The sequence below is a fragment of the Chlamydotis macqueenii genome, chromosome Z (assembly GCF_036417535.1).
Source record: "Chlamydotis macqueenii isolate bChlMac1 chromosome Z, bChlMac1.mat, whole genome shotgun sequence".
In the NCBI taxonomy this organism is placed as follows: domain Eukaryota; kingdom Metazoa; phylum Chordata; class Aves; order Otidiformes; family Otididae; genus Chlamydotis; species Chlamydotis macqueenii.
This window is the reverse complement of record NC_141593.1, coordinates 47647356-47791534: the sequence shown is the minus strand read 5'-3', so window position 1 is coordinate 47791534 and position 144179 is coordinate 47647356. Positions and strand designations below refer to the sequence as shown.

General features: G+C 41.1%; 1 protein-coding gene across 5 annotated transcripts; it reads left to right on the top strand.

Moving 5' to 3' along the window:
• The first annotated feature begins 59721 nt into the window (after nucleotides 1-59721).
• On the top strand, nucleotides 59722-132647 carry LNPEP (leucyl and cystinyl aminopeptidase). Of its 5 annotated transcripts, none has more exons than XM_086770421.1 (18): nucleotides 59722-60002; nucleotides 87800-88640; nucleotides 92499-92637; nucleotides 97063-97194; nucleotides 99251-99371; nucleotides 100052-100206; nucleotides 100548-100661; nucleotides 103626-103757; nucleotides 107781-107912; nucleotides 113560-113720; nucleotides 116879-116967; nucleotides 119364-119544; nucleotides 120301-120457; nucleotides 126174-126358; nucleotides 127022-127183; nucleotides 129136-129276; nucleotides 130077-130158; nucleotides 131117-132647. In XM_086770421.1, the coding sequence occupies exons 2-18, from the start codon at nucleotides 87823-87825 to the stop codon at nucleotides 131246-131248; spliced, it is 3033 nt and encodes a 1010-aa protein (XP_086626547.1). In that variant the 5' UTR covers nucleotides 59722-60002; nucleotides 87800-87822; the 3' UTR covers nucleotides 131249-132647. The 5 variants fall into 5 exon arrangements, with proteins under 5 accessions (XP_086626547.1, XP_086626543.1, XP_086626545.1 ...); XM_086770417.1 differs by lacking the exon at nucleotides 59722-60002 and adding an exon at nucleotides 60062-60399; XM_086770419.1 differs by lacking the exon at nucleotides 59722-60002 and adding an exon at nucleotides 60629-60887.
• Nucleotides 132648-144179: the final 11532 nt, after the last annotated feature.

The window sequence follows — 144179 nt, the reverse complement described above, 5'->3', positions numbered from 1 at the left end:
TACTTGGCCTTCTGTCTTCCAGTATATTATGCCAGTGGCCTTCAGACATATCTGGAAGATACGACTACGAAATATGGTGACCTCATATTTTGGAATGTGACAAGTAATAGAGGTACTTGGAGCAGTGGAGGAGAAAAGATACTTAAAGCCTCCTTCAGAATTTTGCTTCTTTCTTGGCTAGTTGAGACAAAAAACTGCACGAGAACTAAAGCATGAGAGGAATTTCTTGTTCTAATACAGCAGTTGAGTGTTATCTTCCCAATTACATCTGTGCTTTGAAGGTCTGTGACTTTGCACAGGGATTAATCCTGTCTCTCGAGAAAAGAAAACTCAGGAAAACGGAAGATAGAGGAAGGGAACAATCTTAATTGGAGTTGCTGTACTTGCAAATCTCCATTTACTGAATCTCAGGGAACTAATGTGTTAAGTTGTGTTACTCTTCATCTGCTGGGAGTAGAAAGAAGAAAGTTGTTGTACATACATATATGGAGAACTGATTGGCTGTTGGGACCATCCAGAGGTATATCTTGTCTCCCACCTGCCTGTAATGTCAATGCTAGGCCAATGTGGCCAGCTGGGCTGATGCTAATTAAAAACTCATGTCTGAGAGGGAATAATCAATCCTCAAATAATGTTTCCATGTAATATATGTAGGGATTTATTCCATAAACATCTTCACTGTAAGAAGCCCCTGATCTCATCTAAACATAAATCATTGGGCTTGAGATAGCAAATGAAATCTCATACTGTCTGTTGGCCTAACATTCCATTTCCAATTGTGTTAGAGGAAAGCATATCCTTCTTGTATCCTGTCTTGTATCCTACTTACTCAGAAGAGCTCTTAGGTCTCATAGGAGCTTGGTTTCATTTCTCTCAAGGCATTGCTTCTCTTTATTGCCTGTTCATGGGAGCAGTAGAGGTCTCTTGGCCATTTCCAGAGGCAGCGTAGACAAACTGTGATGCTTTCACTGAAATAAAGACTTTGAGGCTGAGGGATGTGTGAGCTGTTGCACGAATCTGACTGCTGTTCATACTTTGCTTTTTGGCTGTACTCAGTGGATGTGCTTCCACCAAAATGACATCATTCCACAGGGTCAAGAGTTCTGTTGAACTAGAGGTCCTAAAAGCTCATGGGGCATGTGAATAGCTGTGGACATGCACCTGGCAGTATACTGTATGGGGTGATACCCCTGAGTAATCGAAATTCTCATGTGAGTTTCTAGTTCTTCAAGGGAAGCCAAATAATAGTTCATGTAAACTACTGTGACTGCAGTGAAATACAACTCCTTTTTGTACTAGCTAAGAGAATTAACATCTTCCATACTGCACACAACACCATAATGATTTAGAAGCACTCACATTGCCAATCTCGCAGAAATAAAGGTTCCGAAAGAAAGTCTATTATTAGCATGGTGTTTCTTAAAGAGTTCCTCACTGAATTGACCATTTTGTTATTTAGAACCTGGACATGGCATTTACCTGTAAGTTATCTGAGATCAACAGTTAGGCATGGGCCTGTGAGATGGCTCAAAAGGCATCTATTTATTACTTCAACAAATGAATTCTATGCAGATCCCAGCGGTTGTTTTATGAGTTCACTCTGCCACAGTACAGAAGGGCTTAATGGAGGTACATAATGAGAAGAAATGAATTGACAAGCTTTTGTCTTTTAGTTCTCTCTATCATAGCACACTGAAATGGCTCCTTTTCCCTTCTGCTCAGTCTCCAAGTATTAATGGTAAAGTATTTTATCCCTTTCCTCTAGTTTGGTTCAGCCAAGATGAACATATCAAAGTGAAAAATAATGAAATTATTTAGTCTCCCTTCCAGGGCAATTGCCAGCCAGCCAGCCACAGCCTCAACATCCCAGTAGATTCTTCAGTGTTCTATGATCTGTGTGCTGAAAATGTGCCTTTGAAATAATTCACCTCTTCCTGTAAGACATCTAGGGCTAATCTTGCTCTTGGATTCACCACTCATCTGCTTTTGAAGATTATTTTGTAAACTAGGTACATGACATGTACAGCACAGTTGACAAGTTTGCCCATCACTGACATAGCAAAGACCATTTATTGAAATGTAACCTCCTACCTCTCTACACATAAAAAGTGGTCCTTCTATCTTGCTCCATCAGTGTTGCTCCAGCCTAGCTTGGGAAATACAGAAAACTTCAACGGTCTCCTGTTTTGCTTGTTATGCCTATAGTTAAATCCCAAATATTTTACACACCAGTGGAAGTGCTACCGAATCACGTCCCATACATTTAGCTGGCTTCTGTTAGCTGTGGGACAACACAGTTCAGTTAAACACAACAGACAAATATTTCAACTGTTTTTCACCACTATGAATCACTTTTCAAAGTGACTTTATGTCAAAAGTAATCCTATTTCTGGCTGAGCGACCACAAGTCCCTTAACTCCTTCTCAGGCTCCAGTGATCCCTTCACACTGCCTCTGTCTTGGTTAGCCAGAAAAGCTGAGAGACTTGCCATGAAAAAAAAGATCTGTCTTGGTTACAAAAAATTCTAATTTTCCTGCATGATCTGATTAGTCCAATCCATTCAAGGATGATCCACATAGAAGATTTAACCAGTCATAGAACCTGGCCAGATACCTCTAGGGTACTAAAAGCAAAATTCTTTTATTCTCTTTGTTTTGGTTTTAGGAGATAGCTACTGTAAATATGCTGTTAGTGATTTAAGTCTCATTGTCCTAGGGACCACAGCACAAGACACTTGTATTAGACACTGCTGCTCATTGACAGTGCTCTGAGAGACATACTTGGCTTAAGTCTCGTAATCTTTCTTGATCTGCCTTATTGCACACCATTGCTACAGTTTGAGAAAATTTGAAATTATCCAAAAGGATTGGAAAGGAAAAATCCCACCTTATAAGCAGTTCTTCCTTGTCCTTATCAGCCCACAAATAACTAGATACCAGGGAAGATATTTTAGATCTTGTTTGTCCACATTATATCAAAGTTTATTCTGAAAATAGCTCCAAAGAAGAGGGGAAGAAAATCTTGAAAAGCTCTTTTAGAAAAGCCGAAAAGCACTTTGAGTTCACAGAATATATTGGTTTGAGGTCTTTCACATTTTTAAAACCATTTTTATAAAATGACTTAATGAGTCTTAAACTCCTTTGGGGAAAAATACACAATTCAGATGAGATATTTTTTTGTGGTTAGTTGTAGGAGAAAATAGAAAACTCTCTGGATTTTGAGAGACAATCTAATCTAATGTATCTTAAAAGTGATAGTCACCCGTGCAAATGATATGTAAACATTACCAGAGGAAACACTTTATTGGATCATTCCCATTCTTCTGCAATTTATTTCAATATCAGAGGCTCAGTAGCCCAAGTGAGTGGAGGCAATGAGGGAAAGCTGCACAACTTTTTCAATGTATTGAATATCCCACCTACTCTGTTTCAAGAGTTACTCTTTGGCCTCTAATAAATGACTTTGCATGGGACTATATGTCATAATTCAGTGAATTTGGCAGAGACCCATTTAGATCTCATTGTTCATTCTGCTGAACTAATCTTTAAAAAAAAATGTCAGATTTTTCTAGTCAAGGGGAAAAGCCTTGTTGCTGGCTGTAGCCTGGAACATTAGCTAAATTAGAAACTGCTCATGGGATTGAAGTGCCAGGAGAAGAATAAGAAATTGTACCCTAGGCTTCATTAAAAAAGCATGGCCAACAGGTTGAGGGAGGTGATTCTGCCCCTCTACTCTGCTCTCATGGGACCCCACCTGGAATACTGTGTCCAGCTCTGGGGCCCCCAACCTAAGAAGGACATGGACCTGTCGTAACAAGTCCAGAGGAGGGTCATGAAAATGATGAGAGGGCTGGAGAACCCTCAGTGTAAAGAGAGACCTCCATCTATGCTTTATACTGTTTTGGCACTTTTTCTTCTTGCAGTCTTGGAAAGGATGCTCAACACTGCTCAGCACTTCACTAACTGGCAGTTGCTCACCTGGGAGGTCCCATTCTCAGTGGATGATACTGTCCCATTGTTCTCTGAGAACACAATGCAATCTGCTCTTCTCAACAACAAGGTAAAATGGTCTAAAGAGAAAGCTGTTCCCCTTTGTTTTCCTGAACACGACTTGATTATTTTCACAGTTTAATTTAACAATTTAACAATGCTTTCCCACCAAATATCCACTGTCCCAGGCATGTCTGCAATGGAGGAGAGTCACTGAAGAAGGAAGGCCAGTGTTTAACACAAATCAGTGATCAGAAGTCTTTGCCAAGAGCAGGAATAATTGTAGGGTTTGAAGATTCTTTAGGAAAGGGAGGTGGGTATTAACCATTTGTCCAGTCTTTTATGTGTGCTGCTTAGAAGGGAAGAATTAAAAATCTACATTTAGCCCTATATAGAAAAGACTTTGTTTACCCTCTTTGACAGCCAAGCCAGGGCCTGTTCCAGATGTCAGGTAGACGAAGCAAGATAGAATCCCCTACCAATCCTCGCAAGCATGCGTCATGACTCCCTCTTGTAGGAATATAATCCCCTTCAAAATGATGCTGAGGAAAGCCCGAGTGAAAATTTCCATAGATTGCAGACAATGATTTAGCAAGGTCAACAGTGTGAAATCACTGCTGTTTCTGCAGTGTACTGTAGTAGCAAGTAAGAAAAGGGTCAGGTTCCAGTAGCAAAAAGGACTCTATCATGACCGCAAAATCCACTCTAGAGCGAGACAGTTATTATTTTGAGTTTAAATGCCCTCAGAGACCATGGCATTACCTGGATTACACTTATATCTGACCCTTCTGCATATATGGAACCCTTGCGTCACTCTTCTCCAAACACAGAATAGGAAGTATCCAAACCTTAAAGCAGGTTTCTAGAGCTATAATAAGGCCTGAATAGTAGATCTAAAAGTCTGGTCTACCTGTAAAACATCTATGAATCTCATTTTTACACAAAGTAGTCACGAACTCCTAAATTTTTTTGTTCTTTAAATCTCCATTGTGATTATACTGTGCCTGGTTTGCTTTGCCTGTTTCCACCACATGGGTACCTAACCATCTATGGGTTTGGACAGAATAAAACTGTCATAAGCCAGTCACATTAGTATCATTCTACAGTCCTTACTGCTATTAGAAATAGAGATTTTGCTAAGCCATTAGTGATCTTACTTTCATTTAAATGAAAACATTTGACCCAGAGTCCTCCAGGTTTGTCTCAAGACGTCATTCATATTAATATGTGAATTTTGGAGGCAGGAAGAGCACTATCATTAGGTTCTGGTAGTGAAGATGTATTTCAGGGTAAGACTGACTAACAAATCTGCATATCTCAGACAAATGTGGAAATGCATCCTTCAGAAGCATGAAATTACTTCTGAAATATCTTTTGGACTTAATCTGAACCAAGGCTAGGAATTGCTTAATGAGACACTTAATGAGAAGAACTTGATCTGGCCATACAGTGAAATGTCATGGTCATCTGCAATAGGCAAAATTTCTGATAAGGTCCTGCAGGCTTCATTTTGACAAGGGCAAGGTTCATTCCATCTCCCAGAGATATGGCGCAGAGCTGAAGATTACTGGATTTTTGAAAAAGAGAAATATAGTCTGGGCCCCTATGCCAAACAAGCATGTGACAGGGAGCTAGTGTACTGTGTCAGAGCATGGGTCACACAGCAACCTCAGCACAGCCCTGAAGCAACTGTGAGGAGGCAGAAAAAGGACCATGGTTCCTAAGCTTGACTGTAGACATCTCCTCAGCCTTTGTTTTTCCACAGCTGCTCCTTCTGGTCTGTAATCACAGTGACATCAGCAGAGCTGGAGATTCAGTGAGGAATTCAGTGGAATTCTTTCAACTTTAGTTCATCTTTCATGTGTTTGCCTCCTAGCAACTGTGTCCCAGAGAAAGTAGAGACCATTGGTGTCACTGGTCTTCTGAAGGAGAAGGGACATCTCCATATCTGACAATCTACCTAGTACACTAAATGAACTTGTCCTCTTCTTTTCTAAAGCAAAAATGTCTGTTAGTAGCACACGTATAGTAACACATTTTTCAAGAACATGTGTCGATTGCACCAATTATTGGACAATGTCAAGATAAAAAGTAATGTTGACATTTATAAATCTGGTAAGCTTGAATTCCACCCTCAGTAATAAGGACAGAGCTGTCAGAACTGCATCTCCACTCTGCTTGGAGGATCAATATAGGAATATAGGATCAATACAGGTAAGTTTCTGATGGATAAAGCACAAAGGTACTTCCTTAAAGCAGAGCTGACATAATATCCAGGTCATTGTAATTATTGGTAAATGTAGAGGATGACTCATTTTCCTCAAAGGAAATTGAAAGAGTTCAGAAGGCTGGCACACACACACTTGCTTTAACACCAAGTCCTGCCTTTGTAATTTTTGCATGGGAGGGCATCCTTAACAAGAACTCAGACACCTAAGCAATAGACAGCTTGCTAGATGGAATGCATCTGCATGGAGGGCAGAGTTTTTATAGGTTTGCAGTCTAATCCCTCTCTCTGAGTACTGTCGGCAGAATATCTTGGCACTTACTTTTTGGATAGACATCAAAGCTAAATGCCACACCTTAGTCCCACTCCGGTCCAGAGCTCATAGTGTGAACCTTTTTAAAGGCACTGTGTGATTTTAATCCACCCTCAGGGACTATGACAGTTTATGCCTACGATTCAGCATTTAGGTTATTCTCTGCATCTAAATTAGTATTGGAGTCTAGCATGTAGTTTGTTTTAAAGACACAAATGACTGCTCCACCTTAGAGGTGCACAGACTGGCAGAAGAATTCAGGCTAGTTGAAATAGTTCACTACTATTTTTTTTTATTTTTATTTTTTCCCAGCTACCTACAGACTGGATTGTAACAGTGCCTAAATTAGGAATTTGAAATCTACAAAGCTGCTAAAGAACCCAGTCCTGGTGGGGTTGTTTGCGCTAGAAAACCACAGTAGGAGGAACAAAACACAGTACTGAGGAAAAAGCACTTTGGCACTTGCTGTAAAAATAGGCAATACTATTTAGATGGAGCACTTCCACATTCTGTAGAGTATTCACAGGTCAGAGAAAGCAATTAATCCATCTCACTTCTGTTGAGATCTTCCTTTGCATACTATTATTTGTGGAGAGGAAATCTAACTTTTAAACTAAAAGAGTGATCTCAGAGGGAAATTGCATCAAATGAACTCCTGAGCACTTTTCTCCTTAGCTGTTTACTTCTTCATATTGGAGACACTCTCTAGACTCTACTGTTACACTCTGAAATCTAAAATCCAATCTTCCCTATCTATACTTAGTCTTTTGTTCTGTCAGTCAACGAACAGGCTCCACAATCTGGCTGCATACACTTGAACTTCAGCATCGCAAGTGCAGCTGTTGTTTATGAACACAGAGGAAGGTGTGAAACAGACTTAGAAGGAACACATATATATCTATATAAAAGGATTTCCTGCATTTGGATTTCAAAAAGAATGCTAATAATCCAGGAGGCAAACACCACATGAAATGTAAGCAGATTCCTTTTTAAACTCCTTTGATCCACTGCTAGAGACTGGTAAGTTTCAAACTTACTAAAAAAAAAAGAAAAAATCAGTTCTTGACCAACGTTGACTTCTTGAAATTTGGATTTTTAAGGGAACTCACCATTGCAATACACCAGGCATTTGGCTACAAACAGTAAAGACAGTAGCTGATATGGATCATGCAATTATGCATTATATGAATTATGCTTTCCAGTCTATGCAGAGGAAGGGAATTCTCTGAGTATGTTTGTTCCTTTCTTTAAATCATTGAGTTGTTTTATTGTTATGAATTTCTCATCTATGATGCTAGTTCAGCAAAGAAGTGATCAAAATCCCAATATCTGGAGCAACAGTTCCTTTTATCTCAGTATAGATGGCCTTTGGCTCCAGCGGCTGCTTGGTAGAGCAGTGAATTCTCATTGATTCTGGCTGAAAAGGTCAGCTATCATGACTCGACTTGTCACGCGTTCAGGAGTCAATCATTTAATTTTTTACTGGGCTTTGCATGTTTCCTTAAAATACACTGTAGTGAGTCAGGCAAGAAAGCTTGGGAGTGTCTCAGGATTCACAAGAGCCCAGCAGAACCTTTTTTACTCTCTGTTTTCCTTAAACTGGAGAAGGTCCTGCATGGGAAATTGAAGATCTTAGTCATCTCCATAAGTACCTGATTTCTTTCCAGGCAAAGTATTTCCTGTTGCTACAGTCATTAGCTTCCCAGTTGGTGGCCTTCCTATTCTATATATCACCTTAATTAGAGCTACAGCAATTACTTGTGTTCAAAACTAGGCAGATAGCATATTACTATTCTGTGTTGATCATATGCAAATGTAATCACGACATGATTTTCACTAATCAGGGACAACCCTTCAGGTTGAGGTCCTGACATCCTCAGCTGTTTAGCTACCCCACAGATACAGTCCTGGCCTTTCTCTTGTTCATACAAACCTCCAAGGAAAACTCTAGACCAAAGCAACAGAATAAGGAAAGAAATTCCCAAACCGTTTTTACCATAATCTCTAATATACCATTACCTCAATCTCTCATATAACATTACTTCTTGGATGTTGATCACAGATGACAGCTGCTAATAAAAAAAAATCTAGGCTGCTCCAGCCAAAGGATCCATGGGCCAATTTCTCTACATTGATTTTGGGTGCACATTGCATTACTCCTTTTTAACCATGTGGTTTTTCCCCTGTGCTATCAGAGCCAGTCATTACTTTTTGCCGTTGTCTTAATGCACTGCAAAGATCTGCACATAAAGCACTAAAGAGCAACAGCTTCACCAAGGATCCATAGCAGCAACGTGAAACAGGAAATTAATATCCTGGAGAAAGTCCTTCTGCCACACTCACTGGGGACTGTAGGAATTCCGAATTCCTTCTTTGGGGCATCAAGTGTGGAAGCACAGGAAAGAGTAGCACAGTTTCTCTCCCACAGGAAATCTGTTTTCATGGATTAAGCTGTTAAATTTTTTGATTGCATGGGGTTGGGTGACAAGAGATGCCAGGTTTGAGTGTTCTCCTCCCCTAGTCTTTGCTAGTCCTGTGGGCGTGTATTCACTTAATAAGTTCAGTGAAAATAAACGTTACAAAATTTGTACTGGTAATGTTTCTGAGAAGTTATTATGGTTACTAATAGGATATAATTAACAAATGTCTCTGCAACTTTATCTGTGTGTCATGTTATTACAAGAAACTCTCTGTGACTGTTCTGGCACTTCACTTCTGCTTTTCATAGTAAACAAGGCATGTGAAAGATTTCAACACTTGATATTCTGTAATCACAAGATAGCACCAGAATAACTGATTTACATGTTGTCCTCCAGTGAAGCTTCTGGAGTGGCTGAGTTTAAGAACTAATAGCAAAATTACAAAAGAACCTAAACAGATGCTACAGACAGGTTAAGATTTTTTTTAAGTTTCTTTGAATTGTATTTTCCTCAACTACAGAGACACATGCATGGGTTTATTCACATTTATTTTAATTTTTTTTTTTATTCACAGTGTTTTTTTTCACACATTGATTCATACAGCTAGTCCAGATGACCAGTGCCAGAAGGACAATAGTATTCAAGGACTTAATTACACTTTATAAAGCCTATCTTTGTAGGCACAGCAAAAAGTACAAGCAGTTTGGCAACAAACTTCATTCAGACTACAAAGACAATGAACAACACATGGTAAACGACTAACAAAAATTGGACTGCCAAAATCGTGAGGGTTATTCACTCATCCAGGGTTGGTACAAAGAAACAAACAGCCCTCACTATACTAGATACAGAACTGGCAGAAAAGGAACTTTTTCTTAACATCTACTTTCCTATCAGTTGCAACAGAGAAGGCAGTTGGAAAGTGTTTATTGCAGTTTCAGCTGAACTGTCTTAGAAGTAGTAGATCTGCAGTTCCAGAATGTCAGTAAAATTTCAAGTGGAAAAGAAAAACACTGAGATAGAAGGAAAGAATACTAACAGAAAATACCTCATCTTGAGACCCAAGAAGCTTACTTATAGATACAAAAAAAAAAAAAAAAAAGACAAAGACAGTAGTGGCACTAGTACTTACATTTCATTAAAATACATAGGACTTTCTTACTGACTGAAACTGATTGATTAAAATAGTATTTTAATCAATCAGTAGATTTATTCTAGGCTTTGTCACACTGTGATTAAAAGTTCAACCCTACATGGATTTTTGCCAAATGAACTTATCTTAGAATCATAGAATGGTTTGGGTTGGAAGAGACTTTTAAAGGTCATCTAGTCCAACCCCTCTGCAAGAAGCAGGGACATCTTCAGTTAGGTCAGGTTGCTCAGAGCCTCATTCAACCTGGCCTTGAATGTTTCCAGGGATGGGGCATCCACCACCTCTCTGGGCAACCTGTTCCAGTGTTCTACCACCCACAGCATAAAAATTTTTTTCCTAATATCTAATCTAAATTTGCCTCCCTCTATTTTAAAACCATTACCCCTCGTCCTGTCACAACAGGCCCTACTGAAGAGTTTCTCCCCATCTTTCCTGTAGGCCCCCTTGAGGTACTGGAAGACCGCTATCAGGTCTCCCCGGAGCCTCCTCTTCTCCAGGCGGAACAGCCCCAACTCTCTCAGCCTGTCCTCATAGGAGAGCTGCTCCAGCCCTCTTATCATCTTGGTGGCCCTCCTCTGGACCTTCTCCAACTGGTCCATGTCCTTCTTATGTTGGGGGCTCCAGAAATGGACCCAGTACTCTTGGTAGGGTCTCACCAGAGCAGAGTAAAGGGGCAGAATCATGTCCCTCGGCCTGCTGGCCACGTTTCTCTTGATGCAGCCCAGGATGCGGTTGGCCCCCTTGGGCCTGCAAGGGCTTATTGTCAGCTCATGTTGAGCTTCTCATCTACCAGCACTCCCAAGTCCTTCTCCTCAGGGCTGCTCTCAATCCATTCTCCACCCAGCCTGTATTTGTGCTTGGGACTGCCATGACCCAGGTGCAGGACTTTGCACTTGGCCTGGTTGAACTTCATGAGGTTGGCACGGGCCCATCTCTCCAGCCTGTCAAGGTCCCTCTGGATGGCATCCCTCCCCTTCAGCATGTCGACAGCACTGCACAGCTTGGTGTTGTCAGTGAACTTGCTGGGAGTGCACTGTATCCCACTGTCCATGTCAATGACAAAGATGTTAAACAGGGCTGGGCCCAATACGGATCCCTGAGGTACCCCACTCGTCACCAGTCTCCACTTGGACATTGAGCCATTGACCACCACTCTCTGAGTGTGGCCATCCAGCCAGTTCCCTGTCCACCGAGTGGTCCATTGTAAGAGTCAGTCAGAAGATCAGCAGTGTCTCAATTTTGTCATCAGGGACACAGCACCTCCAGGTGGACTATGGATTTGATGTGGCCTAAAAGTTAGGTGCTGTGGTTCCGGTGCAGACTGCACTTGTGCCAAGAATCCAGCTCCCCCTCAGCCTGACTGATGTCCCGCAGCCTCCTGACCGCCTCCTGCAGCTCAGCCACCTGCCGCAGGAGCTCCTGCACCTGGGCACACCTTCTGCATCAGGGCTGCTGCCTGTCCCTGCCCTGGGAGTAGGGTCCAGGCACTGCCTGCAGCCAAACATCTGCACTGTAAGGCATTGACTACTGCAGGGGTTGCTAGTGCAGGCCTCCCAGCCAGAGCTGTAGCCTTTGCTCTCAGGCGAGTGTTCACCATCTTACCTTGAGAGTTGGGTATGGCAAACGCCCTGGGTCAGTGCCGTCCCTGCACACCCTGTCCACTCGAACTGCCACACCAGATCCCCTCTGCCCACGCTGGTCACCGGCGCTCCCTACAGCCTGCTTTATATGTTGAGAGGGGCTGGACTGCCAGTGCCCCCTGCCTCCGCCCAGGTCTTGTCAGCTGCTCTCATGCGAGCTGCGGGCTCGGGGAGGGTTATGAGAGCTCTCTCGGCTGCCCCCTGAGCTTCCCCTCTTGGAAAGAGGTTCAGCACAGAGCATAGAAGTCTGTCTGTGTCCAGAGCTGCTATAAAGATGTCACATCTGGCACCAAAATCTTGGGAAGGGGCCTTGTTGGAAAGGGGCTTTTTGTAGCCTAAGACATGAAACTGTCTGGAATAAAAGCAAAATAAATACATAAATAATAAGTCTAGATAACTTAATTTAGCTCCGGTATAGGGCTGAGCTTGTCTCTAGTTCTCCTGGTATGATCTGAGCGCAGCTTGAAAATGTCTGTGAGACGGAAAAACACTCAACTTAATAATTCTTATTTATATGCAAAATGGGCCTGTTTTGGAAAGCCAGAAATTACTTTCCTGGCCACAAAGACAGCTGAGCTCTGTCACTGTCCTAAAGACTGAAGCAGAAGGAGAATATGCACATGAAAGTTGAAGAGGTAGTAATCTGAGTGAAGTTGATGATAGGCTATTTTAACTGTAGGAGCATGTAACTTATTAGAACCATCTTCCTGTGGCTCTGCTAAGATCTTCATCCTTGACACTTTCACTAAGATGGGTTTCCTTGTCTTTGCTTTCTTTTTAGAGACTGTATCAACGGGAATTAATTCAGGGAGAAGCTAATTTTGTTATATGGGTGTTCTCAGACTAGCGGCTCACAGTTTAGGACCTCTGGCCTTTTAATCTTGTATTCTATGTTTTGCTGGTGGCCATGAGGGTATTTTAAATACTCTAAAATTCTCATATTGTACTTGTCACTTACTGTAAATAACTATTCCCAGTACTTACTTTCTCCTAAAAAATAATACAGCATTACCCCATATTTCAGAATCAGGCAGGTCAGGAGGAAGATCAGAATCAGGGATAATGCAGGACTTCCCTGTACTGCACTGTATTATAGAATCATAGAATCATAGAATCATAGAATCATAGAATGGTTAGGGTTGGAACGGACCTTCAAAGGTCATCTAGTCCAACCCCCCTGCAACAAGCAGGGACATCCCTGACTAGATCAGGTTGCTCAGAGCATCATCCAGCCTGGCCTTGAACGTTTCCAGGGATGGGGCCTCCACCACCTTTCTGGGCAACCTGTTCCAGTGTTCTATAACTCTCATTGTAAAAAAATTTTTCCTAATTTCTGATCTAAATCTACTTCCCTCTATTTTAAAACCATTACCTCTCGTCCTATCGCAACAGGCCCTACTAAACAGCCTTTCCCCATCTTTCTTGTAGGCCCCCTTGAGGTACTGGAAGACCGCTATCAGGTCTCCCCAGAGCCTCCTCTTCTCCAGGCTGAACAGCCCCAACTCTCTCAGCCTCTCCTCATAAGAGAGGTGCTCCAGCCCTTTTATCATCTTCGAGGCCCTCCTCTGGACCTTCTCCAACTGGTCCATGTCCTTCTTGTGTTGGGGGTTCCAGAACTGGACCCAGTACTCCAGGTGGGGTCTCACCAGGGCAGAGTAGAGGGGGAGAATCACCTCCCTCGACCTGCTGGCCACGCTCCTCTTGAGGCAGCCCAGGATGCGGTTGGCCTTCTGGGCCGCAAGGGCGCATTGCCTGCTCATGTTGAGCTTCTCATCCACCAGCACTCCCAAGTCCTTCTCCTCAGGGCTGCTCTCCATCCATTCCCCGCCCAGCCTGTATTTGTGCCTGGGATTGCCATGACCCAGGTGCAGGACCTTGCACTTGGCCTGGTTGAACTTCATGAGGTTGGCACGGGCCCACCTCTCCAGCCTGTCACGGTCCCTCTGGATGGCATCCCTTCCTTCCAGCGTGTCGACGGCACCACACAACTTGGTGTCGTTGGCAAACTTGCTGAGGGTGCACTCTATCCCACTGTCCATGTTGCCGACAAAGATGTTGAACAGGGCCGGGCCTAGCACGGACCCCTGAGGGACACCACTCGTGACCGGTCTCCTCATGGACATTGAGCCGTTGACCACCACTCTCTGAGTGCAGCCTTCCAGCCAGCTCCTTATCCACCAAGTGGTCTGTCCATCAAACCCATGTCTCTCTAGCTTAGAGAGAAGGATGTCGTGCGGGACAGTGTCAAAAGCTTTGCACAAGTCCAGGTAGATGATGTCAGTTGCTCTTCCCTTGTCCACCGATGCCGTCACCCCATCATAGAAGGCCACCAAATTGGTCAGGCATGATCTGCCCTTGGTGAAGCCATGTTGGCTGTCACCAACTACCTCCTTGCTCTCCATGTGCCTTAGCATGGTTTCCAGGAGAATCTGCTCCATGACCTTGCCAGGCACAGAGGGGAGGCTGACCGGCCTGTAGTTACCTGGGTCTTCTTTATTCCCCTTTTTAAAAATTGGGGTTATGTTCCCTCTCTTCCAGTCATCGGGGACCTCACCAGACCGCCACAACTTCTCAAATACGATAGCCAGTGGCTTGGCAACTTCATCCGCCAGTTCCCTCAGGACCCGCGGATGGATCTCATCAGGTCCCATGGACTTGTGCACCTTCAGGTTCCTCAGATGATCCTGAACCTGCTCTTCGAGTACAATGGGCAGTTCTTCATTCTCGCAGTCCCTGCTTTCACCTTCTACAGCTTGGGTGGTGAGACAAGAACTCTTGTCGGTGAAGACTGAGGCAAAAAAGTCATTGAGAACCTCAGCCTTCTCCATGTCCTGGGTAACCAGGACACCAGTTCCCTTCTGGAGGGGGCCTACATTTACCCTGGACTCTCTTTTGTCCCCTACGTACCTATAGAAGCTCTTCCTGTTACATTTTATATCCCTGGCCAGATTCAGTTCTGCCAGGGCTTTGGCCTTCCTTACCTTATCCCTGGCCACTCGTGCAGCCTCTTTGTAGTCCTCCCAGGCTATCTGTCCCCACTTCCACCCTCTATAGGCTTCCTTTTTCACTTTCTGTTTATCCAGGAGCTCCTTGCTCATCCACACCGGCCTCCTGGCCTTTTTGCCCGACTTGTTTTTCATCGGGATGCACCTCTGCTGAGCTTGGAGGAGGTGCTCCTTGAATATAGACCAACTTTCCTGGGCCACTCTTCCCGCCAGGGCTGCCTCCCATGGCACTTGGCCCATCAGGTCCCTGAAGAGGCCGAAGTCCGCCTTCCTGAAGTCTAGGGCAGAGAGCTTGCCATGTATTTTCCTTGCTGCCCTGTGGATCTTGAACTCCACCATGTCATGGTCGCTGCAGCGAAGGCTGTCCTTCAGTTTCACATCCCCCACCAGCCCCTCCCTGTTGGTGAGCACAAGGTCGAGCATGGCACCCTTCCTTGTCAGCTCCTCTATCGCCTGCAGCAGGAAGTTGTTGTCCACGCATTCCAGGGTGCAAAGGAGCTCTGTCTTGTGCAATTCAGCATCCTCGGTCATCACTCATTTCTCTTGCTGCTTTAAGTGAGGAAGACTGGGGATCCTGACAGCCTGTACTAGTTCTGCAGGTTTTACTGCTAAACAGAAGAACTTGCTGTGGCCTGGGGTACCTATTGATCATGTGGCCGAGAGGTTCAGCACAGAGCATAGAAGTCTCTCTGTCCTGAGCTGCTGTAGAGATGTCAGATCTGGTACCAAATAGGTTTCCTAAGCTTTAAATATATACAGTACTCTGATCACAAGGTCTGTGAATAACATCTATGCCATTAGAGAAATGAATCCTCTTCAGATTCAACCTCTGGCACTCAGTTTCGTGCTCTTTGGCAGAGCTGCAGTTAAAAGGGGCCAAGCAGGACTAACACCATGTGACAAAAGAGGATCCAGTGCAAGGCATATAACCCATGAGGCAAAACTGAACCTCAAAACGAAATAGAGTACCAACACAGAGGAGCTTACCAGTGTGATCCCTGTTCTTTTCTGGGTGAGGGGGTCAACAGTAAAGGCAGGAACAGAATCCTGTCTCTGGCATTTACATGAGTGCTTGTACCAGGTATAACTGGCAGAGATTGAGCGGCAGAGGCTGGGTTAGCCTATGTGAGAGGCAGACAGGGCTGCTCTGTGCCAGTCATAACCAGTTCCAGCTGGCATCACAATGTACGAAACTGACGCACAACACACCAAAACTGAGCCAGTCAGAGGAGTTTAATGCACCTTTGCAAAACTTATTTAAGAAGGGTGGTAAACACTGAGAAAACAATGGCAGAGCAGGAGGGACACATGAGAGGTAAGAGCAGGAGGGACCCTGAGGAATGGCAGGAGACACAAGAGGTAATGCCAGGGCAGGAGGGACAACTGAGGAGGGGCAGAAGAGGAACCAGAAGGATGTCAGGGCAAGAGGGATGGCAGAGTAGGAGAAACACTGAAGCAAAACTAGCTGCCTCAGCAGGGTGGCACCAAAACTAGCTGCCCTGAGCAGGTCTGAAGCCAAATTGGCTGCCTGAAGCCAGACAGGAACAAAGAAACTGCCTGAGCAGGGCAGAGGGAGAGAGAAGAGGAGGTATGGGTGTGGCCAGTGGAAGACATCATGCTGGACCAACTGAGAAGGAGCCGCCATATGCTGACCCCAGCACCCTGTGCTACCCGTTGCTACACCAAGGGGACTGAGTGCATTGTGTGGCAAGGGGACTAGGGAGCAGGAGAGTGGGAGAAGTGTCTAGAGGGGAGCTGAGGTGTGTCTTTTTAAAAGTGTGATTACTTGTTTTTATTCTTCAACAGTAATAACAAGTTTATTATTTGACAGTGAAAGAAATGGATTAAAATGCTCTGATTCTGACTCAAAACTGTTCTTTTAGACCACAAGAGAGCTAAGTCATTTGTGCACACCCCCACCTCATAAAAAGCAATGAGTCTATGAGGGCTAAACCTGAGGACAGCCCTAAGCAGCTGCAGGATTTTGGTGCCAATAGCTCCTGAGGTCTTGGTTAAAATCCACATCTTGTTCTCTTTTCTTTATGGTTGAGTTCAGAGATGTCAAATAACTCATACAGCAGTCACAGGTCTGATACTTCATTTTTTGAATATTCGTGAAGTTATTTGCCCAACCCTGAACAGGCTCAGGTGTTTGAAACACTTCTGCACTAAGGCTTATCTTCAAAAATAATTTGGGTAATTCTGAAAATTACTCTTTCCCTCAAATCCATCCATCCAGGGAGTACGTTAGGGATTCTTTCTTCCTTCCTCTCTCTCTTTCTCTCTTTATCTCTCTCTCCCCCTCCTCCCTCCCTCTCTGTCTCTTTTGGTCTTTCGCTCTTTTGTTTTTCTTCTCTTTTTTCTTATTCTTTTTTTTTTCCTTCCCTCCTGTGAAGACATGAATTTCACCCAAAAGTATGACTCAACATGATCAGCCACTCTGATGCTCCAGTGAAATGATTTTCTTTACTCAGCTTCCTTGCTTGATGCAGACGTCCCCTAGCATTAACAGACTAACAGACTCTCTCTGTTATTGCTTTAGTAATCACACCAAACCTGTGTTTTGAAAGAGATTAGACTCCTGGAAAGGTGAAGATCTGCATTGTTCAAAAACTGTTCCCTACACTGGATCATGAACTGGCGCTATGAAGGGATTATCCTTAAACCACAAAAACTAGGAGTTTAGTATTTATATACCAACTGCCTGGAGTCCTTTCCATCTGCTATTCTGCCCCTGGGCATGGTTACTGCTTCATGCCTTAGGAGTATGTGAAAGAGACCTAGAAAGTGTTCAGGAAATTCTGCATACCAAATAAGATGACAAGGAATTCCTTCCATGACCTTGCAGCCAGATATTCCATGTCCTGAAGTGTATGCCAGATTGCTCTAATCTTTGTCCTCAGGTGTACTGCAGTAGTGAACTGTCATTAAGTAGCTGGCCCTGCCTTAAACATGCCCCTGGACTTCTTGGAGTAAAGTACTACACCAAGCTCAAATATTGAGAGCAAGCCCTACTATCCCTGCAGGTCAGCCAAAGGGCATCTCTTTCTTTTCCTCTCCTGAATGTGATTGCAAGATTGGTCACTCACTTCACTTTCTTCTGGCAAGACTCTGGAGAAAACGTTATTAACATTTACTATAGATGTCAAATTTATGCTATGTGGGTAGATAATTGGTATTACCTGTAGCATCAGGTGTAGATTAATGTCATAGTAAAGCCTGCATTTTTGATTATGTCACTTTTTTTCAAGAGGACTGGGAAGAATACACTGACTATATGCATGTACATGAATTCACATCCATTTTTGAAAATCTAACTCTGATGATCTATCTGCAGAACTTGCTGGGAAGCAGAAATATACCAGCAGATGTTTACTATATACATGCAACTGTTATTGTTTTCATCTTTAAAACATACAGTATGACTTCTTTTAGCTCCATTATCTGTTATAACGCCATACACAAGAAATTAGTGAAATGTGTTGACTAATCATTTACTTACACTATCTAAAAGATAATTGTAGTTCTGAAGATGTGTAATCCAAATAGAAAACCACAACAGTGGGTGTCATTATGACATAAGATATTTTTTGAGTGCCAGAATGACTATAAGAAACATCATTATTAATGTGTATGATGGACAGAAAACACTCATCATAATCATCCCAATTTCTATCACTCCCTCATGTGTTCTGGGATGATAGAATAGAATAGATGTGTTCTGGGATGATAGAATAGAATAGAATAGAATAGAATAGAATAGAATAGAATAGAATAGAATAGAATAGAATAGAATAGAATAGAATCATTAAGATTGGTGTCCTGGTTTCAGCAGGGATGGAGTTAATTTTTCTTTCAGTAGCCAGTGTGTTTTGGATTCATATGTGAAGAATGTTGATAAACACACTGATGATATGAGTTGCTGCTAATGAGACAAAGGATGCTATCTGGCTTTCCAGGTCTCACTAATGTGCAGGTGCAGGAAGCTGGGAGAGAGACAGCCAGAATAATTGACCCAAACTGGCCAAAGAGAGTATTCCATTCCATAAACATCATGCGGGAGTTGGCCAGGGGGCGCATCTTGCTCGCTGGCATCACTGGCATTGCTGGCATCACTCTCTCTACCTTGCTGGCTCTCTCTCACTGCTTTGCTTGCTGCTCAGTTTCGTTTCTGTGATCGCTACTCTGGACAGGCTCTATTGGTCATTCAGACATCAGGTGGTGAGAAACAGTGTATTGTTCATTTTGTATATATTAATATCCTTGTATTTTGTTATTATTGTAGTTTTCCTTTGCTATTTTAGTAAACTATCTTTATCTCAACGCACAAGTTTTCCTTTCTTCCCAATTTCTCTCCCTCATCCCGCTGGGGAGGGGGAGGGTGAGCGAGAAACTGTGTGGTGACAAGGGCTAAACCACCACAGTCTTGCCCTCAAGACCTTTCACCATCTTGGTTGCCCTCCTCTGGACGTACTCTAATAGTCTGATGTCCTTCATATAAGAAGAACAAAGGCTCGAGGTGCCCAAACTTGCACACAATATGCCAGGTGGGGCCACACCAGAGCAGTGTAGAGTGGGACAATCACCCCCCTTGACTGGCTAGCTACACTGTGCTTGATGCACTCCAGGACATGGTTTGCCCTTTTGGCTGCCAGGGCACGCTCTTGACTCATACTCAACTTGCCATGAACCCAAACCTCCATATCTCTTTCTGTGGGGTTGCTCTCCAAACTCTTATCCCTCACTATTCCCCAGGCTTACCCTGTCCCAGGTGGAGAATCCAGCACTTGCTTTCCTTAAATTTCATACAATTGATGATTGACCAGCTCTCTAGTCTATCCAGATCTCTGTATAAGGCCTCTCTACCCTCAAGGGAGTCCACAGTTCCTCCAATGACTAATTTAGTGTCCTTGGCAAACTTACTTAAGGTACATTCTGTTCCTTTATCCAGATAATTTATAAAAACTTTAAAGAGTACTGACCCTAAAATTGAGCCCCGAGGAACCCTGTTAGTGACTGGCCACCAGCCTGAAGCTTTAAAAAGGGTTGACTAAATTGACATTTTGATAGGCTTTTTTTTTTGTATTTTAAAAGTTTGAATAGACTCTGATGGTATTTAAATCCTGTCAAACTTACTAGCCACTTCTACTGTGCAGAAAGAGCCCACTTGAAGTGAACCAAGTTGTATTCTTCCTTTTTTCCTTCCTGTTAAATGCCTGAATAGTATTATACTCAACCTACTTCTGATGCTGCTAATTTCTAGGGAGCGTACAACAGACCAATAACACAAACACAGATTTTCATGGTGCAGTGTAGCTCTGAACCTAGATGCAGGGGAAGAGATGCTTTTCTGAGTCTTTGCAGGGAAATGAACAGGTGATAGAAAATTCAGGATTAGTAAATGATACTAAATCTATAATTAAAAATCGTGCTACCTTTTACAAGACACACCCCATGAAGTTCTGATCTTATTCAGAACTTTTGGCTTTTTCTATAGGAGTTGTTAAATTAGCATCAGACCCAGTGTTTCTTCTTCAGCTGTTAAAGTGCTTCACATGCTTTTGGTTTCTTTTTCACACACTGAAATTTCTAGTGAAAGGTTTACCGTTGTCCAGAAAATGTTCATTTTTGCATATTATTTCCCAGTTATTCCTGTAGCAGAAACCATATTTCTTTTTAAAATATCTACTAATATATTAAAAGAGATAGGTCTCCTAAGGAATTAATTCAGACAGTATTAAGAAAGACATTTCTGACAAAGGAGTAAATCTCTGGAGTTTTCATCTCTCTTTGTCTAACTAGCTTGGGATAACTTTTCAAACACTTAGTTTAAGCAGTAGTGTCACTCCTCCTTGATTTCTACAGGATTAAACCAAGAGATAATTAGACTGTGGAGCAATTGGTATTACACACATCTGCTTCGGAATGTACAACTGCTCCTTATTTCAGTTTAGAATGTATCTTGTTGTAGCTACATATACATTGGCTCTTTTTATTTCTGGATAACTGCAGCAGATTTTATGAAGGCAATATCGTATTTCTGAGTACTTTATGTACCAGAACATAATTATTTTTATTTAACAATATATTGTATCTCCATAGCCTTTGATTGTCGAGGTTTTGGAAGAGATATTTTAGACTGCTTACTAATTACTCCAAATTTACGTTCTCTGTAGATTCTGACTAAATTGTATTTTTAACTGCAGAATGTTGCTTGCATAAGCAGTTGCTACCATAAGCAGTTACAGTTCCTAGCATGAGCAGTTAGCAGCATATTGTTTTCCCTTTACAAGAGTCTTACCAAACCGACTAAGCTGGAGACCCCGCTGAGCAGGAGGATGATGATCAGCAGGGTCAGAGCAGAGAAGGGAGGTAGGCACAGCACCTTCAGGGTGTCCCCTGTTGTTCGTAGAGTGTGCTCTGAGTCCTTTCTCTCTCTCTCCACTCTGAGCCACCTCTGTTTATACCCTCAACAGATTCAGTGGAAGAGTACTGACTAGGTGTAGACGCATGTGTGGCCAGCATATGCAACAAGGCCTGCCAAGTTTGTGCTCTGCTGGCTAACAGCAGTTCCTGGATAGCAGCAACATACTGCTCAATAACAACCCTGCTAGCTCCCCTCTCCAAGGTTGCGTTCTCACAGCTGTGTGCAGCTTGTAATTTCCCACAGCGGCCCTACATGGACCATCACTGAAATCCCTCACAGAGGCACTCACATACACAGCTCTTGTAAGCTCAGGACATCCACTGTCACTAGTGATCATTCACAAGATTATAAATCTAATCTGCATTGAGTGGATTTTCTGAGGATATTGTTTTCCTTATGTATATCTGCCAGTCTGTGCTGTTCTTCTCAAATGTAAATTTCATAGTTCTTCAGTGTTTGGCTATAAATAAAAAACTGATGAAAGAATCATACCAAGAACATAGTAATAAAAATAGTGAGTTTTCATTGACTTCTTACCAAGGAAGCAGTCATATAACCAAGCAGAATATGACTAGAATATACACATATTTATGCATAGAAACTGTGTATGCAAACCACTGTCTGTAATTTATATCAATTATGAGTGCATAATATTTTTAAATTATGTTTTTGTTTCTCATTTAGTTTAGCTTTATATTGAGAATGTTTTTAACAGCTGTTACCTGGTATACTTTTTTTTTCCTGAGTTCACTGAAATTGCCTACACTCCAAGCAACCAACTGAATAATTTTAATGAGTACTAATTGTGTTGAATATTCTTTGTCATTGCCTTGACAAGTCCTTTGTTGCAGGGAAGAAAAATGTTTCTACCATTTTGTGATAGCACAGAACACACAAATTCTCTCTACTATTTCTTGGAGAAGTAACTTAAAGAAAAAATTCCTTGAACGGAGGCGGAAAGCAGATGTCCAGGTCTGCAGGAGGTCACACATTTTTAAAGGGTTGCATATATTCTGATTCTATACAATATCCTAACAGAGCTTTTATTGAATCTGATGATAACTAATTGTCCTTAGAGCTACAAAAATGTAATACAAAAGAAAGGGATTAGACAGCCATGATCAGATCATAATGGCACTTCATAACTCTAACTTCTAGGTTATTCATATATTACTGAAATTGGGACTCAACGGTTCTATTGACTTTCAATATTGCTCTGTGGAATCTGTATGTAGGCATTACCAGTCTTGGAGACATGTGGAGACCTGAGGATCCTCTTGATTTTGGAAACACAAAGATCCTGCAGCATACTGATTTATCACTGTCTTTTCTGGAGAAGTTTCAAATGCTTTTTATTTATCTGCAGGAGAATGGGATACAGGCAGCCTTTTTTCCCCAGCTTGTACTTCCCTGTTAGTCTGAGAGGAACAGAAGTTAAAAAAAGTTTTCCCAGTCACATTTTCCATTCTTATTGTATGTGTAGTCTCACTGAAACCTACCTCTCCTTTTTTTTAATCTTCAGTTTTTGCTTTTAGCAAAGGTATTTACTAACTTAAAAGGAAATAAGAGATAATATTTTAAATAACATCATAAGACTAAATTTATTTTAAATAGTATTTTATGAATAGTATGAATATGGTTAAGGAGAACTATGAATAGGGAGAAAATTTATTGCTATGTTAAAATGGCTCTACTATAAAAAGGCATCAGAAGACTTATCTCATGGTTTTTCTGTCAAATGACAAAAGTCGAACTGAAAAAAAACTGAAGATGAAGAAGACAGCTAAAGTGATGTCAAATTCTGTGTCTTCTTGTATTACAGAGGTAGGACTGGAAGATGACCAATATATATATTTTTTTCTCTATGTTTCTTCTTTCCTGTTTGTAAGATAACCTGGATTTGGGTGATAGCTTTTATCTTAAAATAAAAAAAAAAAAAAGTCTGTCTACCACAAATAAAAACAAACAGAAATTGCCTGTAATTTGTCTCTGATATGGAGAGAATTTATAGTCTCTAAGCTAAGTATTAACTGAAGCTTCTTGTCTATATTATTTGTGCAGACATAAAATCTTATCTATTTTAGATTCCAACATTAAAATGGGGCAAATATATCTCTGGTGATGCCTCTCTCTAATGAAGTATTAAAAAAGGTTAGATCAAGATCAACAAATGCTAAATATTTAAATAGCTGACATGAGTCAAAATAAATCCCACTTCCCCTGTTAAAGCAAACTCAATTGCATAAGCCATGTGAATGATTCTGTAATGCTGTACCTAGGCATGAGATAGAAAAATACACATAGTTCTAAAATATTTCACGGTAGTTTTTAAGCATACTGGTCATGATGCTATTTTCTAATCTTCTAATATTCAGAATTCACCTAAATGTTGAGAAGTAGCTTTATACTATGGATAATTGCCTTAGTTTATTTAAACTTAGGTGACTTTTTTTTTTTTAAAGACATCACCTCTATCTGCATGCTGTACTTCATGTCACAGTATGTAAGATGATATACTGCTGATATCCCTTGAGCTGGGGTGCCCCTCAAGATTGCTCCTTAAGGCAGAAAAACCTTTCACCAATAGCAGATCAGTAAGCCACCAATATCACACATAATCCTGTAGTAGGATAACTTTGATTTTACCTTGGTAACTGTAATTGCATGGTGAATTGATGCTAGTGCAACATTACGCAAACTCTGCATATATAATCCTCTAGGCATAAACTGTTGACCAAGTCTGAGTCCAGATCCAAGTCTGGATCTAGCTGCATCTAGACTCCTCTCTGAGAAGGAGTTTAGAAAGCAAGTATGCTGTTCCGTGCAGTAATTCATAGAGTGAACCTTGCCATTAAACTCTGTTGTCACACTTTCACAACATCATATTAAAACCACTTTGACAGTGGTTCTTTAAGCATCTAAATCACCGATTTGCAACAGCCAGTTTTCTGTGGATACTGAAGTTACTGTAGAGCAACTGAATCACACCTGTGATGAACCTCTGGATACCTGAAGACATCTAAATTTATATATGTTGAAACGAATCTTATCAAACTGTTACGAATCTGACATTTATTTTGTAAGCTAGATGAACTCTTCAATGTCTTGTAGTGATAGTTTTTCTTTGCCCCTAATTTTTCATCTATCCCCTAATTTATACACTCTTTACTGTGAGTGAAAGCTCTTTTGTATTTAAGTCTGACATTATGATCTGGAGGAACAGAGCTTTAGGTTTAAATCCTGCGGATATCTCTGTGTACAATTAACTTCACACACTGAGCTGTGTAATGAAACATGGTATATGTGTATATGTGCATATGCTTGCAAGATCAGGCCTTCAGCTTCTGAAGAATTGTGTGGAACTTTACTATTCTATTGATCTATTACACAGACTCTAAGAAGAGTCATCTGTTTTTTAATACTGTTTTTGCATTTTTCTGTTTTAGAATTTTAATATTGCGAGCTGTGGCATAGTTTATATTAAGAAACAAATTTATATTACAGGGGACTGAGACACAGGGGGCTGAGATAGTATTTTCTACACCATCAATTTAGAAATTTTAAAGAAACCAGCAAAAAATTACCCATCTTCCTTTCAAAATTCCACATGAAAACCCTAAATGAGTGGTTATATGATCCTTGTTCTTTATTGGCACTTATTTGGTTGCTTCCTGTTAACCTTTGATAGATACTTTTGCAAACCAGTTTAATTATTTAGTGGCTGCTGAACATTGTCATTTTTACTGTAGATATTGGTGCTGATTAATTCTTTCTGTTTCTGCCTAATCAGCAGACATACTGTGAAAGATAATTGCACTTGAAGGAAAATTACAGTCTTGTGAGGTAACTACGTTTGATGCTAAATTACATAAAATAAAGTAATAATATTCAGATACCCAAGCAGGATGACATTCTTACCCTTTGTTGTGATTTGATGATCTTCATAAAAAACAGAGAATCTTTTCAGAAAAAATCAGATGTATTTGATGTTCATTTCTGATGTTCATCATCAAAATTAATGTTCAGCATAGTGAAAAATCATGTAAGTTGGCAAAAGCTCTTAAAGAAAATATGTTTACTGCTAAAAATAATTACTAGACTTTATCAGAAATAAGCTTGCATCTTGGCATTCATATCAATAGGAACAAGTACAAAAAACATGAAATAGCTGTTATTCATTCACACAGAAAACAAATTCTTTTTCCTACATTTTCTGTAATGACAAACCACAGTTTTTATCTGTATCTTTATATCATGCAGTCATCATGAACTCTAAGCTATTTTTTCTTGACACACAAACATGTGATCTAAGACCATCTCATGCATCTGAAGAAAAAGAAAAAAAAAGTCAAGTTAGTGCTCCCTCAGCAAGTTTGCAGATGGCATCAAATTGGGTGGGAGTGTTGATCTGCTGGGGGTAGGAAGGGTCTGGAGAGGGATCTGGACAGGCTGCACCAATGGGCCAAGGTCAATTGTATGAAGTTTAACAAGCCCAAGTGCCAAGTCCTGCACTTCTGTCACAACAATCCCATGCACTGCTACAGGCTTGGGAAACAGTGGCTGGAAAGCCGCCCAGCGGAAAGGAACCAGGGAGTGCTGGTAGACGGGTGGCTGAACATGAGCCAGCAGTGTGCCCAGGTGGCCAAGAAGGCCAACAGCATCCTGGCTTGTATCAGGAACAGTGTGACCAGGAGGAGTAGGGAAGTGATTGTGCCTCTGTACTTGGCACTGGTGAGGCCACACCTCGAATACTGTGTGCAGTTTTGGGCTCCTCAGTACAAGAAGGATGTTGAGTTGCTGGAGTGCATACAGAGAAGGGTAATGAGGCTGGTGAGGTGTTTAGAGCACAAGTCTTATGAGGAATGGCTGAGGCAACTGGGGTTGTTTAGTCTAGAGAAGAGTGGGCTGAGGGGAGACCTCATTGCTCTCTACAACTACCTGAAAGGAGGCTGTAGGGAGGCGAGTGTTGGTCTCTTGTCCCAAGTAACTAGCAATAGGACAAGGGGAAATGTCCTCAGATTGCAGCAGGGGAGATTTAGATTAGATATTAGGAAGAATTTCTTTACTGAAAGAGTGGTTAGGCCCTGGCACAGGCTGTCAAGGGAAGTGGTGGAGTCACAATCCCTGGAGGTATTCAGAGAACGTGTGATGTGGCAGTTCAGGACATGCTTTAGTGGACATGGTGGTGTCAGGTTGATGGCTGGACTTGATGATCTTGGAGGTCTTTTCCAACCTTAAAGATTCTATGATTGTATGATTCTATAACGAGCAGAGCCTGTATATTTAATACTTCCAGATTGTTGTGACTGAATATGTCTTCTGTTTCAACACAGATTTGTGGCCTCTCTCTATGCCAAAATTTATTTTGAGGAGGAGAACACATTGATCAATAAGTAAAGAGTTGTGAACTTACGGGCCTTTATGTCCAAAGGGCCATTCCAAGTTAAGGATGTGGTTTGCAATGTTGAATTATGTTCTTCACAAATGGGTGGCAGGTTTTGGAAAAATGGCCTGACCTTGGGGTGATGACCTACTTTGATTTTATAAACAAGAAATAATATAAAAGTATTTTCTCTCCCTAACTTGTGCATCTTAGCAAAAGTTACCCTACTCTCAATACCCTGTAGAGACTTGCTGCTATGTCTGTCTACAGAGATAAACAGACACAAACTGTTCACTTGGGTCTACTCATCCTTGTTTTATAGGAAAAAAAAAAAGGAAGACTTTTTTTTGAGAAGAACTTCCCTGAAGGATAATTATAGTGAAGCAAATATCTACCATACGGTGTCCCTTGCTTAAAATCTGCAGACACGAAATACAGGTCAGTAGTGAGTAACTGAAAGGACACAAAAAATCAGAGTTACCATGTTATCTTTGAAACATATCATAGTGAAAATGGTTTTCATTTATACTGAAAAAAATTTTTTTTTGTTGCGATGTCATCTCAAAGTGTTCTCAATAGAAAACAGTGGAATTCGTTTGTTCCAGTTGTATGTTTTTGAAGAATTTTTGATTCCTGAGGATTCAGAAACTGGCTGAATGATTCTAAGGAATCCCTAACCACTGATGACTGAAAAGAAAACATATGGGATGCACTTGTCAGTTTTTACCTGAGGCAAAAAATAGAAAATGCAGACAAACTCTGCTATATTTATGTTTGTGTCCATTGTCTTTTGTACTCAGTGTAACTGGAAGTATTTGGCTCTGTTTTTAACACACAGACACCCTCTCCCATTAGGTATTTATACACATTGACAAGATCCCCTTGAGCCTTCTTTTCTCTAGGCTGAACAGTCCCAGCTGATTAAGCCTCTCCGTATATGACACATACTACAAACCCCTAATCATGTCCATGGCCCTGAACAAAACAATTGAGGAAAAAGCAGTACGAATAACACAGCTGGAGAACAGTGAGCAAGCAATCATTCTATGTAATTTCTGGATAACAACTGTTATCATCTCCACAAACAGAGAGGGACAGTGGCAAGTCGCAGAATGTGAATAATGTCCTGAAACAGCTCCTCCAAGGGCCATCACAAGCCATCATAGCAGAGCAATCAGCCCATAAAAGGCTTGTGTCCACACATAGTAAAAAGCACAGAGGCACAATGGCACATGAGGGAACACCAGTAATACTGTCAGGAGAATAAACCCCGACCTGGCTGCTCCCAGGGTTGTAAAAGGATGGAACCTAATGTTTAGATAGCTATTTCAGTCCTTGGGAGGTCTGTTTGGGTAGAGATAACAGCCTAGGGACACTGTAGTGCTTCTGTTTGGGATTCAGCCTCAGTCTTACAGTTGTGGCATGTGGATACCATTTTCTTTCAGCAGGTCACAATCTCCTTATAGTTCTTTCCAGTGCCTGGAAGTTCCCCTAGCACCTGAGGACAGCAGTGGATATCATAGCTGCAAGTGGGCCCAGCTGGAAGAACTCTTCAAACAAGCAGCTATGTTAACAGGAGGAGCTCAACGGGCAGCACAGTATCCAGAAATGTTGAATGGGAGATCGATATGTGGTGTTGTGGGCTGTCCCAGACTGAGCAACAGCCCGACCTTAAGGCTGTGCGTCAGAAAGGTAAGCATGAATTAAACTTTTAGCTGATTGACACAAGCAATTCATTAGATGGAGGAGACCAAACCCTTGTCTCTGCACAGGGTGGAAGAAACACCTTCCCCCACCCCTTGCAGTCACCTTACATAGAAAACACAATGTTCTGGAGTTGGAGAATGAAAAGCACATGAGTAATGAACAGGATCGAGGAAAAGCCAACCATTCAAAGCTAAAACAAAGACCCACATTAGAACCAGTGCCACCAGAAAAGCATATAAAGTATTAGTAATTGGAGGTTTCTTACTGAGAGGCATTGAAGCGCCCATTTGCCATCGAGACAATTTCTCTAGAGAGGTTTGCTGCCTACGATGAGCTCACATCCCCAATGTCTCTGAGAGGCTGACAAATCTGCTGAACCCTATAGATTATCATCCGCTCCACATACTGCCCAATGATACATAACATAAGGTAACATAACCCCCATTTTTAAAAAGGGAAACAAGGAAGACAGGACAGTCAGCCTCACCTCTGTGCCTGGCAAGGTCATGGAGCAGATTCTCCTGGAAACCGTGCTAAGGCACATGGAGAGCAAGGAGGTGGTTGGTGACAGCCAATGTGGCTTCACTGAGGGAATATCGGGCCTGACTAACTTGATGGCCTTCTATGTCGGGGTTACAGCATCAGTGGACAAGGGATGAGCAACCGATGTCATCTACCTGGACTTGTGCAAGGCATTTGACACTGTCCCGCATGACATCCTTCTCTCTAAACTAGAGAGACATGGGTTTGATGGACGGACCACTTGGTGGATAAGGAGTTGGCTGGATGGCTGCACTCAGAGAGTGGTGGTCAACGGCTCAATGTCCATGTGGAGACCAGTCACGAGTGGTGTCCCTCAGGGGTCCGTGCTGGGCCTGGCCCTGTTCAACGTCTTTGTCGGCGACATGGACAGTGGGACAGAGTGCACCCTCAGCAAGTTTGCCGATGACACCAAGTTGTGTGGTGTCGTCGACACGCTGGAAGGGAGGGAAGCCATCCAGAGGGACCTTGACAGGCTGGAGAGGTGGGCCCATGCCAACCTCATGAAGTTAAACCAGGCCAAGTGCAAGGTCCTGCACCTGGGTCATGGCAATCCCAGGCACAAATACAGGCTGGGCGGAGAGTGGATTGAGAGCAGCCCTGAGGAGAAGGACTTGGGAGTGCTGGTGGATGAGAAGCTCAACATGAGCAGGCAATGCGCCCTTGCAGCCCAGAAGGCCAACCGCATCCTGGGCTGCGTCAAGAGAAGCGTGGCCAGCAGGTCGAGGGAGGTGATTCTCCCCCTCTACTCTGCCCTGGTGAGACCCCACCTGGAGTACTGGGTCCAGTTCTGGAGCCCCCAACACAAGAAGGACATGGACCAGTTGGAGAAGGTCCAGAGGAGGGCCACAAAGATGATAAAAGGGCTGGAGCACCTCTCTTATGAGGACAGGCTGAGAGAGTTGGGGCTGTTCAGCCTGGAGAAGAGGAGGCTCCGGGGAGAACTGATAGCGGTCTTCCAGTACCTCAAGGGGGCCTACAAGAAAGATGGGGAGAGGCTGTTTAGGAAAGGTCCTGTTGCAAAAGGACGAGGGGTAATGGTTTTAAAATAGAGGGAGGTAGATTTAGATTAGAAATTTGGAAAAAAATTTTTACGATGAGAGTTATAGAACACTGGAACAGGTTGCCCAGAAAGGTGGTGGAGGCCCCATCCCTGGAAACGTTCAAGGCCAGGCTGGATGAGGCTCTGAGCAACCTGATCTAGTCAGGGATGTCCCTGCTCCTTTCAGGGGGGTTGGACTAGATGACCTTTGAAGGTCCCTTCCAACCCTAACCGTTCTATGATTCTATGATTCTATGATTCTATGTCATCTCCCCCCTCCTATTGTCATCTTTGGTTAGAAAGACATTAACTTAGTAAGAACTACCTGTTAGTGTGGGGAGACAGAGCCCAGCATTTAATGTGGTATCTCCAACATGAGACAAATAACACAGCACAAGGCCTACAAACTCTGTGAAGCCAGAAATGCCTAGGCTGTCTGGAAGCGATGTATCACATGATGGAGAGATATATTTCTCATGTTACAGAAAGTCTCAAGGTTCATATTTCAGCATCAGACTTGTGATTTTATGTATATATTAGCTCATTTGTTTATTTAGTCACTAATGTGGTCTGTATTTGTTTTTAGTGATGCTTTGTGGTGACAGTACATTCTCAGAAAATGTTACTTGTAAAAAAACCAGCAATGTGCTTATGACATGTAGAAGGTACAGCAGTGCATTCTGTAGTGTTTTAAACCTGTGATTGACAAGCAGACCTGGAATGCTAAGTGCTCCATTTCTGAAAGAAAGTTTCATTCTGATTTGTGGGGTAACGTTAGCAGGGCTGCATGCATGCAGGAGGGGCGGTCCGCGGTGATTCGCGTGCTAGGCGCGGATAGGTCCATGGGCGCAGGGGGCAGGTGTGTCCACGAAAGTGGTGGGCACAGATAAGTCCATGGGCGCAGGGGCAGGTGCATGGCGGGCACGGATAGATTCATGGGCGCAGGGGGCGGGTGCGTTCGCATACGGTATTTAACCCTGTGTTGCGCAGCATTAAATTGAAAGCTTGGCTTGACGGTATCCGTGTGATGCCCTGCTTTCCCCGGAGCGGGGCTCCGGTGCATGCGGGGTAGGTTAGCTGGCAAGAGAGCTGGCAAGTGGTGACCCCGACGTGTGACAGGTCCGGACGGTTTTGAGCTGGGGCTGCGCGGCGGTCGTGCCTGCCTGCTGTTAGGATGGCATCCATCTCTGATACAGTGAAGGTATTAAAGGCGTTGGGTAAAGATGTGAATTGTCCGGTGCATAGAGCACCGTTGACGGAGTTCATCCTATGGATGCAGAAAAGGGGCTTGATTAACAAGCCGGGAGAGGTGATGGACGTGGCGCGGTTACAGGCGGCGGGGAAAGAGTTACTGGAAGAACGGGGGTCGGAACGAAGGGTGTGGCGACGCGGCTGGAGACGTTGGGTTCGGTGAAAAGACTGCTGGCTAAGGCTCGAGAGTCGCGCGAAGTGTGGGTTGCGGCTTTAATTGCAATCAAAGAAGGGTGGCCCTCGGAAGGGGAGGGGGACGAACGGGGTCGAGATGGCGCGGAGGGGACGGGGGGGTGGCGCTCCGGTGGTCTGCCTCGTTTGGCCGGGAGCCTCTGATGGTGGTAGAGGGGCGATGGAATTTGGGTGTACTCCCCCGTGTATCACGCCTTCCTTGCCGGAGGAGCCTGAACCGAAAGAAAAAATAACCAAATACGAGGACACAGAAATGCCCTCTGTCTCTCCTTCTGCCCCATCGGCTCCACCGCTTGTAAATTCGCGGAGGGGTGATAGCGAGGCGGGAGCCAGTTTCGAGGTGGTGCCCGAGGAGTCGCGGGGCGCGGAGCGGGGTCCTAGTGCTTTCCCGGTGGGGAAAAGAGCCGCGGTCCCCGAGACCAAGGATAAAGCGGCGGGTGATAGAGCTGCGGTCCTCCAGATCAGAACGACGAGAAGCACTGCTTCAAAGGAACATAAATCAGTTTTAACGAGTCTAACAAAAGTGTTAGAAGAACAGAACTGTGCTATTAATAACACTGACCTGAAGAGCTTGTTGACTTGGGTGTCCGCTCACGTATCAAACGCAAACCTCTGTAATATCTATACAGTGGGCTCCTGGAACACCATAGGTATTAGACTGTGGGACTGTGTAATGCAGGGTGACCCTGCTGTTCAAAAGTTATTACCGGTGTGGCGTGTAATGTTTGAAGCCTTAAAGAATCACACGCTCCCATCCGCTCCTCCATCCGTGGAAACAAAGACTAACAGCGAGCCAGAAAATCCCTTTGATCCAGGTCCCATAGATCCGGAAAAGGAGCCTTCAGTCTTTGGAGCTTCCGTGTTATACAGGTGGCGTGTTTGTGTGTGTGTGTGTATAAGCATGAAGTAGATCATATGAAATAAGGGGTGAATACTGTCTTGGTTTCAGCAAGGACGGAGTTAATTTTCCTCTCAGTAGCTTTGGGTTTTGTATGTGAAGAATGTTGATAAAAATGCTCTGATGATAAGGGTTGTTGTTAATGAGACCAAGGACACTGTCTGGCTTTCCGAGTCTCGTTAACGAGCAGGTGCAGGAAGCTGGGCCAAAAAAAACCAACCAAACAAACAAACAAAAAAAAAACAGACAGACAGAGTATCGGTCATTTGGATATCAAGTGGTGAGAAATTGTACACTGTTCATTTTGTATATATTAATGTTCTTCTACTTTGTTCTTGTTGTAGGTTTCCTCTTAGTAAACTGCAGCATAAGGTAACATGTGATTGGCCGACCCTGGCCCCCATTCCTCTTCCCGCCCTGCCCCACCCTGTCCCGCCGGGTCCCGCTCAGGGGGCCGGGGAAGGAGGTGGAGATGGTGTTAAGCCCGGGAAGAGGCAGGGGAGGAGGTTGTCTTGTTCCCTTTCTCATTATCCTGCTTTGGTTTTAGTAATAAATGAATAATTTTCCCCAGGTCGAGTCTGTTTTGCCTGTGACGGTGGCTTTAAGGATCTCTCGTCGCTGCCGCCGCCAGGCGCCCCCCCCCCCCGCCCTACCCCCCCGCATCCGGCGGGGCGGGGGCAGCTTACCCAAAAACTGCCATGGTTACAGATACTCCCGTCTGAGTTGACCAGTGGCCTTTAGCAAGACAAAAGCTGCACCGTTTGAATGAGTGAGTTGACGAGCGATTACAACTTGGACATACAAAGCCAACAGACAGTTCCTAGAATACACCTGTATTTGTAATACAGAAAAATTGGATGCTCCACGATTCGCATTTTCTGTGCCTTCAATCAATATGGGAGAATCCAATTAGCGATATTACTGGACGGTACTTCTGCAGGGTATGAAAAACAGTCCAACCATCTACCAATGGTACGTCGCACAGGGCATAGCACCAGTAAGGTGCTTGCATAGGAATAGCCTCGTTTATCATTATAGGGATGATATCTTAATTGCAGCACCTGATGATTCTCTGGTGGACAGAGTTCTTAATGATATCACCAGTGCATTATCCGGATTTAAATTGGTTATTGCTCAAGAAAAAATTCAAAAGGTGTGTCCCTGGCAGTGTCTCGGCTGACAAATTATGGAAAGAACAATTATGCCACAAAAGTTAAAAATCCCTCAAACAGTGTTTACCTTAAACGATTTGCAAAAATTGCTGGGAGCTATCAACTGGGTATGCCTGGTATTAGATCTCTACAGAATTGCTTTCTCCACTATTCCTAATACTTAAGGGAGACTCAGATTTAACCTCTTCTAGGAGACTAACTCCAGAAGAACAAACGGCATTACAAACAGCTTTGCTACAGGTCTCCATTCATTTGCCTAAGCAACCAATGCTGCAATTTTTAAGAGAATTAATGTTGTATCCAGCAACTCATCTAAGTTACACTCCCATAAAAAACACCTTGACAAGATTTACAGATGGATCAGGAAAAACGCACAAATCTGTAATTGTGTGGAAGAAAAATGATGAGTGGCATCATGACATACAATTGGTAGAAGGTTCAACCCAAATTGTAGAACTTGCAATGGTGGTACGAGCTTTGTATAAGTGGAGAGATTAATCCCTCAGTATTGTCTCTGAGTCTGCCTGTGTGGTCAATGTAATACAATGCGCTGAATGGACAATGTTAAAGGAAATTAATAATCCTTTGTTATATGATCAGTTTAAAAAAAAAAGGGAAATGAGAGGAAAATCTACAAACGAAAAGTTAGCGAAAGCAATGTATCTGCTTAATTTTCTAAATCACTGGAGTGACAATTCTTCCTCAATACAGAAACATTTTGGATCATCTACTGTACATGATGCCATCTGAGGGCAAGCTCCAGTGATGGTTAAGAATCTGGAAACAGGTAATTGGGAAGGACCATTCCCTCTTATGATGTGGGGGAAAGGATATGCTTGTGTCTCTACAGGAGCAGTGAACAAGTGGATCCCTGCACGATGGGTACGACCAGCGCTCCAAGCTGCCTTGCGTTCGTCGGATTGTTAACAACCTGTGTGGCAGCTCCATGGACATCAGTCACGGAAAGAACAAACGTGTGGGTAACTATGGCTGGTGCCACAGGGTGGGGCGTCTGTCTGTATCATCTTCAAATAAGCCTTTCAGAACATGCTTGGTCAATCTGCCAGATCAGATAGCGGTAGGACGGCAACTCTGTGTAAAACAACAGCAGCCGCGAGTGCTGAGTGCTAAATTACAAAAGATGGAACTTTTGGGAACACTAAAGATGGACTTCTACCTATTTTCTTTAACTATTCAGGAGCTAATGTTACTAGAGGGGTAATGATTGTAAATGCTTTAAGACCTATACATTGCAACGGTACAGCATGGTGTAATCACGCGAGCACGTATCAAAATCCAGACAGCATAAGACCTAAGCGAAGTACACATAGCTTTGAATCTGATTGCCAAAATAATATAGAGTTTTGGAAACCAGGTGAAATTATTGCTGCTTCAATCTTTGCACTTGATGTGGCAAATGCCTAGGCATTAGCTACGTTAAATAAATTGGGCTTTTGGCTTGCTAAGTAAACACATGCAATTGTATCGGTACTATTAACACTGCTAACTGATGTAGATTCTATACACTATGCTACTTTACAAAACAGAACCGCTGTTAGCCTGCAGAGCATATATTTTGACAGGCCTTGTTGCATGTGCTGGCCACACATGCAGCAAAGTCTAGTCAGGCCTTGTTGTGTGTGCTGGCCACGCGTGCAGCAACATCTAGTCAGTACTCTTTCACTGAATCTGCTGAGGGTATAAACAGAGATGGCTCAGAGCGGAGGAGAGGGGAGGAACCCGGAGCACGCTTTATTTAAACAACAGGGGACGCCCTGAAGGTGCTGCGCCTGCCTCCTTTCTCTGCTCTGACCCTGCTGATAAACATCCTCTTGCTTGGCGGTGTCTTTGGCGTAGTCAGGTTGGTAACAGAATAGATCAGTAGTAGATTTTTTTATTATTAGCACAGAATCATGGTTGTCAGGATTTTGATGGGCTTTGCTGCATGAATCTATCTGATAATTCGGAATGTATTCACAAAAGTATTCAAAACTTGCAAAAAGGAGTACAAAAAACTGCAACAAAGTGATGGTTTTTATATATTCAGAAATCTTTTTGGTGGATTGATATAAGCTTAACAAATAGCTGTAGGATGCTTATTCATGCTTTTTATATATGTATTTTGATCTGTATTCCATGTGTGTCTTAAAATGTGTGCAGACTTTAATAGATAAAGCGTTGAAACAAGCCTCTTCTCATAAACAAAGAAGAGAGAGATGTGGGTATTTCTTGAGCCAGTACGGTGTCAGTGAAAGCAAACTGACCTTGGGAGAGGGATATAATCATGCTCGCTGGAAGAAAGCCATGGAATGAGAAGGGAAGCTTTAAGATACAAGACATTGTTAGCAGAATTTATAGCCTGTTTCAACAGAGGCTTGCAAAAAACTAGTCACTGGTCTTGTAGATAAGAAAGTTACTGGAGTTGTTATGTTTGTAATAGGAGAAGAATGTTATAGTAGAAAATTACTAGAAGGTAGTGAAACTTAGTTTTGCTTAGCAGTCATGAATATGTATAACATGATCAGTAATTTTATTGGCTAAGCTTGTGTGTGGCATAACTGGGTGGTTGCTATCCTTGGTCAAAATTGGAACTGTGTTACTAGGCATCATACTAGGTATAATCATTAACATTCTGTGCTTGGTCACCTGCCTACAAAAGTGATACAGAGAATACTACATCAGGGCGCGCACGCCGTACGACGTCAGTTCCGACTGCCCGTCTCACAGGCTCAGGCTGTAGTGGCAGCCTGTCCAGCATGCCAAGCAGCAAAGCAGAACCAGGCCTTATACTACCCAGGCATTAACCCCAGGGGTATGCTCCGAACCAGGTATGGCAAGTGGATATCACAGAGTACGCGCCATTTGGCTGTCTCAAATACATTCACGTTGCGGTCAACGCTTGCTCCCGAGCTCTCTTCGTGTCCATTCACGACGTCCACGACACAGAAATCCATCCTACACCAGAACCAGGTTTTTGCCTGCCTAGGAGTACCTTGGGAGAGAAAGACCGACAATGGGCCGAATTATCGATCACGGGTATTTCGCCGCTTCCTGCAGACGTGGGGAGTCCGCCATACGTTTGGCATTCCTCTGAACAGCACCGGGCAAGCGATTGTAGAACGCGCACACAAAACCCTGAAAGCACAGCTAACGCGCTTAAGAGAGGGGGGAGAGAGGGGTTCGCTGGGGGTCTTGGTCGGTGAAGCGCTTGTGGTACTGAATCATATGTCCTTTGCTGACCCCCAATCCATTTCCCCTATCCAAAACCATTTTTCCTCGTGTCAGCTGCTGTTTGGGGGCAAGGCACTCCCGGGGGTCCGGTACCACCTGCCAGAAGACCCACGTTGGGAAGGTCCTGCTGATCTGCTAATAGGGGGACAAGGGTATGCTTGTATCTCCACAAGTGCGGGGACCTCATGGATCCCGGCCTGGCTGGTACAGCCATGGCTGGAGGATCGGCAGGGTAACCGAGCGGCGCAGTGCTCTCCAGCTCACCCTAGTGGGATTGATCCTGATTGTGAGTCTTCCAATGGCAGTGATAACGACTAACTTCTGGGAGCAGTTCTCGCATTACACCAACTCTACTCAGGTTTGCATAGCACGTGGCCTGTTGGGCTCTTGGGAATGCCAACCGCACAGCCCTTGCCATATCTGAACCGGCGACTGCTTTAGCAGCACACGACGAAGGACTGACACAAATGAAGTTGGCATTAGATTATGCCCTTGCGAGGCCTGGCATCGGTTGCAGCGACCTAGAGGGAGTCCTAGGTCTCCAGGGTTACTGCTGTTTGGACTTCAGCAAGAACACCTCCTCGGCCTTGGAGAAGACGCGTGCGCCTGCTGCACAGTCAGTATTCAATGTCAAAGCCGTAAAGGACTGGGGGTAGTTTCCAGACCTGTTCGGTTTACCTAGATGGCTAAGAAATATTGTGTCTATAGGTCTGACGATCCTAGCAGTTCTTTGATAATGCTTTGTTTGTTTCTGTTATTGTTACGTTTCTAGCATGCTATGATTAAGGGGTCACTAGGCAACTATCCATGATCAATGATGTTATGGCGGCATCCGCCCCAGGGTACCAGCCATTAGACCAGGATGATTTAGCATAGAGGGGGGGAATTGTGGGGTAACGTTAGCAGGGCTGCATGCATGCAGGAGGCGCAGTCCGCGGTGATTCGCGTGCTAGGCGCGGATAGGTCCATGGGCGCAGGGGGCAGGTGCGTCCACGTAAGTGGTGGGCACAGATAAGTCCATGGGCGCAGGGGCAGGTGCATGGCGGGCACGGATAGATTCATGGGCGCAGGGGGCGGGTGCGTTCGCGTGCGTAGCGGGTGTACGGGTATTTAACCCTGTCTTGCGCAGCATTAAATTGAAGGCTTGGCTTGACGGTATCCGTGTGATGCCCTGCTTTCCCCGGAGCGGGGCTCCGGTGCGTGCGGGGTAGGTTAGCCGGCAAGAGAGCCGGCATGATTTTCTGAAGCTTGTATATGACCTTCAATATCTTTCCTGTATCAAGAAGACAAGTAAGTTTTTTAGCAAGTGAATAGAAAATGGTGCAAAGATAAACTAAATTATTTACTTATTTACTTCTTACATCTGCTTATGCTTCTTTTACTCTGCTCTGAGATTTGACTTATAGATACTTAGGAAGAAAAACAATTTCCTGTATGATATATGGAAAACTTTCCAAGATTTCTGACTTTAGTCATTGCTGACTACCTACTAAGAGATGTTACACTACAGCAGCAAACTATAAACATGTTGCAGTTGTTTCCTGCTTCTTTGTTGTTATGGTTGCCTGAATGCTCATCTTGTTCTTAAATTTGCACGTTGTCCTACTTGAAAGATGGATTCTTACTGAGTGAATGATCCTTTGTTGCAATACTGCTTATCTACACAGTCCTGTTGTCCTGGCAGGAGGCGGTGAGTTTTACCACTATTCCAAGCAATGACATGAAACAATATTTTGATCATTACTTTCCTATGAAGGTACTTAATTGTTCCTACTAGATGGAACTGCCACCACCTAAAATGATGGTTGATATTTTTACGTCCTTCAGTTTTAAGACTTAACCCAATCTTTGGAACTCCTCTGATTCTGGTATAACTCGCTACATGAAAAGTCTTCCATACACCCAGAAGAAAGTTCAGTTTTTTCGCTGAAAAACTTGCCTGGAGTGAGTGCAGTGCTGTACTGGGATGGCAAACTCATCTCTCTACACACTTCTGCTAATTTAAAGTGAATGCAATAGAAACGGAAATCTACTTGGACTGAAAGATCAGGACTTGTTGCTTCTGTGCTTTTTTTTTTCATTTTCGCCATTGTTTTTTAATATATGTGACAGATTATTTCAATCTTTTAGCACTGATCAATATCTGTCATCTATCAATGGGAACAGCAAACCAGTTAAATCTCCTACCTTATTCTGTGAGATAATATGGCTGATATGCATCAATGAATGTATTATGTGGTCCTTTCCACATCTGTTGATATCACATTACTTCTTTATTTGTGTTCCATGCAATGGCAAATATAACTGAGTTCAATGGTGTGTCAGATTGGGCAGAATCATGAATTGGTGCATGCTGATGGCCACTCACTGTATAATTTATGGACACAAATTTTTCTGTAAAATATTACATTTCCTTTTTGTCATGATAAATGCATATTAATAACAGGACTATTTTAAATCTAGAACATCAATGCTATTCAACTTTAGAATGCAGCAAATTCCTATATGTTACAAGGCAATAATCACTGCAGAAAGATTCAGATCCTTATATTTAACATTCTTCCACTGCTGTTCAGCAATCAAAAACACTAGATTGCAACTCCAAATAAAACTTTCCTTCTTTCTTTCCTCTTTATTAACCTTCCCTCTAATTTCTTTGTAACTGTGTACTCTGCTGGAGGCAAAACAGCTGCTGGATGGAGTTTCCTTTGAATAGATATGAAATGTCCATATCTGACGCTGCACAGAGGAAGATCTACTAAACTCTACCAAGCAGCAGAGATGATAATGAATTACAAGATGGGCAATGTTCCATATGAATTACTATTTAATTCTAGATTTATCATTATCTGACTTTTTTTTTTTTTTTTTTTTTTGTGAAAACAGCTCGATTACTGAGCAGGAAATAAAAAATTCTGACATGTTGAATCTTTTTAAAGGATAATAAAAACCATTCTTCCTTAGGTGAGTTCTTAATTTTAATTTTTTCTATTAACTCTAGAAGGGGCAAAGACTCTCTGGAAATGTTATTCACTGCTTGACTTAAATGAAAGTAACAATATTTTCTTAATTCCAACACATAGTTTTGATAGCTTGATTGGGTTTTTTATGTAGAATTTCATCTTTTTCTCAGTGTTCTCTGACTGATTTCAGATTTTATTTTTAAGCAAAAAATAAAATTGAAATAAGGTAAATGAAGGCCTGATCTTAGAACATAATTTTCACAAGTACATGAACTGAAATTATTAAATACAGGGTTTAGAATAGGATTTGCCCTACTTCCTTTTCAGATATGGAAACAAAATTCTACAATATAATAAAACTCAAACAGAAAGTAAGAGGCAACTCAAAGAGATGCTTAAGAGCAGGGGCAGGCTTTATTCAGGTTTTTACTCAGTGTAGTATCAGATGAAGTGCTTCTTTCTGGTGGTCTTACTTAATGCACAAGTCAAATATGGAGCTAGCCTGCAAATGAGGTCGTAAATTTTAAAACTGATGAGAAATAAATCCTATATCCTTGGCAAGTTATCTTTCTCCTACAGAAAATACTTTTCCTTAAATGTTTTCATTTAATTTCATTTTTAGATATATCAAAATATCTTAAAAGATTTTTGTTTTTTTTTCTAAGTCACTCAGACTCACAGAATATTAGATGTGTCATTTTGCTGGTTTTGGCTGGGGTAGAGTTAATTTTCTTCATAGTAGCTAGTATCGAGCTATGTTTTGGATATGTGCTGAAAACAGTGTTGATAATACAGCAATGTTTTTCTTAACTGCTGAGCAGTGCTTACACAGTGTCAAGGCCTTTTCTGCTTGTCACACCACCCCACCAGCAAGTAAGCTGGGCGTACACAACAGGTTTGGAGGGGACACAGCTGGGACAGCTGATGCCAACTGACAAAAGGGATATCATATGACATTATGCTCAGCGTATAAAACTGGGAGAAGAAGGAGGAAGAGAAATGTTCAGAGTTATGGCGTTTGCCTCCCCAAGTAACCACTACATGTGATAGAGCCCTGCTTTCCTGGAGACAGCTGAACACCTAACTGCTGATGGGAAGTACTGAATTAATTCCTTGGTTTGCTTTGCTTGCATGCGCACCTTTTGCTTTACTTATTAAACAGTCTTTATCTCAACCCACAAGTTGTCTTACTTCTACTCTTCCAGTTCTCCATCCCATCAGAGGGAGAGTGAGTGAGCAGCTGTGTGGTGCTTAGTTGCTAACCGAGGTTAAACCACAATGATCATTTATGTTAAAAACTTTTCTGCATTACATTTTACAAAGCTGTTTCTTATGGTGTATTTTATCTATAAAATAATTTATTAATGTTGACTTTATATTGTATTGATAAAGTACAGCTGAGAGTAGACTGACCAGAATTCTGAGATGAAGGTGAGGATTGTCACTGGATAAAATTAAAGAGAGGCAAATAAAGCTTGGGTTTCTTGTACCTTCTTCTTTTAGGATGCTGTACCACATGTAGAGTTAGCATTATTCTGTTAGAATCATAAAAATGTAGAACAATTCAGGCTGGAATAGAGCACAGAAGGTCATAATCTTCTTTGAACCCCTGCTTAAAGCAGGATCAACTGGGAGGTCAACCCACACTGCTCAGGATTTTGTCTAGTCTAGTCTTGAAATCCTCCAATGTTGGAGATTTGTCAGAGTGCAATACTCTCTGACCAGCTTCTTTTAGATACTCCATGTATGGAGAGTGTAATGTTTAATATAAAATTTACTTAGCTGAAGGTAGTCGATATTACATGGAATTTATTTTTATTTAATAGCATAAAACAAAATATACTGAAATCACAATAGAAATGTAAGTTATACTTAGCAAAACATAGCAATTGCATTACACAGTTAATTCACAATACTAATGTCATTCCAATATCTATAACGTGCTCACTCTCACAGTACTGGATATCCACAGTTGTCAGGAAAGCATACATGGGCTGAAGCCAGCTCAAGTCTGTTGCTCTCTCCAAAATTCTTCTGTTTGTTGTTCAGTTTTTGTACTTTATGTTGGGCTGAGCCACCTATTCACTTCCCCATGCTGGTCTGGCTAACTCAGGGAGACTTTCATGGTCTTCTAATGAACTCAAGGGAAAAACACTTATACCACCAGCTGATCTACTTGACTGACATAGTTGCTCATCTGAAACAAAGGTCACTTTCTGGTCCCCTTTGTATTGAGATAAAGTCAGCTTGTTTGCAATAGATCACTAGATAAATAGAATGTGGTCAGTCACATCCTGCATTATCCTCTGAGTTTCACAGGCACATCGCTGTTGGCTGTTTCCTCTGAGCCTTCTTCCATTATAGGGGTTTATTCGTCAGGTAGAGCATTCCACAGGCTGCAGATTCCTTTGGGGCATATCTACCTGCTTAGGTGTGAGGTCCTCCATGGGCTGCAGAGTGGGTATCTGGCCCAGTGTGGTCCTCTCCATGGGGTGCAGTGGGACACCTGCTTTGGTGCCTGGAGAACCTTCTCCCCCTCTGTCTTCTCTGACCTTGATGTCTGCAGAATTGTTTCTCACACATATTTTTCTCACTCCTCCCTGTCACAGCTGCTTACCCTTTCTTAAATATGTTTTCACAGAGGCACCACCAGCTTTGCTAATGGGCTCAGCAGTTGGTCCGTTTTTGAGCTGGCTGGAACCGACTGTGTCTGACATGGGGGCAGCTTCTGATCTCTTCTTGCAGAGCCCTGTGCCACTCCCATTACCATACCTTGCCATATAAACACAGTACAGAGAAGAAAGCTAAACAATAGCATTGGACTGATAGAGACAAAAAAAATACGTGTTTCCACGTTTAAAGCTTGGAAAATTAGTACTTCATTTGAGTGAGTTACAAAACCTGCAAGCTTAAAAGACTTCAGTAGGTTCTTAGTAAGCAGCCTAGTTGGGAAGGCAATTCAGGCCTCAGGAGCTATAGCCCTAGACTCTTTTTATAATACACTGTAAAAAAAAAAAAAAAGCAAACAGGAGCACATGCTAATGTTTTGAAACTGTGTATGTTTCTCTTTTTCAGTGCAGCATGTTTCTTTTTTTTTCAGTTTATCACTAGGCCAAGCCCTGGACCTGACCCCATGTGTTTAACGTAAAAGCAGCAATGTATTTCTCCACCAAAACCTGAAGTACATGTAAATGATTGGCTGTATTATGGTGAGGGAAAAAAAAAAATCTAAGTTCTCTCCTTTCCTTGGAGAAAACAACTGTACAAATAAACCCCATTTTGCCTATGGAAGACTGGGATACACAGAGCAGTCCCCTAACACATTTAGAAAGTATCTTCTTCCGAAAAAATAACCCAGAAGAAAGCCCTCAAAATCTGAAGGCCCATATTGATCAACTGGCTGATCTGGAACCAAATTTGTCCTTTCTATGTTCTGGTTTGTGATGTTCAGGATAGTATTAACTCATGATTTAACCACTTAGAACTGACTTCTGCTGCTTCTGTTTTCCAAGGCTAGCTCAGAGGAAACTTCTGCAAGTGCAACCAGTGTTCTGCACTGGCAGGAGGTGGGGTGAAGGTGACATGAGAGAGAGAAACAGTGAGATCCTGATAGCTCTTTCTGAATCTCGATAAGAAAGACCTGGCAACAAATGGCTTCATACGGTATTTGTTTTAATAAGACAGAATAAGAAAAGTAAATTTTACATCCCTTCAGATGTTGGAAACACTGAGTTCATCCAGCATTGGATGGACTCTGGATGGATTTTCCCTCCATGGACAGGATCTGCATAGCGTGCTATGGGAGCATGCTAGTTTGCTCTGCACATAGGTCCTTTCAGCACTGTCACGACACACTGAGAGTGGTGCATGATGATTGTTGGAAGACCGCATCAAGTCACAAAGAGCTACTAGTGGCCTATGGTACATTCTACTGTCATGAGCTATATTTGGTCTTGCAATATCTGTGCCCAGGTTACAGGCCACTTGCCAGTTCTGGAGTGGCCACGCAAAGTTATTGCAGTGTATTTAATTGTAGACTTGCCTGCATCTCAGGGGCACACTGTGGTGCTCATGGTGGTGGACTTGTTTGCCAAGGTATCTGGTTTTGTTCCGTTAAAGAATCTGCCCACGCCCCCTCAGACAGCATGTTTGTTGCTGCTGCATCTGTCTCGTTGCCATGGCCTGCAGGATGGCACGGTGACACGTTGTGGGGCCCAGTTTTCTGCTCAGCTCTAGAGGTGCAACTCTTTGTTTCCACCCTATATCATCCACAGTCTGAAGGTCAGAGGAAGCAGGTGAACCAAATCCTGGAGCAGTATCTCCACTGTATTGATTACCATCAAGATGACTGTGTCTCTGTTCCTGTTGGCAGAATTTGTCTGCAAGAGTAGCAGCCACTCTTCCATGCAGCAGACTTTTTTTGAATGAACAGTGGTTTTCATCTCTCTGACCACTCATATACTCCAATGTTTGCCCAGGGGCTTTCTCCTGTGGACTCCCTTGAGCAGTTGCTGTACATATGTTTGTTTCTTCAAGAGCAGATGGGAAACACAAAGATTGTTTACCAAGATGATACTGACAAATATTGGTGGCTGGCACCAACCTTTGCAGTTAGGTACTATGGTTGATTAGTAACATGTTAATTTGGTGTGTCTATCTTCTCAGTTGGACCACTATTACCTGGGCCCACAGAAATCGAGGCACATCAGTCAGGTTGTGTTTTGTCTGCAGCTTCTGCATTCTTTCAAGATTCACCATATTCTTCACTTCTCCATATTAAAACTTGTTCACTCAGATCCCTTACAGCGAGTCCAGGGCCAGAGGTATATTGTGACCAGCTCTTTTGAGCTGACAGATATTTCAGGGTACCCTGCAGTATTTGACTAATTGGGCAGGGTACAACCTGGAGGACTGTTCTGGGAGCCAGGTTGGAGGTACCAGGCTTAGGTACCTTAGCTTACCCTGGCTAAGGTTTGGGCTTCATGCCTGTCATCCTGGTAAGCTGGTTGCAATGGAGAATTCAGGGGGGCAAACCCTGGACGGAGTGGGGTGGGTGGTGTCAGGGGGTACATTTCTATCTGTTCAAGGGAGTCAGTGTTTTGTAATTATGCATTGGGCTGCCCTTGTGTTATCAGGAGGGCTAACAAAACTGGCTAGCAGGCAGACCTCTGCTTCTTTAAGCAGCTATTTGCAGGGACTTTGAAACGTATGCCTTTCTCTCTCATTCTGGGCCAACCCTGAAAAGTAATGAGGAAATTCATGGATCCTGGGGTTCCATGTCTGGGGAGGGGGGTGGCAGGAATTGTGGATATATTATGAAAGTGTTTACAGCTGAGTGTCCTAGCCAGGTTGAGGTAGAGTATTAACGTGATGAATGGGTTACAATAACAGTATTTATATTTTATTAAGTCACTCAATTTATGGTCAGAGAGCACTAGAGTGAGCTTGGAAGACATTCACTCCATATTCTCTGTGCAGTGGGGCATTCTGCAGTAGATTAAGCCAGTGATTGACAGGCAGATCAGGCGTAAAAAAGGTCCATTTCCAGCAGTATGCTTTCTTCTGAACTCTTAATGCTTAATTGTGACATGTGATATCTTCCCGTGTCCAGCGTGAAAATCAGCTTTTCAGCAAATGGATTGGAAATGGTGGGAAATAAGGTCCTTTGACTAGATGGTTTACTTCTAAAGTAGTCTTATAGGTATGCTAGTAGGAAACTAATCAACAATATTTGTGTGTGTGTGTGAATTACAATTAGATCAAAAATTCTGTTGTTATTATCAAATGTTTTTAGCACTTTCCTCCTTTCCATTCATAATGCTTTTTCTTCTGCTTCTCCAGTGTGCTAGAAAACTTTTCCAGATTATCTAGAAGACCTGACTTGAAAGAGATAATCTGTACAGACACTACACATGACTTTAGGATTGAATCATGATTTGCTACTTCAGTCTTTTATCTGTAAACTGCAGCTGCATCTCAGGAGACATATGTCCTTATGTTTTTCCTCCTAAGTATTCTTTCTATGATTTGTGGGTTTTTTTTCCTCTAAGATAAAGTACATAGATTTTAATCATGCTATTACTCTGCTGATGAATATGTTAGTAATGGTGTAATAAATGCCTACCAACATGATTACAAAAGTTCCAAGGCCAAGCAAGTATGAAATTACCTTCCTGCCTCTCTCTATCCTATGCTAATAAGAAATGAAAAAGAGAACATTTAACATCATCTGCTCAGCTAGGCAAGGAAATTACTATCCTTCTGTTACAGGGTAAACAGAACTTTGCCAGAGTGGTTAAGGTATAATGAATTGGTATTTGGGTTAATATTTAATATCAGCATGTCCTTAGAGGTAGTCTTATTTTGTCCCAGCTGCTGTTTCTCAGCTGTAATAATGTCACATAAGGCCAATTTTGATGCAATACTGCTCTCTGATGTGTAGTTCTTATGTTTGCCATGTAGTACCAGGTGATTCATTGACCTTTCTTATTCCCTGATTCCACCAGTTGGTACATTTAAACTGTACAGTATAGCAGTTCTGCTCCTTGTTCAGCGATGAAAACTCCCGAGAGGCTTATTTCTGTTCTCCTCTCTGTTTATGTACCAGAACAATGTTCCTTGCCTCTTAATGTACTAAGAAGCTTTATCTTGAGTTTTAACATGAGCTACTGCAGCTCAGCAAGGAGTGCCATAGTTGGCCAACAATTAGCTTGCCCAGGAAGCAGAGATTGCCAAAACCATGGAGTGATAAGTAGCTGATGAAATAATATCTGATTTGAATATTGGGCAGATTTCCAGTTGCTTGAAAAAATGCAATATAGGTATAGTTTTAATTGGAATGATGTTGCCTTAAGTAAAAGGAAAATAAAAATATACTCAATTATGAGAAACACTGTAAAGATACAGTTCCAATATTCTACATTATTGTTGAAAAATATTCATATTTGTCTTCACAGATTTCAATTAGCTTTTTTCTCTGTTAGAACTAGTTTTTCTAGGAATATATCTTAATTCTTCTCTGGAGATGAGCTAGAAGACGTTTAGAAATACCAGAAAACAAATCTAAAGGATAGAATACCACAGTTATTCTCATTAAATATTTGTCTTTCAGTATTGGGTCATGACTGGATGACAAAAGGAAAGAAGGTGAGGCAAAGTTTGGATATTTATGTAATCTTTTGGTAACAGTTTAATCTAATTTCTGTGTGGTATGATATAAGCTAGTGTCCTCCAAATGTATTGCTGTAGACAAAATTTCTTACCATAGTATGTGTAACCCTTTTCAATTTATACAGAACGAGATTTAATCTTCTGATAACTGTGTTTGTGTTCTGGCTTTGCTTTGGAAAACATATGCAGTTTACAAAACAGACATGCATCTGATCAAAAATCACTGTGTCACATAAGTTTTCTGAAAGCTGAAAAGGTATGTTTCTGTGTGTCTCTGTGTACATGTCTGTATGTACTGCTCCTTTGTTTCTTATACTCATTCATTAACCATTGGCTACCATTAGAGACCATATACTGGGCTGGAGGATTCCATACCAAATTTAGTTTATACATTATTACACTCTTATTAACATCAAAGCAAATTTTGTATTGAGAAAACTGCCCAAAATAACGTTTTTTTTTAAACATTATTAACATGATATAGAAAATTCAGCTCTATTGTACTACAGGATTACATCCTCTGTTCCTCGATACATAGACTATCTCAAGGAAAATGCAGTCAAGAGACGTGAGCAGAACTTACCACAAACTAGAGCCATAATGGGCTGGAGCACTGCTTTATAACAAACAAACTGACCTCATTCCTGTGATCTTGCGAATTTTCACAAGTCACTGCTTTATGAAGATGCAAGCCTCTTCTCATGTAGAGTGCCTTAGAGGTCAGGATAAGGAAAGGTCACAACGCACTAATATTTTAGACATATTTTTTGCCTTGTCTGCTATGTTTGATAGAAACTGCTCTTCTGCTAGAGGTGCTTGACTAAAACTGACTCAGACCAAGTATTGATTAACATTTCCTTTTTTAGATGAAGATTTTCTATAAGCCTCTACCACACTAGGAGCATCAGATGGCTGGAGAAGAGTCTCAACAGCCTCAGAAACAGACTGATGAATCCAGGGTGAAAAGAGAGTGGTATGATGTCCAATAGATATGATCTAAATGAGAAAGGATGCAATTAAGTGTTTCTTTTCTCTATGGGTAGTGGTGATTTGGCTATAGTGTTCATTCAAAAAGAAAAACTCAGGATAGATAGTCAAATCTGGTGAAACCGGCAAGAGCAAAAGCACATGTACAAACCTCAAGGAAAAGTGAGAGTTGTCTCTCGTTCAAAACTGGCAAGTGTGTTTGGAAGGAGGATCTGCTGAAAAAAAAAAAGGGCCATGAACAGGTTAAACTCTTGTCATGATACAATGCTGTAAATATCAGCCTGGAGATATACTTTGTTTACAGCTTAGCTGTAGGAAACTGCGTACATTTTTTTTTCCTATTTCCTTTTGTTCTATTGTTCAAGAATTATTTTTGTCTATTATGGTTTTGGGAACAGAGGAATATGCATATGACATCGATAAAAGTTTTTGGGTACAGGCTGAACTGTCTCAATTAGAAGGATGAAAACCACATAAGACAGATTTAAAAGCGGTGCTTCAATAACGAAGTTACTTGCTACAGAGAAGTAGTCCAGTAGAAAACACATTACCATGTCTCAAAGCATCTTAATTCTACTTTTGGCTCTGTCATTGACTTCTTTCATAGGTTAGCCTCAGTCAGGGACAGACTATGCAGCCTCTGTCTCACTCCCCCCACCCTCCGAGAGAATAGGGAGAGATAATATAAGAAAAAGGCTTGAGGTTTGAGATAAGGACAGGGAGAGATCCTTAAAGTTACCATTACAGGCAAAACAGACTCAACCTGGGGAAAAACTATTTATTTATTACTAAAACAAAGCAGGGTAATGAGCCAGAGAACAAGATAACCTCCCCCCACCCCTCCCTCTTCCCAGGCTTAACACTATCTCTACTTCTTTCCTCCCCTCCCTGAGCGGCACAGTGGGGGAAGAGGGAATGGGGGTTACAGTCTATTCATCACACGTTGTTTTACGTCGCTGCTTTGTCATCAGGGGAAGAACTCCTCACATTCCTCCCCTGCTCCATCGTGGGGTCCCATCCATGGGCTGCAGTTCTTCTTCCAGCTGCTCTGGAGTGGGTCATTTTTTCCTCGGGGTGCAGTCCCCCTAGCACGGCTGCCCCAGCGGGCCCTCCATGGGCCATACCCTCCTTCAGGCATCCACCTGCCCCAGCGTGGGGTCCTCCATGAACTGCAAGTGGATCTCTGCTCCTCAGTGGACCTCCATGGGCCGCAGGGGAACAGCCTGCCTCACCATGGTCATCACCACAGGCTGCAGGGGAACTCTGGCCAGAAGCTGCATTACTCCTCCCCCTCCTTCTTCACTGACCTTGCTGTCTGCAGCTGTTCCTCCCAAGAAATTCTTCAACAGGCAGGCAGACACCTCTCAGGATCTCTTCACATCTCATTTTCTCTCCATTTCTTGCAGCCAGGCTGGGCCGAGTCTGGCCCAGTTGGCCACCCAGCAGGAGGCCAGAGGGTGAGGCCTGCAAGGCCCACAAGGCTAGCACCTCCTCCTCTCTGCCCCTGCTTCAGCTTCTTCACATCTTCTCTCTTCTTTTTTTTTTTTTTTTTTTTCCCGTTTTTCCGCTTCTTAAATACGTTATCAGAACATTCTGCTACCAACTGGCTTGGCGTTGGCCAGCAGCGGGTCCACCCGAAGCCTGACCAAGTCGACTGAACAAAGGGGAACAACTTCTAGCAGTTTCCTACAGAAGCTACGACTACAGCCTCTCCTCACTAAATAAAACCAGAACAACTTCAGGTCAAATTATTTCTTTATTTGTCTCTCCCCAAGGCCTCTCATTTCCTTCTTTTGAGAAGATTTCACAATCTATTTAAACTTTCTCTTGAAAGCTTTCTCTGCAACAGTCATCTAAAATGGACTTTCTTCTCAGTGACAGCCTGATAAATCACTAGAATTAATAATATCAGAACCCTGGGAGAAGAGTATGCAGTTTTAAACTCTTTTCCTACATGGAAGGTTCTTAATTCTACTTCTGCTTTAGCTGGAAGTACGGTGTGTTTCCTCACTTTGTTAATTTAGAATTTTCAAAATAGTTAAAGCACTAATATGTGAGATAAAAAGTGTACAATATCATATCCTGTTTTCCCCAACTTCCATGTGCCATAGATCAGTGAGCAATGTGTAAAAGCACAAGAAGACAACTGGCTCGTTCAAGAACCCATAGCACAGTGTTCTAGAGGACTTCTGTTAGTATGTTGCCTTAATGACATTTAGCCAACTAAATACCCTATATAAGCCTATATAAGTTAGTCAGGAGTTACAATGCTTTGACTCTTACTTTTAAGATTTCTAGAAATTAATATATTGAGGCTTTTAATATAAAGAAATTTATTTATTCCTGTGAAAGCACACTCTCATGAAGCATATAGCTGCCTTACACAATGGAATACTAAGACAGTGCAGCTATGTTTTAAAAAAAATCTAAGGATTCTACATGCTTCAGTCTGGATGCCCAACTTGAAACTTCCTTTTGCCCAAGTCATGAGCACTACAGCTTACTTGGGTGTTTCTGGGAGCTGTGAAATGCTGTACCTTTTACCTGATCACACTATTATCTCTAGCTGGTTTTTACATCATTATATATAGTTCATCTTCAACATAAGCTTTGGCTAAATGCTTTTGTTCTTTAAGATCTTGGTTTTGCCACATCCAGCACAAAAACAGTGTTCTTTACATGTTTTGCAAGTTTATCTGCTTTATCTTATCTATCACTTCCAGCGTGGCTGGAAAGAGGTGAGAATCAGCTATCGTTCAGTGGCTGCGTGCAATCACACTCTCCTCTGCTGGAGAAGTGCTCTGCCACTAGCAAGCAAAGTTTTTTTTTCCTTTTTTCTTTTTTTTTCTTTTTTCTTTTTTTTTTTTCTTACACCTAGTGTAGAAACTTACAGCCAGTCATTATAGCTAGTTCTCATTTGTATGCCCTGGAGAAAGCAAATTGCTAACAAATAAGCAGAAGTGAGGAGCTGCTCCCTGATAGTATCAGACACCTTGCACTTCCTATGATGTTCAGGGTCCCAGAGATTGAGAAATACTATTGTATACAGCAATATTTGTATTTACATTTAATAAGATGAACATTTTACAACCAATTAAATGTCCTAATAGCCCTAATAGTTCTCTCTGGAAGGACTAGAAAATATATTACTCACTATCAGTACAAATCGACGTCTTGATAGCTGTTTTTTTCCGCTTGGCCATTGCCAGTTTGGTCTGCCAATTCTGAATTAATACCATCACCCAAGTGCTTAATGCAGCTCAGGTGCCACATTAGTGCCACAGAGCTGACTGTCGTGAGGAGGCAGTATATTCCCACTGCTTTGCAGCCCAAACAAGTCTGACTTGTTTGTGATCAGCTCAGATTTCTTTGCATGTAAATATGCCCCATGTGGGCGTGCCCAGACGCCTTTGCCGTAGAAAAAGCCTGTGTGAGGCAATGCTATAGATACCAGCGTCTTTCGGGCACGCACTAATATGACACAATTTTTTGTTTAAACAGGGAAGCGACCCCTTGTCTGGTGCCAATGGAGATTGGTTTTTTTTCGGTTAGTAGCCTTCTCATATTAACGTGACTGGTTTTGTTTGTAGTTTGTCTTCTCATTTGGCAGCCTTAAAGCACAATCTTTGCTTGAAACGTACTGCTGTGTATCAGTATGAAGTAATCTGAGGCAGTTTTTGAATGTGCATTTGACTACCCCAACATTCTTATGTGATAATTATATTACATATTCCTAGCATTATATCATTTCACAGCACACTGGTGTATAAAATACATAGTCTGTATTCCAGCCAGACCCCCTACCAAGCATTGCTGTTCCAATACTGTGTGCATCTGGTGGTATTCATCAAGTGTTTTGTAAGATTCCCTCCAGACACGAAAAGTAATTTGAAAGTTTCAGCTGCAACATAGTCTTATCAGCCTTCTTTTAGCCTATACTCTGTTCTTTTCCTTTAAGACAGTGCCATTTGTCCGTGTCCAGACAAGGTAGCATTGGTGAGTGCTACAGTTTTTATAACAGTGTGTCCAAACAGGCTGCTGCACACACAACCAAAGTACTCACGTGACTCAGAAATAGGATTATAAGACTCTTAGATGTTATTCAGAACCCTACATTTTATTTTCAATAGAGATGCACTTCCTAAGACTGTTGAAGTAACTATCATGTTCCTAGCATCATGCTATTTCATCATTGTTGCTGATGTGTCACTGAAGAAGACTAGAAGTTGGTGTGGAAACTTCAAAGCTGTATGCTTCAGGCGAGCTGTTTTCCATGCCTCACTCTCAGGAGCTTGGTCCGAGATTTCTGAACTATCCCTTAGGTTTTCTGCGTAGGTTTCTTACACTAGTGAGGGTAATGAGAGTGGAGAGAGTAGGATAGAAAGAATGGCATTTTAATTATGATGGGGACTGGTAAGTGCTAGACATGCTGTGGGTATACTGGGAAGCTAGCTAGGATGTTGCAACAGCAGGCTAGTAATTGCATATGCATACTTGCAGTTGGTTATTCTAGGCAATGATACTTTTTTTTTTCCTTTTTTGTTATTTTTTTTTTCTGGAAACTGAGTTGGAGACATACTGTTGCAGTGAGGTATCCTAGTTCACCAAATAATGACAATAAAAATTACGGTGAAGTGCAGCGGTCTATTTCTCCTCTACCTAGCTGGCAACTATCATAAGTGCTGGAGAGCTTTTATTGCATCTACACTTGGATATAAATCACCAGTGTGATAACTGAATATACTCTTGCAATTAGCGTGCAGGTATGTGTGTATCATTTCCATGGAAGATGATAACAATTTTTTTATTTCTCTGTATTAGCCTATGGGAAAACTAGTTTAGAAACTATGAAGTTAAATCCTTAGCTTTTGTGACTCATTGTTAAACTACTAAAGTCCAACAGAGCTATGCCAGCACTGTTGCAGTGTATCAGCAGTGTATCCTATTAACATAATATATAGTATACAGAGAATCTCAGAAATTGGGGGCTATCTAAAAAGTTTTCAAAAATTGGTGCATATAAAACATTGCAATAAAGGAATAAAAATAGACAGAAGTGGTTAACTCTGAGCCCTTGGTTCTGACATTTTATGTTATTTGATTCTCAAATAAGTTATATTTTATTTCTTTCTCTTTGAGAGAATAATCTTGTTTCACTGTATGACTCAGTCTTGAAAGAACTACTAGAGTGAAATGTGCCAAGACAAAAAAGGGAGCACCAGCCTTTTTATAGGAGCATGAAATCTTCAGATAAATCCCCTCAGGAAAGCTGAACAACAAAATGACTTGTTTTTCAGTGCAAGGCCTTGTCAACACTTGCAAGCTGTTCCAGATTAAATTTTGTTATTCTGTACTATGTCTTATGTCCACAAACATTTTTTGTACATTATTGGTGCTTTAATAACTGGTAATTATTTTCTGCCTTTGGAGCCGTAAGTGTGGGGATGGTGAATTTCTAATCCATTCCAACTTTTGCTATCTGACAGTGGTATCCCTCTGATAAGCCATGTTTCTTTTTCGCTATTTGGATTGTCTGTCTGTTCACATCTATACCATCTGCTGGTCCAGGTCGCATACTGATTTTTAAATCAACGTTTTTGTACACCACTCAGAACTATCTTTTCCAATTGCCACCAGCTGCAAAGTTCACATACTTGTGTGTGTGTAAGTGTATTTTACCCATGATTATTTACTACACTATTTTGTGACTCAAACTGTATTGACTTTCTCTGCAGAAATTGTGTAATTATACTGCTACTCTAATAACAAGAATCACATGAAAACAGTGTTTCTTATGAATGTGGTTGCGAAACAAATGTATGGACAGAGACTGTCCAATGGACAGGATATAGATTACAATTTTAATACTGATAACAATTCAGTAACTAGTTTCTCACAATACAAGCATAACTACCATCAAGTAGCAGCCCACAAGACTCATTAAGTCAAATCTATTTCTTAGAATGGATAACAGGAATTAAAAGGGGCTGAAAGCATTAAGTACTCCTTTAAAATAGAGAAAATAAGAGGGGTTATGTTAACCTCTGAAATTGTTTTCAGTTCTTGTTTTAAAAAATAGCAAAGTAATTCTAATGTTTGATTAGAAACAATGACATCTTTGTCAGTGACATGGCCAGTGGGATTGAGTGCATCCTCAGCAAGCTTGCTGATAACACCAAGCTGTGTGGTGCGGTTGACACGCTGGAGGGGAGGGATGCCATCCAGAAGGACCCTGTCAGGCTGGAGAGGTGGGCCCGTGCAAACCTCATGAAGTTCAGCCTGGCCAAGTGCAAGGTCCTGTACGTGTGTCAGGGCAATTCCGGGCACAAATACAGGCTGGATGGAGAATGGATTGAAAGCAGGCCTGAGGAGAAAGACTTGGTGGGTACTGATGGATGAGAAGCTCAACATGAGCTGGCAATGTGCACTTGCAGCCGAGAAAGCCAACTGCATGCTCGGCTGCATCAAAAGAAGCATGGCCAGCAAGTCAAGGGAGGTGATTCTCCCCCTCTAATCTGCTCTTCTGACACCCCACCTGGAGTACTATGTCCAGCTTGGAGGCCTTTCAAAAACATTGGCAAGACTTTATGCTTTCTTGTTGCCTTGAGATGCTGTAAATTAGATTATCATGGTTTAAAAGATGCCACAGACATTGGCATCTTGTTTGCAATATGCTGTGATCTCTATCCTATTACATATGTTATCTGACCAAAGGCCACGTTTTCATAGCAAGTAAAAGTTCTACAGCCTTCTACATAATTTAAGATTACAAGAGAGCATCACAAAGAACAATATTTTGCTGCAGACATGTTATTTCCACTGGTTTATTACAATTTTCTTTTATAATCCTCTTTGGATGCTTGCAAGGGTTTTTGCCCTCATGAAAGCCTTGTGCAACAGGAATCAAATTAGGGACATCGACACTAAACACTTGAGAGAAATATGTGCAATAATATGCAGGTGTTGTAAAGCAGTACCCTGACCACTCTACTACACCACTTTCTCCCACTTTGTGGAAGATGAAGAACATATCAACCAGTATAGTACCTATGGTATTCTGTGCTTTGTGAACATGTCTATCAGAAGCCAAGTTACCTACTTTGGGTGACTCATCAGTCTAATTTCCTAATTCAATACTTCCATGCTTTGTATCACTTAACTTTGTGATACTGGCACAAAAATGAAGAAATATATTACATTAAGAGCCCTGGTGCTAGCTTTGTGCTGGTTCTGATAAGTGGCTGATAATTTCAGTTCATAGTTCTTCTGCAGTTTTCCAGTTAGCCTAATGGGATATATCAGAGATAGGCAGTGAGCACGGATTACTTCTTAAATTCCACAATGTTATTACGGCTATAAAAATAGGATACTTATGCATCCTTTTTATAACTTATTCATTAAACACAGTAGTTGAAGTTCTCAAAATTCATGACTGTTCCTGTGGCTTTATTGCTATTCATGTCATTTAGTGTTGATTTCAATAAGAAAAAACTCCTGCCAACACTGAGTGCTTATAAAACACTGAGCATGGATTTATTCTGGCCAGATTTCCTCTTTATAAAGCTTCTGCCATAGTGAATCAGTTCTCTGTCCTTTTTCCTAAAACAAGAATAGTTATTTTCAATGCTATAAAATCTCAATTGGTGGTAGATAAGAGGAACTGACTCCTTCCTGAACTGAGCTGAGAATGGAATGACTGGAAAGAGAGGGCCAGATCCATATATGTAGAAATATGAAGAACTGAACCCTAAGAGGGAGATTGCTCTAGGCAACTCACCACTGGAAACAGAGGAGAATCCTCCTCCTCTTCTTTGCCTCTCACTCTGAGCTGAGGTTTCTTAGCTGCATGTTCACGAGCACTCCTTTTACTGATGTCATCCAGATCCTTTGCAGATTGTAATAACCCTGTAACCCAGAATTAAATTGTCCACTGTTTTGCTGGATTAATTTTCTGCCAGATTAGGCAGTTGAAAAGCTGAATGAGTCTGCAGAGCAATATAACAAGGATCACGGTTGGTGCAAGGTAAGTAGTGAGAGCATGAGGCAAGTGTAGGCAGAGAAGAAAAGCTAAGTAAGGAAAAGGACATTGCCATTTTGGCAAGTGGCAAGCTGTTAGATCTCGCTAAATCATCATGCTTAACAGTATTCTAATTTCACCTAAGGAAAATGCAACTGCTGAGTTATACCCCATAGAATTCTGGCCACTGGCAAGTTACTTGTCTGCTACCTAGGCGATATATTAATAGCACATGATAATTTCTAGCTAGGACATGCTTTAAAAAATATATATAAAAATTAGATATCTTTACAGTCTAGAGGTGACCTACAAATATACTAGAAATATTCCAATGAAAATAGAAAAATACATTGATTTAAATTGAGGACCTGGAATTTTTTGCAGTAGATTATTTATTTTTATGACTTAAACAAAACCAGCAAAGCAGGAAGAACGTGTACAGGCAAAGTATCTATACTGCAAGAAAATATTCTAATGTTCTAACCCTGTCATGATTCTTCCTCCTTAGAATACATCTGAGCTTGGTTTTTTTATCTGTCATGTAGCGCTATAATCCATCTAGAGGCTCATGTGCTACTGTTATTTATTTCTGTGTGGCTATCAAGAATGGGACTGCAACTGACGTCCGACATCCTGCCATATCCTTGTTCTAAGCAACAGAGAATAAATAAGTTGCTGGACTCTAAGAAAATACATAGTTAAACAATTTACGTAAATTATTTTAAGAGCAATTGAGCTAAATGAGATGTGGTTGTCTTTGCATATCTTAACTCATTGGAAATTCTTGATAGAAACTTGCGTTCTTAGCATCCTTAAATGCTTCCTCTTTTATGCACAAACTAAGTGTTTCTTTGCAAGGATTCTGTGGTGTATAGTTCACACAGAATTTTTTTTTTTTCTGATTGAGACATTTATGGTACCTACTCTCTCAGATCTATTTTCATCTAATTGGCAGAAATTTTATTGTCCTTGAGATGTTTTCTGTAAGATAAATGCAAGTGGTCTTGAAGCCTTCTGAAAGAGAGACAGAGAGAGACAAGGTAACAGTGTAAACTTAACTACAATCTATTAAAAAAGGAATGTAGATCTAGGAAGTATTGCTGAACATATATTGTGTGACAACATAAAATACATAGCTATGACTCTTCTGTGGAAGCAGCTGCTTCTCCTAGCTATGGATACACCTGTAGAAATAGATAATAGATGCATAAATAGACAAGTATATTTATTTTCTGAACACAGTGCTATGGATTGCTTGGGATAATACTCTGAATAGACAGTGGTTAACAACAGCTGTAGTTCCTGCTGGCAGGGGTTGAAGGTGTCAGAATTTTACAGAGTATTGTGCACAACAATTAAACAATTATAGCTTTAAATACAAAACCTTACGTTAAGCGGATATTAACACATTAATTAGTAGTATTAACTGCTTCAGTCAAGGAATAAAGAGAACTTCCCCATTCCTTATCACTGCTCAAGGTTTAGGCACAGGTATTTGCTGGGGCAATTTTTTCATCTCCTTTTAAGGTCATCATCCAAATGGTTAATCAGCCACACACCTGATTCTGAGCTACCTCAAACATGTTTTAATAAGACTGGTGAAGTAACCCCCTTGTTCTTCAAATCCCTGTAGTCCTGGCAACTTTTCAGCTACAAACTTCTACATCCAACTACAGTGTAGCTGCAGATCTGCACAGAAGTTACACAAGTGTCGACCTGACATTTGCAATGTTCCTGTGGTCAAATTTCTGTTCCTTCCACCAGAAAACCAAACCAGAACAAAGAAGGTCTCAGTCTTGTTTCCTGCTGATTAAAAGTTGAAATATCTCAAGCATTCTTTAGGAAAGCAGGTCTTCAAAGATGAGAAAGAGGTAGGCAAGCTAGCAATCATATTTTACTCCATGGAAAAGATTCAGTTAAGATATTGTTGAATAGAGGCTGCCAAACAAAGGTGAAATATAAATCATCACAGATGCTTTAAGGATACATTTAGGGCTTTGAGAAATCAAAGAAATGTTTTATTCTGCATCCTTAAAAAAAAAATATATTGTGGTAATAGTTGACTTAAGGCCTGAAAAAAGAACCAATTTAACATTCTTCACTTTTATCAATTACTTATAGCACTAAACTATAACTAAAATATGTATTTTATAGTGAAAAGGGTCTGTAACTTTTGGACACTGATTTTTTTTTTATCATAGTATAGAATGCCTAGGTTGTAAACAACTCCAGCTGAAGCGTCAATTCTATTATAAATGATGTTATACAAAGTTACACTGAAACCTGTATTCTTCTAATGTTGGAGAGATGCAAATAGGGGCTTCTGTGAAACGACTTCTGTACCTAATTTCATCTGTATGAATACCTCCCACTGTATTTTCTTAAAACTTAATTTTAATAGGAAAATCCAGCTACGGAAACTTTCGCAAATGCAATAGCACATGATCTTATTTTAGCTCTTCTATTTCACAGAGATGTATCGTGCTAATTAAGAATTTTGGATCTAAGAAAATGAAGAATGGTAAAAGCAAGTCATGAGGAGCTCAAAAGAAGTTATTCACGCCTCTCTGCAGTCTCTGCATGACACTGAGGGTTTGAGCACTGCAGAGTCAGCTACATGGTTATTAATGTTTCTTTAATATGTTTAAATATCGGCCAGGCAGGGTCAGCACTTAGAAAAGAAAGCTCTAAGGACATCTTATGCTATTAGAATAGAATAGAATCTTAAGGTTGGAAGAGATCTCCAAGATCATCAAGTCCAACTGTCAATCCAACACCACGATGCCTGCTAAACCATGTCCCTAACTGCCATGTCTACATGTTTTTTTAACATCTCCAGGGATGGTGACTCCACCACTTCCCTGGACAGCCTGTTCCAATGCTTGACCACTCTTCCAGTAAAGAAATTTTTGCTAATATCCAATCTAAACCTCCCCTGATGCAACTTGAGGCCATTTCCTTTCACCCTATCACTAGTTACTTGAGGGAAGAGACCAACGCCCAGCTCAGTACAACATTCTTTCAGGTAGTTGTAGAGACCGTTAAGGTCTCCTCTCAGCCCACTCTTCTCCAGACTAAACAATCCCTGTTCTCTCTGCTGGTCCTCATAAGACTTGTTCTCTAGACCCTTCACTAGCTTCATTGCCTTTCTCTTGACATGCTCTAGCAACTCAAAGTCCTTCTTGTACTAAGGGGCAAAAACTGAGCACAGTATTTGAGGTGTGGCCTCACCAGTGCCAAGTACAGGGGCACAGTCTTGTCCCTGCCCTTGCTGGCCACGCTGTTCCTGATATAAGCCAGGATGCTGTTGGCCTTCTTGGCCACCTGCACACACTGTTGGCTCATACTCAGCCAGCTGTCAAATAGTACCCTAGGTCCTTTTCCGCCAGGCAGCTTTCCAGCCACTCTTCCCCAAGCCTGTAGCAGTGCATGGGGTCATTGTGACCCAAGTGCTTTGGTCCACTTCAGAAGTGGTCAGGTTGGACAGGGCTCTGAGCAATCTGATCTCATTGAAGATGTCCCTGCTTATTGCAGGGGGGTTGGATTATATGACCTGCAAAGGTCCCTTCCAACCCTAATGATTCTGTATTGCTCTAAGCCAAACATTAGGGCTAGTGTTTTCAATGTAATTAAAAGTGTTAAACACTTACACTAAGGTATTAAAAAGCATGCTTCTCTGTTTATGAAACAGTGAGGATGTGTACAGGCCAGGGAATAGGGCCTAAGCTCTTGCGGTCCTCTGGCCCTCCTCCCCTCCTTTCCCCAAAGAAGAGGTAAATTTAGATCTATTCTTTTTCTGGGCAACATTAATATAGGGCCTTTAGATTTTTGACTTCTTCCGGATTAATCAAATCCCTTTTTTTTTTTTCTTTTCCAGCAGTTAAATTTTTTTTTTGTATTAAAGAAAAAAATGGTATTTTGTCAGTCGCATGATAGCAGAAGTGCAGCAGTCAGGGAGGAGAGGGTAGGTAAGGCAGTAATAAGGCTAAAAATAAAAATTAAGGGTCGGTGGCAACGAGCAGGGCTCGGTGGTACGATGTCGGCAAAGTTGGCCTGGCCCAGCCCAGCGACAGCGCCACGGGCGTCAGGCGCCCTGCGGGACGTCTGCGCAGAGAGTCAGGACGCCGGGAGCCACGCGAGGGCCTGCGAGGCAGTGCCCCGAATCCCACCGCGGCAGGGTCGCTCCGCCGGTGGAAAGCGGAGCTCCGGCGTTCGGCTGATAGTCCCGAAGCGGCCGAAAAGAACAGAGGACTAGCATCCCGGTGCTCCTCGCGCGTAAGGCGGGCGGGGAGGCGGGTTTGCGTGAGGAGTAGGCGGTGCGGCTGGCCCCGCCGGATGGGTGAGAGGGAAGCAGTCACCGAGGCTCGAGTGGAAAGTGTTTGGTGCGGGCTTGCTCCTCTGGAAAAGCTGCTGATCAGCGAGCCGTGGATCGAGCCCGCTGTGCCCCTGGCCGCTGGAGGGGCGGTCTAGGGTTGGTGGGGAATGATTGCGGTGTGAGGGGGACCGCAGCAGCCCGGCGGAGCCCGAGCCTGCACGTCCTGGCAGCATGCGGCGGAGGGAGGAGTAGTGAAGGGACTACTCCTCCGCGTCGTCTTCCCCCCGCGCTTGTCAGGGCTTCGCTCTCGGGGGCTGAAAGCGGACTCTGGGAGAAAAATGGAGCCGTCTCCCAGCGGTGAGTACCACGGTAATGCCGCGCTGCCAGCGGGCGCGCCCCGAGCCGACAGCGGAGTTCGGGACAGAGACGCGCGGCCTCCCTACCGCCGACCGGCCTGCGCGGCCTCCTGGCAGAGGCGCTCCCGGGCCAGCCGCCGGGCCAGGGCGCAGTGGGGTTTCCGGCTGGAGCTGCTTGCTCAGAGGAATAGGGGAGGCTTTTTAGTCGTGCAACGTCCATGGTCCGCGGCTTGGAGATTGCCTCAGACCTTATTTTATTTCGGTTAATGAGGTACATCTGTCTTTAACTTAGGAAGGTGAGAGGAAGCTCCCTTTCTTTTTCGCTACTGTTGAGCTTTTTATTGCCCGACTGTAGTCTTACAGTCGCAGGTAATGGACGCCACGAAGCTGGAGCAATTTCTACACCAAGATGTGCTCTCGCTACATATTGCTCCGAGGAAAGAGCCTTATATGTGTCCGGAGTGCCAAAGACGTGACGAGTCTCTGCTGGTAAGGAGGAACCAGGTCCTCTGTTTATGCCGTTTTCCTGATCGGGGCACTCAAAACACTGTCTCTTCGGATGAGGGAAAGGAGAAATTAAATATAGGAGCAGCTAGAGTGTTTGAAACAATGTTTCAGGGTGTTCCTGGAAGCCAGAAGGCTTTCAGAATTGCCCGTGAGTTGACAGAAATGCTTGAAATAACGATGTGGTTGCAGCTTTGAGATAAGCATACAGGAGCGTTTGTTGACATCGTGATACGGCTGTGTGTGTGCATCCTGCACTTGTGACTGAAATTAAGCCATGTGAAGTCTATGCTACTACTGCCTCTCTACTACTAACACATTTTACCTGACGGGGACAGAGGAGGAAATGAAGCTCTCAGATTGAACTGAAACTGAAGTATGTTTGCTTAGACACAAGACCATAGCCAAATATGGAATTACGACAAGGCACTGAGTGAAACAACAATCTCCCTGTTGAAAATGCAGCGCTTTTATTACAGGTGGGACTTGGTGTGTTAAATGACAGGGATGCTGGGTAGCCATAGCTAAAGCACGAGGTAGAGTTTGCCGTGTTACTTTTTAACTCTTCAGTGACCTGCCAATTCAGAGTAAAAAACTCCTGACAAATTCAGAAAAACTCCATGCAGTAAAAAGTAAATTTGCTCTTTCATTTGAGAGATATTTTGAAGCCTTATGCTTCCCTTTTCTCAACTATACTAAAAATTCCCTATGCTTTATATGCTGCTGAATCCAAAGGTTGTGAGCTTTTTTTTTTTTTAATTACACTTCTATGAAAGGGGGATTTTGTCATGTTAATGTCAGTTTGTACAAGCAGTTGATGTTTTAGTTTTGTACTTAATTCTGGCCTTAATAGAAGATCTTTCAACTACAGCTTATTACAGTCACAGGGTTGTATTCTGCATTTTGGTATGCATGGTAAAAAGGCCTTATCTATAATAGTAATGTAATTTTGGCGAGAATTTTTTTAAAAGTCATTTTGCTAAGTCCATACCCTTTGAGACAGCCAGCTGTCATGTTGCTGTCACTTAAAAGTCTGACTTTTAGATACTGTTACTTCATTGTGCAACAAAACATTTAAAAAATCCTGCTCTTTATCCATGCAACTGGAAGAAAAGTCAGTATGGGCCTGAGCACACAGCTCAAAGATAATTTGTGCTGCTACTGAGAAGCTATGTTAATGCACAGTGCTTCCTGATTTTCTTCCCTGAATTGAAAAGCCTAGAGAGGATGGTGAGGCTGTTTGGATGAAAATTTCCAGCTGAGGCTGGTCAATAAATTTCCCTGAGAAAGCTGGCTGTGCTGGAAGAGACACTAAAGAAAATGTGCAAATATTAGAGCAGACATGTTGCTCATAGTTTTGGTGATTCTTGAGGGTGTTTGGCTCTCAATAGCAGCTGCTAAAATCTGAACTGAAGAGAATGCTTACACTATTGGCTTTCTGAACAGAATTTTTATTTCCATGGCTGCTGATCTGGAAGCTTTTGTGGGCATCAAATCTTTCAAATAAACTGTGCTTCATGGTGACTGAAAGTTTTTTTGTTTTGTCTTACACAGTAGTAATGAGTTTTATTTCTGAGTCTTTATGTTGATTTCCTGCGCAAAGTGCTGTGTAAATTCAGAGGAAAAGATGGCTATCACAGGAAGCTTACAATATTATTTGTGGCTCTTTGAGTTCTTTGGGGTTTTTACCCATGTAAAACAGAAGGAACAGACTGAATCTTAAGATTTTCCAAAAGCATCTCAGTTGGATTCTGAACTCTGATGACGATTTGTCAAACTGACAAGAAGAAAATTTCTTGTTTTACTTTACTGATGTAGAGCTCTGTCAGAATGGACATATATCTTAAAATAGTCTTTAAGGCAGCAAATGCATGAAAGTGGATATGGACAATCACTGGTTTTCTAATTAAATATTTGGTGATTTTTTTCTTGAAATAAAAGCAAAAACATAGCCATAATTCATTTCAAAAGTCAAGGAAACCCTTATCCTTTCCTTGAAATGCTGATGAGTGTGCTGAACTCTTTATTGTTTGAACAGACTCTCCAATGGAAGTACTCAGATAACCTAAATAAAGATATTTAACATTTCTTTTGTAACTTCACTCTCCATTTGCCTGTAGTGGAAACTTTGGTCCAATCCTCTTTGGAGAGGTTATCTGCCATGCCTTACCTCCTGCCCAGAAGTTTAGTTCGAGAGAATGTGTGAGGTCTGTAACTCTGTAACAACAGTTAATTGCAGATCTATTTTTAGGGCCTGGAATAGCTGAGTTAGTCATAGAGTCATAGAATGCCTTGAGTTGAAAGGGACCCTGTCACGTTCCGATTTCTGACGAGAGGAAGGCCCCCTTGCGTTCTAGCTGACCTCCGACGAGTCTGGGGGGCTAGGGGCGGCTGGACCGACCTCTCACACACCGGAGTGTGGTTTTGTTCATGTTCTCGGGAACAGAATTAAGACTCAAAACGGAGTCATGTGCCAGTTAACTTTATTAACCCAACAAGAAGTTTGTAAATGGAAGAGAAAGGAGAGAAAGGAAAGAGGGGAAAGAGTTTCGGTTGTAATAGCTACCACCACGGAGCTGCGGCGTCCCGACAGTCCAGTTCGCTCGATCTGGGGGAACGATCCGTCCGGTGTTGGTCCTCTGGATGTCGGTTCCGTGGATGTGTATTCCGGCGAATGTGTATTCCGTTGAATGAATGAAGTGAAGAGAAGAAGTAGTGTAGAAGTCTAGAAGTGTAGAAGTGTCTTCCGTCGAAAAATGTTCCCCTTTTTATGTTGGTTGTTTTCATTGTATTTCGAGAGCTGGTTTTCCTAGCCACACCCCTCACCTGGTGGTGATATGCACGCCCATTACCGGGTGATCCATTACCGGGCGATATGCATGCCCATTACCGGGTGATATGTATCTCTGGGCGCATGCCGGGGGGTGGCGGGGCGGGGCTAGGGCTAGATTTCTGGGAACCAGCTCTGCATTCAGGTTTGCAAGACAACAGGAGTTGCCTTGCAAGATAACGGGAAGCCATTGTTCGGGTGGTGGTTTGATGTTTCGACAATGTTGAGACAAATATTCAACACAGTCTCTCACAGACCCATAAAGATCATCTATTCCAACTCCCTGCTCCTTGCAGCACTACCTAAAACTAAACCATATGACTAAGAGTGTCATCCAGACACTCCTTGAACTTTGACAGGGTTTGTGCTGTAACCAGTTCCCTGGGGAGCTTGCTCCAGTAACCCATCAGCCTCTCACCTTTTTCTCATGTCTAATCTCAACTCCTCCTGAAATGTTATAAATTAATAAATGTTTTAGAAATGGTTACTGGTAAGATTTTATTTTTTGAAACACATTCCTCTGTTTTACATGACTGCTCTTAATTTGAGATCTTTCCAGATACATGAATAATCAAAGTGTAATTAAAACTGCATGGAAGACTTCGTTGTTGTTGCACGTATTTTTTTTTTTTCCTAAGTTTTATGAACTCAAATTCCTCTGAGTTGGAAACTGCAAATTAATGAGCAGAATTTATTAATTCTGACTAGTCATTTGTTACCTAAACAATTTTACTTAAAAAAAAAAAAACAAACCCCACAAGAAATTAAATACTGATTAAAGGGATACGTAATGTAATTTAGGGCATGCCTTTTGGATAATATTACAAAATATTTTGAAAGCCTTTTGCTTTTATTTTTAGGTTGTATGTGTTTCTGAAAGATCATTTCACCTTTACCTGTTTAATACATTAAACATGGAACTTTTCAATTTGAGATGAAAGGAAAAGGTAGAAGTGAGCTGTTATTGTGTTTCTCACTTAAAACAAGTGACATGTATAAACGAGTAACTGCAAAGGGGATAACTTGTGATGATCTGCTGAAATGCAAATAACATTCACTTTCAATTTTGAATGATTTTTATCCTTTTTTTTACACAGCAAATGCAAACTTTGAAATTAATTACATAACTAGACTGATGAACAAAATAAAAAGGATCTCATGGGAAGAAGTGGAGTTTTTTTTGTAGAAGGTAGAAATAAATCAACTTACGTAATGTCATTTACAAAATTAAAAATGTAATTTGCAAAATCTACTTATATCAGCTAGTTCCTGACAATTCTAAAATAATTTCTTTCTTTGTGTTAGTTTTGTCCAGTTTATAGATGTACTGGAGATTGCAGGAGCATGTTCTCTCTGCATAGCCTAAGTCTATTTGCGGCAGGAGGAACACCCTTAACTATCAGTATTTTATACGGTTGTGTAATGAAGAACATGACATGGAGAACATGGCTTCTGTTTGTTTTAAACTTCATTATTTGGTGCTAAACAATGGGCTGAGTATTCTACTTTGATAATATGGTAAATTAAAAAATCTAAGAGGTCTGTTCTCAGTGGCTTTTTTTCCCCCTCCATGTCTTGCATATGCCAGCGTTTTACTTAGTCAGATATTACTGACAGAAAAAAAATGCTGATCGCATCTGTTTGTAAATCTGAATTTTATGGTGTTCAAACGTGTGTTGCTGGATAGTATTTTTCCACCAAGCCATGTTGTAGCATCTGTATCTTGTGTTCCTGTGTCAGCTAAGCTAAACCTGTTCTCTCAATGATTTGGATATATATTTGCTTTTACTGCATTTCTGTGAACTCTGTGTCTAGCAATGGATGTTTAGAACTCAATTCAGTAATTAGGATGCACTGTGTGTATCTGAGAGAGTGATCATCTCTCTCTGGGTTCCTTTCATGTATATTCACAGACTAAGACTGACATATTTTCTTTTGCTGGCACTTTACAGTACAAGCTGGGATCTGGGTGTAGTAGCAACCTATCTGAAAGACAGTACTCCAGCACCTGTTATATAGTGAAAAGCAATTTAATGATCAGAATGACCAGGGAAGTAGATTAACATATGAAGAGAGAAAGAACTTAATCTGCTTGAAAATGTTTTTTTTTCTGGCAAGACCAAACACTGTGAGTTGGAAAGAGACTGAAAATCTCTTTCCCTGTTAAAATGATGTCTGAAGATCACAGCATAGATGTTCACCATGGATTGTTTGTTAGTATTTTTCCACTAAGGAGATGGTATCCCACTTGTAGAGTGAATGAAGCCATTGAGAATCTGCATGATATCTCATGAGTCAAAAATGTGGAGACCTTACGTTGACCTCAGTATCCACCTGTAAAAGTATACCAGGACTGTCTTGTCATCTTTTTTGGGAAGGTGATGCAGAGTCCAGTAACCATGTTTGACATTTGTCACACTATGTGCACATGCGCTAGATAAAGCCTGCATTCAGAGAATTCAAGTTTCCCTTTTTCTCCTTCGTTCAGTGATTTGAGCTAAGGAAGTTTAGTGAATTTCTCGCTCTGCTGGATTTTTTTTTTCATTAAGTACAAAAGCAAAGATTGTGTCGAAGAGCAAAACCGTTAAGACTTGTTTATGAGTGAGAGCAATATTATTCCTTTGTCTATCAGAGAAATTTGTATGCATGGCAACTACTGCTTAGACTTCTGTCCAACACTGCCTTAAAATAACATCAAATTAACTTTTAAAATAAACCAGTATATTTTGTGAGCTGGGTTTTAAGTGCCTGTAAGTGGTTTAAAGAGTACCTATGTAGTTTCTACTAGCTGTGTTTTGACTATTTTTGATACTATTTTAAATAGTGGAAGTATATTAGCCTTAAACTGTAAGAATCACAAAAAGATTGTGTACCTTGTAGCCAGGAAGAAAGAGAGAGAACAGGTGGAGACTCTTGAAGGAAATGGGGAGGAAGGCAGGGGAAATAGCAGCTCTGGAAAACTAATCCAGTTGATCAAAGAGACAGGAATTTGGGGGTAATACAGTGTGCTGGGTTCTGCTCAGTTTGCCTCCCTAGGGCACAGCTGATGTTTTATTCCATCATGAGGGTTATCTTACAAAAGAGATTCAAAGAAGATCTCAGTGCCCAGTTCTTCTATTGGATTATTCAGGATGTGTAGTAATGTACTGCAGCAGTGGTCTTCTTTACTACGGCTAGTGAAGTGTGAGAGAAGGGAATTCTGATTACAGGGAAACATAAGATGTGGTGGGTTGTTTGTTGGTTTTTTTTTTATGTGGAGATAAAGTGGTTTTAGATTTTGGGATGTTTTTTTCCCACTAAAGCTCCCATCAAGCTTTTTGGAGGAATCTGTTTCACAGTGCTTTAGTAAATGTAGCTCAGTGCAGAAAGCTTTTCTTGGGTTGTAATCACTCTTTGACATTGAAGGAATCAATTCTGCAAACACCGTAATTCTTGTGTCCCAGTACTTCTGTCATAGTGCCATTATGACTTTTATGGGGAACCAGCTGTGTTTAAAACTAAATGTTCCTGATTTACCTTACTGCTTCAGGGCCTAACACTGCTTTTTATTTAAGCCTTTCTTTTGTACAAAATCTAACGATTTCTTCTGCAGTAGAAACAGCCAGGCTTGCATCTGTGGGAGGCCGAAAAGCTTCAGAATACTTTAGAAACCTCATTACTTCTGAGCTGTAAACCATTATAAGAGAAAGATGAAGAACAGGTTTTCAGAAAATAGAACTGTGGATATACCATGTATAAGCCGTCAGTTTTGTTATCCAAATTTGTGCTTTTTATCATTGATGGAGATATTAATGAGGCTTCCGTGTCTCTTTTGGCACAATTGAGTATTCAGAAGTCTGAATACTTGTATGTAAAGTACTGTTCTACAGACAAGTGGAAAATAATTAAAGAAGCTATAACAAAATAGGCACTTCAGCAATTAAAAATCCAAATGAGGAGAAAATAAGTACAAATAATGTTTAAAAGCATGCAACTTGTTAAATTTTGAAAAAATGAAAAACAAAACCCAAGGAAACAGATTAAATCTTCCCTCATATCTGTCTTCTGAGATTATAATACTGTGATGCTACTATGACATTGGTCTGCATTGCAGTGGTAGGAATGCTGTGTTTGTCTTTCATTATGTACACTGATTAGGCTAGCAAGCTCCATCACAGCAAGTAACTACTGATCTGGCAAAAGTTCAGGCTAGTGCTGTGCTGAGTGATGGTGCCTGGAATAGAAGAGGCTACACTAAGGGTTAAAATGCAGGAAGGTCAATATCCTTTATAGTTAAAAGTTCTTTGTTATTGTTCTCCTCCCCCATATACTTAAAGCAGTGAAAGCCATTTGTGTGGAGTATCTAAAAAAAAATATGTAAATTCTAAGTCTTGTCTTTGCAAAACTTGTGTGCTTTTGACGGAAAGAGTAAACCATCTTGTGGTAACTTTTCAACTGTAAAAATTATCATTGAAGGATTAAGATCAATGAGGACAAAACAAAACCCCTCATGTGTAGAGCAGCACAGAACTGCTATTATAAGGAATGTATCATTGGCAGGGTTATAATCTACAGAAATTCTTCTCTTCTAAAAATTGTTGATTAAAAATATTCTTTGTCTAGAGAGGAACCAAGGGTTGTCTTCTTTATTTCTGTTGTATCTTTTCCTCTCATTTTGCTATTTTCTTTCTTTTCCTGGTAGCAGCATACGTGTTCTAAAATGTACATACATTCTAATAACAGTAATGTGGCCAAGGATGTGTACATTAACTGGGCAAAGCAACCCACAGTACTCACAAAAAAAAATAGCTGCCTGTATGGACAGCTAGTTGATTAGAGCTCTCTGAGTTTGCTCGTGAGAGATCCTGCTGGTGTTTTTGCAGAAACCTTTCACAAACCCTGTGGAGCATGATCATCTGCTGTATAGATCGGTCTGGCACTCTGTGCAGTCTGTAGCTCTCCCACCTGCTTTTTCCACAGTGAGAATAAGTGAAAGAGATGATCCCAGGGTACCTTCTGAAAAGTGTCTGATATCTCAGCTGCCCTCACCCCCACGGTGGTGCTTGTAATGAAGATTATTTCAAAGCTGATATATGATACCTGGGTAGAGTTTTGGAGCAATTTAGATCTCAGTATTTCTTGAGCTACCATGCAGGCACACTGCCACTTCTTTCTCTGTCGAAGTGACAGAGAAATGAGTTAACATCAAGATAAGATGTGAATGGACATGATATACCTGTGTTGGATATCAAAATCCAGACTAAGCTTGTATTCATTAGCCTTAAATTCTCCAGTTATCTTTTGTAATTTCAGCTGTGATTTATCAGCCGTGAAACTGATGGGCAGATATAGTGAAGAAGATAGTCAGCAGTCCTGAATCTGGGAGTTCAGTAGCTCAAGAAATTTGAGAAACAACTTCCTGCGTGTTTCCAAGACGCAGGGCCTTTTTGTTAGACGTCTGTGGTTAAACATCTTCTATCATTTTTAGCTGCAAAATGTATCCTTTATCAGATTGGAAAGAGGAAGCTAAAAAACCTCATGTTCTAAAATTAAAGTTCAGAGCCTTATTTCCCATAATGTTTTGTTCCCATCATGTTTTGTTCAACCAGTGGCTGAGGATGGAAGACTAGCTTTATGATGTTGAGACTTGGAGGTTTTCTCTCTCAGTAATGCCCAAAGATCAAAGCATCACTTAAAGCAACCTCCTCTGCTTTTCTTCCCTCTGCTTCCACACTTTTTCACTGTGAAACCTAACTTGTACCAGATTGAAATTCGAAAATATTTTGTAAGATGTGAATGGATATGATATACCTATGTTGAATATCAAAATCCAGACAATCCAGCTTGTATTGATTAGCCTTAAATTCTCCAGTTATCTCCATTGACCTCCAGAGAAATAGTTACGAAAAAAAGTTAACTTACATTTTTTGACAGTTGAATAGGTAGAGTGTTCAGTAGGTGAACCACACTCTTTTTTCCCCTTCCATGATGTTTTCTTTTTGTTGATGGCATAAAAGTAAAGGGTTGAAAAGATGTATCAGTGGTAGTCTACTTATAAATTTAATCGTTAAATGTTGAAATATAATTGATGCATGTGGTTCTTTAGCCTGAGGTCCTGCCAAAGAAAATGCAATTGTGCTTTCCCTAAATATCAGAAAGAGGATTTCAGAAAACCTTTTAGAAGCACCCAAGACTGATAAATAGTGACTTACATGAATTACACTCTTAGCTCCTGTTTCTTATGACAGCTTAAGATAGGAGAGAGTCTTAAAATATGTAATCGTGTATTGTTTTAATTTCCACAATACAGCTCAATTGGCAGAACTTAGCTCTAGTGTATGTGCAGAAGCTCGCTATTGCAATATTTTGTCTCACATTCATTTAAAAAAAAAAAAACCCCAAACAAACAAACAGCAAAAGTAGACCTTCCAGAACAGGCTGAAGGAGAGGGAGTAGAGAGTGACCTTGTATGGCTTGGAACTTATCTTCTCTTGCTTATTTTGAATTGTAAAACAGTATTTTTCCTTCTTTTCAATATAGGAAAAAAATTGTGAAAAGGGTGTTGTTTTTTTTTTCCAAACCAGCATCTTTCTGTGCACTTTTTGTCCATCTGTTGTGACTTAATTTTGAAAGCCATATACATACTTAATTAGACATTCTCTGGTAAACCTCTACTAGTTATATTACACTTAGCCTTATAGCCTTATTTGTCTCCTGAAATAAAACCCTTGCAAAGTGGCATTTGTCACTAGCATGTATTTCAAATTATGGACAGACTTAATGTAGTGCCTACCTTTTGAGAAGAGCTTCCAGTAGAATTGTGCTGAGGCCCATCATGTATGTTTGCATGTAGTAAGGACACTGCAAACAGAGCCTGTCTAGTTTTTTACTGCCACACCAAATGGAAGTGCTGTTATTGGTATCAGTGAAGAACGGTCATGTCTTAGCTGAAACAGGAAAATTCTCACTTTATTTTGGTGAGGTTGTTGGTTTTTGTAAGGCTTTTGGGGGTTTGTTCTGTCTGAGACAATGTGTGCCATTCTCTGATTTTTTGTACTTAAGTAATATTAATATTAATAAGAGGACTAGAAAATGAGGGCTTAGGCTTTTAATCAACAGGAAGCACAAGTGGGTTTAAGCTTTCTGTTTCTTTTTGAAATGACTTTTTTTTTTTAGATTGTATGTGTGTGCTTTTGATTTATTAAAAATGTGCATAAGTAACTGTGGTGGTTTAGCCCTAGTCACCACACAGTTTCTCGCTTACCCACCCCTTCCCCAGCAGGATGCAGGAAAGAATTGGGAAGAAAGGAAAACTCATAGGTTGAGATGAAGACAGTTCACTAGAATAGCAAAGGAAAATTATAATAATAACAAAATACAAGGATATTAATATATACAAAATGAACAATGTATGATTTCTCACCACCTGATGTCCGAATGACCAATACAGCCTGTCCCAAACAGTGACCACAGAAACGAAACTGAGCAGCAAGCAAAGCAGCGAGAGCCAGCAAGGTAGAGAGAGCAATGCTAGCGATGCCAGTGAGCGAGATGCCCTCCCTGGCCAACCCCCACTTATATACTGAGCATGACTAGCATGGAATACTCTCTTTGGCCAGTTTGGGTCAAAGATTCCTCTGTCTGTCTGTCTCCCAGCTTCCTGTGCCTGCACATTAGTGAGACCTGGAAAACTGGACAGTGTCCTTGGTCTCATTAGCAACAACTCATGTCATCAGTCTATATATGATTGGTTTTCATATGTGAAAACCAAAACACACCAGCTGCTGAGAGGAAAATTAACTCCATCCCTGCCAAAACCAGAACAGTAATCTTGTGACATCATGGGAATTGAGGACATGCTGTTAGCTTACCTACTGCTTCTGTTCTGTCTCTAAAAAGTCAGCAAGGCAGGTGGGTGATACACAGGTTTTTGTAGCCGTACTTTGTATCTCTTAATGTTTCTTGACTGTGCTTTTTTTTTTCTATTGGATTATTCCCTTCTATCTTCTGAATTCATTAATTTAAGAGAGAAAGAGGTGACATCTGTCTTGTAGTAGACTAACTTGTTTTTTTTCAGAAATGTTTTCTCATGAAAATGTTCTAAAAATAAGATTTAACACATTTAAAAGAACTGCAAGCATGAAAGCTTTTATTTCTAAATTAAAATATTTATGATTTCCTATAAGTGGCTATATATTGCTGCTATACACTGGCTATACCAGTAAATAGAAATTCTGCTTAAATTTTCTTGTTGTGGTTTAACCCCTTTATGCAGCTAAGCCCTATACACCTGCTTGCTCACTCACCCTGTGGCAGGATGGGGGAGAGAATTGGAAGGGTAAAAGTGAGAGAACTTGTGGGTTGAGATAAAGGCAATTTAACAGGGAAAACATGCTTCTCAGCTTTCTTGTCTCTCCTGGTTTCTTCCTTGTGGGGATTTTTTTTTTTTTCCTATTCCCAACTTCTAGCTGTAGTGTTCATGATTTTTTTCATTGTTTTCTTCGGTGCTGACAGGATTATGAAGCAAATCCGAGTTTCCCACCTACTGTTGCAGGAGTGTCATTGTTAGGCTACTAGGAAACATAGTGAGGAATACATATGCTCAGAGAGGTGGAAGTTGAGCTGCACAGCTCTCGTTGGTCATCGGGAGAAGTGAACTAAAATCTCTGCACTGCTTTGGCAAGGTTTCACCTTGTTATTGCACAAAACTGTGCAATTCTTCAGTTTCAAGTTAAAACACTTCAAATCCCAAAGATTTCCCAAGAGCAGAAAAACATCAGTTGCAATTTTAGAAGAAGAAACTCAAGTACCTTCTATTTAATTTTCTTTAATTAAAAAAACAAAAAAAAAAAAAAAACCAAAACAACAACAACAACAAAAAAACCCAGAAAAAACCCCAAAAAACAACTTTCAGAATTCTTTTTTTAGAATGTCTTGGCATAACTACTGGTCATGGTCATTTTTCCCAGCATGAGAGACATACTAAGTCGGCTTTCAGGGGGCTGTATTAGATATTCACAAACCAAGGGCAACATTTGGAAACTGAGTCTCCTCTTCTGATACTGGATCCCTGTGGGTCTAGTTTATATTACTGTTTTCAAAAGGTACTTGCAAATCTGTTTTGTTACTTGAATTCTACTTTGCACTATAACTGAACTAGTAATTTTTTGGGTGTTTGTGAGCTTTGATAGTAGGTATTAATTCCTGTGGAGCCAACTACAATACTTGTAAGAGAGTATGGAATACATGTAAGCCACTATTGTGAGTGAGTAAAATCCCTAAGCTTTTTTGAAATTATTCAAGCCTACTCTCTAATGTCCAATTCTGAATGATTCCTGTGTCTCCTGCTTCTCTGCATAGTGATTGAAAACCACATACAGCTTAGGTATTCAGAATAGTGCACACAATGTTTCCATAGATGTTTCCATCTGAAGCAAATATTTATAGTCATGCTTTGGTCTTATTTATAATGAAAAAAAAGTTGGCATGTACTTTTAGCAAGCCTGTGCAATCTTATGCACAACTCTAGCTTTGATCGTATTTCTGTCTGGGTAAAAACCATAATTCTTAGAAGATTCTGTTGGTTCATAATTTTCCTTCCTTAACTGGAAGTTCTGGGCATGACTGCATTCAAATGAAGCAGTAATAGAAGAGCCACAGAGCTGGGCAATCTGTCAGGCTTTTGCTAGCCCTTTATAAAGGAAATATGTGTTTGTTTGTTCAGTCCTGCTTGTCTGGAGAGGGGTGCTTCAGCTACAGCCACTAGTCCTTTAGTTGTACCTGTGGAAATGTCATAGAAACTGGGGACTTCCACCATCTTGTTGCATGTGAGTGCATTTGGAACCTCTGACTGCATCTTTTTCAATGTACAATTAACAGTGCTAAAAACTGCAATTGGTTGGCAGATTGCATTTTCTAAGTTAACATATAACTTTTGGAGTGGTGGATTCCAAGGTTTTTCTCAGGTGTTCTGTGCTTCACTCTTTGCTATGGAGGCTTTAATTCTCTCTGCCATCCCTGTGCCCCAGCTCAAAGGTGGTAAGTGAAATCATAATGAAATGAAGGCAAAATGCTTTCAAGTAGGACTTTTGATTTCCCTGACATTCCACTGGCTAGTTGACTTTTTGTTTCTAAATCGAGTGAAGGTCATAAATATATGTTTACTTACTCTGGATAAGTGCTGATTTAAATTACGTGAATGGCATTGTGTACTATCCTTCTTTACTAGCAGCAAAAAAACACAAAAACCCTTTTCTGTATAGAATTAAATTATTTTCTTGCTCAGAAGGAACTTTAAATGCATGGAGCAATTAGGGAGATGTAGTAGAAAAGAATTGGAGAATCACAGAATAGTTTGGGTTGGAAGGGACTGTTAAAGGTCATCCAGTCCAAACCCCCCTGCAACAAGCAGAGACATCTTCAACTAGATCAGGTTGCTCAGAGCCCTGTCCAACCTGACCTTGAACGTTTCCAGGGATGGGGCATCTACCACCTCTCTGGCCAACCTATTCCAGTGTTCCACCACCCTCATTGTAAAAAATTCTTGCCTTACGTCCAGTCTGAATCTATCTCCCTCTATTTTAAAACCATTACCCTTCACTCTGTCACAACAGGCCCTGCTGAAAAGTTGGTCCCGTCTTTCTTACAAGCCCCCTTTAGGTACTGGAAGGCCTATAAAGTCTCCCCGGAGCCTTCTCTTCTCCAGGCTGAACAGCCCAAACTCTCTCAGCCTGTCTTCATAGGAAAGGTACTCCAGCCCTCTTATCATCTTTGTGGCCCTCCTCTGGACCTGCTCCAACAGGTCCACGTCCTTCTTATGTTGGGGGCTCCAGAACTGGATGCAGCATTCCAGGTGGGGTCTCACCAGAGCAGAGGAGAGGGGCAAAATCACCTCCCTCGACCTGCTGGCCACGCTCCTCTTGATGCAGCCCAGGATGCGGTTGGCCTTCTGGGCCGCAAGCGCACATTGCCAGCTCATGTTGAGCTTCTCGTCCACCATCACTCCCAAGTCCTTCTCCTCAGGGCTGCTCTCAATCCATTCTCTGCCCAGTCTTTATTTGTGCCTGGGATTGCTCTGATCCATGTGCAGGACCTTGCACTTGGCCTGGTTGAACTTCATGAGGCTGGCATGGGCCCACCTCTCCAGCCTGTCTAGGTCCCTCTGGATGGCATCCCTCCAGAGTGTGGACTGCACCAAACAGCTTGCTTTAGTCAGAATCTTAGCATAACTGATGTGTTTGCTGAACAAGCATGTTAGAAAATATGAATTCTTTTCTCCTCCTTTGCTGTACCCCCTCTCCCTGCCCTGCCCCAACAAGTAATACAGTTTTTTTATGGACTACTTGGAGACAGCCCAAAGCATAACAGTGCAGGCATTATTTTGCATTATAGAAGGAAGAACTAAATTCGTATGACAATAATAAGGATCATAAACCAAAAAGTGCCTAGTTTAGAGCAAGCTGAAAACATTTTAAAACGCAAAGCCTGGCTTTTTAAAAATCACTGCATTGTTGAGTTCTATAATTTTTAATGTATGATGTACCTGTTGATACATCATGCAAGAAATAGTGTAATGCAATATTGAAGTGATGATGAAAAGTGACCTTAAGAACTGTATGCTCCAGCAACATGCAATTTTACAGCAAGAGTTTTGAAAATATGACGATTTATTTTTATTTAGACAGTGTTCCACTAACAAAGTGTAACATCTTTCAAATATCAGATTTCATACGTAAGTTTTCAGTTTCTTTTTTGTCCTGTGAATGCATGCAGTCAGAGATCTGAGCATGTCTTGGATTTAAGAAGGTATGCTTGTCTTCTATAGGATCCATGCAGGGTACCACTGCATAGAGTTTTTCTGAAAGCCTCAGGGCCAGAAATCCCTTAAGATGGGTAATTTTCTTCCATGCAGACTCTGAATAAATACAAGTTTTTGTTTGAGGTTGCCTCTCCCACTCCCTTTCCTTTGTGAAGGGGAAAATCAGAAGCATTACTGCTTGCCTTACCCACCAAAGCATGAGATTTTGGTTTGGATTTTGCAAAGGTTTCCCAATATATTCAAAGTTTTGCATGTGATGATCAAGAGTTTATGCCAATGCCTTTTTACGCTTTCTGAAAGTTACTTTCGATGTCCCAGAGAGCTGTGTCTATGTACTGTGTGTGAAAATAGCAACAGGATTTATTTACTGACTATGCTGTAAATCAATTGTCTTAAGAAATCTTATGTAATGTCTGTTGGATAGTATTTTAGATGAACAACAAAGCAGTTTTAAAAATGAATGTGTGTTATTTAAGTGGGCATTTTTTGACACTTTAAAGTTTTTTCTTGCTTCCTCCAAAGTTTTGAGATGTTCTTTCCAAGTTATAACAAGACAAGACAAACTTTGACAGAGATGGATAGCTGACAATTTAGAAAGGGGGGGAATTAGAATCCTGTATCTTTGCTTGGAAACTAAAGAAAGGCAAGAGCTAGTTAAGAGTTTGTGACCATCCCAGGCTCTGAAGTAAGGAACCACAAGTTAATTCCTGTGTTAACTACTCCTGGAAATAGGTAGACAGTCCTTCTAGTGAATCTGTGGATGTAGTGCTCAGAGGAGTAGGAGGAGCCTGCTCACATTTTTAATCATTTCCTCTTCAGCTGGGTAGTGACAGCAGGAAGCCCAGGAGCTGCTACTCTGAAAGGAGCAGTAGAACAAAGAGGAGTTTGGAAAACAGAACTGTCTCTGCATTATCTTGGCCACAGGTCTCCAAGAAAGGATGGTGGGAAGTGGGGAGATGATGATATATCTTTATTAGAGGTGAAAGTGGTGACTTAGGAGAGGAAATAGACACAATGATGTTCACTATGTGCTGTTCTACTAGTTTTAATAGCAGGGAATATCATATGCCATCAGAAAATAAATTGAAAAAGTATGTGCAAATTGAGCAATTTACTTGATTAGGTCAGATTTATAGGACTTATACATAATGCTAAAGATCCCGTGGTAAACAATTAATTTATAGGATCATATAGTCGTTTAGGTTGGAAAAGACTCTTAAGGTCATCAAGTCCAACCATTAACCTAACACTATCAAGTCCACCACTAAACACCTCTTTTGAATATCTCTAGGGCTGGTGACTCTACCATGTCCCTGGGCAGCTTGTGCCAATGCTTGATAACCCCTTCGGTGAATAAATGTTTCCTAATATCCAGTCTAAGCCTCCCCCGGTGCAACTTGATGCTGCTTCATCTAATCCTTTCACTTGTTACTTGGGAGAAGAGACTGGCACCTACTTCACTACAACCTCCTTGCATGCAGTTGTGAAGAGCAATAAAGTCTTCCCTCAGCCTCCTTTTCTCCAAACTAAACAACCCCAGTTCCCTCAGCTGCTCCTCATAAGACTTGTGCTCTAGACCCTTCTACAGCTTCATTGCTCTTCTTTGCACATGCTCCAGCACCTCAGTGATGTCTTTTTTTGCAGTGAGGGACCCAAAACTGAATGCAGTAGGTGTGGCCTTACCAGTGCCAGATAGAGTGATGATCACTTCCTCACTTCTGCTGGCCACAGTATTTGTGATACAAGCCAGAATACTATTGGCCTTCTTCATTTTTTTTTTTTAGTTAACCTACTCTTTTCCCATATATGCTGTATTTGAATTGATAAGTGCACAATGTGCTCATGCCCAGGATATTTTCATGAAAGTTTTAAATTGAATGGCTACAAAAGCTGAAAGATGGAAAAGTCAGTTACAAATAGTCCTCTGAGTATTTTCGTTGGTTTGCCTTAGTTGGAATTTGCTTATCATGAAACTAAAAAACAATGGCACTATGGGACAAAAAGAAAGGATCACTGAACACAAGACACTGCCTTACTGTTTTGGAGGAAATTTTGAGGGTATTAAAAATATCTGCTGCATAAAGGAGCGTGTGTAAATGTGACACTGTTTTCGCTTGGGCTGCTGAGATTTCATATAATTCATCTCATAAAATAACATTGCTGAACTGTCAAGTAACACCCTTATTTCTTTTTTAAAATCTCTGTTTTACAGAAGAGGAGAGAGGCCTGTGTCTGTAACGGAGCTGGTAACATTGCAGTAACATAGAAAGCAACTCTGAACATTCATAAATAGATTTAAGAAGGCTTTAGATAGCTTTGTTACTCCTAAGCATTTGTAAACTGAGCCATTAATGGATTATGTAACCAGGAATTAATAAATTATAATTATTTGTATTCTTTGATAATTTTGAGGAGAAAAAAATTGGATGTCATCTAGGGGTGAGATAATGTCTATCATCTATGTGTTCAAATCCTATGCCAAAGATCTTAAGATACAGTGTATAAATAGGACATAATAGATAGATATGGATTTAAATTATGCCTAAATAAAAAGGGAAGGGAGAATATGAAAAACAAAAAACCTATTGCCTCAGTATCCATCTCATTCAAGGATTTTATTCTAAAAAAATATTTATTTATTTGTCTTTCATTGAACAATTGTTACAAAATATTGTAGAATTTCTAAGTTGTAACTTCTGGTTTTTGACCTTTTTTGTCTTATTTGCTGAAGTGGTTGAGTGGGGTGGACTGTAACAGCATTTAAGTCACTTCCTTCTCTGCTGCATTTTTGAAACTCCTTTCTGTCTTATTAGATTATGCAGTTCATAAATAGCATTAACTAAGGTTTCTACCTTTATTTTATCTTTTAAATTTAGAAAAATATCAAGTTTCTCTCTAAGAGAATGTAAACAGTGAAAGTTTTAAGTGTACATTTTCAAAGGCTACCAATTCCCATGTCAGTTAAACCTCTACTTCCTTGCAAGCCAAGGCCATTTTATTTCTCATCAATTGAAAAAAAAAAAAAAAAAAGAAAGGATAACAAGGATAACAAGTTGTAGTTATCTATACTGAGTATTCTTATTTCTGTTGACTTAAACTCTAATGCTTATTTGCAGTGATAAAGATTCTAACTAGTGGTATTTGGAACTAGTGATTTTTAATCGGCAGTCTCCATGAAGGAAGTGATTGCACTTTTTGAAATGCTTCGGACTTTGGGCATTTCCAGTGTAGTGTTTAGAATCTCAGTTTTCTTAAAGTGGCTCCGTATGCCAGTTTCAGCACCTCTGAAAATGAATCTGTGTTTTGGAACTCCTCTTTGTTCTCCCTATCTCTCTTCATTCCCTTCAGACAAGGCAGAAACAATAACCACAACAATTGTTCTGGCTGAGAATAGGATCAAGATTTGGAGCAAGACTCAAGCAATGAGTCCAACGTGAGGTCCACAAATAAGAGTGAATGTTCCCCTCTTTTATTCCGTGAAAACTTCAATGTTTTGCAGTTTGGAAGTGTGGACATTGATTCATTTCCTGTTAAGTACAATTGACAAACTAACATTAGTAGGAGCAGAGCCTGGGTATATAGTTTAATTTTTTACAATTGTGTTAAAATTGTATTTTTAAAAAGTAACTCAGTATAAACCAGTAGAATTAGGTTTAGGTAAATATGGAAGATGGATCTATGGCAAATTGAATTAACAAAAAAACTTAGAAAAGTGTGGTTGAAAACTGTATACTATGTTGCTTTTCCATACTAACACTTCTGAAATTTTAGTCTGGACAATTGAGAAAGATTTAGTGTATTGAGAGAGCTTTTCTCTCTCCCTAACCTCCCTTTATTTGAGACTGAAGATGCAGATTTGAGGACAGACAGTTCAAGAGAAAAAATGTAACCCTTTAATAGTCTTTTCAAATCCTGTGTCTCACATATCCTTACACATACTTTTAATAACTATTTAATGTGAAAAACTACATTTTTGTTTCTACAGTAAAGTCTAGATTTTCTCTCCTGCTGTGCATTAAGAATATATTTTTTTTCTAATGACAGGCTCGGTGGTTTGTACATTTAAAATGTAGACTTATTTTAAATTTAAATAAATAGTATTTGATTAGATGTTGGTTTAATCTTAACAAACAAAATTTCTGAAAGCTTGCTGAATATCACTTGCTGTTTTCCTGTATCTTGTTTTCTTCCTTCATGCATTCACACTATACAACACAAGTTCTTCTGTTTTTTATTGGCGCTCATATTTCATGTTGTTCTTGTCTCTAGCTTGGAAGAACTGATGACATGAAATATGTATGAGAAATTTCACTATGTGAACCTGAAGTAGGTATATTTTTTTTTCTTATAAATACAGATTAATACTGTACTGTGAGTAACATGTTCATCCTCAGGTTCTACAGCAAGTACATGTATTACAAAATTTCTAGTGCCATGTCTGCATAGGCAACTGCACAGATCATATTACCTCTTAAAAACACTGCAAGTGTAACTGAAAAATTTTATACATTTGTCTTGCCTAAAATAGGTTCTTTTAAAATTATGGAATACTTCAATTTTTTATTTTTTTCAGATATGAGAAACTGTTATTTCACTGAGCAAAATATGAATTTAAAGTTTTAAAGCAAACATTCTTTTAATATCTAATTTTCAACCTTCTTTTTCTTTTGCTGAGAACATGGTTGTACTGAATATACTGCTTTTGATATAAGACAGTGCAGTAACTTCACATGTGTTGTTATTTCTGCAAAGTCTATTCATTGGCTCTTCCATGATTAAATAACTGAAAGAGCATTATCATTTGTAGTGTCTATATTGGTGGCTGTATATCAGTGACCTGCTTTAGCTGTCACTATCACATTCCTTTCCTTTGTTACCAGTTCCAAAGTCCAAATAAAGGAGAGAAGATCAGGTTCCATGTGCTATAACCAGTCTTACTATTTTTATGACAATATATCTGCTTGAAATGTGCTGACCAGCCATACACAGTGTATTTGCAAGTGCTCGTAAGTGCTTCAAATCTTTTCTTGGAGTGCTGTAAACAAATAGCTTTATGATGTTTGCTAAAACTTAAGAGTGTAAAACTAAATTTCCAGTGCTTAAGGAATAGTGGAGCCTTTGCTTTAGTGACATTAGGTTGTGTGGCATTGTATTTGTTCCTGCTGGCATCTTTTTTCTCAAACTTACATCATGGTAGCAGGTTCATTCATGTATTATGTATTAGGAATCACATTCTCAGCTTATTATCTGTGACAAAATCTTGCAAGTGTTTGACCACCACATCTAGAAAAGGTGGCATTTAGATAGGTACATGAATATAAAATAGATCTTTTAAAGAAAAAAAATAACACTTCAAAGTTGCTTTTCAGCCTGTTGGATGGTTTTAGCAAATGCCACCAGTCTTTAGTAGCAAGAAAATCCATGTGGTTTGTCTATGGAATTTGCTGTTTGGTCAGCAGCTGCTTCTGCTAAGAAAAGTTCAGTGCTATCAATGTTGGACATAAAAGTTAGGTATGTAAAACAGTATTGTGGCTCTGAATAATTAACCACATTGTTAAACACCTGTTACTAGTCTGAAATCATTGGTCAGACTTATTCTTTGACATAATATCAGTGAGTTGCTTGGTAGCAAGTTAGGTAGCAAAACAAGTACTTTGTTGTTTTTCTGTGTTCCACCCTGATGGACCAGGCACAGAACACATCAACATATTAGTAGATGTCTATTTTTGGACAGCCATAACTCTGCACCCTGTTTCACATTACTTAAATGCAACTGAAGTAGTCTACATTCTATGGGAATCCGTTTCCTCTTCAGCTAGTAAGCACACTTTATACAGGGCCATTTGGTCTGGACCACAGACCACATCTGCTGATCTGTGACAATATGCTATCCTATAGTTGTTTGGCTTCTAGGTAATTCCAGGGTAACAGAAAGTTTCCTATGCTTATCCCATAGAATTGTAGAATAGTTAGGGTTGGAAGGGGCTGTTAAAGGTCATCTAGTCCAACCCTCCTGCAAGGAGCAGGGACATCTTCAACTAGATCAGGTTGCTCAGAGCCTCATCCAACTTGGCCTTGAATGTTTCTGAGGATGGGGCATACACTACCTCTCTGGGTAACCTGTTCCAGTGTTCTGCTCTCAACCGATTCTCCACCCAGCCTGTATTTGTGCCTGGGATTGTCCTGACCCATGTGGAGGACCTTGCACTTGGCGTGATTGAACTTCATGAGGTTGGCACAGGCCCACCTCTCCAGCCTGTCAAAGTCCCTCTGGATGGCATCCCTCCTGTTTAGCATGTCGCCATCACCACACAGCTTGGTGTCATTGGCAAACTTGCTGGGGGTGCACTCTATCCCACTGTCCATGTCACCGACAAAGATGTTGAACAGGGCCGGGCCCAACACGGACCCCTGAGGAATGCCACTTGTCACCGGTCTCCACATGGATATTAAGCCATTGACCAGTGCTCTCTAAGTGCAGCAATCCAGCCAATTCCTTATCCACCAAGTGGTTCATCCATCAAAGCCATGCCTCTCCAGAGAAGGATGTTGTGCGGACAGTGTCAAATGCCTTGCACAAGTCCCAGGTAGATGACATCAGTTGCTTGTCCCTTGTCCACCTATACTGTAACAGTAATTAGTAAGACCAAGCTAAACAGATGGAGGTCCCTGGTCTTTTTCCTAAAAGAAATAAATTTTTCACTCCTATACCCTCTCACAAATTAGTTTTTTAACCTATAAAGCAGTTTCACTACAATACTCAAGTTCAGTATAAAGCATGATCATGCAAAGACAACCAGGGGCCACAGTAAAACCATCTAGCATTTGCTTCAAATACTTATTTTATCTGAAGAACTTTCCACTAACGAGGAGAATGTAAGCTTTCCCCTGAATTGTAAAAGCCTCAGGCAACACCATGTAATGAATCTCAGTATGTGCAACAATGAAGTATATTATGATGTTTTGAAATTCACTACAAATATTCTGTAGAAGACAAAAAGTAATTATTCCTTCATATTTCAATGTCAGTATCTTCCTATAAGATACCTCTTCCTTCATAATGCTAGAAGTATATACTTCTTGCAAAAGAAACTTAGCAATATCTTGGCTGTCAGGATTCATGGCTGGGTATGGTATCCAGATTCTCCTGGAAACCATGCTAAGGCACATGGAGAGCAAGGAAGAGATTGGTGACAGCCAACATGGCTTCACTAAGGGAAGATCGGGCCTGACTAATTTGGTCGCCTTCTGTAACAGGGTTACAGTATCGGTGGACAAGGGACAAGCAACTGATGTCATCTGCCTGGACTTGTGCCAGTCATTTGACACTGTCCCGCACAACATCCTTCTCTCTAAACTGGAGATGTCCCTGGTTCTTGCGGGGGGGGTTGGACTAGATGACCTTTTAAGGTCCCTTCCAATGCCAACTATTCGATGATTCTCTTCTATGGTCCTGAGGCTGCTTGTTACTCTTTATGTCTTGTTTCAGTTTAAGGATACTTTCTTTTGTCCTTTCTATGGGCTTTTCAGATCGTATTGTAGCAGCTCAGGGTTTAAAATTGAAAGGTAGTAAGCGTTCCATTTACATGACTGATAACTCACATTATCATATTATAAATTCCAATGAACCATCAGGAAGCAAACAGTTTAGAGTTTATCTGAGCATAAAAGCTTTAAACAAGCTTGCCATGGTTCCTCTTCAGAAATTAGCATGACTTCTATGCTTCGGTGAATGCACGTCAGCATAAATTTGATAATTTTTCTATGTGCTTTCCAGTGGAGAATAGCAGTCTGGTGATGCCGTTTATCTTCAGTCTAGTTCTGATCTTGCAGATTTTCAGCACTACAGAACCACCAAGACTTTGCTTCCAATTTTTGCAAATACTTCCATAGAAACTGTTTTAACTGTTGTTTTCCTAGAAATTACTGTCTGCTAGGTATTAAAACTGTGAATTGCCTTGAAACTAACTTTTGTTTTAGCTTTTCTGTCTTTGTTTCAGTTTGAGATTTTTTTTTTGTATAATTCCTTTTGACTAAAAGAGTTGTTAGTGCCTGCATGCATCTTTGAAAATATTAAGATAGTTGGGTTTAGTACAGAATGAGCTCTTCTAAATGCAAACTGTTCTATGAGCAGCAGAGCTGGTGAAGCCTACTCTCTGCCAGATTTATATTCTTTACCTTTCTCCTCCTTCCCTCTGCAGTGCCTCTCCTTCTGCCTCTTTTGCTGGCCATGCAGCAGCACATGCCAAGACTGGGGCTGGAGCTATGTGCTGATTGGCTGCTACTTTTTTGGAGTAATTAAGATGTGAGTCTTAATACCTGCCTTTTCTACATAGCAGATATTGATTTAGATGTCTTCCTCCACCCACTGATTGTTCTGGGGAGGGATTGTGTTGGAACTTGAAGAAATTTGGTCTAGAGTCTGTTTTCAAATTTGATTGAAGGTAGCCAGCAGGTTTGAAAAGCAGTTAGCTGAGAGAGTAATCAACAAGGATCTCTGCTAGAAGTTGTTTAGTGAATTTTTGATAAACTATTACTGAGTAGAGGAATTGTAAAAGAGCATCTGTTGCACAATACTTTGTATTTCCACTTTTTTTTCTCCACTAGTTTGTCTGTATATTTAGACTTGTAACTTAGCTTTCTATCCTCTTCTGTATCCTGTGAGGACTCCAATCTGATATATGAGTGTACATACTCCAATGTAGAGACCATAGTGGTGGACAACTGAACTGCAACCACAGCCAGAAGGCTGGAACATGAGCACTATACTGGGAAATGCCATGAGAAGCTGCTTTTGCCTGGAGGTTGGAGTAGATGACCTCCTGAAGTCACTTCCAAGCTCAAGAATCCTATCCTGTAACCCTGTGATCATATTTCTAGTCAGAGCAGTATGTTTACATTGTCACAAAGGATGAGCAGGTGGATCCAAATTCCAGCAAACTCCCTGCTTTCATCCATCTCTATGTTGCTTGTTCAGATTGACCAGTGCACCTTCCTCTTACTGACTTTTGTGGGGTAGGATTTTTTATTTTCTTTTTTTTTTCTTATTTTAAGGCCTTTGCAGTGAAATGTTCAAGGTTAATCTTTTTAAAGTAACGCAGTACTTTTTTTTTTTTGTTTGAGATGCAAGATGCTCATTCATGAAGCTATTATTTATTTTTAAGGTATGTGAATAGTCTGTCAGTCTAACTCTGAAATAAGTGGCAGGCAAGTATCATTAGAGGTTTAATATACAGGTATCAGACAAAGAGAAAAGCATGGTAGAATGTGGGCTAGAATAAGAATTCTTACTCTGTCTTGTTCAGTGTTACGGCTGCTGACACTATAATTTTCTGAGTTTGTGGCCTTGAAACAAGGAGTCTTGATACATTTTAGTGAAAATGTTGAGGAGTTTGGTTTGAAAAGATTCTTGCCATCTTTTCCTTAAGATGTTTTATTTTCACTTTTGAGAATTTCAGCCATGTAAAAATCCGATTTAAAAAAAAAAAAAAAGGAAAAAAAGACTACTACCACACCATAAATTGTCACCCTCCCAATATCTTCCATTAGTCTGTTTCAACATTTTAAGTCCTAACAAGCAGCTATATATAGTTATATCATTACAATTCTTCATGTAATTTATTTCTGTATAATATCATGCTAAAGTATTAAATGAGAGCTTAGCAATATAGATAAAATCAGTATTGTATTATAGGAGCATTGATATTCTAGGCTCTATATAGATTGGGAAAATGTACATTCTTTTCAGAAATTAATAAAAGTCAAGCTACTTTTCAGTATGTTTAGATCCAAAGAAAAATTTATCTTTCTCATTCTGAAGACATAGAATATGGAGCATAGAGTCATGATGTGATTATTGTTCAGTTAGCAGTAGATTTTCATGTCTGAAAAAGATGAGTTTCATTTCTGAAGCCTTACAGTTGGATAAAAGTTTTGTCTAGTGCCTTAGATAGAAGCTGTGACAGGGGACTAATTCAAATTAACTGTATTTTCAAGACCCTGAAAAGTTTTGTAACAGAATTTCTTGGGCTTTTTGGGAAAGAAATCTCCCTATAGATGGCTTTTCCATTTGAGTTGTTTTGTTCTCTAGACAAATCTCTCATTTCCTAACAAAAGCCAATCAACATCCTTTCTATGTTGTTTATAGTGCTTTGGATTAAATACAGTAAGAAAAAAAGTTCTTTGTTCCTAAGTTAGCTACTTTTGGGTGTCCATGTCACATTCCCTGTATATACCTCTTTCCAACAGTGTTTTTAATTTTTTTCCCTTTCCATTGAGCAGGTTAGCTGGAAGATAACCTTTCACATAAACAGTTACAGATGTGACCAGATGTTTAATTAAAATGAAACTGCATGTAGAATATGCATTTAAAATTTGGTATGAATTTTAATTCTTCTTTTATGATTAGTGGTCAGTTATTCATTAAGGGCAAATTTTATGGGGACAGTCTGACTGACGCTAAGTTAACTTACTTGTGTGGATTGTTTCAAGGCTTGCATGAGCTAGATCTTTGTTCTGGTTTCGTTAGTGAGGGGGGGCCTAAGGTGGTAGCTTTTGTAGGAAACTGCTAGAAGTTGCTCCCCTTTGTTCAGTGGACTCGGCCGGGCCTAGGGCGGACCTGCTGCTGGCCAAGGCTGAGCTGATTGATAGCAGAATGTCCCGTGATAACGCCTCTGCAATAACGTATTTAAGAAGGGGAAAACAGAAAAAAAAAAAAAAGAGTAGGAGATGTGAAGCAGCTGAGCGGGGGCAGAGAGGGTGAGGCGCGAGCCTCGTGGGCCTTGCAGGCTGGGCAGCCTCTGGCCTCCTGCCAGGCAGCCAACTGGGCCCAGCTCGGCCCAGCCTGTCTGCAAGAAGTGGAGAGGAGATGAGAAGTTGAAGTGAGTAAGATGTAAAAAGGATCCTGAGAAGCGTCTGCCAGCCTGTTGTGAGGAACGGCTGCAGACGCCAAGGTCAGTGAAGAAGGAGGGGGAGGAGTAACACGGCTCCTGGCCAAGATTCCTCTGCAGCCTGTGGTGAAGACCATGGTGGAGCAGGTTGTCCCCCTGCAGCCCATGGAGGTCCACGGAGGGGCAGAGATCCACCTGCAGCCTGTGGAGGACCCCACGCTGGAGCAGGTGGAGGCCTGAAGGAGGCTATGGCCTGTGGAGGGCCCGCTGGGACAGCTGTTCTAGAGGGACTGCACCCCGTGGAAGAGATGACCTATGCCGGAGCAGTTTCACGAAGGACTGTGGCCCGTGGGAGAGACCCCACACTGGAGCAGGAGAGGAATGCGAGGAGTTCTTCCACTGAGGAGGAAGCAGCGGCATTTAACAACGTGTGATGAACTGACCGCAACCCCCATTCCCTTTCCCACCCCCCCGTGCTGCTCGGGAGGTGGTATAGATAATGTTAAGCCTGGGAAGAGGGAGGGGTGGGGGGAGCTTATCTTGTTCCCTGTCTCATTCTCCTCCTCATTTTAGAAATAAATGAGTGTTTTTCCCCAAGTCAAGTCTATTTTGCCTGTAACGGTAACTTTAAGGATTTCTCCCCATCCTTATCTCAAACCTCGGGCTGTTTTTCTTATATCATCTCCTCCTATTCTCTCGGAGGGTGGGGGGAGCGAGAGAGAGACTGCATAGTGTGGTCCCAATCAGGGCTAAACTACGGCAATCTTAAACAAAGATGTCAACTGGAACTGTAATTTTTATACTGCCATTTTTATGTGAGAAATATTTTTTATCTTTTTTGGGCTATGTGTGAAAAAAATATGGTTTAAAATGTCAAATGAATGTGTTATTTGTGTAGCTGCCAGCACATTGGCAGATTTTCTCCCCTATTAAAGATCTCAGTAACTAGCATGTTCAGAAACACCTCTAGAACTGCATTGGCTGCCTGTGCTCTACCCTGCAACATAAAGAATATTCTATCTTAACTAATTTAGTTGAATATAAAAATAGTTTACTGAAGTTGATGAAATGTAGCCAAGACACTGACATCAAAGAACTGCGAGTGCTACACAGGGATGTATCTGATCCCTAGTTACGGTGCAAGGCATGTGATTGAGTATGCACAATGGAAGCATCCTTTTGAAGATACTGAATGAAAAATTACAGTGAATAGAAAAACACAGAAATGTTTTCTGGAAGCAAATATGAGAGAGAAAATTGAGGAGCTCTTGATTGTATGTACTGTAAAAGTGTTTCCCATTTTGTAATTCAGTAAATATCTTTGAGGTATTATAATCACACCTTTTGTTTATCATGTAACATATGCTCTCTTCTTTTTCAGATCGAATTCAGTTACCCAGGAATATGATTGAAAACAGTATGTTTGAAGAAGAGCCTGATGTGGTTGACTTGGCAAAAGAGCCATGTTTACATCCCCTGGAGCCTGATGAAGTGGAATATGAACCAAGGAGCTCCCGGCTCTTGGTGCGTGGCCTTGGAGAGCATGAAATGGACGATGATGAAGAGGATTATGAGTCATCAGCAAAATTGCTGGGGATGTCCTTCATGAACAGAAGCTCAGGTCTCCAGAATAACTTGTCTGTCTACAGAAAAAATCCAAATGGATCATGTTCGGTGCCCTCTACGAGGACCATGGTGGTTTGCACAGTTGTTCTTGTGATTGCAGTTTCACTAATAATGGCGATTTATCTTCTTCCCAAATGTATCTTTACCAAAGAAGGCTGCCATAAAAAACATCATACAATGGAACTAATATACCCTTTGGCAACCAATGGAAAACTGTTTCCGTGGGCAAAAATTAGACTTCCTCCTGATGTTGTACCACTGCATTATGAGCTTGTCTTGCAGCCAAACCTAACTACTCTGAAATTTGCAGGCTCTGTGAAGATAGTGGTTAACATTGTCCAGGTAACTTGGAAGATCGTACTTCACAGCTCAGGACTTAATATCACCAAGGCAACCATTACTTCAGCAGGAGGGCATCAAGCAAAGCTAGTTGAATTGCTGGAATATCCATTGCATGACCAGATTGCAATCATGGCTCATGAAGCTCTCCATGTAGGACAGAATTATACTGTCAACATAGAATATTCATCAAATTTATCAGATAGCTATTATGGCTTTTACAAAATTTCTTACAAGGATGAGAATTCTAAGCAAAGGTAAGCCTAAAAATGCAAATTCTTTCTTCTGTCACTCCTAGATTTTGCTTTGATAATAAAAATAACAAGGCTTGCTTTTTCTATTGGATGGTTTGTGCAACTGATTCCTATTGAGCAAAATTGATCTTTAATCTCTAATCGATCTCATTAATCTACCTGAAAAATGTCTTTCATAGATGAGTTAAAGCAACACAGGGCAGCCTCTCTGTCAGATAAATGTAGTGTAGTACAGTGGTTATAGGTAGCTATAGTGTGGCGCTTTTGGGGGTTTAATTTTACTTTCTTTCTTTGGAGATTCTTCCCATATCTCTTGAGTCCCTGAGTCTCAAGGCAGGGACTAGGGGAACAAAGTCCCACCATCGTAGGAGAAGATCATGCTCAAGGCCATCTGAGGAACCTCTCCATACACAAGTCCATGGGACCTAATGAGATGCATCCTGCAGTCCTAAGGGAACTGGCAGATGTAGTTGCCAGCTGCTCTCAATCATATTTGAAAAGTCATGGCCGTCAGATGAAGTCTTCAGTGACTGGAGAAAAGGGAAACATCACATACATTTTTAGAAATGGTAAATCAATGTTTTTTACCAACAAGATTAAATCACCACCCATCACCACCCACTTCAAACGGGCCTTACACTGGTCATGTACCTAAGGCTGTTCATGTCTTTTTTGGCATGTAGTTTTCCGTGCAGGTTTTCTGGAAACAGCAGTGCAATAAGCGAAAGATGGAAAGAGCACTATGCATCAGCCTAAGACCAGCTGACAGGAAAGTAGTTTTGAAGGGCTCACAAAACAACTGCTAAATGGAGACATAAACCACTTACCAGCTTGTGCTAGGAAATACTAAGATATAAAGCTTAAAACAAAATAAAAGTTAAATGAAATGTAAAGGAAAAAGTGAGAAAAAACAATGTTATCAGTGTTACAAATCCTTGCAACAACAGAGAGTTTGTATGGAAATTCCCAAAATATTAATAAGGAGATTTTATTTCCTGAAAGGGGAATGCAGAACGTACAATTAACACTACCACCTTTTACAGATTGGTAATATAGATTTGAAATTAGTCTCTGTGAAGAGGATCATGCTGAGATTTTATTTATTTTCAGTTACTTAAAACAAGACCCTTCATTGAGCTGTTGTAAACTTTTTCAGTGAGCCTTATTGAAGAATAAAACAGAAGTGTGGCAAACTTGGTCATAATTTTTCTCTCTCGAGTGAGATATGATAACTATGCTGCTAATTATTTTAGTACCTCAATGATAGCTCATCTTTAAATAAATAAACAGAACAAAATACTCAGTGTAAGAATTATTTCGTAGACTGTCAGGAAGCTGCTTCTATTCTATTCCCTAAACAAAAACCCAGGATATTCTGTTTCAGACCTCTCCAAGCATTAACAACAGACATTTAAACCAAAACCCATTTATTTTCTAAAGTTGACTTACAATTTGTCTTTAAAACTCCCTTTATCTAGAGCCTAGTGGACCTATGACATAGTGCTGAAATGTACAAGAAAATAAGTTAGCTGCAACAGTTGTTTTCATATATATGCAAAAACCTCATGCATTCAGATGAACCGTGGAACATTATGTGGATTCTTGAACTGGTCAGCAATTGAGATGAGGCAGGAACTCTCTCCTCTTTACTCCCACGTATTCCTGTTGGTCCTCACATGATGTAGTCTTAGGGGATTTCTTTGAGAGGTGAAGAATTTTAAGAAATAAATTTGGGTTAAAGGATTACTGATCTATTTCAGTTTACTTGCATCTCCGATGAAGGTGGGTGCATTTTACTGAGATGCAAATGTAGATGACTTTAGATTCCCCAGGTAAAGTGCTGTTGATAAGCCTCTTATGAAAGGGCTGTTCCTGAGTATATACTAAAGTGTTATAATGTATGCATGATCATTAGAGAGGATCTGTTGCCACTTGGGAAACTGATGATAGGCTTCAGAATTCTGTCATTATAACAAAAATGCGACAAGTTGTCTCTCTGTTGAGGAATGTGTTGAATACTAAAGAATCACAATGGGTGTAGACTGCATGCGAAGAGTGTAACCACAAGATGAAATGAAATAGAGCTAAGTAGCTTGTCACAAACATTAAAGACATGCATGACCGTGAAATTAGTGGGAGTAAGAATACAGTAAGTGTAGAAGGCAAAAAATTACTCGAATGATTAGCTTTTATTTTTAATTTCTATGTTTTTTCCTGTTCTGATGTAGCTGAAACTTTGTTTTCTCCTTGTGTTTGGAAGTGTTCACAGAGGAAAAAGATGATCTGTCTTGAGTTTTTGTCCCTCTTCAGTACAGTTTTACCTGCTTTTGTTCAGGAACAGGATGTAGCACATGCTTTAACTTGTATGCTTTTCAGTAAATCCTTTTCAGATAACTCTTTGCTCATATAATAATTTCTATTGCCTTGCTTGCCTCTTCTGTTTGAGGCTTTGTCTCTGTATGCTTAATGTCAGTGGTTTTACAAATGCAGGCTACTTTGACAACCTCTGTTGTTATTGCATTTTCTGTATAAAACTCAAGCTATCTAACTGCTTTTGCAAGAAAATGCCTTTTCTTATAGTTTTGTTTTATTTTATTTTGAAGATTTTTTTATATTGACACAAAAACATTAAAATTATCAAATAGCAAAATAACTCATTGTTGCCAGATGTAAATTAAAAAAAAAAGAACAAACCAGACCAAAACGAAACAAAAAAAAAAGAACAAACCAGACCAAAACGAAACAAAAAAAAACTTGGGCCTTATTTATATTTTTATCCAGAATGATTCTTTATTGTTTAGTTTTCTTCTGTAAAATCTTGAGGTGAAAGAAAAAAAAGAAAAAGAAACTTACTGCACCAACTTCAAGATTGTTGGTGAGGGGGAAGAGATGGGTAAGAAGTTAAAAGCAGGCATAGATGTTAATCTTATGAATTGTCAGCCATATGCCTTCTCAGAAAAGCTGTAGGTCCAAAAATGTTGGAGTCATGGTGCGGAAGAAACGAAAAATTCCAAAAACTTGTGGGTAGCTTGACACTAGGTTTAAAAAGACAAAAAATCCCACCCCAAAACAAAAAAAAAAACCCAACCAAACAAGGTAAACCACTTTTCTCTCCACTGTTTAGCTCCAGTAAATACAAGGCTTTAATTTGCAAACTTCTTGTTGAGCTTCCAGACTTGTCTTGCAGGAGCTGAATACAAGTCAGAGATGCTCTTTAAGGAAAAAAAAAAAAAAAAAAGCCGTATTTTCTGCAGCTAGTTAGTATCAAAATGCTGGAGAAGGAATGCAGACTTCTGAGAAGTTATCTTGTGCTATGACTAGCTGTTGGAGACAAGACAGTGCATGAACTTACAGAATCCATCTACTGGCCAAAAAGGGAGCAGGCATACAGTTTCGTGAACTGTGGGAGCATCTGCAGGAGGAGGCATGACAATTAGATGAAAAAGCTTTCTTGTGGTCCCATCTGCTCCTGGGGTTTCAAAACTTTCATTTAGTGCACGTGCTCACTAATTTAATTTTTCAATCTCCTTTTTGTTTTCTCTTACTGGAAACTGGCTGGCTTGTATTTTAGTGATTGTTCTGTAATTGTGTTATTCCAGATGTATTATTCTTTGTTAAGAAAGCGAAAAACAGCCAAGCAGGTGACTCCTCAAATAAATACATATTTTGGGTTTTAAAAAAACTTCTTGTTAAGGCAACGTTTATTCTGACTGGACTAACCCTGTCATCTGCCATTCAGAAAGCTTCTCCTGTGACAAGCTTTTACAAGGTTTGGAGGAAAAATTACTATTCTATCATAAATAAACTGACACTTAGCCTTTTCAAAATTCTTAATTTGCTCTTCTCTACTCTTCCCATTAGGTGGTTTGCAACAACTCAGTTTGAACCCCTGTCAGCAAGGTCTGCTTTTCCATGCTTTGATGAACCAGCATTTAAAGCTACTTTTTTAATCAAGATCAAAAGAGATGAGAAACTTACCACTCTGTCAAATATGCCAAAGGTACTCATACCTGCTTTTGTACAGGAATTTTAGTAGAGCTGCTGCCTAGGTAATCTGTTTAAGTGCTTTGCATTGTGTTTTTGTTGTATTAATGTTCAGGGGATTGACTTGAGTGGATAAGCTGCAAACTGTGTGACTTCATAATAAAATCTCTTCCTCGAAGTCTTGAACTAAGTAACTTAATAGAGAAACAACTGTTCAGTGTACTGAACAGTGTAGGATGTTATTTTAGGGACAGTTGCATGGCTGTGACAGGGATTCCTGTTGAATTTAAACAAATACTTATTTTGCAGGAGTTCTGTTGTTGGCTACATCAGTCTCAACAACCCTTAAGATTCTCTTCTGAGTTTTCTATGTTTGCTAATACTGCGCATGTGCAGAATACTGGAGTATTTTTATCAATAGTTTGTGTAACTAGCAACACTCTCTGGGCAAGATATGCCTAAGCTTTAAGGATGTGCTTTTGAGCCTAAACAAGGGCAAGTATGATGTGACTACAGAGTTAATCCCAGAATATGAATGAGGAATCTGAAATTCCTTCAACTAGATGTTTTCAGGCGAAATCTTGTAAGAGCATATCTGGATTTTATGGTGATGATTTATGCCATTAAACCTTTAGAGAAACCTTTGCAGAACTCTAATTGATTTAGATGGACCATCAAGACTAATTTATTACCTAATCTGTGTTTGAACTAGGACCTCTCTCATCAAAACATTACCAGTATCTGTCACCCAACAGAAATTCATTAATATTGACATTGATCTAACCCGTAATGAAAAAAATTAAACCCATGGTGTTGGTGGGACACACATGTACACTGCACAGTTTGGGTTCCAGAAGTTTATAAAAACCTCAGGTGCTGATATAGCTGCCCTGGTTTTGAAAAACAAGCTAATAACTACGACCTTGTGAAATAATGTCTTTTTCACTGTGCACAAAATGTTTATGTTCCTGGATTTGTGGTGATTCTCAACCATTACTCTAACAGGACTGCAGCACTGTACATCCAGGCTTAAGAGCACTCTGCTGGATAACTCTCTTGTTTTATGTAAGCAAGAAAGGGTGCTCGCTCACTTTCCTCTAGTAGGAGTCAGACAAGTGGGTAAGGCAACTTTCAAGAGCTTCCATAGTTCTTCATGTACAAATAGTAAATTGTTGTTTACAACAATTGTTGTTTACAACTCAGACATTGCTGAGCTAATTGCACATGGGTGTTAAAAGTCTCTCCTATTCTTCAGTGTACCGTCCACAGATCATTTCAGTACTCTGAAAGGTGCTGATAGATTCTCTGAAAGACTAAGAGTATTTTTGTTTTCAGCTCTTCTATTGCACCACACTACCATAGAATGTTTACTGCTACCCTAATCCTGGTATATTCTGTGATGTCTTGCTCATCTGTGATGACATCATTATAAAGAAGATGAGAAAGGATATTCTGTGACAAGCTTTCATCCTTGTTTGTTGAGATAGAATTATCTGATATATCTCTGCCATCTAGCACCTTGGTTGCCAGCTTGACTGATAATAATTGAAGGAAAATTGTTGGAGACAATTTAAGAGCAAGGAGGGTGTTTTCTGGTGTTGCTAGGTGCTACTATTTCAGTAGCAATTACCTGCCTGCTGTCCTTTAGTATATCTGCTAATGTCTGTAGTGGTAAAAGACTTCTCCAGAAGGATAAGCAAAAGCCCTCACAGTAGCAGCAGGCACACGTACTTCCTTTGTTTTTTTCTCACCATATGTGGTTGTGCAGCACCTCCAAGCTGCCTTCTTCAGTAAATGCTTTGCTGAGTCATTTAATCTAGCCCCTCTATCACCTTCCTCAGTTTCTTCTATGATTTCACTCAGATTTTATGTATTTTATGCAAAGTGTTTATGCAGCTTTGCATGGACAAGAAGAAGTCATCTGGGAAGCTGCTGCTTGTATTTGTGGCATTGGGCAAAACTGTGAAATTTCAGATTGTGTCTTCCTGCAAATTATGCAAGTGGGTCACTTGATGCAGTGAACACTGAGTGTCAGTTAGATATAAGCAAGCTTTTCAGCCTTCCTGAGAGAATCTGCAGAGACACTATTTAGAGCTCAAGTTCTGTGTTGCTGAGAATTGTGACTTGAGTTAACTGGTCCAACCAACATGTCAGAAAGGGCAACTCTATATTTCTTGTTTAGTGAGTTATTATTTGTTGCCAAAGAATCTTCCTCTAAATAGCCTGGAAGTGGCTGACTCTCACATCCCAAGATATGTGAATTAAACCTGGGAAACACAGGTTGCTGCTTATCTTAGTCTTGCATCCTAATTACTCTTAATAACATACCATAACTCTGCCTTGCACCGGCAGTCCTGTAAAGCGTATTCCTGTGGGGTTCTGTGCTTAGGAAGGAGGTACTCCCCATCTGATCTGTCCCTGCTCAGCACCAAGTGCTGTTACAAAGCATCCAAGTAGCTCTTTCAGTGCTGTCTGTGGATATTAATGTTGTGTTCTTGGTGTGTTTGCACAGTAAGGTATCATCCAAACAGAGAAAACAAACTGATGAGCTGCCTTTCTTGTAAGGTCATTAATGGATCTCTTTCTTCCTCGTTACTTAAGGACTCATTTACATTTAAGTTTCTAGCCTTTCTTGCTGTGAAGTAGCATTCATTGCATTATTCATTATTCAAGGAGGTAGGAAGCCATTTGAAAAATGAGTATTTGGGACATGTGACCTATTCTGCTTGCAGTGCAAAATGGGTTGATATTGCATATTTGTATCATCTTAAACGTTGTTATGAATTTTCCCTGTTGGTCACATTAGATACAGTTTGGCTGTTCTTGTACTGCATGGAAAAAATATATCCTTTCTGCACATAGAATTATTCTTCCAAAAACTTGTGCCACTCCTGCACTGTTAATTCCCTTTTAACTTATGTGATGCATCTCTAACATATCTTTTTGGTGTTTTGATTCTAGCTTCTGTTTCTCATGTTGCTTGAATTACTTCCAGATCTGCTTCTTTCTCTTCTGCTTTGCATACTACATGTGTTCTTCTCTGCTACCTGTCAATGCTATAGGCAGAAGGTCCTGTGCTTCCTTCGAGCTGAGAACTCTCCTTCGTCCTCATCTTGTCAGGCTTTTCCATTATATACTTCTCTGCTTTTTAATCCACTTTCTCTGTCTTGCTGAATTTGGTCTTGATACCAGACCCTTTTCACTGAACTTCCTGTTTGTCAATTTTTTTTTTCTCTTTGTAACATTTACTGAGTTTGTTACAGTGAGAATATGTTTAAGAGCATATTAAAAAGTTCATCTGCATTTTCTTCTGTTGTTTCCATTTCTGTTTTAAAACTTCACTGTTACATCATCTGTATGTTTGTGAAAACTTCCAGATGTGGAACCAAGTTAATGTAAAAAGAAGACATTAAAAGCAATGAAGTTGATGTTTAGTTCTTAGATCACATATGAGTTCTTGTGTCAAAAGAACAGGTCAGGTTTAATTGGGATTTATCAAGAAGATACATGAACATTCAGAGCAAGTGTATTGATAGTTTTGCTAATGAACAGTGTCTGCAACATAATTACTAATTTGTGTTTATACTGCAAACAATATTATTTTTATAGAATCATAGAATATCATTTTCATGGAATGGTTGGAGTTAGAAGGGACCTTAGAGATCATCTCGTTCCAACCCCTCTGCATGGGCAGGGACACCTACTCTAAACCAGGTTGCTCAAAGCCCCATCCAACTTGGCCTTGAACATTTCCAGGATGGGGTGGGGCATCTACCACCTCTCTGGGCAACCTGGTCCAGTGCCTCACCACCCTCACTGTCAAAAATTTCTTCCTTATATCTAATCTGAATCTACCCTCTTCCAGTTTAAAGCCACTACCCCTTGTCCTGTCGCTACATGCCATTGTAAAAATTCCCTCTCCAGTTTTCTTGTAGGCCCCTTTTAGGTACTGGAAGGCTGCTATAAGGTGTCTCTGGAGCCTTCTCTTCTCCAGGCTGAACAGCCCCAACTCTCTCAGCCTGTCCTCATAGGAGAGGTGCTCCAGCTGGACTATGCTGAACTGTGTCTCTGATCTAGCCTAAAGCTCTCTTGAATTAATGCTAATTTTAATGTTGACTTTGGATTATAATGGGGGTTAAGTATGAACTAAATTAGATGGATGGTTTCTCCAACAATGCGTTTGTCTGATAATAGAACATAATAAAAGTTTGAAAAATAATTTCTGGGTATATAGGCTTAAATGTTCCATGTCTCCTTAAGTTTTGTTACACCATCTTGTGAGTATCATCTATCCTACTGAAACATAATCAAAATATAAAAGTGTTCTGCAAGTTTGTTTATAAACTGTTCCTGGAGTGAAGTAATTCTTTAACATTGATTCCTTGCATGTCTTAGTGTTCCTTTGTCTGCATTAATAACAATGTTTTCTTTTCATCTGCAGAAAACCACTACTCCTGTGACAAATGGAATTGTTCAAGATGAGTTTTTTCTGAGTTTGAAGATGAGCACCTACCTAGTAGCCTTTGTTGTTGCAGACTTGCAAAACATCACTAGGGAAATTAATGGGAGTCTGGTATGTTTGTTCCACTCTCAGTTCTCCCTCACCCCTCCCAAGCCAAGCAAAACAAAACAAAAAGATCCCCAAACCAAAAAGCAAACTATCTCTTTTAAATTTATTTATTTACTTGGTTTTATTATACTTATCATATATAGTGGACAAAAGCCATATGCTACAGTTTGGACTGACTTCAGGGCTTAAAAATGCTTTTACAGCAAGGGACTCAGCATTAGTTTAAATTAAATTAGAGTTTAAATTTACAAAATGTAAAATTCCTAAGAGCTTTCAGAGCTAGAAGCTTTAAACTTTTAGTTTTAATGCTTCATCTGTGAGGGAGTAATGTCATGCAAACTGAGAGTTGTTCAGATTATGTACCTTACAGTTCCCAGGGAAGCCTACATACTATTTCAAGCAGTGCTGCAGATATGTTCTATATCTGCAAAATAACCTACCTGAAAAAAAAACAATGCCCTGCAGTAAAGCAAATTTAGACTAACTTTGAGCCTGCATTTAGTCACTTTAGTACAATTATTTCATTGTGGGGTTTCTGTTTTTCCAAAGGTTCAAAAAATCAAACGGTCCTGTTTGATCTTTGTCCTTTGCCGGGATGTGGCCTGCAGGGTCAGTGTGCAGTTCCTGCAATGTGTGCAATTAAAGTAAATAAAGGAAAAACATGATAATATTAGGCGATGCTCCTCTTCTTGTTTTAGGAAGTGCAGGAGTTTCATGTGAGTGATGATTTTTGTGACTCTCTAGCAGGAACTGCCCCTTTGTGGTGAAATTTTGGAAGTGCCAGTACCTACCTAGAAAGAGCCAGAAGGAATAGTTTAGTAGTAGTGTAGAAGGAGAAGCAGCCCTCTCTTTCATGAGGTATACAGAAATAAAGATGCTGTAATGGGCTTTTATTCTGACTTGGAGAAGTATTTCTAATTATAGTTTAATGTGACAGACTACTTGTGGATGCTATTCAGCTCTGTATTTGAACTGTATTCTGGTAAAACCATATAGCCAGTTCTTTACTAGGCAGAAAATTGATTGGTATACAAAGTGTTTTGTGTTTATGGAGAGCCTGAAACAACTATCTATGTGGTGTGCTTTGATTTGTTTGTAATAGTGAGACTAATTTGCATGGCTTGTCAGTACTTCAGAAGTGGTTTATGGCAGAGGGATGTAGGATAGATCAAAAAGACTGAGTGATGTATTCTAACAAAGGAAAGTGCTTCTTAACTGTACTTCTCCCTCATTCTGACCGCCAAGCAAGATATGACCAAGCTAGGGGAGTCAGCAGACCTTTAGAAGGCACTAAACACAAGGGATCTAGCAACATATAAGAGTACTTACCAGCTTAAAGGGAGAAGGCATAACCAAGTAAGGCCAGAGTGGGTTGTTCTGTGCCAACAGTGTCTAGGCCAAGGGAGACTGTAAGAAGGAAGAATATAATGGCATTTTCCACAAAATACATTCTCAAAATTCTTCCAGCAATTTGTGGCCGGGACATCGAAAGAGTTTGAGCTAACCAGTTTGTGCAGAATAAGTTTTTTTTTTGTCATTAATGTTATAAGATAGTTTAGAGCTGAAGTGAAGTTACTTTGTGTTCTGTTGGGGATTAGAACGAGTTTACTTATAGAATTAGTTGCGTGATTGCTTAGAGGTAAGCTAAATTAGAATAAATTGTGGTTGAATTGTAGCTTGCTTACAGCTTAGCGTTACTAGGCTTTGTTTAAAACTTAGCATAAGTGAATTTTAAATGAACTCTGTTCAGTTAGCATAGATGGTTATGCAGAGAGGTAAGGAAGGAGCAGGGGACATCCTAATTTACAAGACAAGAGGAACCAAACCCATGATCCAAACCCATTATCCCTCTGTTTGCATTTTGACTGATGAATAAACGCTAGTAAAAAAAATTAACTCTTTATTGGCAGTGTTGTTTAACTCTTGTGTTTGGAACTTATGCGCGTACTCCCAAAACTGTGTCCTATCTGTTTCAGGTACTTCTGCCAGCTCCTCTTTTACTTCTAAAGCTTTTGTAGCTATATATTTCAAAATCTTTTCTCTTCTCTGTCTCGACTAGGTGTCTATCTATGCCATACCACAGCATCTAAGCCAAGCTGAGTATGCCCTAAACACAGCAGTGAAACTTCTGGAATTTTATGAAAAATACTTTTTAATAAACTACCCTCTTGAAAAATTAGGTAAGTTCTTTTGAGCTTTTTTTTAAACAGAAGAAGAAGCAGCCCTAATACTGAGAAATGCAGGAGAACTTTTGTTCTGAAAAGGTGTGCTTAAAAAAAAATATAGCATAAAACATCTGTGAAATAAGATTCCCCGAAAATTACTTTTATAATTCATTGAATGTTTGACTGAGTACGAATATTAAATGATTCCCAAGCTGGAAAGTTTTTTGTGAGCTCTTGACACCAGATTGCTTATGCTTATACGTAACATCAAAGAAATAATTTGGTGTCAATTTAACAAAATGTGCCTTGCTAGGGAGATACAGAATTCTGTCTGCGAGCCGTGTTCACTAGTACAAAATCTCCAGCCTGCTATCTCTGCATATATTAGGTTGACTGGAAAGATAATGAACTACAGTCTTCTAAGACAGTACTTTCAGTAGGGGCAGCCCCATTTCCTTGCTGCTTGTGTGCATGCAAGATCTATGGCGGTATCAGTGTAGTGCTTTAAGTTGTTTGTGCAAGAGTACTGCTAGAGAAATACGGCTGTGAATCTGGGCCTTCTGTGCTTGAGACATCAACACATGTGTACACCACAGGATTGGATTTAAATAGTAAGATTTTAGGGATTATGTAATAGAATGGGTAGAAAAGCTTTAAGTAGCAGTTTTCAAAAGCTTCTTTCAAATCTGTTCCAGATCTGGTAGCAGTTCCTGATTTTCAGTCTGGTGCAATGGAAAACTGGGGCTTGATCACCTTCCGAGAAACAACACTGTTGTTTGACAGTAATACTTCTTCAGCAAGGGATAAAAAGTTAATCACTGCAGTGATAGCACATGAGCTTGCCCATCAGGTACTAGAGTTGGAACATTATTGTTTAAATGTAGAGGGTTCTTTTTTTTTTTTTTTTTTTTTTTTAAATATGCAATTCTGTCCTTAATTTCACCCCTGCCCTCACTATGGCTTTGTTGTTCATTGTATATCTTCAGAATATGTGCAGGTGTATTTTCCCCAGTACAACAGGCAGAGTACAACTCTGTCACAATGTACTTTGGGAGTTGTTCATGCAAAAGCATTACTGTGCTTTTGACTGAGCTTGATTTTGCCACAAGATAAAGCTGAGAATAGGTGGAGTGTTACTGGGATCACTTGATTTTATTTCTGAAAAAGAATGAAGTTTTTGATCTTTCATAGTGGTTTGGCAATCTAGTAACTATGGAATGGTGGAACGATCTCTGGCTGAATGAAGGATTTGCCACTTTCATGGAGTACTTTGCCATGGAGGAGATTTTTCCAGAATTACATTCAGTAAGTACTTTCTGTAACTACACTTACTGTACCTTCACTAAGATCTATTTTTTAATGCTGACCATAAAGGACTGATACTTATAAACTTATACAGAAATTAACTTTGAGCACTGTTGAGATTATTCTATATCTCCTCTGCTTTGGCACTTTCATTATATTGGAAGTGGTTTTTGGGGAGCTTTGGGAAGGGCATGTTGTTTTTTGTGAGGTTTTTTTTTTAAAATTCTTGTGGTAGTTTACATGCAGCCTTTATGTTTTGTGTAAGTTAAAGCATTCTATGCAAAATAGCAGGTATTAGAAGGTGTGTCTGTATATCAAATTACAACTTAAAATCTTTATCCAGAAAGTCCAAGCATGTTGTTGACCAAGTTTTTCTGTCTCTACTTTTCCTAGTAGACTTAGGAAACACCAGAGCTTTAAGTGCTCCACTAAATATGCCTGGAGTAATGCCTGTCTTTCTGTCACTGTGGTACTTGCTTATGTCTGAATCAGTTCGGCATTCACAATTCAGGGGACCTGTTACAAAAGTATTATATGGTCATACCCAGTGGACTTTGACATAACCGTACAAAGCAGTGCTCCCACAGGCATTTATGTTTACACATACGACTGAAGGATAGACTCTTTTTGATCTAATAACCTAGAGATCATTTTAAAAATCACTCAGGTACTAAGTGACCTAGCCTCTCAGAGTCTGGAAAACATGAAGGATTGGTCTTTCCTCTCCAAGGAAGGGATACCAGCTCCTGCTGTAAAGCATCGCTGTCACTGAATGCAGGCAGAGAAACAAAGATTAGTGGAACTAAATGGAGAGGGCAGTGAAGATAGTAATTTTGCATCCTGTGTAAAGGTGTCTCCTAGGAGAGGAGATACCTGGGCTCCGGAACTATCTTCTAGGAGTATTTGTGTGATTTGCATTAGTAAAAGGACAAAAAATTGTATGTGTATGTGTACACTTGTATGTGTTTCCTGCTTGCTGGATTGTGTTCTTGGCATTCTGACTGAGTGTGAGTTTTGAGTTCTTAATTCACCCTTGTTAACTGCACTAAGAAACTTTGGTTGCTAACTTGGTTCAGTAGGAGTCTTTCTTGGAGCTGGATGTTGAAAAAGTTTTTCATGTGGCCTAGCTTGTTTTTTGAGTTTGATGGACACTGAAGGTAAGTATTTATAGTCATTCTACTTGTTGAGTGCATATGTGATGGGGGGAGGACATGAAACTGGTGTTTTAACAAGGGCAGATCTAACACTTGTGTACTTCATTCTGGAAAGTGTCTGAAAACGTGCCTTCACCAACATCCCATTTCACCACTTGATGGCGCCAAAATGTGTTTTGCTGAAAATAAAAAAAAAAAAAAAGTAACTCTGAACTTCTGCATTCAGGAAGAATAGCTTTAAAATTTTAAACTTTAAAGGGCATCTTTATTCTATTGTACACAGATATTACTTTTTTTTTGTAACCCTCTACAATTTCCTCTAGAGGAAACTGTATAGAGAATTGTTTGCTTAAGTCTCAGTGAAATGCAATGTGCAAGCACCAGTACAAGTCAGCTTTTCAGTGTTTAGGGTTGTCTCATTCTGGTAACAGTGTATTAAATTCAAATATCTTCATTCTGCAAGAGTAGAAGGAAGAGATCTTGCTGCTTGAATCACTAGGTAAGGTGATGTTTACATCACACAAACATCACTGTAGTGGGTAATTTCCCTAGATTTTATGCTTTAATATTAAAGCATATTAAAGAAGTCCTGCTTTTGTATTCTCTACTTCCTGTAAATAAATTGAAAACATTGGTAAGCCGTATCTGGAATTCGGCACATACCTACTTAGCAGGTACAATTATGTACCCGTCGACACGCTGGAAGGGAGGGATGCCATCCAGAGGGACCTTGACAGGCTGGAGAGGTGGGCCCATGCCAGCCTCATGAAGTTCAGCCAGGCCAAGTGCAAGGTCCTGAACCTGGGCTGTGGCAATCCCAGGCACAAATACAGGCTGGGCGGGGATTGGATCGAGAGCAGCCCTGAGGAGAAGGACTTGGGAGTGCTGGTGGACAAGAAGCTCAGCATGAGCTGACAATGCTCATGAAGGCCAACCACATCCTGGGCTGCATCAAGAGGAGCATGGCCAGCAGGTCGAAGGAGGTGATTCTCCCCCTTTACTCTGCCCTGGTGAGACCCCACTTGGAGTACTGTGTCCAGTTCTGGAGCCCCCAACACAAGAAGGACATGATCCGCTTGGAGCAGGTCCAGAGGAGGGCCACGAAGATGATCAGAGGGCTGGAGTACCTTTACTATGAGGACAGGCTGAGAGAGTTGGGGCTGTTCAGCCTGGAGAAGAGGAGGCTCTGGGGAGACCTGATAGCAGTCTTCCAGTACCCCAAGGGGGCCTACAAGAAAAATGGGGAGACTGTTCAGTAGGACCTGATGTGATAGGATGAGGGGTAGTGGTTTCAAAATAGAGGGAGGTAGATTTAGATTAGATATTAGGAAAAATTTTTTTACAATGAGGGTTGTAGAACACTGGACCGGAGAGGTAGTGAATGCCCCATCCCTGGAAACGTTCAAGGCCAGTTTGGATGATGCTCTGAGCAACCTGATCTAGTGGGGGATGTCCCTGCTTCTTGCAGGGGCGTTGGACTAGATGACCTTTGAAGGTCCCTTCCAACCCTAACCATTCTATGATTCTATGATTTTCTCTAGTGCAAATGATGCATTTATCTCAGACAAGAGCTTAAGGGTCTAGATAATGCTGTAAACTCAAGAGTGAGATTCCAGTGCTAAAATGTGGCAGGGAAAGAGTAGATTTTACAAATGCTACCTTGACAATTCTTTTGCTGCCACCATTGGCTAGCAAAGGTGAGCAAATGGCATGTTAGACCAATTGAAGAGCCAAACAGAGACAATTTCTACTGTTCTGATTACCATGTATGTTCTAGCTTCTCAGACACTCATAAATGTTTCTCTTCTAGGATGAAGATTTCCTGAATTTAATTTTCAAGGCTATGATGAAGGATTCCTTGAATTCTTCACATCCAGTCTCTGCTACTGTTCAGTCTTCAGAGCAAATTGAAGAAATGTTTGATGCACTTTCTTATATCAAGGTAACTTTACTAGTATTTAGAAAGTGATATATTAGCTATTGAAAACATGAATTTGGAATCATGAGTGAGTAGGCATGTACTGACAATTGTTTGGGGATAATTTACGCCTAGCACAAACAATGCAGGATCTCTCAGTAGTATTTCTGATAATCTACAAAGTTTTTAGCTAGAAAAAGATTATATGTATTCATGTGCTTACTCAACATCCTTCAGCTTGATGTGTACTTCAGCACAAAGTAAAATATTCATGAAGATGTAAGAGGGGATCCAGTAGGCAAAACAAAATATCCTATCTTGAACTATATATAGTTGGATGTACATTCGTTTTCTGATAGCAGATGTAATGAGTGCTTAAGAAAAGAGTATCAACAGGGCACTTATTGAAGCAATTGCTCCTTTTTATACTCTATCTGCCTTTATTTTAGAGACTTCCTGAGTTGTAGACTTGCATCTGCACAGTAAAATTATCTCACTGCATATCCTGGTGTTGTGGTTTTGTTTAGTGAGGGGGGGCCTAAGGTGGTAGCTCCTGTAGGAAACTGCTAGAAGTCGCTCCCCTTTGTTCAGTGGACTCGGCCGGGCCTAGGGCAGACCTGCTGCTGGCCAAGGCCGAGCCGATTGGTAGCAGAATGTCCCGTGATAACGCCTCTGCAATAACGTATTTAAGAAGGGGAAAACAGGAAAAAAAAGAGAGAAGATGTGAAGAAGCTGAGCGGGGGCAGAGGTCCAGAGAGGGAGGCGCAGGCCTCATGGGCCTTGCAGGCCTCACCCTCTGGCCTCTTGGCAGGCAGCCGACTGGGCCCGGCTTGGCCTGGTCCGGCTACGAGAAGTGGAGAGGAGATGAGCCGGATGATGTGAAGAGATTCTGAGAGGCGTCTGCCAGCCTGTTGTGAAGAACTTTTCTTGTGAGAGGAACGGCTGCAGATGCCAAGGTCAGTGAAGAAGGACTGGGAGGAGTAATGCGGCTCCTGGCCAAGATTCCTCTGCAGCTTGTGGTGAAGACCATGGTGGAGCAGGTTGTCCCCCTGCAGCCCATGGAGGTCCACAGAGGAGCAGAGATCCACCTGCAGCCTGTGGAGGACCCCATGCTGGGGGAGGTGGAGGCCTGAAGGAGGCTGTGGCCTGTGGAGAGCCCGCTGGGACAGCCTTTCTGGAGAAACTGAATTCCGTTGGAAGAGATGACCCACGCCAAAGCAGTTTCATGAAGGATTGTGGCCCATGGGTGGGACCCCACAACAGAGCAGGGGAGGAATGTGAGGAGTTCTTCCCCCAACCATGAAGCAGCGGCGTAAAACAACGTGTGATGAACTGACCGCAATCCCCATTCCCTCTTCCCCACTGTGCCGCTCGGGGCAGGGGGAAGGTAGTAGAGATAATGTTAAGCTTGGGAAGAGGGAGGGGTAGAGGGAGGTTATCTTGTTCTCTGTCTCATTATCCTGCTGTTTGTAGTAATAAATGAATAGTTTTCCCCAAGTCGAGTCTGTTTTGCCCGTGACGGTAACTTTAAGGATTTCTCCCTGTCCTTATCTCAAACCTCGAGCCATTTTTCCTTATATTATCTCTCCCTATTCTCTTGGAGGGTGGGGGGAGTGAGAGAGAGACTGCGTAGTCTGGTCCCGATCGGGGCTGAACTACAACACCTGGTTGTCTGCAACTTGATTATTTCTAATGTCTCATGAGGGTCGGGTGTGAGGTTTATCTTTTTAAAGCTTCCCAGTGCTTCACTTGAAAATGCACAAGAGAGCAAATGTCTGTATTTGCCAAATTTTTACTCACATTGTCTCAGGCTTTAGCTACTGTGTCCCATGATTTTGGTAGTATTGGAGGAAAGACTTTTATATCTTTTGGGTTAGGTGTTTTTTTCCCCTCAGTATGTATCTATGCTTGTACGTTCATCTAATAAGAAACCATGGGGACAGCTAGTGCTAACTAGAAAGTAGTCAAATACTACATCTTCCACCGCTCAGTGGAATGTAGTTCCCACAGCTGTCTTGGTTTGTCTCCTCTAATTTATTTTTGCAAGTCTCAACTGCTCAACACATGTTGTCTGGCATCCTTGAATAGTCTGAGATGCCAAGAGGACCTACAATACTCATGTGCTTCTGATTATTTTGGTCTCTGTTTTCTGATCTACAGGAACAGAGATGTGTGATTTTCAGCTGCCCCAGGTTGTGAAGTGGATTTGGTTTCTCTCCCTAAGCTGTGTATCGAAAGTCATGGCTGTTGTTTCATGGTTCAGAATTACTCCTCAAGTAATTCCATTTTTGGTGAACTTCTGGAAGCTATGCACAATAGTGTTTGTAGCCAACAAACTTCAGAGATAACAATTCTGTCACTTTTTCCTGATCAAAACTCTTTAAAATCAAAATATTTTAATGGAAATATTCCATAAGTGACTGGGCTGGAGTTTCAGTCAGTTAGTAAAGTCTTATATTTGGAGAATTACTTTATTACTTTATTGCTACTAAGAAGTATGTGCATCTTCTGAATAGAAAGGTAGCAACCTACATCTTTGAGTTTAGGAGCTAACCAAAATAAATGTTGCCCTTGCATTGTCAGCAACAGGTTTTTCATGGCTGCTTTCTGTATTTCAGAGTCTTTCACTGCATAGGTCTTTGTTCATGTATACAGTCTTTGTATTCCACTGCTCTTGGCCCTCTATCTTAGCTAACGCTCTTGGCAATGTAAATGAGAAGACACTTGCAACATGGTCCCTAATGAGCTAAGGGATGTCTGTTATTGAATTGTACAACTTTCTTTGTTTTACTATACTACCAACTGACACAGATTAGTAGATGGCCTCTACATTTTACTGTCTAGAATAAGAATTATTGTACAAAATTATTTTTAGCTTGATTGTTTTGCAGGCTATCAGTAAACCTAACACTCAAGGATAGGACAACAATCCACCTGCAGCAAAAGAGTGTTTGGGAGGATATGACAGTAAGAAAAACAAAGTAGTAAAGCTATAGGTTAAGTACAAATGCATGCAAGAGAGGAAATCATGACCATGTTATTAAGAACTATAGTAAGGAGTATTCCTGCAGTTTCTTGAATGATTAGATTAACCGGGCAGCCTTCAGTTTCAGGCAGGACATTACTTAAGTTCCAAAACTTCAGTTTAGTATGTGAGGGAGCCAATACATGCTCTCACTAAAATATTCCTTCTAATTTTTTCTTGATCTTTTCTCAGAAATAGTACCAAAAATATAAAATACACCTTTAAACTTTTAGTAATCTATGGCTGCTCATCTGCGTTCAGTTGTATGATATACAAGTCGTCAGGCAATTTATTTGTTAGTGACTGTGACATAGAAGCATTCATATGGAAAGAAAATGGCTTTCAACTACATTTAAAAAAAAAAGCGAAAACCAACACCTTTCTGGCTACACAGTTGTGGCCACTTTCATACTAGAACTGCTCAGTTATTGCTTTTTTTTTATTAGCAAAACATAGCTGTATTTAAACACTGTCAAAATGCACTTGTTCTTCTACAGTTTGTTCCAGCCTACTTAGTGTATCTCCTCTTTTTCCTGTAATTTTAGTTTTTTTGATATAACTGCAAATCGTATGACTGTTAAACACTATCTCACAAGTGGTGGTTCTGTACCATACAGAAGAGTATTGCTAATGAAATACGGCAGCCAGCAGAGATTATCAGTAAGAAGGCAATATTTTTGAGAAGATTTTGATTGGAAAAAATGCCAAGCTATATTAACCTGTTTTGTAACTATATTTTAAGCCTCTGAAATATTAAAAAAACTTTTTTCCAAAGTAACTGGGAAAAAATTTCAAGCTGTATTAGCCTTTTTTGTAACTGTATATGCAGTTTATTAAGTATTTTAAAAATATTTTTCAAAGGTAACTGAGTGTTAAGGTAATTATTTAAATGATGCCATTTAGGATAAAATCTACCAGCTTCTGAGTTATTCTTGTACTGTGAAAGAGCAATGATATACATAGGCTTCAACAAGTTCTATAACTTTAATTTACCAATTCTTTTTCTTTTTTTCTCCCTAAAGGGGGCCTCACTTCTTTTGATGCTGAAGCACTATCTCACTAAGGATGTTTTCCAAGCTGGCATTCAGGTATATTTGCATAATCACAATTACGGATCTGCCCAGAGTGATGACTTGTGGGACAGCATGAATGAGGTATCTACTGTTCTTAATTTTTCACTTCTCTAAGTGTGTTGTAAATTTTGATTTATTTCCTTTTTTTTTTTATGGAAAAAGATAAGATAATACACTGCAGGCCAATATTCTGAAGTTCTTGCTCTACATAGTCCAAACTTCTGTCATACAGATATGGAGATTCCTGTAGCTTCTAGGACTCCATTGAACATCATCCCAAGAAAGCACTGGAAGTGGGTATGCACTACCATCTATACCCACGTGTGTGGACGCATCAGTATGTATATATCCTCTCTAGAGTTGCATTGTTAGCATGTTAAGATCAGAACAAAATAGTCATCTTAAATGCAGGATAATAGTTTCAAGGGCTAGCTGAATCCAACTACTATAGAGGTCATGGCTTCTATTTCAACAAATGGTGCTGGAGTTCTACAAAAACAAATTATAGGGGACAATTTAGTTCAGCAGCTCTCAAATGGTAAGGCAGGCATAAGGCTCCATCTGATTAAAGGGGGTGTGAGAGGGAAGAGTGAGGGCGCACAAAAGCAAGGGTATGGACAGGAGAGAGCAAGGGCAAGAGATTGCAAGCCTGTGGGAGCTGGGGAGAGCAGGGGAGAGAGGGTGCAAGTGAAGGAGGGAGAGGTAATGGGAGGAAGAGGGAGCAAGGAAGAAGTGTGGGCATGAGAGTGCAAGGGAGAGAGCACATGATGGGGAGACAGTGGGAGCAAGAGTGCAAGGGGGAGAGTGTGTGTGACAGTGCAAGAGAGAGAGTGATCCCAACAAGAAAGAGCTGCTGAGTATGCCCAGGGAGTGTCAAGGCATTTGTATAAGGGAAGTGAACAGATTTCCCTGTGACTGAATGTACTGCATAGTATGTATCAAAGTCTCTGAAATACATGTGAGGTTTCTCCACAGAAGCCGAATCCTAGGTAGGGTATTAAATGTTTAGTTTTCGTTCTTGCCATCTACATTATGATATTTGAACTTCTGTAGAACTGGATCAGCCGTTAGTTATTGTCAGCTGCCACAGGGGGCTCTCAATTTGTGTGTTTAGTCATACACAGTCACTAGTTTGCTAGATGGATTATTACTGATATCAGACTGTGATTCTCTTATGATAGAGAACTATTCTGTATAGTGATTTTTGTAGTGCAAAATAGACTTTCATCTCCTCGACCTTTGCAAAATTGAGTCTCTTGTCCAACCATCTTCAGGCATGCATGTGTAGAGAACATACTGCAGGGAGATGGTAGTTTCCGCATAGAGTGGCTATGGGGACCACAGAGATAGATGCCTCAGATATAATTAGTGTGAGGGTTTAACTGTTATCAGAGCATGGGTAGAGTTATTCTCAGAACTTCAGATTACTTGCTTAGTCTGTCTCCCTGGCTCAAAAAAGAACTCTTTTAAAAAAAAAAAAAAAATATAACCCTACTGTTTGTCTGTGGGGCAAGTTCAGCTTTCTGCAAACTCAGCAGGCATCTTTATGCAGTTTTTTGGAACCTCAGTCATCAGTTTTTAAGAGTCAAAAGTAATAGTTACCAACTCTAGAATTGCTTCACCCACCTGTATTTGTATTGTTAAGTGAATTGCACCCAAATGCATTAGTAACATCTAATGTCAGAATTCAGTGCATATTTCCTATTTTAATGAAAAACAACCCTTTGTATTTGGTGCCAATTTAATAGTTACAAAATTCCTACTGATACCTGGTATTTAATAGGAAGAAGCTGCCCTTCTGTGTGGAAACCCACCAACTGTCTCTTTAGTGGTTTTCTGATGCTCTTATCATGTTTTCCTCTGTGTCCATTTCTGGCTGCACCTCCTCTTATGCCTGAGTCTTTGGGGTTTTTTTTTTTGCATGTAAGTGTTAATGCTGTTAATTTTGTGTTTTCACACAGGCTACACTTCCATACACTTTCATATTCCATTTTTTACAAAGACTCATTGTTTAGCTGGAATGGTCTGGTATTGCAATGAGTTAGTTTACATTTGGATTTTTATTGTTTTGCTTTGCTGAGAAGGTACCAAATTTTATGCACTACTTTCTTTCCACTGATTTTCACCTATTGCCTCCCTGCATTTACTGAAATCTACTGTCCCTGTGTCCTTTTTCCTTTGTTTTGGTATTCTTTGTGTCTTAATATTTTTCCTTTTGTATCTTGAATTCTTAATTTCTCTTGCTTTCTGGTGATCTTTCACCTTCAGATTCGCCGCCAGACTCTGCTAGTTAACAGTCCAATCTAAATAGGCTGCATTTCTGATTACTTTATCTGCCCTTGGTATAAAAAATTCATCATTTCTAAGAACTTGAAGAGAAGTCTTTGCTTAATAATATTTTCCCCCAATAGGAGTCTGAAGAATTAAAACTAGATTAACTACATATATCTGAGTAGCTCACACAAAATATTGTATACCTGTCTGATCTTTGAGTTGACTGATAACAGTGCCCTTGGACTCTAGCCAGTGCCCAGATCTGCTATAAGTTTCTTTCAAAGTTTTATCTTCTTAATAATGCAAGAGGCCATATCTCTCTCTGGATTTTTTGATTCTTCTCTGTTTTAGATGGGAGCTATTTCACTGAGTCTTCCTTATGACAATTAAATTATTAGTATTAGCATGTGTTGAGATCTTTGGCATCCTTTTTGGTTGTTTCCCATGTTTATGATAATATTAAAAACAAACCTATGGTATTTAGCAAGTTGACTATCTCTCTTTCCTTTTGCTCCCATTAATTATGCCTAGGTTGGATATGTTTGAAAATTCGAGCCAGAAAAGTGGTCTTTTCTTTGATCATAAATCTTTGCTGTGCACACAGCGAAATACATAATCATTTCTTAAGCCTTAACCTTATCTGTGGAAATCAACAATCATGGATGAAGTGCAGATGAGAAAACTGCATGTGAATTAAATGAAAAATCTGTAACATAGAAAGTAAACTTTTTGTATACCTTGCCTAGAGGAAAGAATGGTGAAGTAATTTTCATGTGTTGCTTTCATTGGAGTTAGGAGCTGCTGTTCAAGACCTGTCAATAAAATTAATTAATATCAATAAAATTTTTGCTGTGATGAAACTATGAAGCTATTATTTCTAATAAACTGGTTTAATTTCAAGTGATTGAGGAGGGTTCTGTTTTGGAATAGAATTGTTTCAGTGGAGTAAATTTTAGGTTTACTCATGTCTCTGTACAGTTTAGACGCAAATCTTTCTGCTAGTCTTTACATCGCTCCCAATGTTAGCACAGAAGGACTGAGATGCGAAACAGGGAAGTTGGCAGTGGACTGAACTAGCTTCCTGATCTCTTCACATTCCTCTCATCTTGGGTTTGAGGTTTTTTAATTTGTTTTTTGTTTTTTTTTTTTTTGGCTGGGTGGCTGGCATTGATCTTACAGATTTCTTGGTGGTTTCAAAGTGTAACAGGAAGGAAAGAAAAAGACAGTTGCAAAAGAAAGTGAGAGCATGCATTCAGCACATCTTGGGCAATTTATGAAGGGATTGCATAACATAACATTGTAGTAACAGTGACAGCTTGTGATAACAAGATGGAGGAAGAGGATTTAGCCAAAAGTGGTTTTTGGGCATATGTAAAAAGTGAAAAAAAATGTATAGACTTTGAAATCCGTAAATATTAAACTTTTGGTAGAGAATTACTTCCCTGGAATTGAAACCTCTTTTTAAAGTTTATGGTCATTCTCTACATAAATAATATAGTATTTTTGCATGAGGGTAAACTGTACATTTTATTGTTGGCTTGAACAGAGAACAATGGGCAGTAAGTTGCTGATGAGGTAAACTAGAGAAAGACATAGTATAGGTTGGTAAAAGTTAAATGTAACTTGAATAATGAGGCTTATGTTCCTGATGGCTCAATCTAAAACATATTTTCATAAATTAGGAGACATGTTGTCTTTGTTCAGATTGGATTACCATCTCTGCTAATAAAGAGGCAGTGATATATAGATATTATAAAGCATTTGCCCTCAGTGGGAACATTGTAGTGCAAACAGTTCCTGAAAGATCAGAAGAGTTTGGAGGTTAAGCTATACAAAGGCTGGTAACTGGAGGGGGTGGGAGAGATTGCTTAATATAAAAGATTTCTATAACAGAACCAACATATGCCAATGCTTTAATTCAATTTCTAAGATTAATTTCAGAATTAAAAGAAGATCTTTAACCTGAAACACCCACATGATATCATATTGTAGTTTAGCCTCGCTTGGGACCAAGCTATGCAATCCCCTCTACCCTCCAAGGGAATAGGGAGAGATAATACAACAAAAAGGCTTGAAGTTTGAGATAAGGACAGGGAGACATAATTGAAATTACCATTACAGGCAAAACAGATTCAACTTGGGGAAAATTATTTATTTATTATTAAAACCAAAGCAGGGTAACGAGGAAGAGAAAAAAAAACTTCCCCCCACCCCTCCCTCTTCCTGGGCTTAACTTAATTTTAATTCTCTAATTCCTTCACCCCGCTGAGCAGCACAGCGGGGAATTGGGAATGGGACTTACGGTCAGTTAATCACTTGTCGCTTTATGCCACTCTTTCCTCCTCAGGGGAAGATCTCCTCACATTCCTCCCCTGCTCCAGCGTGGGGTCCCTCCCACAGGCCACAGTCCTTCGTGAAACTGCTCCAGCATGGGTTGTTTCTCCCTGGGGTGCAATCCCTCAGGAACAGGCTGCCCTCCACAAGCCACAGCCTCCTTCAGGCATCCACCTGCCCTGGTGTGGGGTCCTCCACAGGCTGCAGGTGGATCTCTGCTCCTCCGTGGACCTCCATGGGCTGCAGGGAGACAGCCTGCCTCACCATGGGCGGCACCACGGGCTGCAGGGGAATCTGCCAGGAGCAACATTACTCCTCCCCCTCCTTCTTTGTTGACCTTAGCATCTGCAACTGTTCCTCTCACAATAAATTCTTCACAATCAGCTCAGGCAGACGCCTCTCAGGTTCTCTTCACATCTGCTTTCTTCACTTCCTTGCAGCTGAGCTGGACCAAGTTGGGCCCAGACAGCCACCCGGCACGAGGCCAGAGTGTGAAGGCCACAAGGCTCCCCGTCTCTGCCCTCGTTTCTGCTTCTTCACTTCTTCTTCCTCTTTTTTTATTCAAATTTAGTTTTCCCCTTCTTAAATACGTTATCACAGAGACATTTTCACTGAACATTCCGTCACCAATTTACTCAGCCCTGGCCAGTGACAGGTCTGCCCTAGACCCGGCCAAGTCCATCGGACAAAGGGGAAACTTCTAGCAGCGTCTTGCAGAAGCTGCCACCGTAGCCCCACCAGTGAACAAAACCAACACATATCAGAATACCAATAAGGCAAGAGAAGGGGTAGTGGGGAGCTTGGGAAATTACCATAACTTTCTTTTCTGTTTTTTTTCTTTTCTGTTCCATTCTCTTCTCCATGTTCATGACCTACCAGTTCAACCTGCCTGATGTTTCCAATTTGTCTTTCTACTGCTTGGCTAGGATTCCCTCAACTTAAGAAAATAAAAGCTACTTGCTGCCCTAAATTATTACTTATGAAATTTACAAGCTCAGTGTCAAAGTGATTGTTTACAGATGCAGAATCATGCTACTACTTAGTTTTTAACTTACAGAGGAAAGTTTAAAAATGTTCTTCATTTGCTATTTTCTTTTTATGTTATGATTGTTTTTTACAGATTACCAATGGAACACTAGATGTAAAAAAGCTGATGAAAACTTGGATTCTGCATAAAGGATTTCCTTTAGTCACTATTGTCCGAAAGGGAAAGATTATTTCTGTACAACAAGATAAATTTTTGTATCGTGTGGAACCAGAAAATTGGACATCAGACGCAAGGTTACTACCTTCTTAATACTTTTCATCCATTAAAATCTACCTGCAGATATCTTTCTTGTATCTTGTACATCTTTCTCACTTATATTCAGGAGTTCTAGTATTTTCTTTGAAGGCAGGTAGAAATAGATAATTTGTTGCAGAAATTCAGACATCTAATACCTGCCTAAAGATCCATGTCTATTTCCATCCAAGCAACAGGTAAAAATCTATGGCGTCCTTTGTAGCCTGAGTTTCTTGTTTGCATCCTTTCCTGAAGCTTTTAAGCTTGAGATGATGTGCTGTGGTAAATAGTAGAATGAATTCTTCAGGTATTTTAATACCAAAAGGCAGATCTCATAGGTACAGTTTTCTTTTAATTTCAGAAAGTTTTATATGGTTAATGAGAAGCTGTAGAAAGGCAGGTTGCAGAAGACTGCTAAAGTGACAGATGCATATGTCTTAGTTTAGAGCCTCTGTTTCTTCCTACCAAAATTCAGTGCACATCTTGGACTTTGTTAGAGGAAAGTAGAGAAGCTAGAATCAAAGCTTTCTCAGTGTAAAAATTTTAAGATGGCACTAATGTATGATGGCAAATAGCTAAATATATGAGAGGCAATATCAATTGTACCAAAATCTAAAAGGAAGTACATGTGCAAATGCTGAAAAAGCAAAGGTGTGGCAGTTGCTAATTGTAAAAATGAATTCACTACAAATATGGCTTATGTTATGAACCCTAGTGTGTATTGTAATAAACCAAAATACGTAGGTTTAAATCCTTTTGCAGTTTTGGTGGGTTTATTAAGTTGTTTGAAGTCTTACCAGGAACTGAGTCCTTTGCATCATCTTACACAATCAGGCCTGTGAAAGGAATTTGTCTCTTGAAATATTTTAAGTTCCAGAACTTTGTTTTGGTTTTGTTATGTGAAGGAAAGAAAGAGATGTGTGATTGAAAAGTAAGGACAGAAGGGAAGGATTAGGCTTAATTATTAAGGGTTAGGCTTAATTATTCTTCTGTTTCTACTTAATGTCAATTTGGGGAGTGCATAAAAAGCTTTTGAAGTAGAGTGTTCTGTCTCATGCAGAGAAGGGGTCCGTGTCAAAATTGGAATGCATATGTGCAGCTTGTTTCATCTCACCCTGAGATGAAAGTTCTGTTTTCTCTAAATAGTCCTTATTATCATTATGAAACACCTTTAGCATTTATTCTTCCAGCTTGATGTTCACTTGACACAGTCTTTGTGGTATGCAATCAATTATGATTCTATTACCATGATTTGGAATTTCAGTTTTGTTCTTGAATCAACATAAATTGGTTTAAAAAAAAAAAACTTGGAAAATTTTAGGAAGACAGTACATTGAAGTGAAGTAAAAATAATATTGGCTGAATTTCTGATACGGCCAGAGATTTCCTATATATATGACTTTGGACAAGCTACTTAGCCTACTGGAACTGAGGAAGGAGTACTATGAAATGTGGTGTCCCTTGGGGTCCATATTGGGACTAGTACTGTTTCATGTCTTCATCATTGACATAGACAGTGGGATTGAGTGCACCCTCAGGAAAGTTGCAGATGACACCAAGCTCTGTGGTGCAGTCGACACACATCCTGAGTGGGAGGGATGCCATTCAGAGGAACCTGGATAAGCTCGAGAAGTGGCCGCACCTGAACGTCATGAGGTTCAACAAGACGAAGTACAAAGTCCTGCACATGGGTTGCAGTAACTGCCAGTATAAAGACAGGCTGGGGGATGAAGGAATTGAGAGCAGCTCTGTGGAGAAAGACTTGGGGGTACTGGTGAATAAAGAGCTGGACACGAGCTGGCAATTGCATTCACAGCCCAGAAAACCAGCTGTTTCATGAGCTGCATAAAAAGAAGTCTGGCCAGCAGGTTGAGGGAGGTGATTCTGTGCCTCTACCCTGCTCTTGTGAGACTCCACTTGGAGTATTGCTGTAAGGTCTCCCCGGAGCCTCCTCTTCTCCAGGCTGAACACCCCCAACTCTCTCAGCCTGTCTTCACAGGAGAGGTGCTCCAGCCCTCTTATAATCTTCGTGGCCCTCCTCTGGACCTTCTCCAACTGGTCCACATCCTTCTTACGTTGGGGGCTCCAGAACTGGACACAGTACTCCAGGTGGGGTCTCACCAGAGCAGAGGAGAGGGGCAGAATCACCTCCCTTGACCTGCTGGTCATACTTTTTTTGATGCCACCCAGGATGCAGTTGGCTTTCTGGGCTGCAGTTGGCTTTCTGGGCTGCAAGCACATATTGCCAGTTGATGCTGAGCTTCTCGTCCACCATCACTCCCAAGTCCTTCTCCTCAGGGCTGCTCTCGATCCATTCTCTGCCCAGCCTGTATCTGTGCTTGGGACTGCCCTGACCCATGTGCAGAACCTTGCACTTGGCCTGGCTGAACTTCATGAGGTTCTCACAGGCCCACCTCTCCAGCCTGTTGGAGTCCCTCTGGATGGCATCCCTTCCCTCCAGTGTGTGAATCTCACCACACAGCTCGGTGTTGTCAGCGAACTTGCTGAGGGTGCACTCTGTCCCGCTGTCCATGTCATTGATAAAGATGTTGAACAGGGCTGGTTCCAACACTGACCTCTGAGGAACACCACTCATCACCGGTCTCCACTTGGACATCAAGTTGTTAACCTGTAGTTCCTTGGGTCTTCCTTGTTTCCCTTTTTAAAAATGGAGGTTATGTTTCCCTTTTCTCGTTGGTGGGAATCTCACCAGAGTGCCACAACTTCTCAAATGTGATGGACAGTGGCTTGGCAACTTCATCTACTAGTTCCCTTAGGATTCATGGATGCGTCTCATCAGGTCCCATGGACTTGTGCACCTTCTGGTTCATATAAGGAAGAAATTTTTTACAATGAGGTTGCAAACCTCATTGTAAAATGAAACAGGTTCAATGATTCTCTGATTCTCTAATTCTATGAAATTTTCCCACTTCTCAACATGGTGTGAATAAAATAAAATAATTTCTGTGCACATTGTACATGTATTCTTTTATCATATTCTGATTATATGAATGAGATTTATCCATTATTATTGTACACAGCATGCAATGGTTCTAACACTACTGATATCTTAAAATGTTTAAATTAAAAAAAAACCAAAACATTTAAGACAAATAGTATGTGTATAATGTCAGTAAACATTTGCTTTCCTTTGCAGTTATCTGTGGCATATTCCTCTCACCTACATAACTAGTACCTGCAACTTTACCCATTGTACTAATGCATATTTACTGGACCAAAAGTCAGGTATGTTACTTAAGTGTTACAGATTACTGATCTTCTGAGCATACACTTGCATAAAATGTGAAGGTTAAGTCATCTGTAGTACAAAATAATTACAGAGATGTGGAGCTAAGCACTACTGGTCATGTCATCATTAGAGAGTTGTTTCCCTATAGCATTGTATGTTCAAGTAAATGACAGGAATTAGGACAGAAGCACAGTCTAGAATTTGTAAAAGCCATCTCTTTTCATCCCAGTGTATGCACAAAATCTCTCAAACTGCGTGTCCTTTAGAGATTGAGTAATGAGAGGGTTGCTCTGCCAGTGTACTGAAATATGAGGAAGTAACTTTCTACTGAAATATTATGTATTTAGTGGTATAAGAAAATATTGTATCTGGAACAGATTAAGTTTCTTATAATGTTGTTGTAGAACTTGAAACCCTTAGATCTTTTCACATAAACTCTCTGCTTTTGCTGCAGTGGCTAGTTTGAATCCTAAATTGCTAGTCTGTGGGAGTTTTTTATTCAGTTCTGTTTTTTTCCTTACCAAGTGAATATACTATACACTTTTATGTAGTATTGTGCTACAACTACTTTGGCTATCTCTCTCCAGTGAGATGAATAGGTTCTTACATTTTATTGAAATTAGTCTGACTCATTGTCTTACATCTACTGATGTGTTTTCTTTTCCCCCGTTACAGTTACTATTCAGTGCACTTAACTGACAATTATTTTTAATACGTAAAACTATCTTCCAACTCTACTTTTTGAAATAAAACTATACAAATTTAAAATCAAATTCTTAGAGCTGATCTTGACATTTTTATTCTTTACTAATACTTACAAACTGCCAGTGCTCTAAAATGACTTTAGAAGTACTAAAATTAAAGTAAATTATTTTGGTTTATGTCATTCTTACATTGATTTTACAAAGTTTTCAAGTTATTCCTGGCCTTTTTAAGTTGAGATGGAGTTTTAGAAAAAAACATTGTGAATTATTGGAATGGAAAAACAAAGCTGTTCAATTGAAGGGATGCTTGATATTACTAGAGCTAATATGTAGGTAGCCTGATTTAATCATTTTTGTTTCACCTTAAATGGTCATGTTGGTGATCTGTTCATCATACTAGTTTCTCACTCACTGTAGAAACCTGAATGCAGAGGATATGAGAGTAGGAGAGATGTATACGAGAGTTTGGAGTAGAATATTTACTAAATTTCAAAGGCATTTAAGCTGCTATGCAAATTGATGTTTTTGGCAGTAGTTACAGAATCAGCTGAAGTGAAGGACTTTTTTTCCAAAGCCTCTCCTCTGGTATCTAATTACCTTTGAAACTAGACTGTGGCCTTTAATCTACTTAATACTATTCCCCTTTCTCTATTTCTTTGTATGATTGTCACCGAAATCAAGAATCAGACTCCTTAACACCAGCGTAGCATTAAGAAGCAGGCATTCTTTATTGCGGCACCGGATGAACGGAGGATCCTTCCCTAGCGTGCATGCTGGTCTGGAAATTTGGACAGAATATATTTAGTGATTTCATGCATAATCATTAATAATTCCCAGAACACTAATACATAATCATTAGTTTTTCTAGAAATCATTATAATAATCCCCACCCACTTGCGCATGCTTAGTCTTTTGAGTTGAGGGTCTTCTGGTGGTCTTGGGGGTCGTTGGAGCGCCCCCTCCTCGAATTTGCTGGTCAAACCCCTCCTTAAAATCTCCATATAGGGTCTTGGAAACAGGTCGCGTTGCTCCTTGATTTTCTGGCTTCAAAGTGATGGCTCAGGGCCTATCTTCACAGCTGGTGTTTACCTTTGTCCTGCCACTCTTTTAATTTTCCCAGACATGCTAGGCTAACTTCTAACAAATGAGATGTTGTAACAGTTCTAAGACTCCCCGTTCCCTCTAAGGACAAATAGATTTCATATAAAATTTAACTTATGTGACTACAGTTCTATAGTTAGCAAGAATCACCTTGTATTGATATTTAATTTTCAATAATAATATTATTCTGAAATTATATTGATTAAGCATTTTATGTCATGTAACATGATGTGTGCAACAGCTCCTTATACATATGAAAGTGGGCAGAAAGTAGATGGGGTTGTTTGAAAGCAGGACTGGACAGAAGGAGAAAAATTACTCCATTAAGTAACTAGCTGCATAGATGCAACTCAGGGCAGATTGTTCATTCAATCGGACATAGGAAGAAGGAGGAAGGAGTACAACCTGGAATTCTGGAGCATTCTCATGGAACCTTTGTACTGGCTATTCTTTCTTCATAGTAGGGAGAACTAGTGGGTGGAAAAGGATTTATTGACTCTTTGGAACCAGTCTGCTTCATAGATTTGGATTTGAATGAGCAGTTGCTAGTGTTTGTTTCTGTTGCTAACTGATTGTCTGTCTGTTAGCTGTCATTGAACTTCCAGAAGAGGTGGAATGGATAAAATTCAATGTGGACATGAATGGCTATTACATAGTACACTATGCTGAAGACTGGAAAACTCTGATTGATCTGTTGAAAAAAAACCACACTGCTTTGAGTCCTAAAGACAGAGCCAATTTGATCAACAATATCTTCAACCTTGCAGGGTAAGACTTTCATATTGGAAAATGTGGTTGACATATGTTTAAAGTTTTTTCCAAGTCAGAGAAGATAAGCCTTAGATTCTAGAGAATCTTCAGAGAAGTTTTAATTCAGTCTTCATTAGCCTATTGAAACTGTTCATCATTCACTAATTTTTTTTTACTTATTTCACTGATGCTTTCATATTGGTATTAGATATTATCTCCCTATTCTTTATAGCAGCATCCATTTATTTGCATCACAAAGAGCCACATGATAGCTTCCTTTTCTGAAGAACACTGTTTTCTTTAGTGTCTGGTAGTCTGCCTAGTAGTGGACTGTTTCTCTGTACTCTGTCAATAAGTGCTCCACTTTAGAGAAGTAAGCTATTTGCTTCTTATATTCTGACTGACTCCCTCTTTTGTCTTTCAACCGCTATCATCAGAGTGGATAAGGCTGAGCATTTTGGATGGCTTCCTTACAGCTGCTTCCTGTATCTGAGTACCCTCATTTATGATAAATATTTTCAAACATAATTGTCACAGTTCCTTACCTATTTTCATTGTTGTTAATTTGAAGGCATGTTAGTGGCCATTGTTGCTTTGTTGATATCTTACTAATGTTACAATCTAAACATATCTATATCTAAAGTGTTCTCTATTTTCCTCCCTCTATTCATCTGTCACTCTGTTAATGTAAAGGAGAGCATCACTTCTAATCTTGCTTCAGGGAGTGCTTTTGTTCTGGAAGCTGTTTTAATGTTTGTGTTCATTGACCAATAGTCTAGGTAAAGAGTCTCTGGAAAAGGCCTTTGAGCTGATTGATTACCTTAACAAAGAGAGCAGCACTGCACCACTCACTCAAGCTTTGTTTCAGCTAAGTCTTATATACAACCTTTTAGAGAAAAAGGGTGAACAACAGCTGGCAGCACGAGTCATGGTATGTCTTAGTTTTCTGTAAATTATAATTTGAAATTATTAGCTGTAATGTTCTTTATAGTTACATTATCTTTTTAAGTGTTGACTGTTGAACATATTCAGTAATCTCACTAAATTGGATGGGGATTCTAGAGAGTTGCCCTTTTGCTTGCTTTTGTTAAGTAGTAATGCTCTCTTACTGAAATGCTAAGTTTTTTGCATCGACTTGCATTGACTATAGTGGCTATAAAGGTCAGTGTAATCCAAATATGTAATTAAACAGAGTCCATTACATTTTTTTCAAGTACAGAGAAGTTATTTCCAAAATTATTAGAGTGGCTAGAGATCATAGATCTAATTGCTAAGAACTACTTTCTGTAAAAATAGGAACACATTGTCCCATTCCAGCTGTACAATAGATTAACATGATACTGTGCTACAGACGTAGCAATGAAATCAACATTGTAGCCTCAGTTCTTGCTGAGGAAGTGTCTTTCATTTCTCTGTTTACCTTATTATGAAACCTCTTTATATTCATTTACAGGTTTAAAATGATCCTTGTTGATTTACATTGTAGAACTTACTTAGAATCATAGAATCATAGAATGGTTAGGGTTGGAAGGGACCTTCAAAGCTCATCTAGTCCAACCATCCTGCAAGGAGCAGGGACATCCCTGACTAGATCAGGTTGCTCAGAGCCTCATCCAGCCTGGCCTTGAACGTTTCCAGGGATGGGGCATCCACCACCTCTCTGGGCAACCTGGTCCAGTGTTCTACAACTCACATTGTAAAAAATTTTTTCCTAATATCTAATCTAAATCTACCTCCATCTATTTTGAAACTTTTACCCCTAGTCCTGTCACAACAGGCCCTACTGAACACCCTCTCCCCATCTTTCTTGTAGGCCCCCTTGAGGTACTGGAAGACCGCTATCAGGTCTCCCCGGAGCCTCCTCTTCTCCAGGCTGAACACCCCCAACTCTCTCAGCCTGTCCTCATAGGAGAGGTACTCCAGCCTTCTTATCATCTTCGTGGCCCTCCTCTGGACCTTCTCCAACTGGACCATGTCCTTCTTGTGTTGGGGGCTCCAGAACTGGACACAGTACTCCAGGTGGGGTCTCACCAGGGCAGAGTAAATGGGGAGAATCACCTCCCTCGACCTGCTGGCCATGCTCTTCTTGATGCAGCCCAGGATGTGGTTGGCCTTCTGGGGTGCAAGGACACATTGCCTGCTCATGTTAAGCTTCTCGTCCACCAAGCACTCCCAAGTCCTTCTCAGGGCTGCTCTCAATCCATTCTCTACCCAGCCTGTATTTGTGCCTGGGATTGCCATGACCCAGGTGCAGGACCTTGCACTTGGCCTGATTGAACTTCATGAGGTTGGCATGGGCCCACCTCTCCAGCCTGTCAAGGTCCCTCTGGATGGCAACTCTCCCTTCCAGCATGTTGATGGCACCACACAGCTTGGTGTCATTGGCGAACTTGCTGAGGGTGCACTCTATCCCACTGACCATGTCACCGACAAAGATGTTGAACAGGGCCGGGCCCAGCACAGACCCCTGAGTAATGCCACTCATGACCGGTCTCCACTTGGACATCGAGCTGTTGACCACCACTCTCTGAGGGCGGCCATCCAGCCAACTCCTTATCCGCCGAGTGGTCCATCCATCAAACCCGTGTCTCTCTAAACTAGAGAGAAGGATGTCGTGCAGGACAGTGTCAAAAGCTTTGCACAAGTCCAGGTAGATGATATCCGTTGCTCATCCCTTGTCCACCAATGCTGTCACCCCGTCACAGAAAGCCACCAAATTGGTCAGGCACGATCTGCCCTTGGTGAAGCCATGTTGGGTGTCACCAACCACCTCCTTGCTCTCCATGTGCCTTAGCATGGTTTCCAGGAGAATCTGCTCCATGACCTTGCCAGGCACAGAAGTGAGGCTGACTGGCCTGTAGTTGCCCGGCTCTTCCTTGTTCCCTTTTTTAAAAATGGGGGCTATGTTTCCTCTCTTCCAGTCATCGGGGACCTCACCAGACCGCCACGATTTCTCAAATATGATGGCCAGTGGCTTGGCAACTTCATCCACCAGTTCCCTCAGGACCCGCGGATGGATCTCATCAGGTCCCATGGACTTGTGCACCTTTAAGTTCCTCAGATGATCCCGAACCTGCTCTTCGTGTACAGTGGGCGGTTTTTCATCCTCGCAGTCCCTGCTTGTGCCTTCCACGGCTTGGGTGGTGAGACAAGAGCCCTTATCGGTGAAGACTGAGGCAAAAAAAGTCACTGAGTACTTCAATCTTCTCCATGTCCTGTGTAACCAGGACACTGCTTTCCTTCCGGAGGGTGCCTACATTCTTCTTGGACTTTGTTTTGTCCCCTACATACCTATTTGCTTTTTATATCCCTGGCCAGATTAAATTCCGTCAGGGCTTTAGCTTTCCTCACCTGATCCCTGGCCACTCGCACAGCCTCTTTGTAGTCCTCCCAGGCTACCTGTCTCCGCTTCCACCCTCTAGACACTTCTAGATGCTTCCTTTTTCACTTTCATTTGGTCCAGGAGCTCCTTGCTCATCCACATGGGTCTCCTGGCCTTTTTGCCCGACTTGTTCTTCACTGGGATGCACCTCTGCTGAGCTTGGAGGAGGTGCTCCTTGAATGTGGACCAACTTTCCTGGGCCCCTCTTCCCTCCAGGGCCACCTCCCATGGCACTTGGCCCATCAGGTCCCTGAAGAGGCCGAAGTCCGCCTTCTTGAAGTCTAGGGCTGAGAGCTTGCCGTGTAGTTTCCTTGCTGCCCCGTGGATCTTGAACTGCACTGTGTTGTGGTAGCTGCAGCCAAGGCTGTCCTTCAGTTTCACATCCTCCACCAGCCCCTCCCTGTTGGTGAGCACAAGGTCCAGCATGGCACCCCTCCTTGTTGGCTCCTCTGTCGCCTGCAAGAGGAAGTTATCATCCACGCATGCCAGGAACCTCCTGGACTGCCTGTGCCCTGCCGTGTTGTCTCTCCAACAGATGTCAGGGTGGTTGGAGTCCCCCATGAGGACCAGGGCTTGTCACTGTGAGGCTGCTCCTATCTGGCTATAGAGCGCCTCATCTGCTCTGTCCTCCTGGCCAGGCGGCCTGTAACAGACCCCCACCGTAACGTCCCCTGTCCCTCCCCTTCCTCTAATCTTGACCCGTAAGCTCTCTGTCAGCTCCTCCTCCATCCCCAGGCAGAGCTCCACACACTCCAGCCGGTTGCTGGCGTAGAGAGCGACACCCCCTCCTCATCTCCCCTTCCTGTCTTTTCTAAAAAGCCTATACCTCTCCATGCCAACGCTCCAGTTGTACAAGTTGTCCCACCACGTCTCCGTGATGCCAACGAGGTCGTAGCCCTGCTTGTGTGCAAGCATCTCCAGCTCTTCCTGTTTATTCCCCATGCTACATGCATTGGTATAGAGACAGTTCAGCTGGGCCCCCGACAAAGCCGACTTGCTGGCTGGAGCTACAGGAGTTCTTTTGGACCGCAGTTTAAATTCATTTGCACATACCTGCAATCCTTCCTCAGCTTCTGGACCCTCAGTGCTGGCACTGGCACCATGCTGACAGCAGTGGGCTGAACTGTGCTCCCCCTCCCCCAGCAACACTAGTTTAAAGCCCTCCGGATGAGTCTGGGAAGTCTTCATCCAAGCACACTCTTCCCCTTCTCAGTTAGGTGCATGCCTTCTGCCCCTAGCAGCCCAGGCTTCTCAAAGCACGCCCCGTGATCTAGATACCCAAAGCCCTGGCTGTAGCACCACTCCCTGAGCCACGAGGTAACCAGCCAGATACGTCTGGCTCTTTCAGGCCTCTTCTCTTCAACTGGAAGGATTGATGAGAATACCACCTGCGCCCCAGAGTCTTTGACTGTTGTACCCAGGGCCCTGAAATCCCTTTTGATGTTTCTCAGGCTGGCACCCACATGAAACACCAGTAGTGCATAATAGTCTGTGGGCTGTATGAGGCTAGGTATTATCATGGCGACATCCCTGATACGAGCCCCCGGGAGACAGCATACCTCGCAGAGAGCACATCAGGTTGGCAGAGGGGTGCCTCCGTACTTCTCAGGAAGGAGTCACCCACTACTACCACGCGTCTCTCTTTCTTGGTAGCACTAGTTATCACATGAGCCAGTCGAGCTACCTTGCATGGCTCCAGTACCTCCCCTGAGGTGCTGGGTCTCACTTCTTCAGTCTGCAGAGCAGCAAACTGGTTCTGCAGGGGCACCTCAGGGTCCTGGGGAAGCTGCTTCTTCCTCCTGCTGCACCTTGCCCTTGCAGCTTTCCATTCATTGGCATCTTCTGCCTCCTTGCTTACCTTGTGTGTCAGTTGGGTGGGGAGTGGGGGTTGATTGCTTCACTGGGTGCTGTGGTTCCAGTGCAGACTGTGCCTGGAACCAAGTATCCAGCTTCCTCCCAGCCTCCCTGATGTCCCGCAGCCTCCTGACCGCCTCCTGCAGCTCAGCCACCTGCCGTAGGAGCTGCTCCACCCGGGCACACCTTCTACATCAGGGCTGCCGCCTGCCCCTGCCCCGGGAGTAGGGTCCAGGCACTGCCTGCAGCCTGAGGTCTGCACCGCAGCCTCCCCCCTCGGCTGCCCCGTCTGCACGGAGGCACCGACCGCCGCAGGGGGAGCCGGTGCAGACCTCCCGGCCGGAGCTGCAGCCTTTGCTGTCAGCCGGGTGTTGGCCGTGTTGCCCTGAGAGTCGGCCACAGCACATGCCCCGGGTCGGCGCCCTCCCTGCCACGCCCTGCCCTCGCAAACTGGCGAGCCACGCTCCAGGTCGCTGGCGCTCCGTAGGCCCTGCTTTACCCGGGGAGCGGGGCCGGGCCGCCGGTGCCCCCTGGCTCCGCCCGCGTCTCGTCAGCCGCTCTCGCGCGAGCTGCGCGCTCCTGGCGCCTCGCTCCGCTCCCCCCTGAGCTTCCCTGGCTCGGGAGTGCGGTCGCTGCGCTGCGCTGTGCCACGCTGCTGCGGATCGTGCCGACTCCGAAGCTGTTGCTTCGGCGGCTGAGGGCAAAGGGATTTAGTCTAGAATAAAAATTATTAAATGATTGGGTAAAATAGCTGATGTTTTTCTTTATTCTAGGTTTTCTTTATTCTAGTTAATTAGTGAATGCTTACTTACAAGAAACAAAAAACAATAATAATTTTCATTATTTAGTATTTATTCAAAGGTTTTATGGGACTGCTGTGATAAACAGCCCAAGCTATAGACACTAACGCAGTGTCTATAAGGTTATATTTAAGGTCAAGCGTTTCAGTTCAGATGTGGTAGCTGGTCAGGCACCTGGCTGTGTTTTCAGCAAACTACAAATATGAAGGATGCTCAGCCTATAGTTAAAAGTTATTTGTTTGTTTGTGCTAAACTAAAGTGTATTAGCTGTCACTTGATAGAGCTAAAAGCATTTAAACAAACGGAAGTTGTAGTGAGTTGAGATAGTAAGCTGACTGCATACAAGTCTGAACTGCAGTTTGAGGAGTAATCTTCAGTTTTCATGTGCAATTTAAGATGTAGTGTGGTATCTGATATTTATTCATACAGATAATATGTGGTAGCTGTAAACTGGAATGTGTAGATGAAAAACTACTATGTTTAACTTCCATGGTTCTAAAACTTAACTTTGTTTTCCTTTTTATTTTTTTTTTTTTTTTTTTGACTAATGTTATATACAGAAAATCCTTTTGGGAAGAATTGGCTGTTGCTAATAATTTTTCCTCCTTTAGCATAGAATAGAGCACCTACTTGGAGATAAAATTGATGAACAACATTGGACAGATGATGGGACCCTGTCTGAACGAGAACTCCGGTCAACACTGCTCACTTTTGCCTGCACCCATGATGTGAGAAACTGTAGAACAACTGCCACTGAGATGTTTGAGAAGTGGATGAAGTCTAATGGAACAATGAGGTAGCACAAAAAATGGACTTCCACTTCTTTTGTCTACCTGTTTTCCTGTTGCCTTACCACTATTGTTTTGGGAAAAAAAAACCTCACACACATGACAACCAACGAAACAAAAAAAAAATCACCACCATCTACAAGTGACTATTGATATAGCACTTCATTCTGTCTTTTACTGTTCCTTATGCAGAAGTAGTTGCTGTTCTAAGATGAGAGAGAGAACTGTGCTGGAATTTAAGACTTCATCTGCAGTCTTATTAAGTGTAACTGCAAAATCAGCCACAGATTGCTTTTGTCTGCATTTCCTAAGCATGCTCAAGGAGGATTACTTAGTAGCAACATCAGAGCATTCCTGTTTATCTTGCACAATTCATTCTGCTCTGGATTCATGTGCACTTTCAGCCATAGAATATTACTCAGGTTTTTGTACCATTTACTGTGCTTCTATGTGACTAGTATGAATTGCTTTTTCCCAGTGACTTCAAGTATGGTATGATGTCAGTCCAGTAAAATTGCAATTGCTACAGAATTAAATTGCTTAAAAGAGAGGCATCTCTTTCAAGCTAATATTTTCATTTTGTGACTTTTCTTCATTCTTTTCTCAGAGAAGCATTTTTTAATTTGTTTTTTTTTTTATTGTTGTTATGTTGGTTTTGTTTTTCCCTGTAGACTGCCTAGTGATGTTATGAAAGCCATATTTACAACTGGAGCCAAATCTAGTGATGGCTGGGAATTCCTCCTAAAGATGTACTCCTCTTCAGTTTCTGAAGCAGAGAAAAGCAAAATGATTGAAGCCCTGGCCAGCACAGAAGATGTCAGAAAGCTGATCTGGTATGAAGGGGCCAAAAAGTTGTATGTGTAAATTAAAAGCTGCTCCTTTGAATAAACGTATTGTCTTTTTGTATTGTTGGAAAAAATTCTGATTACAAAGAAGTCTTCCATAAACATGAAGAACCTGATATTTTTCACTTAAAAAAAAAATTTCTTAACAGAGTAAGGCCAAATTCTGAATACTCATAAAGAGAAAACCATTGAACTTAAAGGCTTTGCACTACTGGTAACACAAAATTGCAGGTTTTGTGGTAAAGGTATCAAAATTGCAGATTGTTCTATGAAGTCTTAAAAGATTGTTATATCTTTATAACCAAGATAATAACTAGTTGGGGTTTTTTGTTTTGTTTTGTTTCTTTTGTGTTTTTTTTTTTCCTTTGGGTGAAATTTTGACCTTACATTATGCTCCAACTCCTCTCTCTAGACCAAATCTTGGTACTGCATGGAAGACACCAAGATTGTCCTGCTAGGTGACACTTGTTACAGCTTTCTTCTCTTAACTTTTCAACATATTATGTTTTCTTCTACAAGTTGTTAGAATTTACTTCATCTTTCCCAACTGTTCTGGTTTTGTTAGTGAGGGGGGGGCTAAGGTGGTAGCTTCTGTAGGAAACTGCTAGAAGTCGCTCCCCTTTGTTTAGTGGACTCGGCTGGGCCTAGGGCGGACCCACTGCTGGCCAAGGCCGAGCCAATTGGTAGCAGAATGTTCCCTCATAACGCCTCTGCGATAACGTATTTAAGTAGGGGAAAACAGAAAAAAAAAGGGAAGAGAAGATGTGAAGCAGCTGAGTGGGGGGCAGAGAGGGGGAGGCGCGAGTCTGGTGGGCCTTGCAGGCCTCACCCTCTGGCCTCCCGCCGGGCAGCCGACTGGGCCCAACTCGGCCCGGCCTGGCTGCAAGAAGTGGAGAGGAGATGAGAAGTGAATAAGATGTAAAAAGGATCCTGAGAGGCGTCTGCCAGCCTGTTGTGAGGAACGGCTGCAGACGCCAAGGTCAGTGAAGAAGGAGGGGGAGGAGTAACGCGGCTCCTGGCCAAGATTCCTCTGCAGCTCGTGGTGAAGACCATGGTGGAGCGGGTTGTCCCCCTGCAGCCCATGGAGGTCCACGGAGGGGCAGAGATCCACCTGCAGCCCGTGGAGGACCCCACGCCGGAGCAGGTGGATGCCTGAAGGAGGCTGTGGCCCGTGGAGAGCCTGCTGGGACAGCTGTTCTAGAGGGACTGCACCCCGTGGAAGAGATGACCCACGCCAGAGCAGTTTCACGAAGGACTGTGGCCCGTGGGAGGGACCCCACGCTGGAGCAGAGGAGGAATGCGAGGAGTTCTTCCCCCGACGATGACACAGCGTCGTAAAACAACCCATGATGAACTGACTGCGACCCCCATTCCCTTTTCCCCCCCCGTGCCGCTCGGGAGGGGAAGGTAGTAGAGATAATGTTAAGCCCAGGAAGAGGGAGGGGTGGGGGGAGGTTATCTTGTTCCCTGTCTCATTCTCCTGCTCATTTTAGAAATAAATGAATAGTTTTCCCCAAGTCGAGTCTGTTTTGCCCATAACGGTAACTTTAAGGATTTCTCCCTGTCCTTATCTCAAACCCCGAGCCGTTTTTCCTTATATCATCTCCCCCTATTCTCTCGGAGGGTGGGGGGAGCGAGAGAGAGAGACTGCGTAGTCTGGTCCCGATTGGGGCTGAACTACGACACCAACAACAATGAAAATTTAAGTACCTGGTTTAGAGCTAAAGTCACTCTAATATTTGGAAACAAAGCTAAATAATACAGTGGTTATAAAATGGAGCATCGGTCTGTTCCAGGTGCCAGAAGTTGCCTGTTGTTGCATGTATTATGAAATCTTTTCCTTCTAATTCAGGAGTATTCAGAAGTATCAGGAGAATCATGTGAAGATATGGATAGGTGGTTTTTTTTTCCTGTTTCTTTTCATATTCTTTGTCTTTTAGGTTAATGCAGAACAGCCTTGAAGGAGAAGTCATCAGGGCACAGGAGCTTTCACGTATTGTAGCAACTGTGAGCCAAAGTTTGCCTGGGTATTTGCTGGTCTGGGACTTTGTCAAAGAGAACTGGGAAAAGCTAACACAAAAGTAAGGCTTTTAATGTAGCTGAAACTTCACATTCACAGTGGCAAAAGCATCTGTTGGTTTGAATTTCTGTTAAAGTAATACTGTCTTTAAGCTGATTGCTGCAGATGCAGGATATTTATCAAAGGCGTTCGAAAGCAGACCCAGGGAATTCATTTAGCATTTATTTTTTCTGTCTTTTTGCAGCAATCTCAAAACAAATTAACCAAAAAATCCCACTTGCTTTAGGAATACGTGTTCTCCTTAACTAGCCTTGAAGGGTACCCAGCAGGAGAGCTGGCTCGCAAGGCTTCTAAAAGCTAACAGTATGTGGAAAACTGTATTTCTAAATCCTAATTTTGATTTGGAACAGTTTTACATTGCTGAAAAGAGGTTCTCCTGGATTAAGCTTTCCCCTCTATCAACCTCTTAATAAGCAGTATTACATAATTCCTTTGCTTGAAATGAAATCTGATTGCAAATTAAATTACTGTAGAGTTCTGGAATATATAGCACAAATACAGGTCTTGGTATTCAGTGTGTGGTGTCCTCAGTTCTTTACTATTTGAGCTGTGATGGAAGTTCGCAAATTTTCCATGTCTTTTACTCTGATCTTCAATTCTTAGAGGGATTAGGATACTAGAGGCTCGGACTTCTAAGTCCTTGTCTTTTTTAAAAAAATAGATGTGTAAACTTGAATTTAAATGCTTTTGATGATTTCCAACTCCTAAAACAAAAAAGTAGAAATAAGAATGTGTACGTGTACTGAACCTGCATCTTAAAGTGGCTCTTAGTTAAAAATAACTTTTTTTTTTCTGTTTCAGGTTTCACCTAGGCTCATATACTATCCAGAATATCATTAGTTGGTCAACTTCTCATTTTGCAACAAAGGCGCATCTACTTGAGGTTGATGATTTAATCTACTAGAAAGGGATATTTTTAGTGCCAATGCTGTATTCATTGACGGATAAGGACTACACATTATTTCTGTCCTTGAGGCCCTTTTGCAAGGATATGCAGCTATTGCTTTCCCTATATCACACAGAGGAGATATATACATAAACATGTTTGAGATTACATACTGAGTATATGGCAGAGTTGCATATAGAGTTGAACCCTGTTATCTCTTTTTGCTGTTTTATTTTCCTGTTTGCTGCGACACACTGCCTCCCAAAACAGTTATTTGGTCTAGATAGAATTTATATATAGATTTTGTAAGCAAGTTATGTTTTCTGCATCTCTGGAATGTGATGCAGAAAATTGGTTTATGTTATTTTTGCAGCCCCAAGGAGCTATTGTGGAAGTTGAGTATCAGTTCAGATCCAGTTAATAGCCATTAGAAATCTCTCTTGTGTTTTCAACCAAGGCTTTGAAGTTAATGTGTCAAGAATGATTTATGGTTTAGTCTAATGTTTTAATTCAGATAATTTGGTAAAGATAGTTGTTTATGGTTTGATCTATAGTATTTTAAGTTTAAGTGTTGACAGTTGTAATGATGAGTGGATGTGGGGCTCCTGCTAGAGTGCTGAAGAGAGTTGCTTGCAACAATCAGTTCTTTGTCACAGAACAAGACTCCTTTTTGAGAACTTTGATTACTCTGTGATTAATATGATAAATGAATGTCTGTTTATTGGTGAAATAATTTATTGAAACCAAATAAGTTATTGCTGCAGTTCCCATGAAAAATGTTTTCCTTGCATTTTGGAAACTCCTTTGAGAGGTTTGCTTACTGCATAGCTAGAAATTATTCTTGGGAATGGATTTCCTGCAGCATATGTGTAGCCTTTGCTTCTGAACCTATTTGTGTGGCCAGAGTTGATTTTAATTAAAATTGTATTTTTCTTTCTTTTCTCTTGCTGTGCAGGTTAAGTCATTTTTTGACTCAAAATCAGAGGAGACTTCTCAACTGCGTTGTGTAAAAGAGGCAATTGACACAATTCAGCTCAATATCCAGTGGATGGAGAGGAACTTAGCAAAGCTACAAGAACTACTGTAGTGTGCATAATGCTGTGGTGTGTCAGTCATTCAGAAGCTCTATGGGCAGCTGCTGTGTTTCTTTTGCAAAAGGCAGGGTGAAACCAGGCATCACTGCAACATTGTTTGCACTATTAAGGAGCCTAGATAGCTCAGGGCGTGTCTCCGATAATTTTTTGTTTTCCTTGCAGCATTTATGAGCACGATGTAAGTATTTACATCTGCATAAATGATTAAATATAATTTTGTATTTGAAACATATGCCCTTTCATTTGGAGTTGTGTTGTACTTCTTTAGCAGTGGGTTAATATTGACAGTTAGGGTCAGGAAGAAAGAGTTACCATGAACTGTTACTTCTTTGCAGATTGCTTATTGACCAGTAGATTTTTTTTACTACAAAATTGTAGGCGGTTTCCACATTTGTAGATATAGAAGCTGTTTTGAAACAAAATCATACTTCAGATACGTAACTAGTAGTGTATCTTATAAAGTATACCTGTTTGAGGCGAAATAAATAAGGTTCCAATTTGATTTGGTTGGATTTTTTATTTTCACAGTATTCATTAGGAATTACACACACACACAAAAAGAATAGTATCTCATCCTAATATTATATACACTTCAGTGTATAAAGTATCTGGGTACTAGTATGGAAAGGAAAAATCAGGTAGTAAAAAACAAGTGTTTTAGAGATGAGATTTCCAGAAACACTGATGTGACCTTGGAACTTTTACTCTGAATTTATTAGACATTTTTGAGAATCTCATAATTGCTCATTTGACTTTAACTGATTTTGCTGTATTGGTCTCTAAGTAACTGTAGAAAATTGCATTTTTACAGGTTGGTTCATCTGTTAGAGCGACTATTGATTTATACCCTTTAGACTACTGATTTTTATTTTCACCACTTGTTGCAGTTAATGGATATGTCAGCCACTTCATTTGCGTTAACTTCTGTTTTTTCTTTGCCTTATAACTCACATATCACAGTATAATTTGTAAACATTGCTCACTCTTTATAGCATTAGCTTTAGGAAAGCCTGTCATTTAGATTTTAATGATTTGTTCTTCTATTGTTATGAAAAATCTTGTGAGAAGACTCTTTGAAGTCTTTTAAAGAAGAGGATCTAAACCCCTAATATACTCCATTGGAAAGGTGAAATACCTACGGTACATTCTGCATCTCTTTCAAAAGCAGTGGAAAAGTGACATTTTTGAGGTATAGCGTGTATATACAACATGTGCAAGAGTAAATATACCTTTTTATCTTTTATCTGTTTCACCATTTTTTGTGGATCCATGCAAGCAGATTCAAACCTATTGTTGTCTTATCATCATCCAATTATGTGATCTCTTATAAAATATGATGAAAGCACTAAGAATTAAAAGTTGTACTGTTTTAATTAAACTAATTTAATTTCAGCTACAGTAAATTCTGAAGAAGATAGTAGTTTGAATTAGAGTTAAATTAATGGACTTAAAAATTTGTCACAGAGTAATTCAGATTGCTTTAATTTATAAAACTGCAACATTGGCTGTTTATTTGGTTAGCAAAAATTGTTAAGCTATGATTCCTTAAGCTGTACCATACTTTTCCCATCTTTTCAGAATATCTGTCAAAACTCCTGGAAGACAAATTCCTCATTTTCCTGCTCACATTAGAATTGCAGATGTCATTTTCAACCTTTAAATTATCAGGAAGAATGTTAACCCTTAAGAGTATGCAAATACCGGTTTGCCCAAAAGGCCCACAAATGAATAATTTTTACATGCACTGAAGAAGGAACTGGCAGTATGAGCACTGAAAATAAACCACACTTCCTTATAAATTATGGAATTAGAATTGTAATTAAGTACGTTCTTGGAATTTTTGTACTGCTATGTATTATGGCTTCACTTTCTCTTTTATTTTAAAGCTTTAAACCTATTTCTAGAGAAATATTAGTTCCACCTTTGCATATTTCTGTGTGTATATATATCTGTCATCTCTTTTTCTTTCTAGTCACTTCTTCATATTAAATGAGAAGTCAATAGTGAACTTTCACTTTTCTATCTCTTCTATCCTCTCACATGTGTTTTATCTCATCCCTGACTGCAGTATTGAGGCATCTAAAATTTAAAATGGAAACTATGGAAGAAGATCCCATCTTCCTCCTGATTGCAGCTAATTTTAAAAAATTAGTATTTTACTTAAATGCTTTAATTATGATTATGAGGAAATATCATGGAGCTGAATTTTAGACAGCAAACTATACCAAGAAAATCTGGAAAACTGCAGAGGTTGTGGAGGGATTATAGAATAATTTTGCATTTTACTATTTGTTGCATGTGTATGTTTTTGGTATGTCAGTTGTAGAGGTTTTAAAATCAATTTTCTCTCATGGAGTCCCAGCCTATTAAAATTTGTGCTGGAGTCCTTCTGTGAGAAATCCTTAAATATACTCCTTTCTTTTTAGTATATTTGGGACTTAAGAAGATTGGTTAAGACCTGGTGCAGGACACAAAACGGCCATTGCAGACAAGACTCTTTTGGACATAGGCTTAAGGTAGGATGAAAGCCAGGAAAAGGGTTAAGCAAGACAAAGTGTATAGTGCTAGGGGAGCCATGAAAAGGCTACCAAGGAAAGGTGAGGTCTGCCAAAACCTTTCAGTCTTGGGCACTTTTTCATGGGAGCTGGTGGTGTGCTTGTTGGACTTGGTGTCTTGGTAGGGTTACAGTTAGGGTGAGGCTTAGACGTAGGTGCAATACAAAGAGCAGAGTCCCGTTGTTTGTGGGGCTATGAAGGAATGCCAAAGGAAGAGGTGAGCTGCCAAAGCTTTCATACCTAGCCACTTTTTCAATGGAACGACTACTAGCAGAGTTGGTGGTGGACCTATATTCTGCCTGATTATGATCATGGTGTGGGTGATCGTTACACGCAGGAGCAAATGCAGAACCCCAGTGTTTGTTTAACTGTGAAGGGGCTGCCAAAGGAAGGTAAAGGCTGCCAACACCTTTCAGTCCTGGCTACTTCTGTTCAGAGCCCTAGCTGGCAGGTGTCAATTCTGAAGCTGAGCTCTAGCTCGGTTTATGGTCATGGTGTGGGACAGAATTAAGTGCTAGAATAAGCATAGAGCTGCCATGTTGGTGAAACTGCAAATGAGCTGCCAGGGGAAGCTGAAAGCTGCCAAAATATTTCATTCATGGATACTGCTTCTACCCTACCTAACTTGATCCTCAGGTCATGTCCAAAATTGACCCTTGCCAGCAATGACTCCCAAGAAAAAGTCTGCAGGACTGAAAAAGTCCCCCCCTGTTTTTATTGCTGAGCATGATGCTATTTGGTATGGAATATCACTTTGGCCAGTTTGGGTCAGCTGGCCCAACAGTGTTCCTTCCTGACTTTTTTTGCGCCTCCAACCTACTCACCAGTGGGGCAGTGTGAGGAGTAGAAAAGGCCTTGACAGTGGGTAAGCACTGCTCAGCAGTATCTAAAACATCAGAGTATTATCAACACTATTTTCAGGACAAATCCAAAACATAACCCTGTACAAGCTGCTGTGAAGAAATTTAACTCTATCCTAGCCTAAGTGAGTACATTGTCTACCTCTTATTCCATACCATTTATGTCATATTCGGGTGCCACACTATTGCAATACATTCTCGTTAACCACCCTTTCCCTGTAAAATGCTTGTAAAATGTCCATACGTATCCAGAAATTGTTCTTTGAGTTCATTTGTTCATTACTTTGGGCTTCATCTGTTATGATAGTCACTCAGGACAGCAGAAGTGGTGTGTTGCATGGCTTTACCGGCTCAAGTCAGGTCACTGCTGCACTTACACTGCTTCTTGTGAGGTTCGTTCTTCATTGATTCAGGTGATCTCTGCTGTAGTACTTTCTATAACATGCAACTCAAATAATGGATTACAACAATTTAAAGGCATATCCACTACAGTCCCCACCCCGGTCATTTTCCACTAGGCCATAAGGTTTAACACTGCAGTGAATTCCTCCTCCTACCCCCAGCTTGGCTAGCAGTTGGAGGTTCCCAATATATGGCAGATGTATGTTCCTGATACCTTTGATATATGGTGGCCACAGCAGTGGTAACATACAGTGTCATGTAAAACTGCCATCATACAGCTCAAATAATGCATTATTTTCATCTAGGATTAAATCACCTTGAGGTACATATTGGACTTCCCTATTCTTCTGCATTACCCACCAAGTGCACCCAGGTTCTTGAGCAAAATCAATCCCATGAATAGGTTTGCCCTTTCCTGAGGAAGGAAATTAGACAGACTATTTTTCCCAGCCAGCTCCTTATATGTACTGCTGGGACTTTACCTCCTTCCACAGTGCCCAGGGGTTTTGATTGGGCAGGGCCAGGTCGACTGGAAGATCCTCTAGTGTTAACTAGCCAAGTGACTTCTAAATTTGTATCCCAGTGCTTGAAAGTCCCAGCATGCTATTAGTGTAGTTTCTAACAGTTCATTGTATAGTTCAGTTTTTCTGGAGGCTGGTGCATGGTAAGAGATGTGATGTGCCCACTCAATGCCGTGCTCGTTGGCCTAGATGTTTATGAGATTGTTTTGGATACAAGTCCATTGTCTGAGTCAGTTTTTTCAGGGCTGCTGTGTTGCCATGAAACTTGCTTTCCAAGACCCAAGATAGTACTCTGGGCAGTGGCATGGGTCACAGGGTGTGTTTCCAACCATCCACATGGTGCTTGTCATGGCAGGTAGTGTGATATATCAGTCTGATTGATATGATTGATGTTTCAGCCATCGTCCCTGCTACCAAAAAGGCTTTAGCTGCTTGGCTTGTTTGATTATGGTACATATTTTATGCTCTTGGATAATCTGTCAATGGCATTAATGGTCAAGTCCACCTGTCAATCACAAGTACATTGGTATGTTGCAGCCCTTCCTAGGTGTCCTGATGTGTCATGGTCCCACTGAGTTATAACTAGATCACCCTTATGTTCCCAGTCCAGATCCTCAGCCACTTCAATTCTAGCCGCCTTGCCCACCTGCTCATTCTTCTGATGTTCTTCAGCGGCAGAACTCTTGGGTATGTGAGCAATCTACATAACATACTTTTACAACCAGGTTCTCCAGCTGGGCAGCAATATCTTGCCACAATTCAGCAGTCCAGCTAGGTTTACCTCTGTGCTGCCAGTTGCTCTGTTTCTGTTGCTGTAACCACCCCTGCAGAGCATTTGTCACCATCAATGAGTCAGGGCAGAGATAAAATACTGGCCATTTTTCTCATTCAGTAATATCTAAAGCCAGCTGATAGCTTTCACTTCTGCAAAGTGACTCTATTCACTTTTCCTTCAGTAGTTTGCGACTTGTCGTGTAGGACTCCACACAGCAGTTTTCCACCTTAGATGTTTTCCCACAATACAACAGGATCTATCTGTAATAGAGCATATTAGTTTTCATTTTCTTGTAATTTATTATACAGTGGGGCCTCTTCATCATGAGAAATCTCCAAACCAACACATCCAAGATTTGGCTAACTGACCAGTTCATTATCACTTCCAGGATTCCTGAGGGGAAGGGTCAGGATTTCTCATTCAAGCCTGTTGTGTTTTCAGTATGACTCACTTTACTCCCTGTAGCCTCAGTTGCACAATGTATAGAGGGGACCCTCCCTTTGAACATCCAGCCTAGTACAGGCACTTGAGGTGCCAAAAGGAGGTGTGCCTCAGTACCAACTACTTCTGAAGCAGCTTGAACTCCTTCATATATGCTGTTAATATTTCTTCTTCAGTGAGCGTAACAGGCTTCAGATCCTGTATATCCCTCCAAAACCCTCAAGGTCAACCTCGAGTCTCTCCAGGTCTTTTCTAACAGAGGCTCCAGGTGTGTCTGTGATCCCTGCCTGTGGTGTAAAGCACGTTTTTCACATCTTGTCCTGTATGGACTGGCCGAAGTGCTACTGCATGAACTATTTCCCATTTAATTTGTATAAAGGCTTGCTGCTGCTCAGGGCCCCATTCAAAATCATTCTTCTTCCAGGTCACTCAATAGAGAGAGCTTATAATCAGACTGTAACCTGAAATATGCATTCTCCAAAAACCCATGACAGCTAAGAAAGCTTATGTTTATTTTTGTTAGTTGATGGAGACATAGCTGTTAGTTTATTGATCACATCCTTGGGATATGGATAACAGCCATCTTGCCATTTTGTTCCTTAAAACTGGATCTCTTGTGCAGACCTTTTGACCTTACTTTGTTTTATGGCAAAACCAGCTCAAAATAATTCAGATTATTCTTCTCCCTTTCTCAAATGCTTCCTCTGCTTTGGAAGGTACTGGAAGACTGCCATAAGGTCTCCCCGGAGCCTCCTCTTCTCCAGGCTGAACAGCCCCAGTTCTCTCAGCCTGTCCTCATAGGAGAGGTGCTCCAGACCTCTCATCATGCTCGTGGCCCTCCTCTAGACCCTCTCCAACTGGTCCATGTCCTTCTTATGTTGGGGGCTCCAGAATTGGATGTAGCATTCCAGGTGGGGTCTCACCAGTAGAGTGAGGGGCAGAATCACCTCCCTTGATCTGCTGGCCATGCTCCTCTTGATGCAGCCCAGGATGTGGTTGGCTTTCTGGGCTGCAAGCGCACATTGCCAGCTCATGTTGACCTTCTCATCTACCATCACTCCCAAGTCCTTCTTCTCAGGGCTGCTCTCAACCCATTCTCTGCCCAGTCTGTGAGAACCTCATGAAGTTCGACAAGGCCAAGTGCAAGGTCCTGCACATGGGTCAGAGCAATCCCAGGCACAAATACAGACTGGGTGGAGAATGGATTGAGAGCGGCCCTGAGAAGAAGGACTTGGGTGTACTGGTGGATGAGAAGTTCAACATGAGCTGGCAATGTGTTCTTGCAGCCCAGAAAGCCAACCTCATCCTGGGGTGCATAAAAAGAAGTATCACCAGCAGGTGAAGGGAAGTGATTCTCCCCCTCTATTCCACTCTTGTGACACCCCACCTGGAGTAATGTGTAATATGAAGGACATAGACCTGTTGGAGCAGATCCAGAGGAGGGTCATGATGATGAAGAGAAGGCTGGAGGATCTCTCCTATAAGGACAGACTGAGAGAGTTGGGGCTGTTCAGCCTGGAGAAGAGAAGGCTCCGGGGAGACCTTATAGCAGCATTGCAGTACCTGAAGGGGGCTTATAAGAAAGATGGGACAAACTCTTTAGCAGGGCTTGTTGTGATTGGGCAAAGGGTAATGGTTTTAAAATATATGGAAGTAGACTTAGACTAGATATAAGGAAGGAATTTTTTACAATTAAGGTCGTGAAACACTGGAACAGGTTGCCTAAACAGGTGCCAGGTGCCCCATTCCTGGAAGTATTCAAGGCTAGGATGGGCAGGATCATAGGATCAGCAAGTTAATCTAGTTGAAGATGTCCATGCTCCTTGTGGGGGAGGGTGGAATAGATGACCTTTAAAGGTCCCTTCCAACTCAAACTATTCAATGAATATCGCTTTGTCCAGTTTGGGTCAGCTGGCCCAAGTGTCCTCTCCCAACTTTTTTTGTACCTCCAAGCTATTGCCTGATGGGGCAGTGTGGCACTGCATAAGCATGCCAATAACTGAAACATCAGACAATCAACACTATTTTCAGCACAAATCAAAAATATAGCAGCATACAAACTACTATGAAGAAATGTAACTCTATCCTAACCAAAACAAGTAAAACAGGGACAAAAGCTGTTGGTTGCCCACATCTTTCCTTAGCAGCCTCTTCACAGCACTACTGACACTGACACTGTGTTTGCTCTGCCACTTACATTAACCTACAACTGCAGCCTCACAGGAATCCAGCTATAAAATGGATAATGAACAGAAGCGTGCAGGAGTAAAAGCCATTGTCAGCTCTCACCTTTCTTTGGCAGCCCCTTTTCGGTCCCACCCACAATGGAGCTCTGTGCTTCCTCTATCAGTTAATACTGCTCTACTCCCTCAGCCTAGGCACCCTAGCTCCACTCAAGCTCCAAAACAAACAACACCTAGGACTCCCACATAAAAGTGGCTAGGACTGAAAGATGTTAGTGTCCCTCACCTTCCCTTGGCAGTCCCTGCACAACCCCAGTCCTGGCCACTTCTCTGTAGGAGAACTAGCAGGCAGCTGTCTGTATTGCAGCTACCATCTGGTTAAGGGTGAGCAGATATGCGACTCTGATGGTTAGGTCATATAGGACGTGCAGAACCTCAGTATTGATGGGGTTCCTAACGGGCTGCCAAGGCAAGGTGACAGCCAGCAACAACTTAATTCTAGTACCTTCTATGAGGGAGCCTTCACTGGAGGGTTTCTGTTCTGGACCTGATCTTTGTCAAGAATGAGGGAGTAGGTGAGGGGGATTGGATAGATGGGAGAGCAAGAGCAGAGAATCAGTGTTACTCAGGCTGTGAAAGAACTGTCAAGGGAATGAGAGGGCCAGCAACAGTTTTAAGATGTGGCCACTTCTGAGCAGAAGCCAGGACTAAAAGCTCTTTGTGGCCCTCTACTTTACTTGGCAGTCAGTAAAGAGTCCTACCAATACTGGGGCTCTGCATTTCATCTTCCACCTAAATCTCAGCCTCCCCTGAGAAACAAATAAAACCCACAGCCACCAGCTACGGTTTCAACTCTGGACAGACTAGGAATGAATGGCAGTTTTGTCTCTCAGTTTTCCTTGGCAGCCTCTTCATAGTCCAACATACAATGGCACTGTACATTTAACCTACTCTTGCACATGCTCTTCCAGAGCCAGAGCCCTGGCTAAAATAAGAAAAAATTGCTGCGAGGGTTCCCACATAAAAATGGTCAGGAGTGGAAGCTGATTATGGCCCTCATCTTCTCTTGGTGAGGACAAGCAACATCTTTCAGTGCTGGCACTTTTTGTGTGGAGCAATCGCCCGCCATTTGCACTTTTGAGAGCTAGGCTGTGACAAGAAAAAACGTAGGTGCACTAGTCACACAGGAAAGCACAGTGTCTCTGTTTCTTGGGCTGTAAATGTGCTGCCAAGGGAAGGTGAGGAGCAGCAACAGCTTTCAGTACTGGCCCTTCTCATGTGGTAGCCATCGTCCGATGTTCACTGAATTGAGGTCTATTTTTCATTTTGGATCTGGGCTGAGTAGAGAGTAAATGCTGGACCGCTATTGGCCCAGCAAAGCACAGAACCTCCATGTTTGTGCACCCCTAAATGTGCTGCCAATGGAAGGTGAGAACCAGCAACATTTTTCAGTGCTGGCACTTTTCATGTGGGAGCAATCATCCAGTGTTTGCCGAATTAGAGATGGTTTTTCATTTTGGAGCTGGACTGTAGGCGAGAGTAAATGTTGGACGGCTAGTTGCCCAGGAAAGCACAGAGTCCCCGTGTTTGTTGGCCTGTAGTCACAGTGCCAAAGGAAGGTGAGGACCAGCAATTTTTGAGTTTTTGAATAGGTGAAGCCTGATGTGACTGGATTCTCGTTTGCACATCGGGAAGTGTTTTGCTTAACACAAATCCTCCTAGAAAACTGACAAATGAAACTAAGAAAAAATGAGGGAGGAACCTGGAGAAGATGAGTTGTTGCATCACTCCTTTTTCCTCCTGCCTGCTACTGCAGTTTCTGTGCGATCTATGACACTTTCTTTATTACAATAATTACAATTTAAGTAATTATTTCACCATTAAAAATGCTTAGTCATCTTTGCTGATACATGGCCATAAGATAATAGCGACACAATTTGGGAACAAATTGATGTAGCTTTCAACTCAGTATTTCATGTGAGTTGGCCATGATAAATAAGGTGTAGACAGATAGCCTTGTCCTTTGCATCATTTTAGGCTACGGGTTGAGCACTGAACAGTACTTAGAATACTAGGCATTGCTTGGTGGTAAAGGACATGTGCAGTTTAGCTAATAATCCTGACTTCATTCTGTTTAGGAAAAGAGTTTGACTCATCAGTACAAGCTGAACACAAGCTATTCCAAGAGTGAGATGGTTATGTTTGTTTTACTAGTCACTGTTCGTGCAGACTTACTAGGAATTATAAGTTTCTCACAGGTTTCTATCAAAAGTCACAGTATTCCGATGGAGTGTTTTGTCAGCTTCATTTAGCAATTGCTTGTGCAAACTGAAGGTAGATAACAGACTTACTGACAGTTTTTAATCTTAGTCTTAGAGGGACAATGGCTAATTAAAGGCTGCTGCAAGACAAGATTCAATTTTAGCCAAGTATCCTTTCAAAATCAGCATATGCTGGAAGGCTGCCAAACAAAACATTTATATTTGGCACCCAAGAAAGGAGGAGGTCCTCCAGGTTAACAACACAGTAAAATCATACTTTTGATATTTTCTCAAAGGAATAGGCTAGAGGATGCAAGGATGATCCTATTTTTTTTTTCAGTAATAGATGACAAGCTACTAAAAAGCAGGATGACAACCAAAACTCTAATCAATTCACAGTTTCTGTGATACACATTAAGACTCTAGCATGTCCTTAAGCTCACTCTGTCCTTCTTAGCCCAATTTAAAACCTGATTTTGGAACAGACATTTATTAAAACAAACAAACAAACAGAAAAACGCAACAAACCAAAACCAGAGCCTGGAAACAGGAACCATAATCCAGGGCTTCTCACAACCAGTATTAGACAACAGTCACAATCCTTCTTGTGCTTTCTTTTGCAATAAAACATTTTTTGCCCTTGCTTAGTGGCAGCACCACACAAGGTGGAAGAAGAATGCTCTGCATTCAGCTTGTCCTGCTTATTTTGATCTTCCAGAAACTATAGAGATGGCTCTGGTCTGAGCCTTTCACCTCTTGACAACAGCTTTCACCAACACTCCATTCTAGTAGGGGCAAGCAGCATCAGCAACCCAGAGCAGCTTCACTGCAGAATCCTCTTCCCCACTGATGGCTACAGTGTACATCATGGTTTGATGTATACTTCAGGATGTGTTGCTGTGCTAGGCTTCATGCATTTGTTGTCTGTGCTTAGCACAGGAAATAAGTAAGACTAGGAAGACATTTCTTCTTGACAATTATAAAATTCTGGTGGTGGTGGAGCGCACTATCACCAAGGTATAAGCCACCCCTGCTTTCAGCTGGGCTGACCCTGCAGGTTGTTATAAACCCATAATGCTACCCATTAAATAATCTCAGAGCATGTATACCACGCCAGGCTTCCCAGTTCACTTTAACACAGCAGTTGAGCCACTGAGACTGGTTAGTTTCTTGAATGCATGTTCTAGTTTTAAAGTGCTTAATTGTGAAAGCATCCAGGTGATGTCACTTGAGGTCACCTTTTCACTTACACAGCATTCAGACAGAAGTGGCTCTGGATTTTAGTGCTAATTATGTTTAAGTCTTATTTTAAATACAATAAAGGGCTAAAGCATACAGCCATGGATTCTCTAAAAAACTAAAACTTTTCAGATCTTCGGTTCAAGTCAGCTCAATGCTAAGAGAATAGAGATTCCTTTACCCTAGTTTTGTGTAAATGAATCATGATCATGAATCATTAACACTGCGTAAGTGCAATACATTTCATTAGTAAAGGACATTAATACCAATAAGGGCCTTTTCTTTTTTTTCCCCACCTTTATTTAGGGATCTAAGCATAAGTTTATAGTGACTTTTCCAGAACTATGTCTGTAGGGACTTGCCCTTCCTCAAAGGTCTCCTCTGGAACAAGTGACACAGGCAAGACAAAGCAGAATTAGCCCTATGACATGTGGAGGTAAAAGAGGCGACTAGAGGAAGAAGTAAAAAAAAAGTTAGGAGTGAACCTCATTAGGCAGAATGCTTTTTATTTCATGCAAGCTCTCTTTTACTACATTTTTTAAAATCTAATGCACTTCTTCAAAAGCACCATTACACACAGTAAATACTATGCTATGAATGCTAAGAAAGTTTGCAGCAAATACATAATCTGTGGAGATATTTTTCTTCTCACACTTAATATAGGAGGCTTATTTCAATATATTTCAACATCTATGAGGTAAAGCGAGAACAATGATCCTTCCTCTGCTAGCTCGTCTGTGCAGACATTTAAATGGTGTGGTAAATGTTAAATATCTTTGCTGCTTCTTTAGAACATGAGTTACTCAAAGTCATGTGACGTATCTCCCCAGAGAAGTATCTGCACTTCTCTGAGATGGAAAGGATACTGAGACACTTAAAAGTGGAGGAGCAGAGATCCACCTGCAGCATGTGGAGGACCCCACACCTGAGCAGGTGGATCCCTGAAGAAGGCTGTGGCCCACGGAGGATCGTGCTGGAGCAGCCAATTCCTGAGGGACTGCACCCTGTGGAAAAAAATTACACACACTCGAGCAGTTCACGAAGGAGGGACCCCACCTTACAGGAATAAGACCAGCTACAGCCTGAGCTGCTCCACAAATTCTGCCAGCAGCTGTTGAGGAGGCCAGTTCTTGTCGGACGACCCGAATGGAATAATTATGAACTCCTCATAGAGGTAAGCATGATCTGCGTTTATTCAGGGCTTTGCTTATACAGTTATAGGATTTTCAGGGTTGCACGTGGGAGTAGGCTTATTGCTATTGGGTACAGGGTTCGCAGCACGCGCCAATACTATGTGACTGATTGGCTATATGCAAATATGCACGAGCATCTATGTCTTATTTTTCTCCCCTACTTGCGGTTAGCATGACCTGTTCAACATTCTTTTCTGATTGCAACATGGCTGTTTATCACTTACTTGACGTTGTGGTGAACTCAAGATCCCCAGTACTGTAGCTAAAGGCTGGGTTGTGCAGGCAGGCCTCAGATAGTACAGCATGCCCCTGTTCAGTGAGGATATTCTCTACAAGTTCTCCTCTCAGTGAACCCTAACTGACATCAGCAAGGGTTACTGCTGTGTGGGGCCAGTGCTGGTTACAGAATAATCAGATTCCAGTCACAGGTGGAGAAATCGCTAGACAAAGACAGTGACATCAGCTAGTCTATTTAAACCTCTCAGGTGTTTTAC

Excerpts from the sequence above, each read along its gene's own strand:
- LNPEP (XM_086770417.1), top strand. Across the intron at positions 99,372-100,051 it reads CTACCCTCTTGAAAAATTAG|ATCTGGTAGCAGTTCCTGAT; the intron begins GTAAGTTCTTTT and ends AATCTGTTCCAG. Across the intron at positions 116,968-119,363 it reads TTTACTGGACCAAAAGTCAG|CTGTCATTGAACTTCCAGAA; the intron begins GTATGTTACTTA and ends TCTGTCTGTTAG.